Source organism: Cupressus sempervirens, chromosome 1 (genome assembly GCF_028749045.1).
Source record: "Cupressus sempervirens isolate cs-2001-9-10 chromosome 1, ASM2874904v1, whole genome shotgun sequence".
NCBI classification, from domain to species: domain Eukaryota; kingdom Viridiplantae; phylum Streptophyta; class Pinopsida; order Cupressales; family Cupressaceae; genus Cupressus; species Cupressus sempervirens.
In genome coordinates, this window is record NC_143118.1 from 796,158,468 (window position 1) to 796,288,108 (window position 129,641).

At 34.9% G+C, this 129,641-nt stretch overlaps 3 protein-coding genes across 3 annotated transcripts; 2 read left to right on the forward strand and 1 right to left on the reverse strand.

The window, feature by feature from the left end:
- The first annotated feature begins 39,007 nt into the window (after positions 1–39,007).
- On the forward strand, positions 39,008–39,986 carry LOC149580276 (uncharacterized). The gene is made up of 3 exons (XM_089803992.1): positions 39,008–39,150; positions 39,468–39,700; positions 39,844–39,986. Exons 1-3 carry the CDS (start codon positions 39,008–39,010, stop codon positions 39,984–39,986), a joined length of 519 nt encoding a protein of 172 aa, XP_089660118.1.
- An 822-nt stretch (positions 39,987–40,808) lies between these two features.
- On the forward strand, positions 40,809–42,311 carry LOC149580277 (uncharacterized). Its single transcript, XM_089804002.1, has 3 exons — positions 40,809–40,928; positions 41,283–41,466; positions 41,587–42,311. The coding sequence occupies exons 1-3, from the start codon at positions 40,809–40,811 to the stop codon at positions 42,105–42,107; spliced, it is 825 nt and encodes a 274-aa protein (XP_089660128.1). The 3' UTR covers positions 42,108–42,311.
- A 6,186-nt stretch (positions 42,312–48,497) lies between these two features.
- LOC149580278 (ABC transporter G family member 29-like) lies at positions 48,498–69,627 on the reverse strand. The gene is made up of 25 exons (XM_089804010.1): positions 69,569–69,627; positions 69,103–69,462; positions 68,286–68,406; positions 67,277–67,365; positions 67,100–67,184; positions 66,861–67,020; positions 66,694–66,770; positions 66,380–66,433; positions 64,603–64,693; positions 64,204–64,505; positions 62,032–62,313; positions 61,628–61,944; positions 61,190–61,350; positions 60,998–61,101; positions 60,662–60,815; positions 60,535–60,569; positions 60,051–60,194; positions 59,538–59,870; positions 59,140–59,430; positions 58,975–59,058; positions 50,015–50,148; positions 49,705–49,932; positions 49,415–49,586; positions 49,054–49,308; positions 48,498–48,770 (listed from the first exon to the last, which is right to left on the reverse strand). Exons 1-25 carry the CDS (start codon positions 69,625–69,627, stop codon positions 48,498–48,500), a joined length of 4,365 nt encoding a protein of 1,454 aa, XP_089660136.1.
- Positions 69,628–129,641: the final 60,014 nt, after the last annotated feature.

The following is a 129,641-nucleotide window of genomic DNA, read 5'->3' on the forward strand; positions in this document are numbered from 1 at the left end:
ATGGGGCTAGAATAAGACATTGGTGTTGGTTTTGATGAGTTGAAAGGTCATTTAAGTTTAGCAAATCACATTTTAAATCATAACGATCGGTTGTTCTTGTCAAGTAGTGGAAGATGGAGTTAAGGAAGTTGTACAGGCTTTCAAAGCATGTAGATAGCCTGAGACTGTTAAATATACACTATTTCTTGTAAGATTTCAATAAGATTTCAATAAAGAGGATCAAGATTTCTTGTCATTTTTAAGCTTTTAGATGCTCATAGTTCAAAGTTCAGTCTAGTTTGTATTGATTGTTGTTCTAAGTTAATTCCTATCAGTGTTTCATACATGCTTAAATCATTTTGAGGTTCTAATTTATTCATTCAAATCCATTTATACTTACTATACTGTGATAGGGTAGGAAAACCCTTGATTTTGAGAGTCTTAACGGATTTTTGATTCATTCCTCTTTTTGTTACTACTACTTCTTGAGGAGTGAATCACCTTTTGTATCAATAATACATTACTAATAACTCCTAATGTAGAAGTAAAAAACTGAAGGTGATCATCATGAGTTTTGCATTATGAAATGGTCTAATTTGATGCTACAGGTATAGCAATAGGATGAATCACTTGTATTTGATTTCGAAGATATGATAGATACCTTTCAAAAAGGATATCTAAAGGTCTAATTTGTTTGTCAAGTGTGCTGGTTTTCATGGATTGCTACAAGTGTAATAACATTGCCGTAATATTTGGTATGTGTTTTTCAATTGCAACCTCTCCTTATATTTATAAGAAAGTGGGAGAATAGACATGTAACTTAATGGGACATGTCTGTTCATTATCATAATTAAACTCTTATAATTATATGTAATGTCTCCTAATATAATTGTTGCTGGAGGTGTCTTACACAATTCTATAGGGAAAATGGTAATGGCTTATTCTGGAAATCGTGGAGGTGGCTCAAACAATGAAGCTAAAGCCTTGGCTCTTTTGTGGGGATTGAGACTCACGAGGACACGTGGAATTAACAGGTTGGTGGTTGAGGGGGATTCGATGTTAATTATTAAAGTCGTTAAAGGATATTGTTAGAGTAGTTGGGCAATCAAGGTGATGATTGAGGAAATTTATAAGTTGATGAAGGAATACCAGGAAATCCAGGTGGATCATATTTATCATGAAGGTAATGGCGTGGCAGATGAGTTGGCCAAATTCGGACACAGTGTCACGAGGCTAACTAAATGGGAGGAGATCGGCCTAATTCCATCATCAACTAAAGTGTTGATGGAATGCGAGTCTACTTCTAACATAGCCGTATGAATCATCACACCAAGTGACACGTCTTCAAGTTTTCGTGTGGGTGGGAAAGCAAATGGCCTCATAAAGTTTACATTTGGAAAGATTATGTGGATATGCTTTTATGATTTCCTTGCTGTAAATGTTAATTATTTCCTCAAAAAGACGAAGGTTATGGATATGCTTAGATTCAAAAAGACTGACTGAAAAAGATAATAATGACACCTCACTCATACCCCACTACAAATACAACTGGCGTAGGGTGATTATGGAAGGAAAGAGACAATTAACACGTGCCATGAAAAGATGTTTTTTGGGCTTTGGAAAACCTTGCAGCCTTATGATGGCTTTTTACTACCTCTACATTTTTATCTTGAGCGTATTTTATTTAACTTACGAAGACTACCTTACCTGCAACATGACAATGTCAAAAAATATAGAGGAGTTGGTGGAAAAATTTGAAGAGTTGGTGGTTGAGTTGGGTGGCGGTATGGGCACCAGTGATCGTATTGAACTTGTGGGAGAGCAGTACATTTGCAAGAGTGAAGTGGCAACTATTTATCTGCAGAAGGGTGACCTGTTACCCATTATGGACGGGGTGATAAAGCATGAGGAAAACATCACTATGCAATACTTCAACTCATGGAATGACAAAAGAGTGACTGTCAATTGGAAGAGTTTTGAAATCACTAAGGGTCTTATTGCTAGGGTTGGTGGGTTTCCCATTGGTGGCAAGAACTGGCTCAAATAAGCTCACGTGAACGATGAAACCAACTTGCAGAAAATTTTCAAGTTTATTGAGAAACCGGTTCGTATGCATGGTGGTCCAGGGAACACCTTACTAAGCCTTGGGACATCCTCTACTATGCTATTAGGAGATACATTACCCTTGAGGATCGATTTTAGGTACCTTATTTTTATCATTTCCCCATCCTCGACCATTTTAGAAATCTGGATCAAATTTCCTTTCCGTTCCTTTTGCTGAATTCTATGGAAGATAGTATTTTCAAGGTAAGGAGAAAGGAGGGAAAACCCTTTTACCTCATCCACTAGGGTTTCATGAATAAATTGTATACCCATCACCTTGCCCAAAACCCACTGCTCCTGGTTAACCCTCTGGCTACTGCTACCCCCCAAGTTTCTTTTGACCTTGGCCTTGGCCCTAGCCATAAAAAAATCAAGAAAACCCCCAATCCTAAGGTTAAAATTAGTCTCATTGACTCTGACGCAGACACTAGGAAGAGCAAGTAGAGTGCTTGAAGAACCAACAAATGCCTCCAATTGGAGAAGTTTAAATCCCCTCCCAAACAGGTTTTCAGTTTGGAGTCTATTAAAAGTGACATTAAACCCCCTAAGAAGAAGAAACCCCACTAGGACATTGGTAAGAAGTTTGGCTCCAATCTTCCCAGCCTCTCCCATATTCCTAAGACCCTTGAGGCTAACCCTTCCCCGGCTTGAAGTGGTGGTGAGGACATCACCTCCCCCGTGAAGGACACTCCTAAAGCGGGGGAAAAAAGAAAACCATGGCCATGACTAAAGTCATTACAAAGGTCGGCTTGACATGCTAGAACAGTCAATGAAGGATTTGACAGATAATCATACTGACATCTGCCAAAAATTTGAGACCTTGGTTGAGTTCTCCACTAAAGTGATGCATTCTACGGCTACCACCCTCTACTTTCTATAGGTGAACAAGGATGTGAAGGACTTGGGAAAGGAATGCGAGACTTCTCGCTTTATTTACGACTTCCTGGTGGAGGACTGGATGAAGACCATCAGGAGGGGGTGATTGTGGATAGGGATGGCCCTGAGGTGAAGGATGTTGAGGAACCGGATAAAAAGGAGGGCAGTTAGCCCTGTTGGCTTTTTTTCTTTTCCTATAATGATATTATTTAATCTGAACTTGATGCCCTACGGAGCTTTTTTTTATTTGTATAAGTTTAATTGTTGGACTATTAGTAGTAGTATGTTGTTTTATTGCTGGAATATTTTTCCTTTTTATCTGCTTGATTGTAGTAAGACTGATTTTGTTAATGCTGTTTTGGATCATGTTAGTTTTTTGAATTATAAAGCTGGTATTGGTTAGATGATAGAGAGGTAACCTCTGACTAATCTTTCAGCCTTTTTGTACTTCGGGGTTAGCCCCCTGTCTCTTTTGACTGCTATCTATATGCTTCAAAAACATATATATATATATATATATATATATATATATATATATATATATATATATATATATATATATATATATATATATATATATATATATATATATATATATATATATATATATATATATATATATATATATATATATATATATATATATATATATATATATATATATATATATATATATATATATATATAAAAGTAAAGCTAGGAAACATCAACACTCTAGGGAGGATAAACACATGATCGTATATTACCTCAATGTAATATAAGAATATCTTTGATTAGAAGATACTCAAAAATTTTTGATATCACATCTGATATCATGAGTATTAGTCTCCCAAAATATCAACATCCGATATTCACCAGTTACTCAAAAATGTTTGATATCTCATTTGATATCATGAGTATTAGCCTCCCAAAATATCAATGGCATTCACCAAATGCTCTTTTAGTAATGGCCTCCCAGAACGCTGAGATGCAAGATATTCACCAAAAACTGTGAGTAATGGCCTTCCAGAACATCAAATCGTGTGACATTCAGCAATTACTCTGTGAGTAATGGATTTCCAGAACATCAAGATGCGTGATATTCACCAAGTATTATGTGTAATGGCCTTCCAAAATATCAATATGCATAACATTCACCATGTACTCAAAAAATGTTTATAAGGTATGTGTAGGCGCATTCTCATAATACTTACCATATAAACATCCACCATGCAAAGTATAATCTATTATGATCTGGATAGACATCGTAAGATATCCATCATAATTTAGAAAATTAAGTTAGTATAAGATCATCATCTTTTAATAACTTCTGCCAATACATGTGACATCATTTGGAAGTCGTCACTTCCTCAGGATGTACACAGGGGAGTAGGCCCATTAAAATTGCATAGTCATGAGGTATATTTATGAATTGTAGTCCTCTTGACTGTTACAATTTATTCATCACTAGAGAATCCATCTCAACATGGTTTACTCCCTTTGAGTCAATATGACTGAGATTACCGAAGGTTGACTAAATCATATCCTCTATATGCTCCATCTCTTTCAAGTTTTCTTGAAATGTCAGCCTCCCTCTGAATCTCAATCTCCCTCTTTTTCTTGCAAGAACATTCTCGGAGGAAAAGATCAAGGCACATAGCTCGTATAGAAATAAGAAAGAGGCTACTATAATACCCAAAGATAATAATTCTCTATAATAAGATCATTCCAATAGATTGAACTTTATTGATAATATAAAAGTGTTTAGAATATTAGTAAATATTTCTTACTAAACATTTATATAAATATTATTATAACTCATATTATTATGAACTAATATATCTTCTATTTCGCTACATGGTAGTTATCTTTATTTCCATATTATTCACTTAGTATCTTTCTAGTGCAAGGATATTTATATAGGAAAATATAATAGTTACGAAGTATTGAATACGTACCTTGGTCACTTCAAGGTTACTTTGCATTGGAAGTCTAGCATGTAATGGAGTTGATCCATTTTTTTCCTTTATCACCTTTCCTAAGGAAATGTCATGACACATACTATTTCCACTACTTTGAAAGATACGTCTTTCATGTGCGAAATTCCTTTCTATATTCTATGTATCTTACTATATATAAATTCGGTTGGTTATATATATAGATATATCCAATGACATCCAAATCTGCATACTGTTCCATGTCCTCCTTTTCTATGTTATTTGATGTCTGCCATAGTTATCATGGCACTGTATAAACATATCATTCTCCCCTATTACACTCCATGTCATGCTAATGTGGATGTTGATAAGTCAATACCTTGGGTCAAATTGCTTTTACCCTAATTGGTCAATGGTGTTGGAATAAGTCACTAGTTTGTTGCACCAAATTTGCTATTCTGTTTAACAGTTGACTGCTGCTCCCTATTCTCTAGTCATCAATTTTGTAGGACTGTAGTTAACTCCACCACATGTATGCACAATTGAATTTGTCTCCAAACACATGGCAAGGTTGTTAAGTGAAGTGTTAGTGCTGTCACATTAGATGATCCACATGTAAGCTCTAAACAGCTGGAAGTCCTCTATTTATAGAGGTTATGTAATTGGTTGTTTGTGTGCAGTCAAACTCTTGTCATCAAACAGCTATAATAGAACATTCGATCTACTGCCAGTTGTCATCAATCAGTTACAAGTTACAACAGAACTCTCAGTCTCACACTAGCCTATAACATTTCCCTAGTCAACAAGTAAATAAACTATCAGTGCTGTAATGGTTATCTATTCACCGCTTGACTCTGCCGTATGAGATAACTCTAGAAACATCTATTTTGTAACTGACTGATGAATGTGCTCTATAAATAGAGACTTAACCATAATGAATGGTTTGTAAAAATTTATACAGATAAATAAAATACTGTTTCTCCATTTTCTGTAGCAGATGTATTATGGTCATGCATATTTAGAATGATTTCTCTAATCAGCTGTAAAGTATTTTTTTAGATTCTTTTCAATTTCTCAATATGGTATCAGAGCAAATGTGATTCTTGGGCAGTGCTAGCTTGTCTTTGTGCAGTCAATTCCAACAGCATAACAGCCCTGTAATCAAATATCACTCCAAAAAAAAATTAGCCCTACAAACAAACCATTTCCAGCAATATATTTTCCTTCAACAAAACCCTCTAGCAATATTTCTAGCTGAACTTCTAAATGAATCTCCAGCTGAACCTGGCTAAACTAGGCTTTGATACCATATTGAAAATTAAAACTATAAAAAAAAAACATGGTGACAGCAGATCACAGGAAAATATAACTTTCATTATTCATATTGATCTGGCTGCCACAAACAACCAATTACATAACCTCTATAAATAGAGGACTTCCAACTGTTTAGAGCTTACATGTGGATCATCTAATGTGACAGCACTAACACTTCACTTAACAACCTTGCCATGTGTTTGGAGACAAATTCAATTGTGCATACATGTGGTGGAGTTAACTACAGGCCTACAAAACTGATGGCTAAAGAATAGGGAGCAACAGTCAACTGTTAAACCAAATAGCAGATTTGGTGCAAAAAACTAGTGACTTATTCCAACATCCTCCTTTAATTTCTACCACTAAAGACTCTTTCAGTGGGAGAAATTACAATAAGAAATTTAAACATGATAGGTCCCGGCATTAAGCCTTTTGAGGTACCCATTTACAACATAGAAATTTTATTTTTCTTGTTAAGTGGTTTTAGCTTACCACAAACTCTTCGGAAAAAAATGCTTTAGGATCTTTCACCCAAACAAGTGGTTTTTTGTTTACCACAAACCCTTCAAGAATTTTAGTTTTTTTTTACCTAAATAAGTGGTTTTGGCTTACCACAAACCGTTCAATAGATTTACTTAAACAAGTGGTTTTGGATTACCACAAACCCTTCAAACTTCAAAAAACCATTGATCCAATGATAGGTAAACCAACTCTAAACTTTTCTCTAGCATACTAATATTGAGTCCATATGAAAAATAATTCATCTTCCGAGTCACATGGGTACCCAGCCGCTGTGCTCGCTAGTTCTCTAGAAATATTTTTCAGATACATGGTTCATCAATATAGTAAAAACTTTTGAGGTGTCAGGTACAACCGATAGTGCACCTCTTGCTACAACCATCACTATTTGATCTTCATATTGCAAACATTGACTTCAATGATCAGCCTTTCTTTTCATTTGACAACAACATATCTTCTCTAGCTTGCTCCAACTTGCATTTCCACAACTCCTTTTCTCTATCAGTTTGTTGAAGTTCCCCAATTTCTTTATTTACTAACCTCCATAAAGCCTTCTCTCTTAGAGAATTCTTGACTACAATCTTCCAATCTGCAAAACCACGTCCATCAAAGATAGGCAAAACTTCATTTGAAGAACCCATGTTAGCAAAAAAATTAGCCTTCAAACAAATCTAGCAATATTCCAGCAACATAACAGCCCTGCAACCAAATATCACTCCAAAAAAAAATCAGCCCTGCAAACAAACCATTTCCAGCAATATATTTTCCTTCAACAAAACCCTCTAGCAATATTTCTAGCTGAACTTCTAAATGAATCTCCAGCTGAACCTGGCTAAACTAGGCTCTGATACCATATTAAAAAATAGAAACTAAGAAAAAAAAACATGGTGCAGTCAGATTAATGAAATAATTTTGTTATCTATTGTCAAAAACCTATAAATAAAAAACATATCATGTTTAAATTTCTTATTGTAATTTCTCCCATTGAAAGAGTCTTTAGTGGTAGAAATTAAGGGAGGATGTTAGAAATAGTCAAAAACCCATGCCAATCAAATCCACATCAGCTTCTGTTATAATCACTACAGATTTTCTTGCTAAAAGGATATGGATGCTGTCCTCCAGAATAGGTCATACAACTCTATAAAATCCACATCTCCTTGTGGACTAAGTCTTACAGCTCATGCATCCATCCACTTGTCAAAAGCCTAGAATTTTCCTCTACTGGTTTTATAGCTGGAATCCTCTATTTATAGAGGTTATGTAATTGGTTGTTAGTGTGCAGCCAGATCAATATGAATAATTAAATGTTATAATACCTTGTGATCTGTTGTCACCATTTTTCTTTATAGTTTTAATTTTCAATATGGTATCAGAGCATTTAGATCTTTTTGGGCTGTGAACATTCTTTTCTATTTTTTAATAGGATTCACAAAGGGAAGTTGCTGTACTGCGTAAATATCTAATCAGTAGCAGCAATCTTGGCACTGAGGAAGAGGTTGCTATTATGCTCAATCATCTTGGAGATGGCCTCACGTTCAAAGGAGTTCCAGAAATTGACAAAGTAATGAAAGATTGCAGAACGCATTGTAAGAGTGTTTGGAAGTTATGACTGATTTAGTTAAGGGAAAACTACTGTTCAAAGCCTTGGATGATTATATCATTTGTGGTGAGTGCATCTGTTGTGGCTATGGGAGCTCAAGATTACAAAGAAAGAGGCATTGTTTGAAGTAATTATACTCTCTAGCTGAAGAAAGATCAGAAAAGTGCTGAAAATCATAGTAAGCAAAGATATCGATGTTTGTGTAATTCTTAAAAAAATTTGGATAGTTTGGGCTTTATGTTGGCTGTTCAATCTGTGTTCTTTTATTGAAGTTAAGTGTCTAGGTATAGAAATAGTTGTGAGATGGTATGTTAGAGTTTGTTTTTGCTATCACAATGAAGATGACAAGGGATGTAAGTGTATGGATTGGTAGTAAGCGTATGTGTCTATCTAAATGGGAAGACTATGTTGTCAAGTTTTGGTCATGTAATGGAAGATTGTTGAATCAAATATCCCTCAAGTGAGTATTGTACCTAATCCGTTGTAAGAGGTGCATTATTGGTTGTACCCGACACCTCAAAAGATTTTACTCTATTGATGAACCATGTATCTGAAAAATATTCCTAGAGAACTAGCGAGCACAGCGGCTGGATATCCATGTGACTCGGTAGATGGATTATTTTTCATATGGACTCAATATTAGTATGCTAGAGAAAAGTTTATAGTTAGTTTACCTATCATTGGATCAATGGTTTTGTGAAGTTTGAAGGGTTTGTGGTAATCCAAAACCACTTGTTTAAGTAAATCTATTGAATGGTTTGTGGTAAGCCAAAACCACTTATTTAGGTGAAAAACCTAAAAGTCTTGAAGGGTTTGTGGTAAACCAAAACCACTTGTTTGGGTGAAAGATCCTAAAGCATTTTTTTCCGAAGAGTTTGTGGTAAGCTAAAACCACTTAACAAGAAAAATGAATTTTTCATAGTGATTGTGATAGGGGAAACTAAAAATTTCTATGTTGTAAATGGGTACCTCAAAAGGCTTAATGTCAGGACCTATCATGTTGTAATTTCTCCCACTAAAAGAGTCTTTAGTGGTAGAAATTAAGGGAGGATGTTGGAATAAGTCACTAGTTTGTTGCACCAAATCTGCTATTCTGTTTAACAGTTGATTGCTGCTCCCTATTCTCTAGTCATCAATTTTGTAGGACTGTAGTTAACTCCACCACATGTATGCACAATTGAATTTGTCTCCAAACACATGGCAAGGTTGTTAAGTGAAGTGTTAGTGCTGTCACATTAGATGATCCACATGTAAGCTCTAAACAACTGGAAGTCCTCTATTTATAGAGGTTATGTAATTGGTTGTTAGTGTGCAGCCAGATCAATATGAATAATTAAATTTTATAATACCTTGTGATCTGTTGTCACCATTTTTCTTTATAGTTTTAATTTCCAATAAATGGTGACATGTGTTCTTTTAAAAAAACCCTTATTCAAATATGACTATTCCCATTTTTTTTGGTGCATGAAATCACTTTTTCCCTTGTCCACATTGGTGATGATTCAACACCTCAAACACACTTTTCAATTTATTAACTTCCCTTACAACCCTTCTATACTTTTCCTCCCACAATATTCCACATGGTTCCTCCTTTCTTATGTCTCCTGTTTCTTGTATCATTACACAGTTTCAGGTAAGAAATATGAGGAGCAATTTTCTTATTCTGCTTGTTCCAAGTATGCGGCGTCTGGCAAGGACTTATCCCTTTCTATATCTTCCTCTTTCCCTTGTGCAACCAACTTTATTCCATGTCATGTCTCATGGTTCAACCAAGGACTATTGACTTGGTTTATGTGATTTTGTAAGTAGCGTGGGTTTCACATTTACCATCTCTATCTGAAGAACTTTCTTTCTTTGATCTCTAAAACCTTTCATTTTGGTCATCTTTATTCCAAAAAATAATGTTCTTTATTCTCATGAAACATAGGGCATTCAGTTCGACATTTTTTTATTTTTATTTTTTAGTTGTATGACTCTTCGCTATCGACAATAAAATCAGATCGATTACATAGGAACTAGAGTTTGGTGGCAACTTGCTCCACTATTAACATGACCATTCAATGATTTAATTTTTAGCAATCTAAATATTCTTAACCTAGATCTTTGTCTACGATTTTCTTCTCCAAGTTAGCTTTACTATTACACCATCCATAGGCCACTATGACTGCAATTTGTTGCAGATTTTTTTACACATGCGAACAAGTTCAAAGTTCTTTTTTTTTTTCATCGGCAATCTTAATTGTGCTTTTGAGAGTTCTAATTATTTCTAGTGGATATAACTTGGCTCTAATACCATGTTGATTTTCATGGATCGCTGCAAGTGTAATAGCACTACCATAATATTTGGTATGTGCTTTCAAATTGTAGCCTCTCCTTAGATTTAGAAGAGAGTGGGAGAATAGACATGTCCCATGAAGGGACATGTCTGTTCATTATCATAATTAAAGTCTTATTGTTATATGTAATGTCTCCTAATATATATATATATATATATATATATATATATATATATATATATATATATATATTGACGTTATTTATCCAAGTAAAGCTACAAAACATCAACATGGTGTTTTGAAAGGTTTGATTGAAAAGTGGGAAAGATAGGCAATTCATAGTTTTACAATTCTCTGAATCTCAACAATGCAAAATAGCAAAATTTTGCAGTTTCATAACCATCCTAATTGTATATCTGCAAAATAGCAAAATTTTCCAGTTTGGCAATGATCTTAACTACATATGTGTGAAATAGCGAATTGAATCAAATTGTGGATGGTTGAGGGTGTTTGAGGCTTGTTGGTAAATAAATTTGTTAGTATCAAATTATCTTTGAACTTGACCTTGTTTACGTGATGAGAGGGGAAACTCTCTTGTCTGATGGTTGATCACTATCAACTTGAAATCTTCCTTGCGTTTCAGAGGGGCAACACCCTCGTTTGATGGTTGTACTTGAGTTTTTGTGTACTTTTCACTTGAAAGTGCAAAAGGATAGAAAATGAAACTCAAAGAAGGTATGAATATGAACCCAAATAATAGACATACGACTACCAACCGAGATTCACAAAAGATGACAATTTACAAAGGAGGTTTGAGAATACAAATATAATGATTGTACAATAAGTGTAATAGATTCCGACATACAAAGTGATAAGTTATATGAATACATCCAAATCAAGATACCATAAAATGAACATGTATCTTTACACCAAGCTAAATGATCCCAATAAATGCATAAAAGAATCACTAGTTTAACATATGATAAATTCGTGATCATAACTCAAAAAGACTTTTTAGATGTACGAACCAAAATGCATTCTTCATTATCTTTTTAAGAACCTACAAACTCAAAAATACCATAATATAAAACTATAACTTATTGAAAGTTCCTTCTAAAATTTCTCTAATTTTTTCCCCTTTTGACAAAAGTATCTCCCCCTGTAAGTACAAAGCCTTATATTTATAGACTCCTATTGTAACTAACCTTTCAGATTCCTAACTACCTAAAATGTTGAGTTTGGAAATTTAGGATGCATTCCATAACTAACTCTAACTTGTGCAAATTTTGACTTCTAAGAGCTAAGCTTAACCAAGGAAAAGTTAGAATCCTAACTTAATGAGTAACAATAAATGACATAAGTCACTTTTACAAAATAAGTAATAGGAAGCCTACACATTTACTTGAAACTATTTAAACATAATAGAGACTTTGAAAAGTTGAAAACTGTCATATCCTTTGCTTTGTGCATTTCCACATTTTTCTTGCATGCTGGCCAGAGCATTGACATCCACAATATATGACAAAAATTGTACACCAATTTCATCCCTTTTTTTATTTGAGTAATATAATTGTTGGTGTAAATACATATTTACTATTTACACTTAAGTTTACTTAGGTTAATGCTTTATTTTATTATTTATTTAGTGAGACACTTAGGAGTTTGCGCACTTTTATGAGTTGTCATGTTGACAACACAGAAGTAAACAACTCTAATTCAACACATGGTGTCTACAACACTGGAGTTTGCATCATTTACTAAGTTGTCATGTAGAAAACACAATTATTCGCACTCTTGATTTAGCACATGGTGTCTACAACGTAAATTTGCGTGCTACACCTTTGTAGGCTTATCCTCTCATAATCACACTTACTCCTATGCTTAATGGAGGATAACCCATATCTGGTGGACATGTGCTTGGTTGTATGACTTATCATGTTGCTAATTCTTATGCATTCTAGAAGCATTCCAAAGGCCTTTATATACAGACACTCCTAGTGTACTTTCACATTGAATCGAATATATATCGATATTCTGATCATACTCTTTCTAGTCTACTGTTGTGCTTGTGCTTGAGTTCTTTGATCCTGGGTGAATTTTGCCCTAAGGCAAATTCTTACATGGTATCAGAGCTTGGAGAATCTCTCTTCACATAGTTGTTCGAGACCATTGTTGCTTTAGCACCTTGACCCAGATCTAGAGTATTACTGTCATTGGGAGTGTCTAGAGCCAGAACGGACCTCGCCATTGCATCCAAAACATCGATTCGGTGAAAATCAGCTATAAATTCACCTACCGTAGGCCAAAGTCTATCGTGAGGCAATTTTTTTTTGCAAATTAGCACCCGAAGGCCCGATTTGTAAGTTTGGGTATGATCTATTAGATTTGCAATTTAATTTAATTTAGATCTGCATTTTAATTTTCTCTATATTTTTTTGTAATTTTTGCAATTTTCGGAAGCATTTTTCAAATTTTTTTTAGCCCAGTTGGGCGTGCAGAGAATTTTTTTTGCATAGGTACTGGGCAGTGACACCTTGGCCCTGCGCAAAATATTTTGAGAATATTCCTCTTTTTTGGGTGGACGCATAACATTATGAATTTCGGCTTCCATAATATTTCTTGGCAAACATTTTCGGCGCATAGGCTAACCACATTTTGGCCGGCACCTCCACATACCCAATGAGCATCATAATTCCACTGGCTTGCCTTTATTATTTTCAACTCTGTAGCTTTTGGCTCTTAAACCGTTGCGAAGCCTATCCCACCATCAATGTGGGATTATTTTCCCATTTCTTAGCGACATTGAAAGATTCTGGCATCAACTTTTGGATATTCTCCTGGCGTTCTGACAAGCAGCGGCAATTCTCTGACACAATCTGTCGACGCCTTTAAACGAAAAAACCCCTGCTACACTTTCAAATTTTGACACACGTGAATCAGAGTTCGACAGTGGCATAGATAGTCTGGCCTGTCTTTCAGCCACTGCCACAAACGGCACGTGGCTTACATAGACGCCGCCACACGACCCTGATAACATCTGTGTGCATAGTCAGCCCGCAGACCCTATGGACACGTGGAAAACTGCCACACAACCATCCGTACTCCTATGCAGACTACCACACAGGCCACGTGTCATTTGTCCATATGATGTGTCAACAGTATGGTCTAGTCAACGTGCCATGTCATCCAGGGTGGCCTTTTTTGTTGACGTCAGCCAGACACTGTGTTAAATTTGACAATCGTTTGACCGTCATTCCTAGGCATTTTATAATTGCTATGACAACCGTTTGATCGTCAAATTTGAACTCGCAGTTTTCTACCCAGACCTTTCTTCAAATTGCTTTTTGATTTGACAGCCTGACTTTGAGAGCCCATAACTCGGTCATCTGGACTCCAAATCAGGTGCGATTTTTTTAAGATTTTGGGTAGAATTTCCTAAACTTTTCACTGGTGGTGTTCTTTTTTGGTTTTGGTGCAAGGATTTGTCAGAAATTGCTTTTTTTGGCAACTGTACCTATTTAATCCTGCATTTTACAACTTCAAACGCTCCATATGGGCTCATCTGGTCACATTTTCAGGTTTTGTTTTTTTGAAAGTGCATTATTTTTCATCTACTTTCTAGATTTGCAATCAGATTATAGGGTTGTGTGGATAAAAATCTCACTTTCAAAATTAGGGCCTTTTCTGCATTGTAATGCTTTGATTACTTTTCAAAATTGTTGTACATCTGAGCTACAATGCTTAGTGATAGATTTAAGCCTCACAAGGCATTTGTATAGAACAAAATTAGAAGTCCACTTTGTACATTTTGACAAGTGGCCTATTGTACATGCACTACATATAAAGTGCCAAAAGCATTTTTTTTGGGGGATTCTTTTGATTGAGTGAAAAGGGGGGGTGTGTATTGTGTTCTTGTGTCTCTCTTTTTTGCTCTTTTTATTTTCTGCATCTTGGGTTCACTTAATTGTCCACTTCTAACTTCACATAATTATTCTACATGGAAAGATATTGCATGGAGTAGATTAATAGAAAAAGGTTTAAGTCTTTATGTTGATGGTTCAATTCCCAAACCCACTAATGCTACAACACTCATTGATTGGAAAAAACAAGACCAACATGCTTTAGGAATTATCAAGAATTGTGTAGATAGATATCTCTTCTTCCACATTTCTAGTTTCAAGGAATCCAAACCAGCATGGGACAAACTTGAAGCATTGTATGGTAAGGTGGATGAGGAAAAGGGTTTTTAGATTGAGGACAATCTACTTCTATTGGATCCAAAGAACTTGGACACAATTCAAGATTACATCAACAAAGCCAATGAGTTTAGGGCACTACTTAAAGATTGTGTAAATCCAATGAAGGATGAAAAGTTGATTCATCACATTCTGAAAAAGGCTACCTTCAAAGTATGCTTCCTTTGTTTCAAGTTATAATACGCACAGGTTAACCATGGAAAGTGCTTTCCAGAAGCCTACATTTGATGCTTTTGCAGAGATGTTGATTCTTGAACAATCTCACTTGATATATTTGGGACTTCTCACATCACCAAAGACCAAAGCATTGGTGGCTAGTGATGAGAACCAATCAAGTCAAGGAGGTAGAAGTTCCAACAAAAATTCAAAGTATGCTTCCTTTGTTTCGAGTTATAATACTCACAGGTTAACCATGGGAAGTGCTTTCCAGAAGCCTACATTTGATGCTTTTGCAGAGATGTTGATTCTTGAACAATCTCACTTGAAATATTTGAGACTTCTCACATCATCAAAGACCAAAGCATTGGTGGCTAGTGATGAGAACCAATCAAGTCAAGGAGGTAGAAGTTCCAACAACAACAAGAAAAAGTAGTGGAAGCAAAAATCACAATCTGAGACACAACAATCCTCCTCACAACAAGGTAGTTCTTCTTCCAACAAGAAGGGAAATAGTGAAAAGAAGGACAAAATTTTTTGTGCATATTGGAAGAAGCCGAATCATGATGAGCATGTAATGAACTTGAATTGGGGGTCCATCAATTATCTACGACTTTCCTTTTATATATAGTCTTTTGCCACATTTTTCTCTGGATGGTTTTGATAATTTCTATCTGCTGATCCTTTCTAGAGTTTATTCATTATATATATGTTTTTGTTGTAAGAGTCACGTCCCTTCATAATATATTATACTAATTTAATAGTTATATTATATAATTATATATATATTTCAAGCTTAGTTATAACAATTAATATAATATTAATAGTTACATTACAATTAATATATCAACTATATTTATATTATATTGTATTAATATAGTATTACCATATTAAAATATATCATAATGATAATATCATTATTCTTGTATTAGATTTGTATTTTCAGATTACCATTATAATACAATATAATATGATATTATTACATGATTATAATATAATATTATTTGTAAAATATTATTATTTTAATATTAATATTAATATATAATACTTATTAATTATTTAATCTATATGTTAAAGTGGGGACATTATAGTCCTCCCCTCTCGAATTTACTTGCCCTCAAGAAAAATCTTTTATACACAAGCTTTGCCATAGATACAAAACATATTTGCTTACGAAAGGCCTCGAAGGTTTATAACACACATCTTTAATGAATGAAAACACGAAGTAGACACGATGCAAACAGATGAAGACACGAAGCATACACGATGTAGACACATCATACATAACCTTAATTAGATCCTAAAATTAACAATGCACAATGACTTACTTCTTTATTAGGCTTATGAACCTTGCAACAACAAAATAAGCATCAGTACATGCATATAAATATATATAAACTTCAAAGAAATTTGAATAATAATTAGTTAATCCAAGCCAATTCCATACTAAACCCAAAAGTGGAACTTTGGCCCCCTTGGCCCCAGTGGCAGGTGTTAGGCATCCACACGAGGTGGTCTACTTAGTGGATTGCTTGTTTGACTAGAAAGATTCTTGTGAAAAGGAGCCATTACTATCTTTCCCTTAACTAGCACTAGAATAGGGTGTTCTCTCCTGATTTCAAACTCCATAGGAAAGTGGTAGGGTTCCCCTTTCTTATTTACATAATATTTTGGAAGGAATCTTTCTCTCTATCCTTATTATGATCATCATAAGATGGTAGATTTACGGTGCAGAGGGCGCGTGAAACAAGCTCCAAGCGTATTCGAAAAGTGCTCGAAATTACTCCGCCTCTCCCTCCACCAACTCCCTATCTTAAGATATCATAATGTGGATGAGAAGAGGAGTATTAAATTTAATTTACTTAGTTCATTTGAAAGATTTCTTCTTATAGTACACAAACAATTTTCTCTCTCCTTGTTACGATCATCTTGATGGTAGAATGATGGTGCAGAGGGAGTGTGAAACAAGCTCCAAGCGTATCCGACAAGTGCTCGAAATTACTCCACCTTTCCCCCCACCAACTCCCTAGCTAAGATTACGTAATTTAGATGCGAGATAGACTCTCTGGACTATAATTGAAATGTATTCTAATTACTATGTTTTCCTTAAATCAACATTTATTTATATTTCATTTTTTTCCTTTTTCATATATATATATTTTCCATTTATATTTCATTTTCATATATTCTTTTTATTTTGTAACTAGAATCATTGATAGATTATTCAATATTCTTCACAATAACAAATGTGTCAGTAATAAGAAAGACACTAACAATTATCTCTTAATAAAACATATGAAGAAGATATAAACTTACCTCATTACCATAACTTATTACCATTATGTGTTTGAAGTGGTGATTTGGTAGTATGACATAATCCTCATATCCACTTCCCACATTAAAGTCTCTTATCTAATGTTGATTAGTATGGGGCATAGACCAACTGAGTTGGGAGTGATGATGGTCTTTTAAAACTTCATTTCTTAGTTGATTTTTCCTCCCCTTTTGTATTCATTCTTGTTTCCATAATAATGTGATAACTTAATTGAAATATTAAAATATGTTTATTTCTTTACATAATTAAGTTATTTATTTATTTAATATTTATATTTAGATTGTTTATTCCAAATCAAACAAGTGATTATTTTGTTTATTTTATTCCGTATCTTGGATATATATACAAAAAATGTCATTGTCCAGTTAATATTTAACGTATATGCATATTGATTGGATTAGGGTTTTCCATAATTAATGGTTATGTAACATTATGTTGTCCCATTTAATACTATGTTGATAATGTGTTTTTAACCTTTAAAACAATAAAATTAACTATCCAATGGCATACCTTATAATGTTCTTTGTCACTTACTATTTAGGGTTGGTGTTAATCCTCCCCCTTCTTTCACTGCATGGGTACGGAGGGTGTGATTGACTATTCAAATGATAATTTGCTTAAGGTTGTGATGGTTGTACTTCCCTGGCTTCGCATATCATCACCTCTGATTTCCACTTTCGCTGCACTTGGTATTACCCTCTATTTCCAACCTTCATCCAATCATCTGCTGCTTGTATGTTGGCTTGTGCTTGCACCTAATGTCTTGCTAGAAACATGAAATCTTCTGCCATCAATTTGCAGACTTTGGCCTCCAAGATGGTCAGTTTATCATTTTAGGAGAGAATGCTATTCATTTTATATGGCTCATTTATTAATGTTGGTCCTTCCTTATAACTCTATCCACGCAGCCGTCTCCTCTCCCATACTATTGGCAACTTGTGCTGGAAGTTATGTCAATATACAAGGGATCAACTCGTATCCTATTGGCATATATTCACATTAGGTGAAACAATATAAAATATGATGATGCATTAGAATGAAGTTTTGGCGATGCTTCTTCCATTCTTTTCCATATCTTTTTTCCTTTTTCTCTACCATGTTTGCTACAATTTATAACACGTGACAATAATATGTTGCAATATCTATGACAGTAACAAACTTGTATCCTCCCAAGTTAGCTTTCTAGAAGGTTTGCACTTTCCGAATAAAATGTATGTCCTCTTATGGTGTTCTAATGCTTCAGTACACATTAGCATGGTGTGAGTTTTAACCATTATCAATATTGGAATCACTGTGGTAGCGTTGAGGCAGGTCATATGATGGCTTATATTTCTTGTCATTTCTTATTTTTCTTATTACTTATTGGCCTCACTATTAAGCAAGATCTTTGGCTTTTCTTAGAAGAGCCCATGTTTTCATCTTCTCTCTAATTCAATTCTTAGGTTACACACTAATTGTCAAGATTGTCTGAGTCTCTACAATGTCTTTTTGCACTAGACAACTGACCAATCTATTTATCATTATATGTGTAGTCTAGATAACTAGTACTCAAAGTAGATATCAAATTCATCAAATATTGTCAGGCTAGCCTCTAAATTATTTTTCGCTTTAGAAGTGAACCCTCTTGAGGTTTGTAAAGTGTAGGATTTATTAATAATTGTGTGGGTATAGTATAAGTTGATGGAAATATAGGCCTTTGTAGTGGATGCAACTTTAGAAGAGGAATCTCAAATGAGCTCAACAGTTTCAGTATCCATTAACAAACTGGGCTGTGTATGTGGGCTGACCAAACGAGGGGGTTTAGGACTTGATCCAAGTTTTGTTCTTGCTATGATATCTATGGCAAAACATGTTGGACATCGTTTGATTACATTAGTAGACTCGAAGATTGCTGCTGCCGAAGCTCGTATGGTTGATGATCAATTATCATTTTTAATATCCTGGTGATATGTGATAGTTTTGTTTTGTTATCATTAATATTTAAGAATCATGTGTCTCTTGGTGAGATCTGCAATAGCTAATTGTCCCATTGGAGGGCATACCATTCTTGTCACAGTTCTTGATTGAATCAAGTACGCAATTACCATTTCAATATTAGTTGGTTTGTGAAGTCCTTTCGTGATTTTTATCAGAAGTGTGATTGTCTCATTGAAGAAGATATAATCCATAGAGGTTATTTCTTCTATCCCAATCAATATACCCACAAGATGGCAGGATCATGCTCTGATACCATTTGTAATGAACCCAAATTGGGGGTCCATCAATTATCTATGACTTTCCTTTTATATATGTATTCTTTTGCCACATTTTTCTCTGGATGGTTTTGATAATTTCTATCTACTGATCCTTTTCTAGAGTTTATTCATTATATATATGTTTTCATTGTAAGAGTCACATCCCTTCATAATATATTATATTAATTTAATAGTTATATTATATAAAACTATATATTTTAAGCTTAGTTATACCAATTAATATAATATTAATAGTTACATTACAATTAATATATCAACTATATTTATATTATATTATATTAATATAGTATTACCATATTAAAATATATCATAATGATAATATCATTATTCTTGTATTAGATTTGTATTTTCAGATTATCATTATAATACAATATAATATGATATTATTACATGATTATAATATAATATTATTTGTAAAATATTATTATTTTAATATTAATATTAATATATAATACTTATTAATTATTTAATTTATATGTTAAAGTGGGGACATTACAGAGCTTTATTGCAAGACTAAGAGAATCGATGAGTTGGAAAACCTACTCAAGAAGAATAAAATTCAAGTGCTAAGTACTTCCAAGGATTCAACTCCAAACACTTCAAAGGGAAAAGGGCAAGCACTTATGACAAATACAAGTTCTTCATCGAAATGGATTATTGACTCAAGTGCCTCCTATCACATGGGTTCTTCAAAGGGAGACTTTTCTTCATTGAAACAGTCAAAGGTACCAACACATCCTTGTGGGAGATGATACAAAAATAGAAGTTGAAGGGAAAGGACATGTGGAGATGGAAAATGGGGAATTCAAAAACGTTCTCTATGTTCCAAAGCTTAGCTTGAATCTCCTCTCAATTTACCAAACCACTCACCTTGGTGATGGCAACAAAGTTGAGTTCCTTGCAGATTTAGTGATGGTGCACAGTCTCAAAGATGATTCATTGGTTGCAGTGGGAAAAGTCAATCATGACAAGAGGCTTTATTCCTTCTCCCACTTTGTGCCTAAGTCTCCTTCACATGCCTTGTTAACTCAATCTAATTCACAAATCAAATTATGGCATGAGCGATTTGGTCATCTTGCCCTCTGCTCTTTTCAACAACTTTGCTCAAAAAACATGGTCAAAGATCTACCTAACATCAACTTTTCTAAGGGTAAGTGTTCATCATGTTTAGTGGATATGCATCTGGAGGAGAAGTATGATAAAGGGAAGTCTTCTAGAGCACTAGTTGTTCTTCAGTTAGTTTACTTGGTACTAGCAGGACCTTTTCTAGTGACATCAGTCAGCTAAGGCCGCTAAATCCTCACTTTTGTTGATGAATTTTCACGCTTCACATGGGTCTACTTCCTTCACCACAAGAATGAAGTGGTTGATAAGCTTCAAGCCTTCAAGAGTCATGTTGAACAGAAATCAAGGAAAGCCATCAAGGTTCTTCCAATGGACAATGAAAGAAGATATGTAGACAGAAAACTAAAAGACTTTTGCAAACTTGAGGGAATTGATCTACAAAATCCACTAGCATTCAGTCCGCATAAGACAAATGTTGCAGCATTGAGGATTATAACTCTTAAGTCTATGGCAAGTTGCATGATACACACCAAGTCTCTTGATCCTACACTAGAAGTCGAAGCTATCAGGAGTGCCACTCTCATACTTAACAAGTCTCCTCATAATGCCTTAGATGGGAAGACTCCTTTTGAGGCATGGTGCGGCAGAAAACCAGTTGTGAGTCACTTTAGAGTCTTCGATTGTCCAGTATGGGCAAACATATCTTCCAGGGGATGCAAGGCACCACCACCTAGGCCTTGTACTTTCATCAGATATGAAGACGGTGCTAAGGCATATAGACTTATGGATCCTAAGACTCATGAGATTTTTGTGGAGAAGGATGTACACTTTGAGAAAAGTTCACCCAACTTATCCTCTAATCCTCTTTGCACTTCATATTTTGTGGAAACTGATAGTGACATTAGAAATAGTGCTTCAACAGATTCAGATATGTGGGGTTCTATTGACAATTGCAGTGAGAGGTCATGACATCAGAATAGTCCACATGCATACCTTGCCACAGTGATAGGTCCAACACAGTAGGGTACACCTTGTCTTTTAGCTTTAGCAATAGGGGATGACTACATGACAAACATTTTAGGTTTGTTCATGGAGTCACACATAGTAGACTTGGGAGACATCCTTGATGATTTACATCTTCTCTTTGATGAAGATGATCATTCTGCAGTTGTTGTGAGGGCTCACTCTGACCCTCATGTCCATTCTCTACATGATCAATCTTCACAGGTTGATGTGATTGTGGATCCTTATGAACAACAGTTGTCGGAGGCCTCTTTATTAGTTGAGAAGACAGATGGTTCATTGGAACATGTTCTACAGACATTCTTGCAAGATTTGCATTCGTTCTTTTCAGCATTGTTGGAAGGGGCGACCATCAACATCGATATAGGGACTCTTGAGCAGGTTTCAGGGCCACCATACATCTTCGGGATTGTACCTTTGTCATTGTTTCTTCCAAAGGGGAGGAACATCATTCAACACTCGTGGATCGGCTTCTTCCTTGGAGCAACTCACTGGTCGGCATTCTTCATTACAGGGGGGGGACTACCTTGTCTCTCTTCCTCTTCTTTCTTATGGGGGGGACTTTTTCCTCTTATGAGGTCTTGTTTTTCTTTCTTCACTATTGTATATACTTGATGTATGTCATAATGGGGGGGTCTTGATTACTCCATCCATCCATGCATCTTGTCTTTTCATCTCTTTTTTTGGGGGAGGGTTTTACCCATGAGGTTTTCCCTCTTTCTTTGCTTTATGAGAGATTTCATTTCATTATGTATATGGGTACCTAACATGGCCTAGTAGCCGGAACCCATCATCCATTTCATCCTAATTTTTGTAAGATTAAGGGCATTCCCCTAAGTTTCACTTAAGGGGGGTGTTGGTGTAAATACATATTTACTATTTACACTTACTTAAGTTTACTTAGGTTAATGCATTATTTTATTATTTATTTAGTGAGACACTTAGGAATTTGCGTACTTTTATGAGTTGTCATGTTGACAACATAGAAGTAAATAACTTTAATTCAGCACATGGTGTCTACAACACTAGAGTTTGCATCATCAATTGAGTTGTCATGTAGACAACATAGTTATTCACACTCCTAATTTAGCACATGGTGTCTACAACATAAATTTGTGTGCTACACCTTTGTAGGCTTATCCTCTCATCATCACACTTACTTCTGTGCGTAATGGAGGATAACCCATATCTGGTGGACATGTGCTTGGTTGTATGACTTATCATGTTGCTGATTCTTATGCATTCTAGAAGCATTCCAAAGGCCTTTATATATAGGCACTCCTAGTGTACTTTCACATTGAATTGAATACATATCAATATTCTGATCATACTCTTTTTGGTCTACTGTTGTGCTTGTGCTTGAGTTCTTTGATCTTGGGTGAATTTTTCCCTAAGGCAAATTCTTACATTAATAAATAATTCTAGGTGCGTGCCGAAGTAGACATTTCTTCTATGTTGAAGACATTGACTATGCACTTGTACCCAAAGTATCCAACAAAATTCTTCTCTTTTAACGCCAATGTCATTGTTGACAACCATTAAGAGGAAAATAAGAAAATTCTTCACTGTCAAACTCAACTGAATAACCAAACCTAACAAGTCATTTTCTTCATCTATCGAAGAGTACACATAACATTCCAAAGATAGCCACTGTGAACATGAACCAAATTTATCTGAGAGAGCTAGTTTAAATGCAACATGTCCTTGACCATCAACATAGATCAAACTACTGACTTGTAATTGATAATGATGAAAAGAAAGGTTATCCAAACACAAAGTGGTGCTAATGATGGTGGAATTATTAGTTGAAAATAGGTGGCATTAGCACATTTTATATACTAGGAAGGGTTTATGAGTTTGTATAAATAGAAGGTGATACAAGTGGAAAACTCGGAACCACAGTAGTAGGAGGATTAGGATAAGTGTAAGGAACACTATTGTATGAAGATTGCGAGGTAGGCAATAAAGTAGCTTAAACACTCATAGAAAGAGAATGAATAGGAAGACTCATACTAGTAGGATTTGATGGTTGAATAGATGTAGTCACAATAGGTGGAACATAATTAGGAATGCTAGATATAGGAGTGGAAATAGGCAAGGAAGGCTCAACACTAGTGATAGGTGGAGCCATACATGATTCAAATGCAACTTGATTAAAAGACTAAACATGTGAATGGACAAGGTGAATAAGAGCATGCAGAAGATTAACACCATTCTCATCATTATGGATTACTTTCTTAATAGCTTCAAGAGCGATAATAGTATCGATATTACGACTCTCTCGAATAAGCCAATTTTGCATCTTTTCAATCTCAATAGCAAGCTTATAGACTTGGGCAAGAGGAACTCGTAAAGCCTCTTCTTCATCATGAGATGAATGAGAAGAGTTATTCTATGTATAAGGATTAGGATCATGGGAAATCAGATTTTCATCAAGGTTTCTAAAGAGGGGCGAACGAAGATTCTAGAGCAAAGGAAGCCATGAGATTACAACTTTGCCTAACAAGAATGCTATAAGTAGGGCTTAAGGTGATAAATATCATACACAAAACAAGGCAAGAGGAAGATTACACAAAGGAAATCTAACCTTGAGGCATGAACTAGATCTAAAGAAGACAAAGTATACACAAAGCACAGAATGTAATCTAAATGAAAGTAAATACATACAACATGTAAAGAGAAATCATAAGAGATGTATATAACTAAATAATGCAAGATAAAAGAGATCATAAGAGAGAAAGATCTGACTCCGAGAGAAGGGGGGAAGATGTCGGGTTCACCATTTGAAATGTATAATGAAGGTGAACACACAATAGAATGAAAAGGGGAATCTAACACTACAAAATAAAGATTTATCGCAAGTGGGTCCACCAAAATGTATAAGGTGAATGTGAAGCAATTAGAAAAGGTCTCAATTACTCCATCTTTTGGTTAGGGGTGGAATGACCTTATACCTCAAAGGGAAGTTAAGGAGATTATTCCCTTCAATTTTAATTCTATGACTATTAGATATAACTGTTTTAATATAATCCAAATGATGAAGGAGCACTAATGCAAATAAATATCTAATGGTTATAGAATTAGAAAAAGAATACAAGATCCTTAAATCCCTAATGTAGCAAGAAGCTATGATGCACAATTAAAGACTATGGAAAGTAAATTTGATGAAAAGAATAAAACAAATAAATGATTAACCTTGAAAAGTGAGTGAAATATTGGATTTGAGTTTCTGCTCTATATACAACTCCAAACAATGAACATAACTAATTCAAGATTTAAAATTACGAGATCTACAAAACCTAGAAATTATTTGGCTCCATGATAGAGGCGATCTGTAGGTGCGGTGTCAATTTGTGAGGATAGGGATGTTGTCCACCCCTAACCTTCTATGTCTAATTGCAAAATTGATTTTGGATCTCTGAAGTTTTAAAAAAAGAGTATCCAAATGTAATGTCCCCACTATTAAGATTAGTATGGGACACATAATAACTATAAAAAATTGGTAAGTTCACATTAAATGTTACAATTAACATTCATAATGAATGTTCTTCACCAAGTTATACTTGGATCATTCTCCACCAAGTTATGCTTGGATCATTTATGACATTCATAATGAACGCCCTCCACCAAGTTATACTTGGATCATTCTCCACCAAGTTATGCCTGGATCATTTTATGACATTCATAATGAACATCCTCCACCAAGCTATGCTTGGATAATAATTGACATTCAAAATGAATGTCCTCCCCCAAGCTATGCTTGGATCATTCTTTCCCATAAGAGACTAAAATATTCATTATTATATTACAAATCAATTCATAATGTCATTTTCATTATATATATATATATATATATATATATATATATATATATATATATATATATATATATGTATATATATATATATATATGTATATATATATATATATATGTATATATATATATATATATATATATATGTATATGTATATATATGTATATATATATATGTATATATATGTATATATATATGTAAAATAACCACAATAATAATAATAACATCATTAATACTTATAAATGTACCTGTCCCATAATATCCATTTTCCTTATAGTGATTTGGTTTATACCTTGTGCACATTGGCGATTTTCTTACGTACTCCTTAGTCATGAGGGATCGGTTGCCCTCGTCCCTATCATGCCTTTGCCACGTGATTGCCACTTTGACCTCTATGGTGGATGCACACGGGTTCAAAAGGATCCTTTATGTTTCTCCTATGCACGTGACCTCAGGCACACTTCCCATTTGGCGATGCTTGTGTCATTTTCCCATACCAAATCTTGTTTGCCATGTTTATCCACGCAGATCTCCTTTTTGTACTCCCTCTGATACCTGTCCTTTTTCTTCCTTTTTTTATACCCTTATTGCATGGTTGGGGGTCATGTCCCTTTGACTCCCACTAATGCATCAACTATATAATAACCATGCTATAAGAATACTATTTATTGAATATTATTATATCATAACCATTTGTTATTATATAAGTATGATTATTATAATATATTAAATATAGTTGTTGTAGTCATTTATCAGTTATGATCATTTTTTTAATATAACAATTCAATATGATATCTTCTATTGTGTTAATGTAAATAATTGACATTATAATGATAAATGAGACACAATGATTTATTAAAAGTGAATTGAGTATATATTTTTAAAATAATGTTTAGTTTTACATACGTTATATCCCATTACAGGGCTATGATACCAAATCCGCACTATGTTCTACCTTCCAAGATGTGTAACCTGATAGAAAAATGGTTTTGTTTTGTTGATATGGGTTTGCTTGGTCAAATTCTAGGTAACAAATTAACCTTGAAATATAAACAATTGCAATGTTGGAAATGTAAAGTAAATGAACCAATTCACCTTACAAGAGTATGATTACTCAATGAGATGCAATAAGCTCACTTTACCAATTGATTAGGTCAAGAGGATGTGAATATAGAAGACAGATGAATGTTGGAACCCTTTCTTGATGACAAGCTCCACTATCACTAATGGAGGAAGCTAGATCTTGAAAGGTTGTGGCATGAGCATAGAAGATAATGATGAAGCCCCCAAATGGACCCCTTTGAAGCTCCTTGAAATCACCTTGAATGCAATGGGTCTCCTCTCCAATGGAGTTCAAAAGGATCTCCTTAAATGTATTTGAAAATGGCTTGAATTGTTGAATGCTATTAATCATGGATGAATAATCGCGTGCTTTATGTGGATGTATGGAGATGGAAAATGAGGGAATTGGATGTGCTTTTTAAGGATTTAGAATAAACTTTCTCCTGTTAGCTAATTGAGCAAAAAAATAATGCCTCAAATCAACCCTGACACAAGGGCCGAGAAGGGGACTCAAAATAGGTCACGGGGTGGGGATCCACTAAGTCCCTGACTTGGGGTAAGGAAAAACTACATCACTGACCATGGGTAGGGACATGATACGTCCCCATCCTAGGGCCCAGAAAGCTTTGGGATTCCCTCATGGTTCCTAAACAGGTGTTGATTTTGTGAGATTCCATGCAGATTTTGAGAAAAGCCCCAATTTGGTGTTGAAAAGGGATTTTGTGATTGAAAGATGGAAAATGAGGACACCAAAAGGATAGGTCCTATTTCGAGCTTTGCACCATAGAATAGGAATATTAAGGCAAATCCATTAGATCTTACCCCAATTCCATCTAGGAGGAATAAAAAGAGATAAGAAGAAATGGGAAAATGCAAATTTACGATGAAATCACATTAAATGGATGCTAACTTGTCATTAAATTGAAGTGTCTCCAATTTAAGGTGACATAAACCCCTACATTTGTCACAAAAAAGGTCAGTAGCCAATACCATAGTTTGCAAACTTGGACTTGAGAGTAGTCAACGACTCCAAAATTTTCAACTTAGAAAATACTCGGCAATCTAAAAAGTACTAAAAAATTTAAATCTTAAGAAACTTATTTCATTTTCTTAAAGTCAACTACATGTATTAAAGTATAAATTGACATCTTGAAAGAGAAAATACATGGTTTCATAGCAAAAACAATATGTTAAAAACACCTTTTAACCAATGTTTTACATGCATCTACGTTTTTACCCATGACTTTTTGTGTCAATAAAATTGTAAGACTTAAACTTGTGAATACTTGCATAGAGAGTGCTCAGAGAGTTTGCAAACTATGGCCAATATGACACAAGACCAATCACCTATTGGTAAATGATTTTAAAAAAAAAAATTCAATACATTCAAAGGTACCAATTAAAACTCACAATGATAGTCCTAGGACAAAAGTGTCAAACTTGTGCTATTGCACAACATTCACTAATCCTATGTAACCATCTCTCACACTTCAATTCACTTTTCAATGTTAGCACCATCCACCACCACCAAAGCATGATACACATTTGCCTCTTTTCATTGATTGAACTTCTTCAATCCATTCCACCCTATCAAAGCCTCATTCCTTCTCCTTGTTATGTTAAACCCAGTCGACCACCTCAAAGAAGGGATTAATTCCCACAACTCTTCCTGATAGGGATTCTCAATGTCTTCACACACATCAAACCCAACACCAAGGATTTCCCATTACTAAATAGAATCAAGTCCATACAGAGACTCCACATCTGCAAGGTTTGCATCACCCATCTAATGGTAGTTGCTTCCTCTGCCAATTCTAAACCCCAAACAAAAATCAGTAAAATAATATCCATATTAGTTCTATATTGATATTTTTCATTGATGAAGACATGCCTTATTAGACCTTGCAAATTCTACACACATTCCATGTCCTTGAAATTGAAAAGCTCCTTCAACCTATTCATGAAGACCAACCCAAAGAAGGTCGCTTGTTATTTTATTGACAACAGAGGAAGATTACCCTCCATTGTGACCTTTATGCCCCAAATCACCTAATTTTGGTACAAATTAAACCACTTCACTTTCTCTTTGCCCAATCAATAGTACAAAGTTACTCAAAAAAACCCACCTCATACTGCCTTTAAAAGGTTGCAACTAAAAAAATCTAGTCTCAATGCACAATTCTCTTGAAAAAACTATCAATGTAGACCATATGAAAGTACAAAAAACCATTGTTTAAACATCCTTGACATCATGAAATAATAATAAAGCCCATTTAGATAAAAAATTTGCTACCGTATTGCCCTCACATGGCTAGTTTGGAAATGTTCAAAGGTGTCCAATTCATTTTAATAGAAAAGATTAAGTTTTTGTAAATGTCATGCTTTTGCATACCCATTAACAATTGCTTGAATAATAATTAAAGAATCCCCCTCAAATTTAATTTTAGACACTCTCGATTGATTGCCAAATTTAACTGTCTAAAGTGCAACCTTTACCTCTTCCATATTGTTACTTCTTTCCACTAACTTTTTTGCTTCCATGGCAATGATGTTCCCCATCTAATCTCGGGGCACATAACCCATGCTAGAAAAGATAGTATTGACTTTAGATACACTCCATCAAAGTTAATCTTACACTATTCTTCCTCATTTTAGACCAACGTTAACATGTGATAAATGACTGGGTCGTTAATTAGATATGTGATGTATTGTAGAGGTAGACAATATATATGTGTGAACTCCTACGTACAGTGGGTTTGGTCATTGAGTGATGAGTGATTCAACCATATAGTGTAGATCTTATATAGTTGTTGTGCCTTCTATTTTTAGATGACAATTCCCTTGGTACGAACACAATATAATGTAGTCACAGAACAATTATTTGAAAGTCAAAAGATGCAAGATGAATTATATTAATAATGATATCACTTCATGTTACAATATTCTCAAACAAAGAGAGAGAAAGAAGAATAGGATGAGGAGTTATTCCCATCAAAGTTGCAGATGCTAAATAGGGAGGATCTTCCACCTCTGAAATGGTAGGCATTAGAACTCCAATTGAGATTTGGAGTATCAAATAAATATCTAAGTTTGCATACCTACAACTGCAACTATTTCAACCTTATATATGGCTTTGGATAACATCCCAAAGGATTACAAAAAGTGTCAACATGACCAATACACAACCAACAATAAAGAAAAAGGGCCCAAAGAAAAATAGATTTAACATCAGGTCCATCAAACTTAAAGTAGGAATTTACTTTATTTAATAATATTAAAGATATTATAGTATTGCTCACCTAAGGATTTTTTGCTTTCAAGAAATCATGAACTAGATTTTGGGAATCTAGCTAAGGGCAGGCCATGAATCTTGCCTGTGATCATCTTTAGTTTTGGGTCAGGTATGAAATATATTGTATCCTAGTAGTAAATGACATTATCAACCATCTTGTATTATTCATTTGGTATGTTACCATCCATTACATGACATGCAAAGGTATTTTTGGAATACTCAATCAATAAATGAGCCTTCTAATCATTCACAGTCTAAAATAATGCACCCAGGATAGGTATCTCTAACATAGTGCTGGCTGCCCTCTTCTTCACATCTTTAGTGTCAAAATTATATGCCTAAATCATATCTTGTCCAAAAATTGCCTCTATCTTCTTCACTAAATTAGCCCTAGTCCTGTATTTGACATCCTTGTTAGAACCACCTCCTTGCCCACCACCTCCTTGCCATCCACCTCAAATGAATTCTCCATCCTTTTGAAACTCTATGTATACTAGTCTAGGGCCTCCATGCATTAAATGTCAAGTATGACATCTATGTCATCCAAATCTAACAAAAAGAAATCATTTATCATTGTATAGTTCCCCATGGTAATATTCAATCAAGGAATCATGTGTAGGGTAGTAAAGTTCCACCACCTTGATCTCAAATCCCCTACACTCTACTGTGTGCAAATTTATTTCAGCGATATGTAATGAATTGATGAAATTGAGTTTGTCTCCACTATCAAGCATGACAATGACTCACTCCCTATGAAGTGTGTTACAAACCTAAAATATACTGCTTTTGGGAGTTACATAAATTGTAGCAATGGATCCTCCCTTTTGTGCAAGTGTGACATTCCTCTCTATATGATTATTTTATTCCTCTTGCATTTTGGGTATTTTACTTTCTTCCTCATCATCAAGTAACTCCTCAATATGGTGAATCTTTCCTTTGTCGAGATAATGGTGGCCCATTCCTCAAGGTTCCTTGCAAGTGCAACAAAGCATCCTTCTCCAAAGCTCCTAACAAGTGGCTTTATCTAGTGATGGCCTCTTCAGAGTTGTCTCCTTATCTTTGTCCTCTTGAGGGGTTGGTGGTGGGAAATGTGTGTAATTCTTGGAAGAAGATGTGACCATGTCATACACTTTCTTAACTGCTTCGATGAGGATGTTGAGGTTGAACACTTTCACCAAAAATTTTAGAGGTTTCTTTAACCTATCTATGAACAACATATTTCGACGCCTCTTCAAGATATCTGTCACCAACATAGAAAATCTTTAGAATTTCTTAATATAACTGTTGATTGATTTGGTTTTCTTCAGCTATGCCAACTCCTTAAAATTAATCTCTAGATCCTTTTCATCGAAGCATTCTGTAAACCTCTCTGAGAACTTGGTATACTTGATTGTGTTCTAGAGTGACCATTCCATTATGCCACCATTCATAACTGATTCCTTCTAAGTGAAGTTTGGCAAATTGATTGCATCATCCTCCAATGTTGGGTTAAGCTAGAAGAATATGTCTATCTTATGTACCAATGCCCATGCGGAGATCGATCCATATCCATCAAAGGATGACAACTTTACTTTATTTTTTTATTGGACACGTCTCTTAGAATATCTCATCTGCAAATCCACATAATCCTTGAAGGGTTATATTGCTCCAAACTCGACATCAAACCAATCTTACTTGAACTGATCTTGCATTTCTAAGAAAGTAAGTTCTTGTTCTCTACATCGTTCATATCTTTGAGGAAATATCAACATGTTTGGTCGTGGGTGGGAGCACTATGTGCGAGACCTCTCATTGACAAAATTATCACTGTGCCCATTATGTCTCTATTTGTCCTTCCTTTGACCAAAAGTTAAAGGGTTTCACCAATTTATTGTTGTCTCATTCCCAAGGTCTGACAAAGTTGTTGTCCTTTCATTGGAAAGTTTTGTTGAGTTGTTAGTGTCCTCTTATTAGCTCCTATAGAAATTTCATCATCTTGGTGCTTGATTTTCCCATCTTGTCTATTGACTGAGGTATTTTCTGCATCCAACATTACTCAACATACTAGCAAGATCACCAACTTTGATATTATTGTAAAATTTTGATGCCTTACACATCGTACGATAAATTGTGTATGCAAAAATGACTTTATAGAAATGTTGTGGCCGTATAGTGATACCAGTTCAAGCCATACAGTCAAACTTGTCAATCCTCGTGCATAGCAGGATAGTTTGGTGGGTGTATGCCACAAGAGGAAGGTAATTTGTATGGCAAGAAAATAGTCTATATGATGAGGGAAGCATACCATATTGTGAGTGTGAATTCCATACGGTGTTTAGGAAGTCTGTATGGTGGGAATGAGAGAGGTGCATACAGTGAGTGAATTTCTATGTACATTGGATCTAACTAACTACTGATGAGTGGTATCAGTCGTATGTTACAAAACTTGTATGGTCATTGTGCTAGTTCGAGATGATAATTACCTTGGTACGAACATTTAATATAAAGTAGTGACATAGAATAGTAATTCAGAAGTTGGAAGATGCAAGATGAAGTATATAATTTTTTTGTTTTGTGAGTAATAAGATATTTTATTAATAAACTTGCATAGTTACATAGATAGGCTAAAATTAAAAAGTAGCCTTCACACATAAAATCACCTTGTATTTTATTACACTTTGAGAAATTATTACTAAACAAGCATATTTCTTCGACTGCTTTCCTCCTTTTTGAGTTTTTCCATATCAAACTAAGATTTATATATCTTCTATTACATAATTGAAATCTAAGTAAAACCCTAGTTTCGACCTAAAAACAAAAAATTGCATTAGACCTACATTTTTTTTCTCGATCCTATTTCACCTTCATCGTACTCTTTCACCTCCTTCCTCGCTCTAGGTTTTCTTTGTGATCAATTCATTTCTTTAGCTCAAGCCCAAAATCCAAAATTTCCTCTCTTTCTGGAACCTCTTAGCGATTTGCCATGGCTATCAGCTTTGACATTTTAATTTTCTGTCGTTCCCTTCCATTTGCTGATAGCTTTATCCCATATTTTCTTTTATAGAAACTTTACCCATCAAAAATTCCTATTGTCCACCTCAAAAAAAATGCAAGACTATTTTCCTATAGGCAATAGTCAAAAAGCAAAATTTGATCATTTTTTGCACTTCCTCATACATCTTCACAGGAAAGAATACCCTCACCACCATTTACCTTTTGTGGCAATCTACAATGCAGGTGGAGAACATGAAAACCTTTAACCTTTCTTCTTGCCCTCTCCTAGAAAGAGCAAATCTCCTCCACTAGCTTAAGCCATTCTACTATGATTTTCCCTTTATAAGCCTCCTTATCCACACCACTTGGCCACCAAATAAAACCAAATTTCCCTTTGGCCTCCCCTTCTGCTTCATCCTCGAAACATTCACTGTAATTAAAGCCCTTCCTCGGCCATGCCCACTCTAACAGGGATTCCACCCCCACAATCAGGTCTTTTGGAGACAATGCTTTCATCACCCACTTGACCTCTACTTCCGAGAAGGCCAATTCTAGCCCCCATAGCATAATCATTTCAGCTATGTCCATTTTCCAATGAGCATCAAATTCTGAAAAAAATCTCCTACCATTCCTTTCACCACCTCCATCGCTCCATGTGTCATGCAGAGAAGTATCAAACGAAGTCTATGATTTTGGACAAGGCCATAAAGCACTTTCTGTTGTTTCTAAACTCTGTTGCTTACCTTGCCTAGTGCCATCCAAATAGTTCTGCACTTTTTATTCTTTTAAAAAGACCTTTTCAACTTCCATATTTTATAGCAACGTCACCTCCCATCTTGCTTAGATCGCACACTTTGATGTGACATTTCACCCAACACTCATCATCATTCTATCCTTTTTTTGTTAAAACATACCTTTTCATTATGTGAGCATTTATTTCCTATCGCCAAAATCTTTTCATCATTACATCAATTTGACCTTTCACCTCAGTCGACACCTTCCATTTGTTCATTTTTTAATGACTATGTTTTAAGAATTTAAAATTCAAAAAAGACACCTCATCCCAACAGCTACACCACTCAAAACACCCTTTTGCTACCTCTAAACAATTTGCTGCCCATTTTGATAACTGGTCAGCATCACCATTTGACTTTGTAAACATGACATATTATGAAATCTTCCAAAGATTCCAACTCATTATTTACAACTATTAAGAAATGTTCTAAGTGTCATGCTAAGGTTTGATTTCTTGTAATTTCCTCTACCACCACCATCGAGTCTCCTTCCATAATCACTTTGCCCCATCCACCATCTTTGCACATTGAATTGCCAATAATGCTGCTTGGAATTCGGCTTCAGTATTTGTGCCATCCATTAATCTATTTGCCCTATATGCCAGAGTTTCTCTATAATGATCCTGAGCTATAAAATCCGTCCTAGATTTACCAAGATTACCCCTCACAACCCCATCAAAATTTACCTTAATCCATCCTTCCTCCATAGCTTTCCACACTGACTGTTGTCTTTGTTCTTTCTTTAATTTATCCCTTCTTAAAGCACCAACTTGTCTAATTTTAATCCCTAGCCATTCTCTTTGAATAGCTCTTATCTTCTTTCGAAAACACACACTTCAGTTGATCTTTTCTAAACACAACAACATTGATTACTTCCGTGGAATGGTCAATCCTTCTAACGAGCTATCCCATAGGTTCATGCAACTCTTGAAAGACTCTCTTATTTCTTTCTTTCCACACCTTCCATATTACTATTGATGGGCTTACCCTTCATACACTTTCAAGCAAATTTCTTTTCGTCATCTGTGGCCATGATAAAAAGGACTCTTCTAGAGAAGATCTCCAAGGACCATGCCATCCCAACTTACTTTGCACATGTCTCCAACATTTCTCTGCCACTTTAAAATTTAACAGCAGGTGGTCCACTGATTATTCCTCCTTTCCACACATCATGCATTATGTTGGACTTTGAAACCCTAATCTCGTCCTTCTTTCCCCTATCAGAATTCGGCCTTGAACAACTAGCCCAAAAAAAGTCCCTGCTTTAGGAAGAATCTCTTTATGCCAACATAAATCTCCTGCTTCAAAGCTATCTTCCATTCCATGGGATAGTAATTCATAGCCTAACCTTATAGAATACTCACCCGAGGAAGAAGCCTGCCAACTAATCTTGTCATTTCTCTCTATTAAGCATACTTTTATTTTTCAAAAGACATTTTTCAGAGATTGTTGTTGTTGGAGGGAAAGACGCTCAAGCCTCCAATCCTTCCAAACCCAAGATTTACCAGATAGTCCATCAGACTCTATCAAGTAGTCTCTTACCTAATAGCCCCATAAGTCACACATTCTTTGTTTTAGGTCTCTATCATGACATTCCTCTTCAAGAACCTTATAACCATTCCAAGAGTCCTCCCAAAAATTTGCTTGACCCCCACCTCCGATTTTCCATGAAATATGATCAATGATAACATGTCAGCAAGAGATAATAAAGTTCCATATAGCCAATCCTCTTAAAGGATTTTGAACTATTAAGATCCTTGTTTCATTGTTAGAATCCAAATATTTAGCTTTAAAAATGTGTCCATAATTGCTTTGAATCCGAAACCATTTGCCACACCAACTTTGCACCCAAAGCCACATTCATTTGATTCCAGTCCCTTAGGCCAGCTCCACCATACTTTTTCGGCCTACAAGTCTTATCCCATCTTAATAGTGGGATTTTATCACTTTTCCTTGTTCCACTCCAAAAGAACCTTTGCATTTGTTTTTCCACACTACTTATTACCTTCTTAGGTATTTTTAGACACATCATCAAGAAAATTGGGACAATAGACACCACTGATTTTAACATCAAAATTCTTCCTGCCGAAGATAGCCACTTCCCCATCCATCCATCTTCTTGAAACACTTCTCTGCTAAACACTTCCACACTTCTCATTTGTTTCTTTCTTGAAACAACGAAATCCCTAGATATCTACTTGGGAGTAATCCTTATTTTATATTTAGAATTCTACTAATAGCTATTTTTTTTACTAACAGGGGTACTAAAGGAGAAAACCTTAGATTTAAGCCCATTTATCTTCTATCCTGAAAGTTTACCATAAAGCTCTAGCGTCCTCTTCATCAATGTGGCTTCTCTCTCTCAAACATCCCCAGCTAGGAAAGTATCATCTACAAACTAAAGGTGAGACACAACATCTACTCCATTAGCAACTTTTACTCCTTTTCATTGATCTTGATCTCTTTTACCCCTAATTAGCCTTTCCAAAACTTCAGCTAAAATGATAAATAGAAAGGCGTATAAGGGATCCCCTTGTTTAATGCCTTTTCTCCATTTCAAAAAAACATTGTGGACTTCCCTTAACAAGAACAAAGAACCTAGTAGAACTAATACAACCATCGACCCACCTTATCCAACTTGCTTTGAAGCCGAACTTTTTCAAAAAATTTAGCAAAAAATCCCTCTTAACTTCATCATAATCTCTCCTAATATCTAACTTTACCATCATTTTATGAAGTTTCTTTACTCTAATTGAGTGGATCATTTCTTGATCTATTATGACACCTTCAAATGTGGATCTTCCTGGAGCAAACCCACTTTGTTCCTTTCAAATCATAACATTTAACACCTTTAGTGTATTTGCTATTACCTTTGAAATAATTTTGTAAAGAGTATTACATAAAGAGATAGGCCGAAACTCCTCAAAGGTCCTACATGCATCCTTTTTTGGCACTAGTTCTATGAAGGTGTTGTTCAAGTCTTTCAAAACAAACCCCCCTTGTCTAGATTCCTCAACAACTTCCCAAACTTCATGCCCCAAACAATCCCAAAAAAATCTGAAAAACCTCCTTGTAAACCCATTAGGCCAGGCTTTCATCCTTTCCTAACCCCCATAGAGCACGCTTTACTTCTTCCTTTGTCATTATTGCAAACAACATCCTATTTTGTTCTTCTGAAACATAATTTAGAATACATTCCAAAATGTCATCCTCATCTTCCCTTCCTTCTTCATCTAGCCTCCCACTATTTTGGAAAAAGGAAACTACCTCTTGCTTTACCTCCGTTGGGTTGTTCACCACATGCCCTTCTAAATTTTCAATAGAGAAAATTCTATTATGCACTCTTCTGACTTTTACTGAATTACGGAAGAACTTGGTGTTTCTATCTCCTTCATTTGGCCATGTGTGTCTCAATTTCTGTCTCCAAAACAATTCCTCTCTAGAAAAAATCTCCTCGTATTCTTTTTTCAGCTTTTTCTCTTCTTGAAAGTCCTCATCCCCATACCCTACAGAATCACTCTATCATTTAATTCTTTTAAAGAAAGTTCTAGCTCAACTTTCTTCCTAAAAATGTTTTCGAAGGATTCCCTATTCCAAACCTTCAACTTCTCTTTTATGAGTTGTAATGTTTTAAAAACAATAAAGGCCTTATTTCCTAAAAAATTTAGGGCATTCCTCCACCATTGCTCAACCAAATCTTTAAAACCATCTGCCCTCAATGTTACATCCCAATTTTTGACCCAATTTAAAATATTCATATGGCCGTTGAGGTTCACATGAAGTTAGTTGATAGTTAAATTTGTTATGATCTTGCGAAATGGTAAGATGGTTAGTCGTTATAATTTCATATGAAGATAAAATGCTAGTTGATTATTTATCTTGAATTCATGGAATTGAAAAGGAAGTTAGCCGTTATGATTATTTATGATTAATAACTTGTTATGGTAATATGTTTTAACTGCGGAGAATTTTTTTGTAGGGAGCACATCAAAGGGGTGGAAGTATTGTCAGAAAAGAATTGGATATAGGAGCGTCACCATCACTAGGAAAATGTGTATGAATCGTGAATCACCATAGTTGAGGACCGAGTGATTACATAACAGGATACACACATTAGACATGCGCGAGTTATTAGATAAACATTAAAAAAATTAATGATCTTAACTTAATTAAAGTACATACCTTTATTGGATTATGGTTGACATTTTTATCACTTCATTATAATACATATTTATGTATGTGCACATAAATATAAAAATAAAGGTGATGCAATAGTATTATTTTTATACAAGATTTTATCTATGTAATACATACATTTAAATGTGTACAAGAAGATACAAATAATCTTCCAGATGAAACATGTATTTAGATCAGTGTAACGGGACTCGTCGAGTCAGCCTCGGACTCGGCGAGTCAGAGGCAGAGTCCACCTTTCCGAGGCAGACTGCTTCTTGACTCGGACTCTGCCGAGTCTTGTCCGAGTCCTGCCTGACTCGACGAGTCCATGGACTCGCCTGACTCGGCGAGTCCCGATGCCAAGACTCTTGCCGGCGGGTAACAAGTAAAAAGGCAAAAAAAACATAAAATGCTTTGTTTAATTGGATTTTTTTGGTTTGTATAACATGTTATTGACCTAAAAAAGTCATTCCACCATTTGCTTGTGCTCACAAGAGAGAGGAAAGAGTTAGAGAAGAACATTGGAGTTTTGAGAGAGAAATCAACAAACCGGTTTGGTCTCCCGTATTGATTGCTAATGGTTTGTGCATCTTTCTAGCTTGCATTAAAGCATTGAGAGGAGCTTGAGGGAGCATTTGGAGGAGGTTTCTACAAACTTGCATTTCCATTGTTTGTGCAAATTTCAAGAGGTAAGCTACAAGTTGTTGTTGCATTTCTTTGTGTTGTTTTATACTATGTTTTAAACTTTTACATTCATATTTTTAAAGTATTTTCACTTCTCATTTTGTTTAAATTTGTTTGGTCTCTACTCTCTACTACTAGTCTACTATTTTTTTACTTCTCATTTTGTTTACATTCATATTGCAGCAAGCTGACAGCGAACAGTAACTTATTGAAATATGATATAATGTCTCAACAACAAGGTGAGGGAAGTGGAAATAGGCCTCCATTTAACCCTAATGCAGACCCAAGTGCAATAGCAAGGGATAGGGCTTGGAAACATGCCATCCCGGGGCACAAAAAGGGAGTTGTTACATGTTGGCAGTGTGGTGTGGTATATAATGGGGGAAGAATAAATAGATTGAAGTATCACCTAGCACATATACCTAGACGTGATGCTAAAAAATGCAAAGATGTACCCCAAGATGTTATGTGAGACATCCAAACTCTTCTAGAGGAAAAAATGGAGCAAAAAGAATTGAAAAAGAAGCAACATGAAGAAATGGTACAACTAGCCGGAGCTCAACAAGGGTCTTCTAGTTTTCGCTCTCCATTATCCACTGCTCCACCTACAGATACCACTGCTTCTACGAGTGTGAGCATTGGGCCTCGCATTCGTAAGCAAAAATTGACACTTGATTCTATGTTTGCTCCACGCACGGCTCTAGGTTCACAGCCATTGCTTGAGGGCATGGGTTGGAACAAGGATAAACATGATTATGCAAAATTGGCACTTGGGGACTTCTTCATCTACAACAACATTTCATTCAATGCAGCAAGGTAATTATTTATGTAAATTTAAATTTAAGTCTTCTCTTGCTTTCAAAGTTACAAGTTTCAGCTTTCAACTTTCAGCTTTCAATAATATGTTTATTTTGTTTATTTTAATTTGTATTTTGTTTTCAAATTTATTTATAATATACTAATTTGTTTAACTTGAAATTTTATTCTATTTGTTTTAGGTCCCCTTATTGGCAAATTGGAATCGATGTTGTTGCTGTTTGTGGTCCGGGGTTCAAAGCCCCTAGTGCTGAAGAGCTAGGAGGCCCTATTTTGAACCAAAGGGTGGCTGATGTACAAGTTGAAATTACGGAGCAGCGTGAGGTGTGGAAGAAAAAAGGTTGCACCATCATGACTGATGGTTGGACTGATAGAAGGAGTAGAACACTCCTCAACTTTCTTGTTTCTTCATTAGGTAAACTGTAATTGTACTTAGAGTCTTAGACATTAAAAATTTAGAAGTAGAACTTGTACTTCAGTGATTAGGTTTATAAATTTTGAATTTATAAATTATGATTCATCATTAATCATTATACTAATTTGTTTCTTTTTCTTTAGGTGCCACGGTTTTTTTGAAATCCATTGATGCCTCGGGAAAAACAAAGAATGCTGAATATCTTTGTGGGATAATGGATGAAGTGATAAAGGATGTAGGTGAAGAGAATGTGGTGCAAATAGTTACTAATAATGCAGCAAATTAGGTTGCTGCAGGAAAGCTTCTTATGGAGAGACACCCTCACTTATTTTGGACCCCTTGTGCCGCTCATTGCATTGACCTCATGTTAGAGGATCTTGGTAAACTCCCTTGGATCAAAATAGTTATAGAGTGAGGAAGGAGTGTATGCAAATTCATATATAATCATACATGGGTCCTCAACCTCATGAGGAAACAGAATGAGCAAAGGGAGTTGTCTCGTCTAGGGGTCACTAGATTTGCAACCAACTTCCTCACATTGAAATCCTTGTTTGAGATGTATGTTTGTTAGTGAGGAGTGGCTTGCATCCTCATATGCAAAGACCACTGCAGGGATTGCTGCAGCTGATCATATTTTTGATGAGCCCTCTTTTTGTAAACTCCCTTGGATCAAAATAGTTATAGAGTGAGGAAGGAGTGTATGCAAATTCATATATAATCATACATGGGTCCTCAACCTCATGAGGAAACAGAATGAGAAAAGGGAGTTGTCTCGTCTAGGGGTCACTAGATTTGCAACCAACTTCCTCACATTGAAATCCTTGTTTGAGACGTATGTTTGTTAGTGAGGAGTGGCTTGCATCCTCATATGCAAAGACCACTGCAGGGATTGCTGCAGCTGATCATATTTTTGACGAGCCCTCTTTTTGTAAACTCCCTTGGATCAAAATAGTTATAGAGTGAGGAAGGAGTGTATGCAAATTCATATATAATCATACATGGGTCCTCAACCTCATGAGGAAACAGAATGAGCAAAGGGAGTTGTCTCGTCTAGGGGTCACTAGATTTGCAACCAACTTCCTCACATTGAAATCCTTGTTTGAGACGTATGTTTGTTAGTGAGGAGTGGCTTGCATCCTCATATGCAAAGACCACTGCAGGGATTGCTGCAGCTGATCATATTTTTGACGAGCCCTCTTTTTGGACACCTATTGCTGATATTGTGAAGGTAATTTTCCTTTTTGTCCTCATTTCAACTTTATTTTTTTTATGAAATTATGTTATAAATTATTGTTCATTTTTTAAAGAAAAAACTTAAAGCTGATTATTTCTTTTCCAACTTTCATAATCATTGCAGTTTGTAAAGCCACTTATTGTTCTCCTATGAACAGCTGATGGAGAGAAGCCCTCAATGGGCTACATTTATGAGGGCATGGATAGGGTGAAGGAGGCCATTCACACTTTTTTTGCAGAGAATTGAGATAGGTATGGGCCTATATGGGATGTCATTAATAGACGATGGTACAATCTACTTCACAGGCCTATACATGCAGCGGCCTACTTCCTTAATCCAACATACTAGTTCAGCCCACATTTCAAGGCTGATGATGAGGTGTGGAGCGGCCTCTACAATGTTATAGAGAGAATATCACCTAATTCAGCAGTTAGCACAGATATAGTCCGTGAGATTGAGCTATTTAAGAAAGCTCAAGGGGACTTATTTGCACGAGAGTTGTGCAAAAGAAATAGGACAGCATTGATGCCTGGTAAACACTAAAAATCTTTGATTCTAATTTCTACATCCTAATTTCTAATAGTAATTCTATTACCATCTTAATTTGATAAATTCAAAGTTATTGATATGATTCAAAAATTTCTTGTTTCAGATGCATGGTGGGAGATGTTTGGCACAAAGGTGCCAAATTTACAGAGGATTGCGATTCGCATCTTGAGCCAGCCATCTAGTGCATCAGGATGCGAACATAATTGGAGTCTTTTTGAGCACATACACTCAAAGAAGCACAATAGGTTGGCAGTGCAAAAATTAAATGATCTTGTCTTTGTTCACTACAACCTTCGCCTTCGCCATAGACAGATCCTTGGCACCGATACAACTCCGATTGTATTAGAGAATGTTGATCCTCATGCAGAGTGGAACATAGAGGTGGATGATCCTGTCTTCAGTGATGAATATGTGGAGTGGGTAGATCAGGTGGATCGAGAGGCTGAGGCAGTAGCGATGGCAGTTGAGGAGGCTAGAGCACGAGGAGACAGAGTGGACCCTGAGGCTAGGAGTGATGGATCCGAGGCTGATGATGAGGATTATGTGCGTGAGGAGGATGATGATGATGAGGATGAGAGGAGGTTCAGGGTCAGCCTCAGACACAGGCAGAGAGGATGGCTCTAGAGTCTTCCATGACTTATCTTAGGCGCACTCGTAGGAGGACATAGAGGATGGCTCTAGTTGTTATTTTGATATATGTTTTGAACCTTTGAATTTGATACCATGGATTTTGTAATCCATGAATGTTGTAGACATTTAAGTCTTTGATATTGGAGTGACACTATGTTTATTACTTTATAGTTTATAACTTTATATTGTGGTTATTCAGTTTTTTTCCTTCAAAAATTCGCTTTTATACTTATGTGATCTATGCAAAGTTGTGTATGTGTATTAAGTAGGTTCTATTTATATCAATTATTGTGTATTTGATGTTAATTTATTAAAAGATGCAAGAAACAATCTTAAAATCTTTAAAATTCTTTGGATTTCATGAGTTTTTCAATTTTTTGAGTCCTTGCCGAGTTCGATCGCCGAGTCCGAGTTCGAGTCAGATTTTGACCTTTCTGAGTCAGAGGCGAGTCCGAGTCCCATAACACTGATTTAGATATACATATATAAAAGGTATGCCCTTGGATAAAAATTTAATATGGTGCCATCTTGATAAAAAATATTTACGTGCAAGTAAATAAATATGCTTATAAATTATCCTTTTGATTTATAACCTTCAAGTTCTTTTCCATATATATTTATTTCCTCATAAGAGGTCAAAATGTACACTTGGCATACGATATCAGTAATTCAAGAAGACAAATCTTTTAACTACTCAAGAGTTACGGCTTCTTGGAAGCCTTTGGTATTTTTGAATGCCTTGTTTATGGAAGTTGGGTGAGGCCAAAGATATATTCTTTCCCACAATTTTACCTTTGCTCTTTTACGATTATTTCATGCTTTTACCCTTATGTTGCAAGTGATTTAGACCAATTGTAATCCATATCTACTCTGAGTTTTTCATTGGGATTGCTCACATTTGAGGAAGTGGTTGCTTAGAATTAAGCCAAGGCTCATGTCTTCTTTTATATACCAGTCGGAAGAGCAGAGAAAATGAGACTTCTGCATTGTTACTACCACTTTCCTCCTTTTATCTCATTATTCCTATTTGCTGCGTTTGGCTAGAGGATAAACCAAGTCACAATCATATCTGATATAAGCTTTGCGTTGGATACATAACTTAGAGGAGTCGATTGTACATAAATCAAATTGAACTCATACTTTTGTGATCGGGTTATGTGGTCTGTGTTTCCCTTTTGTATTGCTTTATTTATGCATTTGAAATTACAGATGTAGGAAATTAACCGATGTCTCACTATTGACTGTATATTGACTTGCATAGCTGATGAATCATGTTCTCCCTAAGTTAGGTCTGAGTTAAATGTAATGTTATGCCAAGATGTCTTTTGTTTCCAGTCAAATTCTATTATCAATCTATTGATTTTTAAATTCTCAAGACGAAGTTCTCATGTCATAGGAATTGTATTATGACAGTATGGAACCATATTATTCTTTCACCAGCTGATGCTCCATGAAGGAGTTAAATTTCTTTGAGATTTAACACCTAGGACTCACCTGACTGAATAGCCAAGAAAAAGGGTGAAGAGGTGAGTAAGAATCTACAAGAACATGAAATTTGAATCAAAAGTTAATCATAAATTTATTACACTTAAAAGACTGGAATGCTCAGTGGTTGATAGGGTGTTCCATGTCTATTTCGGGTAGGGAGGGCCTTTCTAGTTAGAGAAAGTGCGGTGATAAGCTTAGGGTCTGTGGTTGGGAGGTTAAGCCCTTAATAATGTTTTCCGTCTCCACAAGATGTTAGGACATGCATCATATAAGATAAGTTGAGCATTCAAACATTTATTAGTAACAAGTATTTTTACTTTTATGATATTTATACAAGTAGAAGATATGATGGATTAATTTATATCGTTGAATTTAGTTATTTCCTTTGATGAAAGAAACCTTTCTCATCAATATCGGTTAACCTTCCACCTGAATATGGAATACATATATAGGATTGTTATTTTAGTGTTTCATTTATAAGAATAATGATTATGAGCATATCTTCTAATCTTATGTTATTGCCATAGTTAGCAATAGGAAGAAAATGAATGAAATAGAGGTATTTGATGCCCCAAATGATACAATGGTATCTGATGCCCTAAATGATGCATCGGTATCTGATGCCCCAAATGATACAGAGTTATCTGATGCTCTAAATAATCCAATGGTAACTGATGCCCTAATTGATACAATGGTATTTGATGCCCTAAATGAAACATTGGTATTTGTCATTATGATAAAGTAGTATAGCTATTTGTTCCTTGAGAGGTATTTTATGAACTAATTTGAGTTTTGTAGAGGCATCCATAGATGGTTTTTCAGTTTTGAATTCTACAGTATATAGATTTTAAATTCCTTGGTAAATTCATTCACATTATTTTCAATTGTTAGTTATGAAATTTCCTTTTAACTGATTGTAAGCGTTAATCTCATTCACATGAACATAACTGATATAACTGTGTTCCTATGAAATTGAAGTAATAATTGTATTTATTTGATATGTTAGTTGTTAGTTAAGACCTAGAAAATGTGGATGTTACACTCAACCACATTGTTTCAAATTTGAAAGGGCACTGATCTGGTGAAGAATCTTTGTGAATTCTTAGTCAAATTGGAAAATGGTCCGAACCATGTATAGGCAAAATTGCAGCTTCAACCATCCAATCAACCTGAGTCCAGGTTCCCCCCATTAGAAATCTATCTAATTTTTCTGCAATGTTTACAAACCTAGGCCTTCTATTAGTCCATATAAACTCTCCTTTCTTAAAGGGGATATCCACTAGACCATTTTTTGTCACAAATGTAGAGAAATCTTCTGATTTACTATTCTCCACCCTCTTCCACCTTTTTTCCCCTGGGCTAGAGAATGGCATTGTAATCACCTCCTAACATTATAATCTCATCCTACAGAGCTTCTAATACATTTGTTAAAAATTTCCACAACTCTCTTTTGTCCCTACTCTGCATAGGACCATATACATTTATCACATTAAATTCCACTTCAACTTGTTTTGATCTTACCTTTAACCATTGCCAATTACTTTCTTGCTGCATCATCACAACATTGACTGAGTCCTCCTTCCATAACACAAAAGCACCCCCTGAAGCTCCTACAACAACAACCCATTCACTTCTCCATTTTCCAAATTTTCTTTTAATTCCTACAATATCTTCTCCCTTAATCTTTGTTTCTTGCATAAGGATCGCATCTGGTCTCGCTTGATCAAGGCCTCTCTTAATCAAACAAACTTTGTCAAGGGCATTGTAGCCCCTGACATTCCAGGAAAGAATCTTCATCCCTTTCGGGAGGGGGTCTTTCGCCTTCCCGCCTTCAGTTTACTTTGGCCCCTTGAACTTCCTACTATTTGGATTAAAGCATTTAGTGTCCTCCTTCCTCTCTTTTGACATTCCCCAACTTGAATTTTATGACTCTTTCATTCAATTTTTGCTAGGGTTCTCTTTTCTTTTAGAGCAATCACATGTCCCAAACCTAGGAATTCTTCACCCTGTAAATCCTCCTTTTCCATATCTCCTCTTCAAAACTCTCTTCCGAGCTAGAATCTTTAGAACCACCCTTCAGGTTTCTTATTGGGGAGATTTCTATATCTTTAAAGACTTCTTTCTCACGCCCTTCTCCTTCCTCTCCTAGGGAAACCCTATTGTCTTCTTCATCATAACATGATAGAAATCCATCTTCAATCCACCCCCCTTCACCTATACATTCCTCATTTGTTTGGCTTTGGAGTACCTCCCTTCTAATCACTTGTGGATTAAACCCACTCAACAAAGAGCTCTCTTCTTTAGCCCTTTTCCCATCTGTCCTTTGCCCATCCAATCCTATCTTGTCCCTTGCTTCTTCTGATATTTGAGCCCCTTTTTCAGCCTCCATAAAATCCTTTTGATACTCATTCTCCTAGAAATATTTCCTTCATCTTGACAATCCATCTGCTCAATCGTAACCTCTCTACCTTCCCTACACTCACTCTCTTGTAGATTATTAAATCTTTCTTTTAAGATTAGAACACTTTCCATCTTTGTTGCAGTGCCTCTAGAGTTTGTTTCCTTTTTCTTTTCCACCTCCTTCCATAATCCAGACATATTAATTGCCCCATTTAATAGACTTTACTCTTCCCTTCACTTTTGGCATCCCTCTTTCCCACATCTTTCTAAATCATGATCTTCACTCAAGTAGTGTTTACACACCATTAATCCTTCCTCTATTGACAAAGGTTGTCTCAAAACCCCCATATCTGAATATAGCTCTATCCTTTTTGGTAAAGGGTGAAAATCATTCCATATAATGCAGATCCTTGGAAACATTTGAAAGGTTTCCTTATCTACCATTTCCACAACTTTCACAAAAGCTGCCAAATTATTTCCTATCAATCGATAACAGTAATCATTCTAGTATTCTTGCGGGAGGTTTCACAACCCCACCCACAGAGGAAATGAATTTATGATTTCCTTTGTAGGGTCAAAGTTTCAAACCCATTCTTTCATATAAAAGCCAAAGTCTTCCATAAAATACAGTCCTCCATTCAAAATCCAATCCCTTGGGCAATGTCCACCATAACCATGCAAAACCCATTTTCCAACATTTTTGAAGTCTTTACCCCTTCCCCACTTTTATCACACCATTTTTTGGCTTTCCTATTGCAGGCCATGGCCCTAACTATTTTAGAAAGAAACAATTACTTTCTAAAAAGCTTACCTTCTCCTTCCATGTGCTTTGCTCTATTATAATCTTTTCTATTGTGCATCTCTCATACTACAGATCTTGAATCCTCTTTTTTTCTCGATTTTCCACTACTTGTGGTTTCCGCAATTGTTGAGCAATCTTCCCAGAATCCACGTTTCCCCCCAAGTTATAGTAGGTAAAATGTTGCACTGGATGGCTATTGTTACCAAAGTTTCTGATCCTCCCACTCCCATCTTGTCAACCACCTTCCCCAACATTCCCCACTTTTCTCCAATGAGTTTTTTGCTGACTTTGTCTTCCATCCTTTTTTTGTCTACCATTCTTGTGGCCCCATTAGGTTAGACCATCATGCCTCCAAAAGGGCTCAAATTTTCCTTTGTTGCATAATCTTTCTGCCATGAGTGTTGTAGCCTCCATCCTTCCAACCATTAAACTGTACACCCCACCATTCCTACTTCTTGCTCAACTTGAAACTGTGAATGGCTTACTATTGGTGATAATGAAAACTTACGTATTTGCAAGCCAGTATATTAATATTGATAGCACTTTAGATTACAATATCCTTGAAAAGGGAGAGAGAGAAAAACATAATAGGGTGAGGAGTTATTCCCATCGAAACTACATATGTCAAATAGGGAGGATCTTCCACCTTTGAAATGACAAACAACAAAACTCTATTTGAAATTCGCAATATCAAATAAATATCCAAGTTCACATACCTACAACTATCCCAACCTTATATATGACTTCGAGTTACGTACCAAAGGATTACAAAAAGTGCTGACACGACCAATACTCTACTAAAATAAAATAAAATAAAGGGCCCGAAAAAATAAAATTTCTAATATTGAGGCCATCAAATCTAAAGTATTAATTTAATTTATTAAATAATAGTAGGGACATTACAGTTTAAAGGAAGATCAAAGATCTTACACGAGGAGAAAATGAATTTCCTCTAATGGTAGTGGATGAACTATGAAGCTTCTAGTTTTTCAAAAGCGATACTAGGTAGGTCCTCATGGATAAACCCTTAAGGTTTAGGTCCAGGTTTAATGAGTTTACATCTTTCATGTATAAGCTTTGTGTCATGATGTGGTGTTGTCACCGTTACATGGTTGATTAGTTAAGAAATTTGAAAACTCCAATAATCTTCTAGATTAGGTCATCCCTTTACATAATGTACCACCTTCTATTAATATAATTATATCTGTGTTTATTCAAATGATAGTATTTTATCTGAATTTCCAATTTTTTAATAAAATGTATCCAAATTTAAATAAATCAAACATATAAAGAAATTATATATCACTATATTTATTATAATGTTTCCTATACACTATTGATATTTTCATGATTAATATATTAATAAAACTCTCCCTGTAAAATCTACTAGATATCCTCACGAATATAGTTAAACAAAATTTGAAAAATTACATGTTAAAGAAAAATAATAATAACTTTACAGCACACCAATGATACAGATTGCCAATGCAGATAAAAGGCATTACTAACTAAAAATTGATAAAAAGCTTGCCCATTACGTGATTCAAATTGTAAGTTCTCTGATATCCTCAATGTTGAAACGTGTTAATTAAAATATTCACAATTACAATGAAGCAATTTAAAAGCTCTTTGGAGCGGATTATTTGGTGGGGGAAGACCATACAAAAGATTCAAACATACGGACTTCGTTCTCCTTACCGATGCTGGAAATTCAAGACTTTCAAACTAAAAGCAAATGTAATTGCGAAGACAAATGTGAAGCCCACAAGTATTACTGCTACAGTACTCAGAAAATCATTATTGAATCCAAAATAATGTTCTATATACTCATTCAGCGGCACTCCTGGCTTCTTCCCATCTACCTCTATGAGGTCCGTGACGTCTCCGTACTGGGAAACAATGAGTCCATAAACCGTCCAAGCTAATGGGCAGATCCTATAATACCAAAGCCACCATATTGGCATTTTCTGCGTGAAATCAGATGAAAAAGTTGCCAATATGAATAGAAGCATGAAATAAACCTTCAGTTTTGAATTTATAGAAGTCGTCATATGTATTCTAAAACTAGTAGACATAATGAACATGGGATAGTATCCAAAGCTTTTGGATATTGCGAGTGATTAAAGTAAAAGACAATACTTAAGAAGAAGTCACATGTCAATAAGGATTAGTGCTTGTATTTTTTAACTTGTTATTTGAATATTTATAGGTAGAGGAGTTGATGGAAAGATGGAATAAATTATTGATTACCTTCATAGTAATGAAAAATCCTGAAAATAGACTAAATAGAGAAACACAAGATCCAGCCAAAGCTGCAGCCACTTGTAGGTTTGGCGTGACCGAGACTGTCATCATCCCATAATAGGTAAAATAGAGAAATGAAATGAAGTTGATGAAGAAAAACCACATGAACTCCTGAATTTTCCATTTGAAACCAATCATGCCATAGACTATGATGGTATAAATAATTGTTTGGAAAATGGTGTATGGAATTTCAATGGTCACCTGCGCTGACAAATCAAATAATGTTAGCGACATTGTGTGTAAAAAAGGTAGAATGTGGTGAAGGATTTCATATTAACATAAAGGAAACGTTTGAATATCTACATGCCTGCGCCAAAGCATACGGCATTGCAGAATACATTCCTGCAGCTCTTTCTCTGTAGTAAACTATTCTCTCGACTACAACCAAAGGTTGTACTGTTTGACAATTCATTACTCCTATGAACAACACTGCTGAATACATGCCTCCTATTATATTAAAGAGATTTATATTGTTATCCCTGTTGCAAACACATTTGTTTTGTTAGTGTATTTGGAATTCCCATACAAATGTATCTGTTGGTAGATTACCTTTACAAATATAATTGATTTTGATTTTTTGTACGATGGTGCACGTACCGTTTTCCTCCAATTTGCCAAAATATGGATCCAACTAATGCGCCGACCAAAACATTTATTAGAATTCTAACGCTATTGTAGTCTGGACTTCTCCAATATGACCAATTTTGCTTCCATAAACAAAATTTGAATTGTTCAAAGAAAGATTGTGAATATTGGGTTGGAAAATAAAGATCCTTTTCGCCAAAAGGTGGATTACACAGCTCTTTTGCTAATGATACATTCCTCCTGCATCATTAAGGCACGCATCATCGTTTGCAATTAAAAAGCCATATGTTAGATACAATTCCTGAGCTAAACATGTTCGTACTTATAGAGAGATGACTTCTTGTAGCGTTTTGCAAAGTCTATTCCATGAATATGTTCAGCAGTAGTAGAGGTCACTTCTAACATCCATGTAGCAGGATTTTGCTTAAACTTTATCTTTGGCACTCCAGGAAAAGCCTGTTACAAAGAAGCAGATGGGAAAAGTTAACATCTTGAAGTCATCTCAGATACATTTATGTTTGTAAATGCCTATAAGGTAACGTAAAATTCATTTCTAAACCCTTCTTCGCATTTCTTCGGACTCATTATAAGACCTCGGTACAATTTTTTTTCTTTTACTTTTATTTGCTAAAATTCCAAATTCATATAAATTTATATCATAACATTAATCTTATTAAAAAAATATTAAAATATTTCTTTAATTCTTTAATTTAAATTTTATTACTTCACCTTGTTTTTCTTTTTCGTATATATATATTTTTAACGACAATAATATAACATTTCACTTAAATATATATAAGATTTCAACAAATGGAGATAAGAGGTATGCCAAAAAGGAGCCATTGGAAGGGTTTTGTAGGGTGGGCAGATTGTCTGCCGACACGGGGAGATCGGGACATGCAACAATCCCAATCTTCTTACAATGTATCAACTTGGAAACCCCTTGGAAGAATCAGACTGAAAGAGTCTTTATATGGGTGGTGGCCTAGCGTCAAACCCAAAAGATGAACATGTTGGAATAAGTCACTAGTTTGTTGCACAAATCTGCTATTCTATTTAACAGTTGACTGCTGCTCCCTATTCTCTAGCCATCAGTTTTGTAAGACTGTAGTTAACTCCACCACATGTATGCACAATTGAATTTGTCTCCAAACACATGGCAAGGTTGTTAAGTGAAGTGTTAGTGCTGTCACATTAGATGATCCACATGTAAGCTCTAAAAAACTGGAAGTCCTCTATTTATAGAGGTTATGTAATTGGTTTTTGGTGCGCAGCCAAATAAAGGAAATAATTTTGTTATCTGCTATCACCATGTTTCTTTATAGTTTTAATTTTCAATTAATTTCTACCGCTAAAGACTCTTTCAGTGGGAGAAATTACAATAAGAAATTTAAACATGATAGGTCCCGGCATTAAGCCTTTTGAGGTACCCATTTACAACATAGAAATTTTTAGTTTCCCCTATCACTATCATTATGAAAAAATCATTTTTCTTGTTAAGTGGTTTTAGCTTACCACAAACTCTTCGGAAAAAAAATGCTTTAGGATCTTTCACCCAAACAAGTGGTTTTGGTTTACCACAAACCCTTCAAGACTTTTAGGTTTTTCACCTAAATAAGTGGTTTTGGATTACCACAAACCCTTCAAACTTCACAAAACCATTGATCCAATGATAGGTAAATCAACTCTAAACTTTTCTCTAGCATACTAATATTGAGTCCATATGAAAAATAATCCATCTACTGAGTCACATGGGTACCTAGCCGTTGTGCTCGCTAGTTCTCTAGGAATATTTTCCAGATACATGGTTCATCAATATAGTAAAAACTTTTGAGGTGTCGGGTACAACCGATAGTGCACCTCTTGCTACAACCATCACTATTTTGATCTTCATATTGCAAACATTGACTTCAATGATCAGCCTTTCTTTTCATTTGACAACAACATATCTTCTAAATCACATTTAAAACAACAGCTTCTTAAAAAATCACAGCCCAAAATTGCAAACACACCATTTCCAGCAATATATTTTCCTTCAACAAAACCCTCTAGCAATATTTTTCTAGCCGAACTTCTAAATGAATCTCCAGCTGAACCTGGCTAAGCTAGGCTCTGATACCATATTGAAAATTAAAACTATAAAGAAACATGGTGATAGCAGATAACAAACAAAGAAAATGGTGACAGCAGATAACAAAACTATTTTATTAATCTGGCTGCACCATTTTCTTTGTTTTCTATTTTTTAATAGAACAAAGGGTTTTCACAGGAGATATGGGAAGTTTCGGCCAAAATTGGGACATGGATATAGAATTTTTTTGGAGTGAGATGACTTTGCATGGAGCAAGATTGAGAAGAATGTATGGCACCCAAAAGGGGATGAAGATGGAGTCAAGATGACAAGAGACAAAACCAGAAACCTGATATCCAAGGTATATTTTTCATCTGGAAATGACTGCTCTATGTCGGTCAATGTTTACTGGAATGACTCTGTGAGGTGGCCAAGGAAAAGGTATTATTTTATGAAACGGGTAGGAGAATAGCCAACCATGTCAAAAATACCCAAATGATGAGATGAGATGTAGCCATTCAAAATAGAGATCAAAACCATTCTAAATGTCATTTTTTTATCATCTATGAAATAAGACAAGCAAAGCAATGAATTCTAAGTAATGTTCCCTATTGTTAGGATTATTTAGACATAAGATAACAGCTACATACAAATATAAGCAATGACACAAAGGAATAAAGCACACATAAATAGAACAAAAGAGACCAAGATTTAATGTGGTTCACCCAATCTTGGGTTACGTCAATCAAACAGAGAGTCTAATATTATTATCCAGTAACTTAAACCCATTACAATTTGTAATCTCCCTTAGAGGTCACTACTGATACAAGAAGCTATATATTTTGTTAAAAAAACCTTAACCCTAAGCCAATATTACAAGACTTATGTTGGCTTAACAAGTTAACCTTAAACATACTTGACGAGTCAATCTTGGGAAATAGTTGAGGAGTCAACTTGAAAATGCTTGACGAGTTAACGAAAAAATATTTTTGGGATGTTTTGAATCCCATGCCTTATGAAAGTGTACAACACTTGCATGATCAATCACCGTAGACCAACACCTATTTGATGGGAGAGCGTGGAATGCTCATGAGGGATTGGGAACCCAATTTAAACTCGTTGAAGACACAAGTTGATGATATTCTTGTATGGCTCTGACTGTACAACCCACCTTTTGAGTATTGGGATTTGGATACTATGAAAATGATAGGAAATAAGTTGGGTAGATTCATTAAGGTAGGGGAAGCCATTGAGTAGAAGGATTTTAGTATGCATACCAAGATTTAAATCAACATGAAACCTACCCAACCATTCCCCAAAATCATTGAGCTTGTAACAAATTCTAGAGTCTGGAAACAAAGTGTAGAAGCTGAAGATTTTGTGGAGAAGTGTAAGGCCAAGTGCTATGGTCACATTGATTAGTAATTTCTCCAAACTGGAAAAAGGGAAGTTGAGTGTGTATGAGGCTTTGGTCCAAAAAAATTATTTTAATGACTGACAAGGATACAATAGAAAAGTGAAAAATTGAACGATCTCTTCAAAGCCTTGAAAGAAGACCAAAAGTTGGAGAAGAGCACCCTAAGGAAAATATGCCACCTCAAGTCACAAGATTAGATAATACCTAACTAGTCCCTAGAATCCAAAATTATTACTTCTAGCATTGACCTAATGACTAATAAACAAAATTGTGAATACAAAGGGTATGGGCATTTTGTGAGGCAAGGTTGCAATGGGGAACAAACATCATAAGTCACATTGAAGAAGGATGTGGGAAATGTTGAAGATAATGATTGTTGGTTTGTACCAGTACAAAACAATGAAGACTTAGTTGATGGATATCCACATAGTCCAATCATGGAACGTAGTGCTACTCTGGCTATGATGATGGAGAATTTCCCATACCATCAACTTGAACACATGATAATAATGGATGTTCTTCATTCTTTGATAAAGTTCATTCCTCATACAAGCACATATAGAGAATTGATTGAGGATATTATACCCTTGACATATGAGGTGGAGGAATGGGGTAGGCCATCGAATGTCTTCGAAAGAATTTTTAACAAATTGTTCCTTTATAGGCCCTTAGAAACATATACCTCCTCACGGAGAACCAATTATATAGGAGTTATTGAACAAGCCAAATAATTGAGAGGGGGTTGAGTTCGTTATTTTGACACATTTATTACTACCTTTCAACTATCATTAAATACTTAACAACCTTTAACCAATACTTAATATATGTTCGTTAAAACACATTAAATAACTATAACAAAGATAAGAATGAAAATACAAAATTACCAATATAATCAACACCGGGATTTATGTAGAAAATCCAATTTGGAAAAAACCACAAAGAAGTTAATTCTCATGAAATGAAAATATATGTTAAGGTGACACTAGTTAAGGTGATTTTTACAATAAGGGCTGTCGGAAATGCTCACTACAACAAGGGGTACTATTGGTAGCCTTCACTACTAGAGTGGCTACTCCCCAGAAATACAATAAGGTTGACTGCAAATGGGCTTATAGCCAGCACAAGAAGGATTAAAGTAGAACCACCATAGTGCAGTTGTTGAACCATTGCAATACAGTTTGCTATTGTATGTGCCTCCTTGGATCAACTTTTCTAAGTAAGTTCACACATACATCACATTCACCATACACAATTCACTACACCTTGGATACAAAAGGTTTCTTATATATATATAAAACGTGTGATATCACCGATGGACTCGTTATGATATTATATTTGATTTCAAACATCTTAACTATATGTAGAATTACATAACCACCACACTACATTATTATCTATAGGTCATACATAAGATATTACATTTTTTTCACAATTGTCAACACCATAGGAATGCCATGACCAAGAGAAAAAGATATAAAACTAAGATGTTTGGTACGACCAATGAACCTAGGCACCACAACTTCTTGTAGCCAATGCACCAACCATATTTGATGATCTACATAATTTTGCAGATATCGAGGAGATTTGAATGGAGGCTTTAAAGCCGCAACAATCATGAGCAACCAATAAGCATCAACAGGTGTACTGCTAAATGAAAGATTAAATGGAACTAGGTGCAAAAATATTGGAAGTATGAAATATCTGCATTCTAAACCATTCTTGTACATCACCAAAACTTATGCCATATTGCCAACACCTACAATCCACATAATGCATCAAAACTCCAAAACCTATCAAAAACCAATCGATATTGCCAAAGTATTGGTATGGATATTTTGACATTAATGAAAATCAATATGGACAACAACATGCCAAGTCTAACATGAATGACTTGTTGTGAGGAAGAATCTATAGAAAATGTAACCAAACACAAGTTGGGTTTGAGGGTGATTTGAGCTTGGATTAAGAAGATTTCTTGGAAAAGAGATTTGTGAACCAAACACAGACTAAATTAAAAAAAGACAAGGTTGGAGAAAAGTGTAGACTTGGCCACAAGTCAAATAGACTCAAATTGGAATTAGCTGGTAGTAACAAAGCTCACATGAAGCTACGTTCTTGGAAATTTGTTACCCTTTCCAAGAAACCATGAAGGCCCTATCATGGAATGTTAGAGGTTGCAATGGCTTTGACAAGAGACACTTGATCAAAAGATGTTTTGGTCAAGAAAAACCAAATATTGTACTATTTTACGAAACAGAGATGGATAAAGTTGAGTTCTTGAGCTTTCTACGAGCTTGGGAAAGATGGGAAGGATTATGTATCAATATTGTGGGAACATCTAGGGGATTGGGCAATTCTTTGGAATCCTTGTAGACTCAGTGTCAGTGATATATCCAAAGTGATGTGCATTGGCAATTGGTGCAAGTTACCTCTTTAGACGAGAGGCAAAATTTCCTTTTATTGAACATATATGAGCTTACATAACATCAAAGGGAAATACAGAATCAAATTAGTTCACATCTCCAAACCTTGGAGCAACATTTCATTATTTTGGATGACGATTCAATGTCACAAGGTGATGCTTGTATAAAGGGGGTAAGATAACCACTTAGCGTTATGCAAATTGATTGTTAGAATTTTATTTTCAATAACCAGATGTAGGAAATCTCTCCTAAAGAAACAATTTCATTTGGACAAATAGGAGGAAAGGTTTTACAAATATTGCAGAGATATTGGACAAGTTCTTTGTTACAGGGTGGTGCGAGGGATGTGCTTGCACATTCAAATGTCTAATATTACCATTTTTAGGATCTGATCATTTCCCCATTGTTCTCTATTGTCTAGATGACTCTACCCCCATTTGGCCCCCTTTCAAATTTGAAATTATGTGGTTTAGGATCCTAATCTTCTTCCCTTAATAGAATCATGGTGGAAGGATGCTCCTTTTGCTTCTGGGTCGAAATCATTTTTATTTTTCAAGAGAATTTAGTTCACCAATGAAAGATTGAAAGAATGGAATAAGTCCCAGTTCAAAAATATTTTTGTAGAGAAAGATAGAATTGGGAAGGAATTGGAAGTCCTAAATTCCAAAGTTATTCAACATTGGATGACAAACTTTGACTTTCAAACAAACAAGGAATTGTCTAAGGTCCTTGCATGAGAAGAGCTTTTTTGGAGGCAAAAATCTAGGAAATGTTGGGTCTAGAAGGAAGACAAAATAATTTTTTTTTTTCTTTCCTTGGTAATGGCCAGACGCATTAGTGTAACAAAATCAATCAAATCAAAGACGAAAATGGGTAATCTTCTATGACAGGGAAGGGATAAATAAGGAAGTAGTGAGATACTTCTCACAACTTTTGAACAAAGACCAAGATTAGGGGGTGGATCTTGATGGAACTGAGAAAATCATTCCAGAAGTTGTTAGTAGTGAGAAAAATGAAGACTTATTGAAATAGGTGTTGACGGAGGAGGTGAAGTTAGCTTTGTTTTCCTCTAGGGGGATAACGTGCTAGGACCAAATGGGTTTCTAACAAGTTTTTTGCAGAAACATGGGAGATTATAAAATTTAATTATTAGTGATTGTGGAGGAATCCCCTACAAAATCTTATATTTTTAAGGACCTTGACAATACTTTTATTACTCTTGTTCCAAAGGAGTCTATTGGAACCTTTGATGTTTACAGACCATTTTCTTTATGCAATGTAGAGCATAAGATTATTACAAAGGTGATGATGAATAGACTCAAATCTACTTACTATTCATAATAGTTGACGAACAAAGTGGTTTCGTTCCATGGAGATTGATTGTTAAAGGCTTCATATTTGCTCATGAAGTAATTCATTCTATCCGAAAAGCTTAGACATAAATAGTTTTGGAAAAATTAGACATTAGGAAAGCATATGACCATTTAAATAGGACCTTCTTGTATCAAGTTATAAGATGTTTTCAATTTGCAGGTAGTGGGTTGTATGGATAAGAGGCTGCCTTGGCTTTCCAAGATTTTCTGTCATTATGAATAGAAGCCCATAAGGATTCTTTGAATCCAACCGAGATATCATGCAGAGTGATCTGATCTCCCCTGCCTTGTCTATCATTATGAATGGATGCCCACAACAAGTCTTTGAATCCAACCGAGATATCAAGCAGGGTGATTCGATCTCCCTTGCTTTGTTTATGATCATGAAAAAATTCCTAGGAAGATTATTTATTAAGCAAATGGAGGAAGGATAGTGGAAAAGGATTTGCATTACTCTAAGTATGAATCTTGGAAATATGGAGGCAAACATGCTGTCCAAACTAATTTCGAACTCCCAACTTAACAAGTAGGCAAATGATGAGGTGGACAACCAAATAAGGACTAGTGGGATGGTGACGTGACTTGGCTTGTAAGGGGTGATGTGTGACAATGACATCATTTGACTTTTGACTGGAGGCGAGGTATTGTTGATGTGATGCAAAATTAATACCAAGGAGGGTGACATGCATTTTGGGGTGGTTGAGAGGTATGTGAGTAAATTCTCACTCTGTTTGAGTACTTCACAATTACAAAAGGAATCTGATGCCATTTTATTCATAATGGAGACAATGGTGTAGCAGAGAGGGCTTGGCAAAGTGAATTTCGACCTAGATGCTTCGAAACAACAAATGGCCTTTTGGGGTTGAGTTATGAGGGTGAGATTGAAGAATGTGTTCACAACCAATGATTCATTCTTCCTAATAGTGTGTGGTGTGCGGATTATTGGGTATAGATTTAGATGCTTGCCAAATACAAATGGTGCATCAACACAAATATTTAATCTCTATTTTGCTCATGGAGATTGAAGTTCAGCAATGTGGACACTATTCACAAGGTTATGTTGTGGTGCATTCATGAGGAATCTTGAACTCTTCCTTCTAGTTGCAGAGCTCGGAATTGGATTCAGAATACAAAGAGGGATTTGGATACATGTCTCGGGATACCCTGTGCACTTCCACCCCTTTGTCCTCTACCATGTCATGGAAAATAGGGTAAAAAGGAAGACGAAGACCAAAAAAATATGGGAAATTATCTGTGAATAAACTCAAGATTGGGAGAAAGTGCTTACCTTTGGATGGAGCAAGGATGATTTTGACAAGTTAGTGTTTAAGCACCCGATTATCGATTATTGGAGAACTCTGAGGGTTGGTGATGAGGAGGAGCCACACGATGGATGGATTCGAAGAACTAGATTGAAGAATCACACAAGGGGAAGGCGAAGGAACATAGTGCAATCGATAGGTCGAGGCAGGGCTTCAAGCCAGTGGAGTTGGTGCAGAGGACAACTAACAATGTGTTGAGTGCGACCAAGGTTAGCAGTGCCAACATACCTAGGTCCTTCAAACCCGAGATAATGAAAGCACACATTTCTAAGTTGTTTGGTTTGAAATTTTGCTATGCCAAATGAATGAAAATCCAATTTTGTAATATTGAGAGCCGAGCCATGATATACATGTATTTGGATAGTTTTTGTATAGATATGGCTGTTGATGGCTGCGGATATGTAATGGGTGAATATTAGTGTGGAGAATGATATATTTTTGACATATGATAGCAATAGCTTGATTCGATACAAAATGAATTTTTGATACAATAGAATATGTGCATAAAAACTTTACTAATTATTAATAAAATAAACTATTCACAAATAAAATTAATGTAATATTTCATTTAAACCTTACCTTAAAAAACAGCTTTGTTGCAGACATATTTGTTGTATCTTTGAAATTCCCTAATAGTTAGATTAACTTTACAATTATACTTTCTAAATAAACTCACCTCAAAATACTCAATAACCTTTTCGGAGTTTCTACCCAAGGGTCCTGCATAGATGACTTGACCACCTGTTTTCATTAGGAGCAACTGCACCGAAAGGGAATTAATGTCTAAATCTATCGAAATACGTCAACATCGTCAAATGCGGCCATTTCAGATTTATTCTACCTCGTCGAAAGACTCAAAAATGTCAATGCTAGGCTGGTGAATGGTACAGACAACGGTCCTTCCTGTATCAACTGTATTTCGTATTGTTCTCATGACAATAGCTGCTGATCTCGCATCTAACCCTGAAGTTGGCTCATCCATGAAAATAATAGATGGATTCGCAACCAGCTCCACAGCAACTGTTAACCTTTTTCTTTGTTCTATTGACAAACCAGTTACACCAGGAAGTCCCACCAATGCATCCCTTAAAGCATCCAACTCTACCAGCTCCATAACCTCATCCACAAAGGCCTATGACAGTACAAAATGAGTTGATTCAGTCAGGGCTAAAGAGCCGAATCCCCACCAAATAATGGAAAGATCGAATATGTAATACAAAACTTGAGCTTGGGACTTACCATTTTTGTGGTGTTATCAACGTCCTTTTCGAGACGAAGAAAAGCAGAATATATTAAGGACTCTCTTACTGTTACTTGTGGAGAATGAATATCGGTCTGCTCACAATAACCAGAGATTCGAGCAAACGTTTCTTGCTTTTTGGGAAATCCAGAGATCCTAATATCTCCTTTAATATATCCACCTGTTTTCCTTCCAGCCAAAACATCCATCAGTGTCGTCTTTCCAGCCCCGCTGACCCCCATCAAAGCAGTGAGAACTCCTGGCCTAAATGCCCCCGTTACGTTACGAAGTAGTTGAAGTTTATCCTCTGTTTCTCCTTGTTCTTTCATTTCCTACGAAAGGTTCAATGCCAAAAGATACAAAATTACTCAAAAGTCCACTTTTGGTATGTTTATTAAATTTGAGCTATCCTATCAATCAATTTGGGGACTCATAAACACTAAATTTCATGGTTCGAATCAGCAAATGCTGGTCATTATTAACTTAACAGGTGGATTGAACATGTATTATACCCGAGGCATGTCAACGAAGTAATTCACTTTAATGAAAGACATTGCCAATGGTTTGAAAGGAAGAACCATTCCTCGCTTCATCACACCAGTTTCTACATCGAAATCTGTTGAAATGATTTCAGTTTTGATTGATCTCATGTCAACCTGATGCATCTGCTTTTCTTCTGCACAAGCAAACACTGTTGAGCAGACTGGGAGGGACTCGATTTTACTGTGGAAGATTAAATTACTATGTACCCTTTGAATTGGTTCGGTTGTTCGTAATCATTTATCTCTTACACTGATTTTTGTCCATTGCTAATCTTCTGATTGAAATTTATAATGCAAGAACATATTCTGAATAGAGGAGAAAACTATTCTTACTTGCGCCTTTTCTAATTTTGCTAGAAGATGCTTTAGACGGTGCCCTCTTGGATTTTGATGGAGCAAATTGGAGCTCTTGATCTTGTGCAACAGTTTCAGTCCCGGAGACTTGTGTAAGTACTTCTTTTGATATTATAGTCTGATGCTTGCCAGGAGCTTGTCAGCACAAAAAAAAAAGGTTCTCAGCATGCAGAAAGGCCCAAATTTGAATTGAATAAAGACGGTATAGAATGAATAAGTAAACTCACGTCTCAGATATGCGAGCGAGACTGTGAACAAAAAATTGAAGAGAATAGAAAACCCCAACAGAGCTGCAGCTCCTATCCAATACCAGTATGCGTTGGGGTTGATGTTACGCCTCTCAAGTAAACCAAGAGCCAAGTTTGTTGAAGAATTTGTACTCTGTAATTTTAAAAAGTAATTAAGTCGTTAATCTATATGCTCCTATATAATATGCAATCATGCTGTTCATATTTAGTGCCCCTGTTCGTTCACCTCTTGAGTTGTTAGTTTGTTGTTCTTACAGGTAAATTACTCTAGGATTTAATATGCAATTAGATTGGTTATTATCGACTGAAACTCACTTTATTCCATCTGGGATCGAGCATCTCATTTAAAACGAGGGAACTTTGTGCATATGCTAGCGGAGAGCACCAGTATCCCCATCTCAACCACTTGGGTATGCTATCTGTATAGTAAACGAAATGTTGAATAAACTAGGATCGAACCAATCTTTTCTTATTTGAGTATCCTGTAGCTTGAGAGGGATGACATACCTTTGGTAATGATGATTCCTCCAAACAAAGAAATTAGTAGCAAAGTGAGAGCTCCTCCAATATTGGATACTGTCGTCGTCCGACAAAGTCCTGCTAAAAATCTGAAAAGGGATGACGAGGTCTGATGTAGCAGAAATAGTATAAGAAAATGCTTGAAAAACCTGCATTGTCAGCGGTACTTTAGTGATAACAAGTTTTCACATTCCTAGCTCTCTCATTTCAATGATAGATAATTAAATATGATACGAAACCACAAATATAACTATAAATTTTGAAAAGACAAACATTTTAAAATTACTTTCAAAATTCCATGAACTATTCTCATGGAACGGTTACTTTTCATGCTAAACCAGATAATTCATGAAATTAGTGAAAGAGAAAATGGTTCAGGCTTGACGGTGCTTCATTTATCAATGTTAGTACAATCTTAAAGCTTACCTGACAGCTTCAGGGGCAAATCCTACTCCATAATAGGTCACGGCAATCCAAACACCTGATTCCAGAAATGAGATTGGAATACTCAGCAAAAAGGATGGAAGGGAGAAAGCCCATGCAGGATACAACAGGAGGTCTCGTTGTTTGTAAAATACGGGTAGTCTGGCAAGTGTCAATGGAAGCTCAGCCATGCCATTGAACATATTTGTCATTAGCGCAGTAAAGAGAGCCCCAAGATATAAATTTGCATCCTCCTCATCTCGTTGGTGCATCCGTGTTCTCCAGAACACTGTAGATGCTACAAATCCTACGAAAATAATCTGCATAATAAACAGTTCCATGAGGGCTACTTATATTGAGTGTGAATTATCATAGGGTAGAGCGTCTCATGGCACATTAAGGCTTACTTGTAGAGTCTTGAATATGTAAATGAAGGAATTGCGTTTGAGAAGAAGCCACTCTTTAGCAAAGCAGACCTTGAAGATCTCCAGTTTAGGAATTAGGTTTTTAGTCATTACGGGAGATCGTTTGCGGCTAGAAATCTTGTTGCTTGGTACATATAATTTTCTGGAGAGCTTTCTATTTGCATGAAACCTCTTGTGCATATCCGAAAATTCCTTCACAGAGATATAGCGATATGGTATTCTTCTATCAGCCCAATATTTCCCTTGGTCTTTCATTGAAGTCACCTACAAATCACAGCACAGATATCTTTGTTTTGGAAAAATGCAACGAAAGTAATGTTGTGACGAAAAGAGAGAGAGAAAAAGTAAAAGTAAAGTCTCGTGCATGGGACTTGAGCCTCTGGTTTTTGTAGGTGAGATCATCTGTCTGTGACTGGAATGGTCAGATCTTATTAATGTTTGAGTTTCTCGTGTATTGATTAGAAGTCTAGAATTTGAACTTAGGATCTTACATTTGTTGTTGGAGGAGTGTTCTATCACTGAGCTATTAACTCTTTGGGACCAGTTGATCTTTGATTCGGATTTGGCTTGTTTTAAACATTCTTTTAAACCATTCTATAGAATGCTTGAAATCTTAGCCTGGCAGGGACTTTGATATCGGGCTGATTTTTTCATGAATTACCTACAATTCGAGTCTAAGATCTTAGATTTTCTGTAGGAATATTTTACCCTTGAACTATTGACCTCTGTAGAATCAGCCCATTAAATGTTGTCTTATTTCCAAGAACTAACATACACATAACAGAAAAAAAGTTTTCATAATGAACTTTATAGGTTGTTTAAAAATATATATAATAGAAGAAGAGAAAAGAAATTGCAGGAGAGAAAGTTGTTCCGTAGATCGACAAACATCTAGTGCAGGTATTGTGAGTGATATGAACACTGCGATTCTCAATGTAGGATTAAAAATCTGTCAGAAATCATGCTCAAGAATCTTTGAAGATACAGTATACTAAGTATTCCACATTCTTTACATTGTAATTTAACTAAAGAATATTAAAGGGATGTGTGGTTCTTGCATATTGGCTGTACAAATCACGAGTGATAAATCTGATTTATTTTTATAAAATTATCAAATTAGAATTAAATGATTCCATCAGAATGCCACGTTAGTTAAATTTGGTGATGTAAGGAAATTGACGTAACACTGAGACTATAGGAGATAAAATAAACAGTTCATTTTTAACATATTTATTTTATTTTTGTTCTTATTATAATTTTAACATAATAGTAGTACTGAGATGGGTGACCTCTTGAGAAGGTGTTTCACTTATGTGAGCATCACCTAAATCTAATGAGTGCTAAGTGTTCTATTTATTCTCATGAAAGATGAATTTGTTTGAATCACTACTCATAAAACATGGGTCAATGAGTTTGACTCAAAATCTACACAGTTAAATCCTGATAGCAATATTACAATTAGACAAGCTGTGGAAAATATCTCCTACTTATCAATTGATAAGCTTAAGGGGTTTTCTAATGAATGTTTCATAAGGCACAACACTTGGTCAAGGTTTTGCAAATGGGGTTGCAAGAAGAGTGTATTTAACCATGGAGGAAACTCCTAGTTAAGCGTGCTCAAGCTGTAGTAGTACTGAAATTGGTGATCCCTCAGGAAGTTCTGGTGCTTCACCTCTGAGCATCACCTTATTCTTATGAGAAATGGATTTGTGTGAATCACTACTCCTGAAACATAGATCAATAAATTTGACTGAACAAACTACACTGTTAAATCCTGATAGCAATATTACAATTTGACTAACTGTAGAAAATATCTCCTACGTATCAATTTGCAACAGCACTAGAAAAATTTCACTTTTACACTTTTACAAGAAAACAATAAAACTTTCATGGATAAATTTCAGACAGATGTGAAATAATATTTTGAGATTTACAATTAATTGATGTTTACAATAAACTTTTCATTTTTTGAAATAGTATATACAGGTTCCTTTTCGAATCCGGTTAACGCACTTAAAACAGATATAATTAAATATTTTCTTGTAAATAATTCTCTTTCATAAATTCTTCAAAAAGATAATGAAAATTTATACCTTCAGATTTTTACTAATCATTTTGTAATTGATGATACAAAAATCCCACATTTATGTTTACCTCCTGCAAGAAATCTGCAGGCCCCTTTCTCTCGGGGCATCTGAATCCGCAGCTTTCAAAAAATTCAAGCACGTGTTTCCTCGCCCCATGATAGACAACTTGTCCTTCTGAAAGAAGTATTATGTCGTCAAATAGCTCGTATGTTTCTGGTGCAGGCTGAACCAAAGACATGACAATAGTTGCATTCATATGGGAACAAAATTGCTGCAAACATTTAACAATTTGATACGTTGTAGAACTGTCGAGGCCTGTGGAAATATCATCCATGAAAAGAGTCGTTTTTGGTCCAACAATTATCTCACCTGCAGCCAAATAAGAAAAATCATTTCCATTTTATACAGTCGACCCATAAAAACGTGGAAAACAATAATACTTGAGTTCAGTATATAATATCCATACCAGTTGTGAGACGTTTCTTCTGTCCACCTGAAATTCCTCTAAACATTTCATCCCCTGCTATTGTATCTGCACATATATCCAAGCCAAGAATCTGTTTCCAAACTGGAGTCAGTCAAGATGGTCTTCTTTATTTTTTTCCTCAGAAACTGATTATTTTGATACAGTAAAAAATTATAAGCTATTCTACTTTAAAAAGGGTAAAGGATGAACTTGAAAGATTTTTAGTTTGCATAAGTTTATAGAGAGATTATTGTTGGTTTATCATAAAACATTTATGGCCGCTCATAGCTTTTATTATGTTGAATACCAAATGAATAAGGAATTGAGTACTAATTTTCTTTATGATAATATTTATAGATTTATATAGCTTTTTGTAGTGCATAATAGAGAATAATACATTGTTTTATAATTATTTTAAATAGTTAAAATAATTGCTATTATAATTGTTAATATTATATTTTTTTATTGTTTTTTATTTTTATTTTTTAATAAATATTCTAAAGTCTAGTTTTTTAAATATTAGATTATTTTCTTTTTATTTTAAAAAAATTATGTATACTAGAGTTTACCTCTTTTCTTTTTAATATTAGACTACTGAATGTGATCTGAAATGTTCTAAAAGTCATACCCAACAAAACTGAAGACAATCTATATTGTTAAATAACTTCAACTTTAATTAAAAGTTAACTTTTTATTTAGACATCCAAAGCAAATATGACTTAATTGAACTTATTAATAATAATTTTATATACAAATTGTATATAAAGATTAAATCATGATATTATGGTTCTTGACACCAAAAATCTTACTAAAATGTTATTACCACACCGACGCGGGATGTGGCAGTGTGAGGGAATGTCGGGACATATATGACTTGAAATGCTAATTATAAAATGATACTTCAATATAACATACCAAATATAGTTCAACAATGAATATATAAAATTGAAATGTGATTCATAAATCATAAGTTCAAGCTTCAAATTTGAAACTTCATAACTAATGACTATTGAACTTAGTAACATACTCATAGTAAGTTGTAACATTAATAACATTAAAGTTCTAAACATAATCATAAATAAAAAATTATAAATCATACATAGTACCATGTAAGTCAACCATTGACTATCAAATGACAAAGATGAAAGATTCAAAATTCATTGTTCAAATTATAAATATGATATATCATAAAGATCAGATGCTCATGATTACAATAAGTAGAGTAGCATGAAACAATAAAATGAAATAATGTATCATGGTCATATCAAAGTGAGTACAATACTGCAACCTACAAAATGTCAATAATGAGAATGTAAGGGTTGGAGATCTCTAATCATCCCCTAAATTGAAGTCGTGGTCACTAGAACTACTAGACTCCTCATGGGTAAGATAATATAATTTTTTTAAAAAAAAATTGACTTTCAACTTGGGCATCAAATGCACACTGTGCATCGCACCTCCGCAGCTGAGACGCACCCACGCACCCACTAGGTGTGGCCATAGTGCGGTGTCGCTCCGGTGGCAGTGGTGGAATGTGGGTGCAAGACATACCCACACTCAAGACGTATGTGCACCCAGTGCGCTAGTTTTACCCCAAATGCACGCACCCGAATAACACTAATTATTACCAAATGTTCTTATTGAAAATAAAGTCTTTCAGATTTATATAGATACTATCAAACATTTACCCTTTCAAAAACATTCATATAAATAAATTACATTTTTACACTATTTTTTCTCTTCAGAGATGTACCATCATGATTAAAAGTTTACCCACCTTCAGAGTGTAATCTGTGTGGAGGCTACTCTGGACACCTTCTACAGATGTTGCCTGCAATCTCAACGTATGTAAGAGTATTATTAATATCAATTTTACATAGATGTCTTCATGTAATACTAACCTTTAAAATATGAAAAGTCTATGAACTTTAGTGAGCTCCTTTTTTTAATAAGACTACTATATATCTTACATGCACAGAGTCATCCTTGATATGGGCCACGTTGGTTAAGATGCTTTCTACAATTCAAATATTTGTCTTCATTGATAATATCCATAAGCAAGACTACCGAGAGAGAATAAGTAAAGCTCACCTTCATGAAAAGATCTACTTCAGCATCTGGCAAAATTCCAGCTTCTTTCTCCCTTCTATCGAGCTTGGAGATCATTTCTATTCACGTATTTAATACAACAAAAAGTGTCGGTTGGATTGGAACAAAATGCAGGGGATTCAGTATTGAAGAGATGCCTAGTTCCATACCATATTTACTACCGACACCCTGACACTTTGCAGAAAAATCCAGGGTCTCTCTAACAGTCATCACACCTACATGCAGATCATTTTGACCTACGTAGGCAGATGTCTTCTGAGGGACGAATTCCTCCAGCGAATGCCCATTGTAAGTTACGGAGCCTCTTACCTGTACTAATACAATTGTGTAAACATAGAAACCAAAATTTGTAATTGTGAAGGATGTGGGTGGCAGATAAAAAATTGACCTTTAGTTTCTTGTCCAATCTTCCGGCCAAGGCTAAAAGTAGAGTAGACTTTCCAGATCCAGGCTGGCCTAATAACAAGGTAATTCTGCAGCAGATTTCTCTAATCTAGTGACAATCTTCGAAATTTGTAAATCGTAAGTTATCTGTACTACATGCTATGAAACTTCTGAAATTTACCTGGACGGCTTTACAATCCCACTAACATCCTTAAGAATAGTTAATTTTGTCTTTTTAGTCCATGATAATCCAACAATGCCCAGAATCACCTGCAGTCCATTTATTTGTTACCCATCAAGCAAATCTTTTTGAGAACTAAATATCATTGAGATTCATAGCACTACATTTATACTGTAATAAAAACCTAAAGGCTTGAGGAAATTATATTGTAATAGAAGTGAGCTTTGTGATTTCTCTGAAAGCAACTAAAGTAAAAATCTTAGTTGTTGAATCATGAGACTTTTCTGGGTGAGATACAAAATGTATAGGAATCTGTTTTTAAAATGAATCTTTTGTGGGTATGCATTTGGAATTTGTGTTTTTAAATTTTGAAATGTTTAGTGTTTTAATTTGATCTTTTAGATATTTTTAAGACTTAAGAATTCTAGACTTATTTACCATGAAATTCTAGATTTATGTTCTTATACAGAAACCTGAATTAAAATTAGAATGATATGTTTAAAAATGTGAAATATGTAATGATTTGTTAAGTAAATATATAGATATATGACATTCTAAGCTTAGTTCTATTTTTGAACTGTATATATAGATATATCGTCGACCAAAATTTTATTTAAGTTTGAACGTTTTACATTTCAGTATATTTCCTACCTATCTAAACAGGATCTATTCTTTACCTATATATTTGACTTTTCATAACTTATCCAAGGCCTTTTGATTTGATGAATATGTGATTTATCATTTGGCTGAGAATAAATAAAACCGAGAAAACTTAGTGTTCACATATATTTTTGAATTCTTTATTTTTTAGAAAATATGAAGAAATGATAGAACGTATGTTCATCGGAATAATCACAAAATTGAAAATGGAGTACGGCACTTCAAGAATGAATTCTTCATTCCAAATGTAAAGCTCCAAAACTCTTCCAAAGAAAATTTGTTTTGCGTTTTATTCACTCTGATATTATAAACAATCTCTAGAAATTGGATTGACTACAATGTAGCTTACCTCGAAGAAGTTCTTGACGGAGTTCACAAGTGTGGGAAGTGCTCTCTCACCAACGAAGCACTCAGCATTTACTGTTAGATTTTCAAATCGAACTTTTACTGTTGGAGTCCTAATCCCTACTCTGCGTTGTTAGAAACATTTGCTAATCAGAAATACACAAGCGATCTAAAAAGGGGCGTTACATGATAAGTACAGATAACAAGACAAACAAAGTTAACCATAAAAACACTAATCTTTCAAATTTTTCATTTTTCTCAGGGGTGTTGGAAATAAGACACATCTAAATCAAAGATTTCAGACGGGCTGTTTTTTTTACAGGCCAATAATTCAGGGGTGGAACACTAGGAAAAAAATAAATGAAAGATCTTAGGTTTGAATCCTAATTAACTTATGGAAAAATCAACATGATGGTAGAACCACACTAGGACAAGCAAGGAGCATGAAGCATTCCTTGAGGCATAAGTGAGGGTGTTAAAAATAGTTCATACCAAAAGAAAGATAACCTAGTTTTATATAGGTAAGTAGTTCAATGGCAAAGCATTCTATCGTTAATTCGAGTACTAGCTGATTCATGGAAAATCAGTATAGGCAAGCTGTAGAGTGCTCCACATCTAATAAGAATTAAAAAGAAAAAAGAAAAAACCAAATCAGTGCATAATCAGTATGATGCATCATCTTGACATTATGAGATACACATATAACCTAACTGAAGAGTAACAGTGATAAAGTAAGTTACTTCTCTCTACTACTTGAAATTATTAAATTCCACTACGCAGTGGATATGTTGTTTTAAAGTCTACATATCTGAAATACCCACCTATCTATACGAGCTCTCAATTTGCTCAAGAACTGATCATTGTCTTCTTCAATCAATTTGAAAACTCTCTCAATGAACTTCTGTCTTTGGGTGATTCCCAAGTTCCGAACATCAACTTCCTTGAGAACTTTCTTATGATGTCCTTCACAATCCTCACTAACACTCTCAAACATGATACCAGTTCTCAAACGGTTGAATGTTGGCAACTTCTGAATAGCTGCCCATCTCAAGGCAGCTTCATCATCCTCCACATCTCTTTTCTCAAATGGACTTGATATGGTAGAAACACTTGCACTTACCATTGCCCACATTTTCTTTCTCGGGTTTTTCATCGCCCTTCTTTCTAAAGCTGCCATCTCTCTGAAATGAAACACAGTAATATAATCTAATCAATTATCTTCCCTATATGATTACTTTCCCTATTAAATCTCAATAACACTGGTCTTTTTCTCCAGTACATATTTACACAGCCTTTGATAAAAGGTCTCTTCCAGTTTTCTTCAATGTTAATACAGGTGAGTTCATAATCTTATTGCAGATTTTTGTGTTCTTTTACAGTTTTTGTTTTTTTTGGCATTTGAGGATCCGAAAAACAAGTTATCCTAGAATATCTTATATTTTTTTAACTTAAAACTTTCTATTTTTTCTCCGTCTTGTACATAAAAACAAATTCAACATAAGCCTGTATAGACTAGAAGTAAGTTGTTTATTCAATCAAACCTCTGAACGATCGATCAAGCTCGATGATAACAAATTAATTATGCTGCCGAACCTGAATAAAACAACGCCGATCCTCAATTTAATTTGTAACCAGCTGTTAACGTGTCTTATCATTTTAACCAGTTATGAAGACTTAAAATAATAACGTTACAAACTAACTAGTCTGCATTGTAACCAGTTGTTAACGTGTCATATCATTTTCATTCTCTAATTTTATCCCCGGTTTTAATAGTATTTTAGCTTTTTATTTAATTTTTGAAATTGATGTACGTTTATTACTAGATTTAGTTGTATTTTTTTAAGTTAGATAAAATATAGGGATTAAAAAATTGAGAAGTATAATGTGTAATTTTTAAAATTATTTATTATAGAGGCATTTTAGGAAGTCTTCAGTAAGGTGGAATCTTTTTTCTTTGGAGGGGATCAAGTTTCTATTTCCAAGGAAGAATGGTCCATGAAGAAGAAAACAAATTGACAAGATCTTTTGCAATCTTTTGGAAGACAATAGGAGCTCTTACAATATAGGGTTGCTTATTTGAGCAAAAAATAATGCTCAAAATAGAATTAGCTCCACCATCTTAGGACAATGCCTTCCTTGCTCAAATTTTTTTTTTAGAAGAAACATTTATAAGCCTCAAAATTCCTTCAGGTGCTTAAGTTTTTAAGCTTTAAAATATTCATTCAAAAATTTTGCACTATCCACTCAAAAACTTTAGGAAGCCCCCCCCCATGGGATCTCACCCATAGAACCTATGAGCTTAATAAATAACAATAATTAATCTTGACTTGATCTACCGTACATAGGAAAATAGAACTTTTAAGACTATATGAAGACTTAAATGATAATTAATATTTCTGAAAAAATAAATTATTTAATAAGGTGAAAGAGTTTGAAAGAGATGAAGTTAGAATTATAATAGGTGCAATGCACAAAATCTTATTATAAATGCTCAAAAACTTATATATGTATCCAAATGTCTTCTTCATATGTCTATCTAGTTGTTCTTTAATGTGCTAGAGAAGATGGCTTTTCCCCAATTGATTAAAAAAGTGTAGTTTAAATCACAAAAAATATTCTTAGTTGTATGTAGAAAAACAAAGTGGAAAACATGCGATACCCTTGCATTATGATTAATATTAAAGTCATGTGTGGTTTGCATGAACCATATTTATGTTGTAAAGGTTGAACCTTAATTCATAATGTTATCTTGAAATGAAAAACTAAAGATCAAACTTTAATCTATTCCAACACCATCTTTAAATAAAAATGAAAGGTTAATTAAAAACTCTAAATCCAACTACCAACGATCATTCTACATACATTACTCTAACAAACTTTGAATAAATAGATGAAATACTTTTGATGTTATAAAACAAGCTACAATAAAATTAAAACATTTTCAAAATTTTCCAATGTCTAACTCCTCTACTACAAATCTTGACATATAAACTACCCAACTCCTAAAACCTTACACTTACAACCTTCAAATTCCTCACTAACACTTTGATAAGGGTTTTTTTGGTTCGTGGAATTGTAGAAATCAAGACTTATACAGATATCAAATTAGCCAAATCAAGAATTTGCAAATCTTTAAAACCATTTTTGGGATTTTAATATAATCGTTTGATTCACTCGAAAGATTTGGAAGATATATTTTTATGCGTTTGGCTCCTCAAATCAGAATTGGCAGACAAGTCAACTTCTTGTAGGTTTTGAATGCTCAATAGACCAGAAGGGATGTAGCTATTCAACTTAGTATGGTTAAGCTTGAGATACTAGATTGGAAAGATTGTGTAAGGCAACATGTATGAGAAAGAAGAAGGAATTGCCAGCAATTTGGAGGTGGGTTAGACTAGTAAAGTTTCCAAGAAAAGGGGGAATTAGGGCAGAGAGCATACAATTGGGAGTTTGAAGATGCCTGAGAGAGTACACAGCGGAGATTGGCTTTGCCCCATTTATTGCTTGCCACTTGTGTCATATTCATGTTGTCTAGCAACAACTCCTCTAAATTCCTCAAGTTTCCTATCCACATCTTCATATGGTCTTGTGGAAATGAAAATGAAAGAATTTGTGGAAAGATTTGTCACTTTTTTTGGCAACGCTTTAATAACTCATCCTACTTGATGATATACTTCCATGTCTTGTATAGGACATATGCATAATGTCTTCAATATGCCTTAAAGAATGTCATTGTTACTTTTTACATGACTTTATTTTAGTGTTTGCAAGATGAGTATCAACAACCGTTGCAGTATCATCCTTGATCCCATCAAATGCATGTGATTTGAATATTTCTAAAACCCATTCAATATAGTCATCATCTCTAATGCTTGAAAAGAACGGAACAAACTATTCAATATACCCATTTAGCATAGGCAAATAAAGTACAAACCATTATGAAAATAAAAGCGGTATTTTTTTTTAGGTAAACAATGTTGTAATTGTAGGAGGACTTAAAAAAATTGTCCAATCTAATTTTTTTTACACTCATTAAAAAAGTGTAATCATGTTTTGATTTTCAATTCCAGGTAGCTAGTGGAAAGTCTGATAACCTGACTTTGAGGTAAAATTATACTTTTGCAATTCTAATTCCATTTAAAAATTTTGGATACAAACACAATTTTTTCTAAATCTTATTTTTACAAAAGCCAATTCCGATCTAATTCCACTAACCAAATGAACCCAAGTTCATTTGGTTGTAGGAATTCTTGAATGCGACATTCAGTAATGTTGGAATAAGCCCACTTCTAGAATTCACACATTCTTAAAATAATTTATAGAATATCATTTGGACATGTTTGGTTGAACTGGAAGAGGACTTGAAAGATGCATATTCTATGTTTGGTTGCAAGAATTGAAATTGGAATCAAAATACATTTTTTTTTTTTAATAGTCTGAGCATCAAATGACATTAACGAGTCTTTTTGGAGTTGGGCTTGCTCAATACATTTGAGAAAAATTTGTTCCAACTCCTCGACTATACCTCTATTGTTGCGTGTCTCACCACATTTCACCAAAAAATAACTTCCCTCCAATAATTTTGCTTATGCAACTAGGGTCGGACTTGACAAGATATAAAATTTGGTTTTAAAAAAATGGAATAGGAATAGGCTATTCCTATTCCACCTTTAATTTTAGTAGGAATTTTGCTATGTTCATTTTGGGCTAAAATTAGAATTAATAAATTCTAATTCTACTTTTCGTGTTTACAAGCAAACACTGAATTTCTGAATTCTAACAGTCAAATTTTTCTATTCCCATCAAATTCTGACTAGCAAACGGGCCCTGGGCCCATTTGGTTGCTAGAATAGGACTAGAAAATTAGGAATATGTTTTCTATTTTTTGTTTGGTGCACCAATTTGAATATGGAATATGAATAGATATTCCCATTTTGCCCCTAAAATGAGCTTATGTCCATACCAAAAAATAACTGTTATTGGAATAGCCATTTCTATTCTCAATTCCTATGCCTACAACCAAACATACCCTAGGTAAAAGAAAACAATTCTAATTATTAAAAATAAAAATAAAAATGAATCCTTCCAAATTCACACACATTATCAGTGAAAAGAAAACACAAAACTTCAAAATCATTGTGCTAGAGAAATTGAAATAATTTTTAAATAAAAACAAACTCACTCAAATTAAAAGCAAACCATGAATGCAAAGCCCAAAGCTCAAATGCAGTGGCATCCGAAAATGAGGTGAAGCAAAGCTGAAGCCAACATCATCAACCACATATAGAACTTGTAAGGAAGGATTGCTTACCTATACTTACTATAATTGCTTAAGTAGAGAATCAATTTCATATTATTTTTAGCTCCTATAAAAGAAAGAGATGGTAGAATTTGTTTTAATCTTCAGTTCTTTGTTCAATCTTCCTATCTAAACTAGAAGTAGTACAAATTATCGAGATCCAAACTGACCAATAACAAGGCAATTCTGCTACAAATCGCTAAATTTTTCATATAGTACTATCTATACTTTAGGTCAAAATGTCTAAAAAATTGAACCAAAAATTTCTCGTATGGATTTAGGGTCCTTGTAACATGCTTAAGAGTAGTTAATTTTTGATCTTTTAGTCGATGATATTTCAACCTTCCCCAACATTACCTACAATTCATTCTTTGGCCAATTGTAATTTGTTACTAATGAAGTAAATTCTTTCCAAGAACCAAATAAAATTAATAAAAATAGAAAGATGGAAAAAAACAATAATTGCGCTTAGGGCATTTACAACTCAATGAATATGTTTTATTTCTTCAAATTATGGCAAGCAATTTTGTGAGGCTTTAAAAGGTTTTGGATCTAAGGTTGTCATTTCTAAAAAGTCTTATGTCTATGTTGAGCTTGATTCTCCCTTTGACTTTGTTTTTGTACCCACTAAGGGTTTGCAACAAGGGTTTCTCCTTCTCCCCATTATAGTCACTGCCACTATAGGTATTACTTGTGTTGAATTCATTAGTTCTTATGGTGCCTTGTTAGATGGCATTTAATTTGGGATGGGGTGTCATGCCCTACCAAGGGAGCCAAAAGAATTAACCTAAAGTTTTACTAAGTTTACCAAACATTTTTTTTTAAAGAACAACATACACATCAAACATAAAGTAGCGGAAGCAATAACATACAATCATACATAAGAAAACATAACAGATTACATTCCTTAAGATCCCAAGACGTTGAGTCACATTTAAATTTAAATAATACTAAGTCTAATAAATACCACATCCACATGAAAGAATAATTACAAGTCCAAGTCCATTTAAATAATATACATTTGTTCCGAATGCCACTTGGCAACAAAATTTGGAATGCTCAATCATCCACTATACATGTCACAGGGTATGAAAGGTTGAAAGAATATATATTTAAAATAGGTTACATCATCCCTTTCAGATTCATCAAACAAAGTACAATACAAGTAAAAATTATCCACCATAAAGATATAATCATCCATCATAAAGATATAACCATCCATCATAATACACAAAGATAGAATGAAAGGAAAAGTAGACAAGAAACTCTAGCCACGACAACAATGGGCGGATCTCAATGGTAAGAGTAAAAAGCATTACCACCCAACCACGTGGTAACCCAAAAAGACCCACTACCACCACGTTGAGGAGATAGTCTCAAGTCCCAAACAGGATGTCAATCCCAAAAATTAAAAGTAATCTCTGAGTCAAGAAAACCCTAAAAGTAATCTAACTCAAAGTTTCCAAGATAAATTGACATCTAGACCCAAAGGAAAACACAGACATGTAGGAAATCTACTATGTAAGTGGACAAGTGTCATCGTACGAATTAATGCTAGAGTTACCCTGGTAGTCTAACTTGACCCAGGCCCCCTAGTGACTCTATGTGGCACTAGTATCTTTTCTTATTGATAAGGCATACTAACGATGCATGGTCATAGTCAAGCATTCTTACTACTCCCGTCCTAGTAGTTACTAGCACTTGAGGCATGGGCGAGAACATATAAAGACTCTTATTAGGTTCATTTTACTCTCATTTAGTGTAGTGTTTTCACTTATTAAACAACTTACAATGGGTTACTTTGGCAGCCACTGTGGGCCTCGACCTCTATTGCAAGCCACTTCCTGATATTACATATAGATAACCTACCCTGAGCTCATGAAATCACAAATCAAAGAATCATAGTATATCACCTCAGTCCTATACAAGTGACTAGAAAGCATTAAAAGATAATCACAATAACCCATCAATTTTTTACAAGCATCTAGAAAAAATCCCAAGAATACTGATCGAAGACTCAAAAAGGTTAAGTCAAATATGAGGGTAAGTGCACCAAGTTGTGGTGCCAAAAAGGTGATAGCCCCCCCTTTTTTTTCTCTAACTTTCAATAGTGCATATGCACTATAGCACACAAGCGCTATGGCTTGGGTATTCCGAGCCATAGTGCATACACGCTTTTAAAAAACCCAAATTATTATAAATGGGCTGCAAACCCGCAGCCCATTCATTTTTTCTCAATTTTCCAACATCCCCTTCTCACAGCGTGTACACAAATTGAGGAAATTGAAGGTTTTCACCACCTGCTTTTTTAATATGCCTCCTTGCCATGAAGATCACGAGCATGCCGTATGTTGTCTAACCTTCTTTTTGCATTATTTTATATGTTTTTTGTATTATTTTGTAGGTTTTTTTTCAATTTTTCTTTAAATTTATTTATTTATTTAGATTTCAATTGATTTCTTGTTAGGAAATGTGAATAATGAACCAGCAAATCCCCAAGAAGATCAAAACCAAAACCCTCAACAAGAGGAGAATCAAAACCCTCCACAACAAGAACAACAAGTTCTGCAACTTGCACCAATTGAAAAACCTCCTGGCACACAAGAAAACATAATAAATGAAATAGAAAGAGGCAGAAATGAATTAGAAGCACTCATTGGTAGGTTGAAAGCTTGTGGACAGACCAATCCAATGAGAGCTCAATTGGCATCCTCCCTCGAGTCCATTAAGACCCACATAGCTTATGTTAGTGGTTGGTAAGATATTTGGTAGGTTAAGAGCGATGAACAAAAAATATATTATGCAAATAAATGATCATATCAAGATGTTAAAAACAAAGATATACCAAAAGGGAGAATTTGTGCATTATTTAGAAAGCCTGGTGAACAAGTTACTGTTAGAGAGACAACTAAATGGTTCCCCATCCATTAGTGCATACATGATGGTATTAGAAATAATTTTTGGGATAGATGGTGGATGGTTTTTGATGCCTCACAATAATCACGAGGTCCCAATGTATTTCTTAAGGAAATTGTATTGTGATTTTGTCCTTATGGAGATCCCCAATTATTTTGATATATTAGAATCTCAGGGTAGAGGTGGGGGGTCATCATTTGAGAGGTCAGGGGCACATCGTGACTCTAATGTAGTTATAGCACTTGTGGTCAAGCCACAGGGTGAGCAAGTGACTATTCCTTCATTTGTGAAGGAACATGTACAGGCCAGCACTCTAGGGACTATTAATGTTTTAATGCAAACCCTCATTCATTGCACAAGTCTATTAGTTAAGGAGGAGCCTTCTGCATGTCGCGGTCACATGTGCACATCATGCAGATCCTTATGCACATTTGGCAGTCATGCTGGAGATGATGTAGAGGATGGGCTAGTCATTGATCAGTTCCTGAATAAGACGTTTGGCATTGACACACAGGTAAATTACAATTATAATAAACTAATTTGATCACATTTCATATGTATAATGAATGACTAATTAATTAGCATGTATTGACATTGTTCAAAATTCAGGGTCAGAGTGTTGGCGGCCCTAGTAGCGAACCCCTGGCCTCATTTTTCATCCCGTCAACGAGTCCAAAGGTATGTATCAATTTAATCATTTAAATGAATACATATATTTATTAAGTAATCATTTGAAGGATTGACAAAAAAATTTATACATGTGCATCAGTTTTCTACAGGACCATTGACATTCACTACAGACTTTGAGCCTAGACGTGATACAAGCTTCGTAGAGGTACATTTGTTTCATGTTAATTTAATTTATTTGATTATATTTGTTTCATGTTTCATGTTACGTGTAACGTGTATTGTATGACATGCAACTCTTGACATCTAAGACTCCTCATCTTCGGCAGTCCGTCAATTGTGGAGTGGCTGCAATTATGGCTAGTTCACAACCATTGACTAAGGTATGAAAGAATTTTATTGGTTTTAGTTGTTGTTTATAATAGTTAATATCGAAATTTCTAATGTTATTTATAAGTGATTATATTGATTGAATTGTTGTAGGGTCTTGTTACACCCAATTGTCCACAAGCCTTTGAGGTGGACTTGCAGAGTGACTATATGATGGCGGTAAGAAAATAATTAATTTTGTGTGTACATATATTTGATTTGAATGTATAATAATTATTGATTCATATCTACTTTGTTTTTATCAGCTCGAGTTAGAGAAGAGTCTCAATAAGAGGACGAGCTAGTGTGTGAGGAAGATCCCATCATCGCCATCATCTCCCTCCACATGAAGACCGAAGACCTCTAAAGATTTGTTTCCTTCTCCTCGTGGGGAAGGAGAAGATATAGTTGGTAGACATACATGTATAGGCATCAGCAGACATATATGTTGGATTTTATGTTAGTGGACATATTCAATATACATTTGATGTATATATGGCATTTTATACTTGATGCATGACATTATTAGACTTATGACATTATTGGTTATCATAATATATTATGTGTTTGTTAATGTATGAAATTATTGGTTATCATTTTATATTACATGTTTGTTCATGTATGACATTATTGGTTATCATAATATATTATATGTTCCTTCATGTATGACACCCCTGGTACTTGTACCCACGTACCTAAGTACTGGGTACAAGTATCCCAAGTACCGGGTACTCAGTGGAAAGCATCATAGCTAAGGACCTTGATTGAGATTTCAATTTTTTTTAAATTTTTATTTTTGGTTTGTGTATCAGCTCATTGTTTAACAAGCTTAATTCAATACCTAATCAATTTGAAACTTTGATAGAATATTGATTAATAATAAACTTTATCATTGTTTAAGCATAAGTTTATCATTTCCAATATGTCATCATCATATGATTTATGATCTTGTTCATGTTTAAAGTTTTCCTTCTTTGTTATTTATTTATCAAGCTTAATTCAATACCTAATCAGTTTAAAACTTTGATACAATATTGATTAATAATAAACTTTATTAGTGTTAAAGCTAGAAATTTATCATTTGCAATATGTCATTGTCATATGATTTATGATCTTCTTGTTCATGTTTAAACCAGTTTTCTATGTTATGCATCTAAACATTTATCATAAATTATTATCACAAACATGTAATAAATCTAAAACTGAAAACAATACATTATATTTGCAAACGTTGTCATTGCTCTTGATTTGAAAAATCATTGTAATGACTCATAAATTTAGGTTTTATATATAAATATAAAAGTATAATTAAAAATAAAGTTTGACATATCCAAGTACCTCCAACCCCCTATTATAGAAAATAGTTGTACCCATACCCGTACCTTAAGTACCCCAAGAACCTCCGTCCCTGTGCAACCTTGTATATTATATGTGGATCTTGGTGTTTTTTGTACACCTATGTGGTCTATAGGATCTCTTGCTACTTAGAACATCCCCTGACCTTGCCCAACCTCCTCACCAGGTTAACTGATCCAAACTTGTAGCATCACTCCCTTACTCTTCTAAGAACAATATCCCTCCAAAGATTTTATAGGTCTACTAGGGTACCATAGCACTCCTCAGTCCAACCAAGGTTTCAACAATGTCCTAAGGTGTTATTGGAACACTTGTACTATGCTTGAATGGATAACAATAATGGGTTTGTACTTGATTTCAAGATTTCTTCACAAAAGGGCTACAAGGAGAGCCCCTAATTAGACCTCCACCCATATTTCTAGGGCCAATAGCTCCTTTTTCTTACAGTTTCAAAACCTATGGACTTAAGAAAAATTGATACATAGGACCCATGCTCAAGGATTTTTAGGGTCTCAGGGTGCGTACAAGCCGTACAAAAAAAAAAAGCAAAATTGAGAGTTTGGTAGAGTTTTCTTGGCTGCCTAATATCCCCACTTTTAAGACACCTTCCACACTTCATCAAGACTCCTCCTCCACAAGTTAGAACCTCCTCATACCCCTCTTCGATCCCTCATAAGGAAAAATCTTCATTCTTCAAGCTTTTCTCTCAAGAGCTCTTTCTTTGTTGACAATCCCTAGCCAAGCATTGCCTAGCTCACCTAGGGCTTAGTCAAAGAATTCTTTGCACTCACTTTCAGGGCACTTGCTAGCATAATATAATATGTTAGGGTTTGTAGCCTTGAAATCTAGAAGACCATGGAATTTCCACAGTGGAGACAAGACTTACAACCCTTTCATGATAAACAACTCCAAAACTGGCAGCAGACAAGTATCTTTGAAGAAATTTACAAAACCTTTCAAAACTTGGTCATGAACTATAACTAATGCATGGTGAATATAGAGGCTGCAAGTATCTAATGTTTTTTAGCTATTACAGAGAGCTTTCATATATCTATTGCTTGACATCATTCAATCCATGTCTCCTGGCTTAAGGCTCTACTTTCATGGCATTAATATCCTTAAAAGTTTATTATGCTAGTGCTTTAAGATAATGGGATGCATGTCCCATGTTCATCTGTGAAAAACTACTTTCCTAAACCTTTTTGTTCTTTAACTTCTTGAATTTGATGCTTTGTCTACTATACAAATCATTTTTCACATCATCAACAAGACAACCATGAACTTCATTGTTTTGACATCTTTTGGAATCCCTTTGCTCATTTAGGCCATGAATTTTGGAGTGCCTATTGTCATCTTCTTTAACAATGCTATTTCCATAATGCTATAACTGTCACATTCTCCAAAGGGAAAACCTTGCTATTTCAATGTCTTATCCTTAATGCTATAACAATTGCACAACTTTGGACCTCTAGAGTCGTTAGGTTCTTATTCATTAGATCACCATTTGTCATAACAATAAAATAATATATTGATATAGTGTAGCCTCAAAATCACCATATATCACTAATGCACTAACATGTATGCAAAAATATTTGAAAGCCTTTGTTGAATTCTCAATTCATGCTAGGTGAAACTTGTAAATTTATTCTAATAAAGTTCAACATTGAAAAAATAGGAGTAGATAATAAGTTTCCTCAAACTACCAACCTACCACCAACTAAATGGCATTTGGAGCTCCTCTTCATAGCTTTAGAACTGTGATTGTTCCTTCATGGTTATCCCTTTATGAACTAACTCGCAACTTTACAACTCATTGTAGTATTTGATTGTGAGTCATCTTGCATGTATACAACTAGGTGTTTTGTTAAAAGATCCTTGAAATATTTTAATTTATTACTCCTACTATAAATAGTACTAAATGTCTTCTATTCTATTACACATGATTACTAGATTTATTAAGATTGTTGTCGCACTATGTCTTATTATTTTTTAAATTCACTATCATATGATCCATTAAATTAGTTCTTATATACCTCTACCATAAAGGTTTGTTGGTATAAATAAGTATTTACTTATTAAACTTAAGTTTACTTAGGTTAATGCATTATTTTATTATATTACATTATTTTGTTATTTATTTAGGTGAGACACTTAGCAGTTTGTGTACTCTCATGAGTTATGCAAGTCTAATTATGCACATGGTGTCTACCATACATAGAAAAATAGAACTTTTAAGACAATATGAAGACTTAAATGATAATTAATATTTCTAAAAAATTAAATTATTTAATAAGGTGAAAGAGTTTGAAAGAAATGAAGTTAGAATTATAATAGGTGCAGTGCACAAAATCTTATTATAAATGCTCAAAAACTTATATATGTATCCAAATGTCTTCTTCATATGTCTATCTAGTTGTTCTTTAATGTGCTAGAGAAGGTGGCTTTTCCCCAATTGATTAAAAAAGTCAAGTTTAAATCATAAAAAATATTCTTAGTCGTATGTAGAAAAACAAAGTGGAAAACATGTGATACCCTTGCATCATGATTAATATTAAAGTCATGTGTTGTTTGCATGAACCACATTAACGTTGTAAAGGTTGAACCTTAATTCATAATGTTATCATGAAATGAAAAAAATAAAGATCAAACTTTAATCTATTCCAACACCATCTTTAAATAAAAATGAAAGGTTACTTAAAAACTCTAAATCCAACTATCAATGATCATTCTACATACATTACTCTAACAAACTTTGAATAAATAGATGAAATAATTTTGATGTTGTAAAACAAGCTACAATAAAATTAAAACATTTTCAAAATTTTCCCATGTCTAACTCCTCTACTACAAATCTTGACATATAAACTACCCACCTCCTAAAACCTTACACTTTCCACCTTCAGATTCCGCAATAACACTTTGATAATGGTCTATTTGGTTCGTGGAATTGTAGAAATCAAGCCTTCTAAAAATCTTGAATTAGCCAAATCAAGAATTTGCAAATCTTTAAAACCATTTTTGGGATTTTAATATAACTGTTTGATTCACTTGGAAGATTTGGAAGATATGTTTTTATGTGTTTGGCTCCTCAAATTAGAATTGGCAGACAAGTCAACTTCTTGCAAGTTTTGAATGCTCAACTGACCAAAAGGGATGGAGCTATTTAGCTCACTATTGTTAAGCTTGAGATACTAGGTTGGAAAGATTGTGTAAGACAACATGTATAAGAAAGAAGGAGGAATTGCTAGCAATTTGGAGGTGGGTTAGACTGGTAAGGTTTCCAAGAAAAGGGGGAATTGGTACAGAGAGCATACAATTGGGCATTTGAAGATACCTAAGAGAGTACATAGTGGAGATGGCTTTGCCCCATTTATTGCTTGCCACTTGTGTCATTTTCACGTTTACTAGCAGTAGCTCCTCTAAATTCCTCAAGTTTCCTATCCATATTTTCATGTGGTCTTGTCGAAATGGAAATGAATTTTTTTTTGGAAAGATCTATCACGTTTTTTTTGCAAAGCTCTAATAACTCATCCTACTTGATGATATCTTTGGGATATTCTATGAAAAATAAATGGAAAGCATCCTATGTTTATACTTCCATGTCTTTGTATAGGACATATACATAATGTCTTCAATAAGCCTTAAAGAATGTCATTGTTACTTTTTACATGACTTTTATTTTAGTGTCTGTAAGATGAGTATCAACAACTGTTGCAAGATCATCCTTGATCCCATCAAATGCATGTGATTTGAATATTTCTAAAACCCATTCAATATAGTCATCCTCTCTAATGCCTCAAAAGAATGGAACAAACTATTCAATATACCCATTTAGCATAAGCAAGTAAAGTTCGAACCATTATGAAAACAAAAGCAGTATTTTTTTTTTAGGTAAACAATGTTGTAGTTGCGAGAGGACTTCAAAAAATTGTCCACTCTAATTTTTTTACACTCATTAAAAAAGTGTAACCACATTTTGATTTTCAATTCTGATAACCTGACTTTGAGATAAAATTAGATTTATGCAATTCTAATTCCATTTTGAAATTTTGGACACAAGCACAAATTTTTCCAAATCTTATTTTTACAAAAGCCAATTCCAATCTAATTACACAAACCAAACAAACTCGGGTCCATTTGGTTGCAGGAATTGCTGAATGTGACATTCAGTAATGTTGGAGTAAGCCCACTTCTAGAATTTAGGCATTCTTAAAATAAATTTTGGAATATCATTTGTCCCTATTTGGTTGAACTGGAAGAGGACTCAAAAGATGCATATTCTATGTTTGGTTGCAAGAATTGAAATTGGAATCGAAATGCATTTTTTTAATAGTTTGAGCATCAAATGACATTAACGAGTCTTTTTGGAGTTGGGCTTACTCAATACATTTGAGAAAAATCTGTTCCAACTCGTCGACTATGCCTCTATCATTGCGTGTCTCACCACATTTCACCAAAAAATAACTTCCCTCCAATAATTTCTCTTATGCAACTAGGGTTGGACCTAACAAGATATAAAATTTGGTTTTAAAAAAATGGAATAGGAATAGGCTATTCCTATTCCAACCTTTGAGTAGGTCTAAAATTAGAATTAATAAATTCTAATTCTACTTTTCGTGTTTACAACCAAATGCTGAATTTCTGAATTCTAGCGGCCGAATTTTCCTATTCCCATCAAATTTCGACTAGTAAATGCGCCTTGGGCCCATTTGGTTGCTGGAATAGGACTAGAAAATTAAGAATATATTTTCTATTTTTTGTTCGGTGCACCAATTTGAATAGGGAATTGGAATATATATTTCCATTTTGCCTCTAAAATGAGCTTATGTCCATTCCAAAAAATAATTATTATTGGAATAGCCATTTCTATTCTCAATTCCTATGCCTACAACCAAACATACCCTAGGTAAAAATAAACAATTCTAATTATTAAAACGAAAAAACCAAAAATGAATCCTTCCAAATTCACACACATTATCAATGAAAAGAAAACACAAAACTTCAAAATCATTGTGCTAGAGAAATTGAAATAATTTTTAAATAAAAACAAACTTGCTCAAATTAAAAGCAAACCATGAATACAAAGCCCAGAGCTCAAATGCAACGGCATCCAAAAATGAGGCAAAGCAAAGCTGAAGCCAACATCATCAACCACATATAGAACTTGTAAGGAAGGATCGCTTACTTGTACTTACTATAATTGCTTAAGTAGAGAATCAATTTTATATTATTTTTAGCTCCTATAAATGATAGAGATGGTAGAATTTATTTTAATCTTCAGTTCTTTGTTCAATCTTCCTGTCTAAACTAGAAGTTGTACAGATTATCTAGATCCAAACTCACCAATAACAAGGTAATTCTACTACAGATCGATAAAATTTTCATATAGTACTATTTGTACTTTAGGTCAAAATGTCTAAAAAAAATTAAACCAAAATTTTCTTGTATGGATTTAGGGTCCTTGTAACATGTTTAAGAGTAGTTAATTTTTGATCTTTTAGTCGATGATATTTCAACCTTCCTCAACATTACCTACAATTCATTCTTTGGCCAATTGTAATTTGTTACTAACGAAGTAAATTCTTTCCAAGAACCAAATAAAACTGATAAAAATAGAAAGATTGAAAAGAACAATAATTGTGTTTAGGCCATTAAGAACTGAACGAATATGTTTTATTTCTTCAAATTATGGAAAACAATTCTGTGAGGCTCTAAAAGGTTTTGGATCTAAGGCTATTGCTCCTGAAAAGTCTTATGTCTATGTTGAACTTGTTTCTCTCTTTGACTTTGTTTTTGTATCCACTAAGGGTTTGCAACAAGGATTTCTCCTTCTCCCCATTATAGTCGCCACCACTGTAGGTATTGCTTGTGTTGAATTCGTTAGTTCTTATGGTGCCTTGTTGGGTGGCATTTAACCTGGGATGGGGTGTAACACCTTGCCAAGGGATCCAAAAGAATTAACCTAAAGTTTTACTAAGTTTGCCAAACATTTTTTGTAAAAAAAAAGAACAACATACACATCAAACATAAAGTAGTGGAAGCAATAACATACAATCATACATAAGCAAACATAACAAATTACATTCCTTAAGGATCCCAAGACGTTGAGTCACATGTAAATTTAAATAATACTAAGTTTAATAAAGACCACATCCACATGAAAGAATAATTACAAGTCCAAGTCCATTTAAATAATATATATTTGTTTTGAACGCCATTTGGCAATAAAATTCAGAATGCTCAATCATCCACTGTGCATGTCACAGGGTATGAAAGGTTGAAAGAATATACATTTAAAATAGGTTACATCATCCCTTTTGGATCCATGAAACAAAGTACAATACAACAAGTAAAAATCATCCACCATAAAGATATAATCATCCATCATAATACACAAAGATAGAATGAAAGGAAAAACAGACAAGAAACTCCAGCCACGACAACAATGGATGGATCTCAATGGTAAGAGTAAAAAGCACTACCACCCAATCACGTGGTAACCCAAAAAGGCCCACTCCCACCGCGCTGAGGAGATAGCTTCAAGTCCCAAATAGGATATCAATCCCAAAAATCAAAAGTAATATCTAAGTCAAGGAAACCCTAAAAGTAATCTAACTCAAAGGTTCCAAGATAAATCAACATGTAGACCCAAAGGCAAACACAGACATGTAGGAAATCTACTATGTAAGTGGGCAAGTGTCATTGCATGAATCAACATTAGAGTTACCTTGGCAGTATAACTTGACCTCGACCCCCTAGTGACTCTATGCAGCACTAGTATCTTTTCGTACTGACAAGGCATACTAACGATGGATGGTCGCAACCAAACATTCTCTCTACTCCCATCCTAGTTTGTAATAGCACTCGAGGCATGGACAAGAACATAAAAAGACTCTTATTAGGTTCATTTTACTCTCATTTATTGTAGTGTTTTCACTTATTAAACAACTTACAATGGGTTACCCTGGTAGCCACTTTGGGCCTTGACCTCCATTGCAAGCCACTTCCTGACATTACGTATAGATAACCTACCCTAAGCTCATGAAATCACAAATCAATGAATCATATTATATCACCTTAGTCTTATACAAATGACTGGAAAGCATCAAAAGATAATCCACAATAACCCATCAATTCTTTACAAGCAACTAGAGAACATCCCAAGAATATTGATCAAAGACTCAAAAAGGTTAAGTCAAATATTGTATAACATTCATCTTGTTATCCCACAAGGACACTGAAAGCAATAACCAACAATATAATCAAATTCATCATAGAGCATACCAACATATTACCATGGTTGAGTTTAAAAGATCAAGATCAATTTAGCATAATACCACAATCACAGAACTCCCAGGCCTCTGGTAGACATCCTAAAATTGGTCAACACTCTAGTCAACCCAAACCCAAAACATAGACAACATAAAGACAACATAGCAGTTTCATAGTTTGGTTTGATTTTTAAAGCACATGGTTGATTCAACAGTAAGGTTTAAATATTTGTTTCAATGTAAGTTTGCGAGTACCTACAATTTACAATTTAACCCTTACTATTTACCCCATTCTTATATTTGAATAAAATGCACAATTACCCTAATTTGATTTTAAGTCCATTATTCCAAATAACTTAAGGGTAATTATTTATTTAAATTATTAAAATAATACTTATTGATTTTCAAATAAAATAATTACAATTTAATTAAAACTAATATCATTAATTAATAATAAAATAAATCTACAACTTCATTAAATAACTTTCATTATTAATTAAACTTAACTAAATTAGATTTAATCAAATCAATTAATAATTTAAAAAAAATCAACTATATTAGTATTCATTATTAACTATAATTGAATATGGTAAAAAAATTCATTAATATTTAAATTAATAATTAACAAAAATTATTAATTAATAATAAAAAAAAAAATTTTTTTAAAATAAAATAAAACTTAAAAAAATAATTCTTTGCGCACTATTTAAAAGCTCGCTGGCTTTCAAGCGTCATGCGGCTGCTGCAAGGGCATGTTGTCGTTGTAGTACAAATTACTGCTACTGTCGCAGTACCCTACGATCAGTGGCAGTAAGCCACCGGAAAGGTGAGTGGGGGAGGTGGGGTAAAACCCCCTCCCCTTTTGTTAAATTAATTTTTTATTTATAATAATTTATTAATAAATTTAAAACAAAGAAAAACCCTCCCACCTTTATTATTATATAATATTTTTTTATAACAATTCTAACAATTCACTGATAGGGAAAATATGGCCAATTAGTCGAATTTTCAATTTTCAATTTCCTTTTCAATTCAAAACCCTTCCTAGTTTAAATTCCAATTTTTAAATCTATTGAATGAAGGTTCTATGATATTTTAATCTTCACGTATATAGAAGAATCCCACATGCATACTAGTAATTCCAAAATATAAAAATTAAAAATTTGCCACAATGAATCTCAGGTAAACAATTCACAGTCATGAAGAAGACATAAACATTTAAATAATGCAATTAATTGGGTGAATCAAAACACACTAATCTACTTGGTTCTGATGCTAAAATCACAAAGACCCAAAAGATTGTGAAAGAAATTTCTTCTCTCATAACCTTCTCTCTGAAAATTCCTTTTCCAAAATTCCCAGTCCCTCGAAATGAACCCTCAATTGCTGATAAGGAGTTCTCTCCTAAATTCGGGACACTATTTGTGTGATCACCCGAGAGGATTCCTTGCTCACAATTTTTTAACTCTCTATTATCTTTTTCGAAACTTCATGCACACTTTATGCAATTTTAAATATCTTTATTTAAATTTACTTGCCTTCTCTATTTAATTAATTTATTATATTTTAATCTCGTGCATAGTTTATGCAATTTTAAAACTCTTTAATAATTTAATATCTTTTCCATTCTTTAATTTATTTTCGAAGCGTTAATTGATAAAATATTTATTAAGTAATAGTAATATTTAGCATTTATTAAAAAATGATCTCCTAAATTTATTATTAATTTTATTAAATAAATATTATCACGCTCTAAAATTAAACTTATAATTTTATCTTTAAATTTAATTATTTTTTATTTAATTAATTTTCCAATTAATTAGATATAATTAAATATTGAAAATATCATAATAATTTCCATTAAATTAAATCATTAATTTAATATTTTAATTTGACTTAATTAATAGAAAAATCACGAAAGACATATAGGATGAAATATGGAAACCTGTCATAAAATATCACATACAAGATCAAACTAAAGGGTTATAATCACATTTAGAAGGTAATCATCTTAGATACTTGTCCTATTTTTCTAGGACAAATGGGTATAAAGGTTAGGATTTGGACTCAAGAATTTATCTCCCCTCTCTTACCATTGAGATAATGCGATAGGGTACGCTCATCCTGGCAATTCAGGGAAGTTGATACCCGATACTTGCAATCTGCATAAAATCCACGCATGTACAAACACATATATACTAAGCTAAATAGGCCATGACAGGAAGTGGTGCATTGTGTAGATCCCTACTAGTAGGTGACTACGACTCCCTTCCTTAACCACATCAGAAATCTCATACATAAAGAAAATATACACGCACACCATAAACATGCAACATGGGGAAGTATCCATAAGAAAAAATATATGATAATCCATCTAACTAATCATCATCAATAAGTAAAATCATTGTAATAATCATCATCATGCATACATGAAGTAAATAGTACCAAGTAGTCTCATAATAAAATCAACTAAATATGAAACAATATCTGATAATCTGAAAGATAATGCTACTAATCATCAAGCATAAAATTGGCCTAAAAGAGTTTAGCAATAATAACAAAATGTAAACTAGGGGCAGGTGCAACATGGGGGTTATTAAAAGTAGTGAATCCCCTTTGCCCCTTGTCCAGACTAGTCAGGGTATTTAAAAGGGGTTTTCTCCACCCCTAGGAGTGCTGAGGGGAATGTCTGTGTGCAACCATCGTGCCATATGGACTACCTGAATTTCTTGAAGGGAAATTCCAATTCAAATTTTAATTCTATTTTTTCTTCCTCTTTGGAACTAGTTGTAGTGCCTGAGGTTGGTGTCTTTGATGGTTCTTCACTTCTTTATCAATATATCATTCATTAGGGTCCTTCACTTCTTATCATAACATCATTCTTTAGGACAGGCCTTCACATAACTATTGAGCTTATCTTGGGTTTACAATCATTGTTTAATTTTTTAAGGAGTAATTTGAGGAGGTAAAATATTTATTTTTAATTTTTTTTTTAAATATTCAATTGTAGTTTGAAATAAAATTAGTAATTTTTTTTGCAAATAAAATATAAGGGAAAAAGGTTGAAAAAAGAGGAAGGAAAGAAGTAAATGGAGCCATGGAACATTTTTCAATGAATAGCTACTACTTGTTTCCAGTCTGCCTTTTCTTTCCAAAACTTAAATTCAATTCTTAAATATTAGTTTCTCCACTATAAGAGGGGAAGATTTAGATTTATCCTTTTTCCTAATTGAAATTGTGTACATGAATACTCCATTTGCTTAAATTTAAGCAAAAAATGCACTTAAGTTTACATGGGGACATGGGGTTAGACCTGACAAGTCTATTGTTGGGAAGTTATAGGTCTTTGATTTAAACACTAACCTGGATAAGAGAACTTGTAGCTATGTAGTCAACTAAATCTTAAAAGAGGAGTTTTGAGAAGAATTAAGTTTTCTCGATATGATTTGGAAATTCTAATTTAAAAATATGTGCTAAAAAGTAGAGTTTGATGAGCTACGTGATATCGGCTTTGACAAATTTGAGGGGCCATGTGATAGCAGTTATGACAAATGGTTTCTTCTAAAAATTTCTATTTGTTCCAAGAGGATTGCATTTGGACCTTTGTGGTGGTATTTGGTTCCTAGGAATAATGAGGACATTTTTTAATGAAAGTCAAGTTTTACTTAGAAGTGAAATCTAATTTTAAGCCCTTAATTTGGGTCAAGTTGTTGGGTTTACCTTTAGAATATTGGGAGTTTGAGATTTTAGATGGTATTTTTAGATATTTTTAGTTTGATTCATAGTTATTGATGAGGTTATCAAGTTGAGATCCCAACTATTATATGCTATTTTCTACATGGATATTAAGATGGAGAAAACTTTTTTGATTTTGGTTGTTTCATGTCCAAATTTCAAGTTTTTGAGAGAACATATTATGTTTGAGGACTCATTTGCAATTTGTTAATTGTGTCATAACACAACCATTATTTAGCTACATAGAAGTGCAAAATGGGGATGCAAGAGATTGTGATAAGGAGGACTATAGTCCACCTTAATCATTAGGTAGACATCGTGGAAGGAGGCTTGTTAAAACATTAGGAAATAAAAATACGGTGGATTGTATTGTAAAGGTTAGGGATGGCTCTAGTGTTGCAAAGAAACCTAATACCACCATTCAAAAGTCCTATGGTAGGGTTATCTCTACTTCTATTTGATTTAGTTCTTAAAAAAATAGAAAAGATAATTGGAGATAAGCATTGTGCCTAGAAGTTGGTAAGCTTGAAAAGAAATCGCATGTATTCAAAAATTTTCTTCACTTGGTTGCTAGTTAGTTGTCCTCTCTCACTCCTTGTAAAAAAAATTAGACATTTTGTTAGTACCCCAAAAAGAAGCAAGAGTTCTAGATTGTTCTAGGAAAAGTTGAACCATAAGCAATTTTAGCATGAAATAATGTCATGTCCCCTCTTTTGCTTTGTCTAGCAGTGACATGAGAGTTAGTCTATTATGGAGTCTCGTAGGCTGGCAATGGTGATTAGGGACTCAATTAGGGTTTTTAGTGTCCAAATTTGGTATTTCAAGTAGTAATAGATCAATTGAGCGCGGTTCCTTGATTTTAGGAGGAGATTCCTACCTTTTAGGAAGTTGTGATATTTCCCAGAGTTGAGGTTCTATGAGATCACTCCTAGTCTCAATTTCAAGAGATTTGGGTGTGTTCCCTATTTTTTAGGAGTATCACTAGATTTGAGGGTGAGACTATCAGTTGGCCCAAGTTGTTTGACATCAGTGACAAACTCAGTTTCATGTTTTGGAGGTGTTTGGGTTGTTCCTTGGCTACTTGGGAAATATTTTAATATATTTAAATATTCTCCTAAGTTAGCATTTTAATAACTTAAATAAGGCTAAGTGTTTAGCCATTTTGGAGTAACAAGGAGTTTTTTGGTTCCATTTGGATTGATTTGCCTATGTGTGATAGCTTGTTGGAAAGAGCTTAGTCTCCACTATTTGATTATCACTTATCAAGACTAGTTTGATGCTTGGAGCTATTTTTCATTAATAAAGTAATGATTTCTCTCTATTTGGATGCCTTTATTGGAGAAATAATGTTATATTATAAACTTAAAATGAAATCCACTATATGGTTCTTTTAGGGTTCAATTTGCCTTGGAGAGGGGATATAAGGAGATGGTAACCTAAAAGTGAGTATCTTTTATCATTTTGTTAACCTATTTTGGATGCCATTTCTCTAGAAGAGCATTCCTCACCGAGGACACAAACCCTAGTGCTGAGAGCAAATTTGTTGGGATGTAGCCCTCAACAAGATCAAATTCAAAGGTTCTTATGCATACAATTTGATCAAGGCAGGGGATCAATTTCTAGTATTGCAATCACACTTTGCAAGCAGTGGATTTTTAGGGAAGGTGGCCACTTTGGTTTAGCTTGTAGTTTCTTTATAGTAGCTCACATGGATCCCCTTTTCAACTAGTGTCAACCTTGTTTGAAGCACATCTATATTGGTACTATTCTAAAATAAATCAAACTCTGTTGATATGGTTTTAGAATCATTTCCAGATTAATATGTATTGCTACATATGATTTCTATCACTTCTATTTTATCAGTTACTATTATTTATTCATTGTAATACTTATATTCTAAAAAATACAAAAAGAAACATTCTTCTACAACTTTTATCTAGCTCTATAAGATCAAAGAAAAATCTACAAGAAAATATAATTCATATAATTAAACATCATAGCAGTAGTAGAGCAAATGTCCATTTGGGATAATTCAAATAATATAGAAAAGCTATGGGTAGTCTTTAGATCTTGTTGAAGTTCGTTAGTTTCAAGCCACTTTAATTGGCTCAACAATGTGTGTGTCAAGTCTTAGCTACCTGCTTTTTGCAAAGTCTTAAGATTGCTTCTTTGTTTTTGTAAAAACTTATAAACAAATTAGAAACCTTTAGAAAAGTATAAAACCCTAGCTTAAATAAACTCTAGCTCAATTTATGATTTACTAGGAACCTATTAAGGACTAGTAACATAACACATAAAACATCTAAAGTTGTGACTTTCAAGCACCATAGTACACATGCACACATAAAATGTAGGCATGTGTGATTTATTTTTTCAAGTTTTGTCATTGTGTAAACAACTAATCTTTTTTATAAATAGATATTTCTAACCTAGATGACAAAGACAATGAATTTACCATATTCTTCTATATGAATAATATTGCACATTTCAAGTAAGAGTTGGTCACATACCAATCATTCGTATGCAAATAGACACGAAATCACATAGAGGTTATTCTCATTCCAAAATTAGAAGTTAACATATTGATTAGCTTAACCATACATCAATTATACACAAGGAATAATTCATACACATAGTAAAAGTACCATAGTGAAAACTCATATTCATTTTACAAGTAATAAAAATGTAAATGCTACTAATATGTTGCAATTTGTCTTTTTTTTTTTAATGTTTTACTAATATTCCAAAGTTTACATATGTTATTTGAGATTCAATTTTTGCAATAATTTTAGTATACATTCACTTAGTCAAGCTTAATAATCATTTTCAAAACCCATGTATTGTGTCCTTTCTTCCAATCATAAGCATAACAAAACTAGAATATTTTTCAAGAACTCATCCCCAACATATCCCTAAAACTTGAGCACAAGTAACTCAGTTTATGTAGCAATGCCCAATACATCATGTCTAAACAAGTTAGTACTAAGTTCATTATATGTACCTAGTAACATATTGATGATGTACATATAGTAATCTTGATGTAATAACATGAATTGGTCAATTTACAATCTAATTTTGGTGATGAATTAAATTATACTTGTAGGTTTGTATGCATGTGTGTAGATGTTTTTGCTAGCTAATTACATTATCAAGAAATTTTAGTCTTCAATAAATTATTTCTAGTAAATTGCATTCTTTTATTTATCACATTTGTTTGCACATAATAAATGTACACTAACATGATTTGTAACTTATTTAATAATAAATTTTGGTCAACAATAGGTTCTAGTGAATGTTGATAGTTAATATAAGTCACATTCTATTGAATGTGGTCATTACATCAATATTTGTGCAACATGGGTTCAATCAAACCCCTTTTGTTTGGACCTATGTTGTTGCGAACCTGCTTTCTATGGATCTCTCCCCCAAACTATTCTGATTTCTCTAGATTTTTGGCCTTCAAATCTCCATTCATAAGTGAAAATATAACAATCTTGATAAATTTAGATTTAGGATAGGACTACTTGAAGAGAGCTTTCCAACGATAATGGCTTTAATATATAATGAATTTATTACTAATTTGTCTTTTAGTATAATAAAACCTAGGATTTTCACCATATATCAACATTTTTATTGAACCCTTATAGAAAAGTATCAAGCTAACTAAAAACAATTATGAAAATCTCCACACATTAGGTATTGATGTTCTCTTTCAAAAATAAAATAAAAATCAATACACAAAGTACATGTTGTGTAAAGGAACTTATGTCTAAATTACAATTTAATCAACTTCAAAACTTAATAGAATAAAAAATATTCAACATATTTAATGAAACTAGTTGCAATCACTAGATACCAGAGTTAAAAACCTATATTCAACAGAGTTACAAACCTATATTCAAAAGAATTACATTTTGTTCCCTTTTAGAAATAAAATTATGTGATATAAATTGAATGCCACTCTTCAAAAATGATGTTGTTTTATTAAAGACTAGTTTTCAAATGCGATGGAAAAATATATCCAAATCAATTTTGGAAAAACACGTTTAGAATCTATACACAAAATGTCACAAATCAGTAGTTTACATCATCTTGAAATTCCTTACGCTTTAGTGGCAAGAGGTGTACAAATGTAATTTTTCTTTTCTTTTTCAAAATGATCATTTCAGCTTTGAAGTTGGTTAAAAGTGTAACCCAATACTATGAAATCTCTTGGTCAAATTTTATCTTGTGGGGAAAAATCATAAGGCAAATGAAGAGTAGAAATCCACCACGAATGTTAATTCCTTGTCGTTAATGTTTGGTAGCTTCAGTTGGATAAAATTTGAGATTAAAACTCAAGTTATGTGTGTGTGTGTGTGTGTGTGTGTGTGTGTGTGTGTGTGTGTGTGTGTGTGTGTGTGTGTGTGTGTGTGTGTGTGTGTGTGTGTGTGTGTGTGTGTGTGTGTATAGTTTAATTAATTATGTTGTTACCATTTTAATGAATAGACATGTCCCATGAAGGGACATGTCTCCTCTTGATTTATTATCAATATAAATAAGAGATTGTTGCAAAGTGGAAAACACATACGAAGAAAAATGGCAGTGTTGATAAATTTGTAGCAGATCCTCTATAAAAAAACTAACATGGTATCAGAGCCACACTACAAATGTAGAAAAGGAAGCCTGTACTTGATAATGGGAAAATTTTACGTCAAGACAATGAATGCAAGTAATAATCAAAGGAGCCCACTGTATTAGTGCTTTGGTCAATTCAACAGTATCAAGAGTTCAATGGCTTAGCAATAGAATATCCATTTTTGAAAAAATAAAAATTGAACACCATGAATCTATGATGACATATATTGCCCAGCCTCTTTTAGTAGCAACATATATGAACAGTGATAGAAGAAGAATTGTAAAGATGAGAATTCAGAATACAGTCTTGGATATTAAGGAAGGATATCATACAGATGGGAATACAACAATAGTGAAGAAAACAATGATATCAATGACCAACAGTGTGAAAAAAAAACTATTAGTTGCAGTGATTCATTGAAGACATGACTGATAGTTGAATTATTGGCTTCATCCAAAAATGAAGTATATGTAAATGATATAAAGTTTAAATTTATGGCTGCGACTTCAAATCAAAAGTGATGACTCTAAATCAGAGTTTTAAAAGTCAAGTTTAATAAGAAAACAAATATTCATAATACCTCAAAACAAAACAAAATTGCGATTAATATTTGAGGGTGATACATCAAGACAACAATATGTAATAATATTGTGTGCTTGCTGAATGAAACAGATCAATTATACATCAATCTATCAAATAAGAATGCATGACTTCACAACAGATACTACATACATATGAATGTTATCAGATAGGCCATTGAATGTTACAGGAAGTGCTCAACCTAAAATGTGTATATGATACATTAAAAACAATGATTAGTGGAAGTAATGACTATTATCATAAGTAAAACAAAATGGAGTGACTTATTCAAAATGGCAAAAGGCTTAAAGTGACATCTGCAATCATTACTTAAAGCAACAAGGATGCCAATTTATGATTCAAGATATAGACTCCATGCCATTTCTTGAAAAGTTCGGTTTGCCTTATTCAATGATAAAATACAAGGAATAAATACTTTTATTCAATACACAATAAATTGATTACAGATGAAGTGATGAAATTAATAAGCCAAAGTATGTGTAATCCAATTGCCTTGTGAAGAGGAGCCATTTCTAGAGATACTATCTATAAAGAATATTAAGTGGAATTCAAGATAAGGAGAGAGATAAGTATTTTCTGATTATTGTATCTTGAAAACTACCTTTACTAATTTTTATAGTTAATCTCTTATTTGTATTTCTATGCGTACTACAAGAATTATTTGTCTTGATTCTTTTCCTCTAAGAATGTTACTGTAGGAAGAGGGAGATTGAGATTTAGAGGGAGCCTGCCATGTTAATAGAGGCAACCTTGAAAGAGAGAGAGAGAAGACTGGGGATGTTGTTCAGTGAACTTGGTCGTATTGATTAAGAGGGAGTAAACCATGTTGAGGTGGATTCTCTAGAGGACAATGATTCATGAATATTTCTCATGACTATGTGATTTTAATGGGCCTACCCTTGTATACATCATGAGGAAGTGACAATTTCCAAATGATTATCACTTGTATTTGGAGAAGTCATTGTAAGGTGACGATCTTATAGTAACTTGTATTATGAGATCTAATAGATTAAGTAAATGGTGAATGTCTTGCATCTCAACATTTTGGGAGACCATTACTCTAAGTATTTGGTGAATATCATTGATATTCTGGGAGGCCAATACTCATGATATCATATGTGATATCAAACCTTATTTTGAGTAATTGGTGAATATCGTATGATATTTTGGAAGAACAATACTCGTGATGTCAAATATGATATCACACCTTATTTGAGTACTTGGTGAATATCAGATATCAATATTCTGGGAGGCCAGTACTCTTGATATCAAATGTGATATCAAAACCTTATTTGAGTACTTGGTGAATATCAAATGTCGATATTCTGGGAGGCTAATACTCTTGATACTAGATGTGATATCAAAACCTTTTGAGTACTTGGTGAATATCGTTGATATTTTAGGAGGCCAATAATTGTGATATCTAAACGTTGGATATCTTCTGATCAAAGATATTCTTAATATATGTCTTAATTTTATCCTCCCTAGCTAAGAGGGAGTGTTAATGTTTGGTAGCTTCAGTTGGATAAACTTTGAGATTAAAACTCAAGTTACGTGTGTGTGTGTGTGTGTGTGTGTGTGTGTGTGTGTGTGTGTGTGTGTGTGTGTGTGTGTTTGTAGTTTCATTAATTATGTTGTTACCATTTTAATGAATGGACATGTCCCATAAAGGCACATGTCTCCTCTTGATTTATTATCAATATAAATAAGAGATTGTTGCAAAGTGGAAAATACATACCAAGAAAAATGGCAGTGTTAATACATTTGCAGCAGATCCTCTATAAAAAAAACTAACACTCGCAAGATCAAGACTTCATGGTGAGGGTTGATTTTCCAACTTTGGATGTTAAATTAAGCCTCTGTGGTATTTTCTCACAAGATCAAGACTTCATGGTGAGGGTTCATTTTCCAACTTTGAATGTTAAATTAAGCCTCCATGGTAGGGGTTGATTTCCCACTTTTGGAAGAAATCTATAATGAAAAATGAGAGAAGAGTGGAAATGCATGGTCAATCATGAATTTCAGCCCTTGATGTAATCAAACCTTCATGATAGGGGCCAATTTTCCTCTCTTAAGGCAAAACTTATAAGGAAAAATGAAAGTAAGGATTGGAAAAAACATGAAAATGATGCAAGGGAAAATTATGGAATCAATCCAATTAAGGTGGCAATCTTAACTGAATGGTAGGTCAGTTAGCTTGAAGACTGAAATTGTCAAATATACAAAAAAATATTGAATGAAACCTTTTAAATACAATTCAAAATGTTGATCCATCAGGACTAGAGTAGAGCTAGTACATGTGAATTTGATTTACTGGGAAGCAATTTTGGAAGACAAGATACAATGTTTACTCCTAGATTTGACAAAGTCAGAAGTAATACCCCAAAATATAATCTTTTGAAGGTGCAATATTAGATTAAGATGGTGCAAATTTTAGCAAAACTTACTCAAATTTAGGGAAGAACTCATAAAATCTTACTACCCACAACAAGAGGGGATGTTACATGCACAATGATGGGGTGTTGATCAAATTAGTTTAAATTCAATGAAAAAACATTTGTTTTCTAAAAGTATCAAGTCAATATCAAACCAAATCGAAACTTGCTTTCATGAAATGCACAAGTTGGGATTAGGATGTTAAGATTGTAAGGTGTATGTTTGAAAATCATTTATAATAATCTGAAATAACATCACATGTTGATTCCTTTTAAGCTCTTGGTGAAGATTTGTAACAATCATTGTCTTATAGAATAATTTATTTCTATTATGAATGTTCTCTCCAATATATGAAGATGATCATTGGAGATGATGTTCAAGAGAGAACATCAAGATGAGAAGGCTAGCTCAAGGATAAGTTCAAGGGAAGGATTCAAAGTCAGGGAGGAAGGAGAGTTCGAAGATCAAGCTTGAAGGGATGAATTATTTCAAAATCAAGTTGTCATGAAGGAGGACATAAGAACAAGTTTAAACTCAAGGACAAGAAGAAATTTGAGTACAAGATTCAAATCAAGACAAATTTAAAGAGAAAATAAAGTGGGCAAGTTTTATAAATTTAAAAGATTATTCTTCTTGTTGTAGTTCAATATTTACTAATTACACTTTACTTAATCTTACTTAGGATAATGCATTGCATAGTAGTTTGCATATTAGACACCTAAGAGTTTACACCTATATTAGCACATGGTGTAGGAGAAATTCCACTTTAGGTGGTGATAGTTATTAACACATTCCACTTTATGTGTGAGATCCACCTTTAGTTCGCATATCACATTACCATCCTATACATGTTGCACATACATCAGTCCATAATAGAGGATGATCCACCTTCGATGACTCCACCTTGCATAGGTGATAAATTATCCACTCCTTATCATAGTCTCTTATTGCCTTTCCTATAAGAATGACTATTATTTACATTTTGATTATGTTCATTATCAATAATATCATTCTTGCATTTTAATATAATTATCTTGTCATTCACTTCTAGATGTTATCTTGGTCTTTCATTTGATCATGACGGTGTTTTAGAGTCACTTAAAACTCTAACATGTTGGTATAACTAAATAATCACTAATTACACTTTACGTAGTTTGAATATGAGAAGCCTAGGAGTTTGCACCTATAATAGCACATGGTGTACGATAAATTCCACTTTGGATCGCGATAGTTGTTAGTACATTCCACTTTATGTGTGAGATATACCTTTGGTGCACATATCACATTATCAGCTTCTACATGTTGCACATATGGCATTCCATACTAGAGAATGATCTAACTTTGGCTAAGATATGATTACACCTTGTATAGGTGATAACTCACCAATCCTTATCGTAGCATCTTATTGCCTTGTCTATATTACTAGGCCTATTATTTACATTTTGACCATGCTCGTAATTAATAATATCATTCTTGCATCTTAATGCAGTTATCTTGTCATTCCCTTGTAGAAGTTATCTTACTCTTTCATTTCATCTAGGGGATATAGAATCACATAAAACTCTAGCATGGTATCATAGCTCTTAAGGTGTGAAGACACTTTCTCAAGAATACTAATTTTGGATCAATTCATTAATGGGTGAAAAATAAGGCTATTTGAATATTATCATTATTCAGTGTATTTGGAGAAAATTTGGGGTTTTGTGTTTTGTATTTTGTGACTTTCTATTGCAAGTCAAAACTGGAACTTGTTGGTGCAAATCAAAGGTGGGTATCATATTTAGAAGGTCCAAAAACCCTTAAATCAACTTTTATTTCATCCAAATCAGACATTAGAGGCTAAATTAGAGCCATTTAAATTTTGGATGTGTGGTGATGGTGATTCAAAATAATAAATTACGGAGACAATTTTTAAATAGTGATATCTCTTCTTTTTGAGCAATTTTTTTTGGTTTTGGGGTGTAATCAATTTTTGATCTGAACTTGTAATGTGAGAAGTATATCATTAATGAAAATATAGGGTTTTTAATTAGGGTATGTGCAGGATCATGGTGTGCCAAAAAGTGGCGATGTGAAAAAAATAGAGTTTGAACATGTCTAAAAGCGCTTCAAAATTCGCTCTGACTTTTTTTCACTTATCCAGGTACCAAGCCTGGAAGGAAAGGCCAAGCCATATCGAATATCCGATCTAATATCAGATATCTGATTTAATAGTGGATATCCGATTTAATATCGGATATATGATTATATATCGAATATCCGATAATTATATTACATTATTATTATAATATTATAATAATATAAAAACATTATATTATAACAGTATAATACATTATAATATAATATTATAATAATAATAATTATTATACTATAATATAATAATATCATTATTATTATATTATAATCATATAATATTATACTATAATAATATTATTATATTATGATAATAGTATATTATAATGCATTATATTATAATAATATAATATAATATTTAATATTATAATATAATATAATAATAATAAAGTATAATATATTATAAACTATAATAATATAATATAATATAACACATTATAATAATATAATATAATAATAATATTATATTATAATAATATAATAATATAATATAATATTTTATATTATAATATATATAAAATATAAAATATGTTATATATGTTATATATAAAATATAAGATATGGGCGCGATCGGATATCAGATACCTATAGCATACATTAAAAAAAAGAACAGACTCGCGGGCCCTTATTTCTCACTTTTCGAGGGCCAATATTACCACGCGATCGGATATCAGATACAAAATTGGATATCGGATATTGAGGTAACTTTTTTTTGTTTCTTAAACTAATTTTTAATCTAAATTCGATAGATTTTAGCATGATTTTGTTTGTTTTAGTTGAATCTAGGGTTTTTTTGAAAAAAAAAAAGGTTAAAATTAAGGTTTTTTAAAAATATGTATTACGTTTTGCAATTCAATAGGAATGGCTGATCAAAATGATGACACTGAGGTAGGGAATAATATTCCTCTTAACCCCCCACCAAACGATCCAGTAACCCCACAAAAGCGTCCACCAAACGATCCTCTACCCCCTCAAAACCATCCTCGAATCGAGGATTTGATAAATGAAACTATCACCGAGTGGAGAGGTTTGCATAGAACATATAATAATGTACCCGCATTGGCTCCTATGTTATCCACGTTAAACACTATAGTGGATAACATTGAAACCCTTACAAACCAACAAAATGCCGCTCTTCGTTGGCGTGATCAAATGCACGATTTGTTTGATGATGGTTTGGATTATGATGAGGTTGTAGCCCTCAAAATAAGCAAAGACAATTTGGCTAGCCTTTTTGCGAATCCAAAAATGGGTTTACCAGTTGATCCAAAAAAATCCAAACTATTGATTAAATGGTGCACAAATAACGCCATACATGCAAACTTTTGGGATCGTTGGTGGATGGTCTTTGATATCCCTCCACATGGCAATTTAGACATACCATTTTATTTCCTTAGAAAATTATATGCTAAATTTGTGTTGAAACTTAAAGTGAACTATTGGAGCATGAAGCCCAACATGGGCTTAGGACTAGGAGCTCCTCAGGATAGACCCTCTTCCCAATGGAAGAAAGCTGGTACTTTTGTCCCCCCACCTAATATCTCCCCTCCTCCTCGAGTGCAGCATCCAGATATTATGATAGAGGCTAGCTCTCAGACTATCAGAGCCATTCATAGGCTAAGTAGCCTAATGATATCTCAAGCTAGGTCAATCCTGCCTCCTCGTGTTGATGATGCTGGTGCGAGTTCATCATCGGCTAGCTCATCACATGTTTGTGTGTCTCACACGTGCATTACGTGCAAGAATATTTTCCTGGGTCCCATAGGTGATCTTCTTGAGTATCATTGTGTATTAGATGAGGATACACCAGAGACACACGCAGAGGCTACAAACCCTGATGCGAGAGAGGAGGGGAATGCAGAGGCATGGACTCCTTCGGTGTCAGTACGTTTATATATTTTTTTTTAATGAAATATGTGATTTAAAGTTAATTTTTATAATAGAGTAATTTTAATTTTTAAGCCATATTGACTTTTATATGTATATGGTCTTTATTCATGTTTAGTTGATGACCGAGGAGGAGCTCAGACAGATTGATGATGCCACACTCTCGGCCATTTCATTTGGCCTTGAGACATCTACGGTACATTATGTTGTGTTTGAATTTTTTTTTCTATTTGATATTGTAGCATATATGGTTGTTAATCTTTCTTTTATCTTGGAGGTAGCACCTGTCCCGAAGGGACAAAGTGCGGAGGGTGAGCCAGCACGCACTGACAAAGGAAAGGTGATTAGGCACTTTCTATTTGATTAAATATCAATGCATTCTTGTAAAATTTTTGTGGTAATACCATTTAATTACATTCTTTATTGTATATAGGGCATCGCTACTGGTGATGAGCCTGTACAGATTTTGCGTCATAGACCATCAGGGATTTCCATTCGCACTGAGAGCCCCATTGTATGTATAAGTATCATTTATTTTTTATTATCCTTATCTTCATAAATAAATTCAAAACTAATTTCTGTGATATTAACAACTACTATTTTGTATCTCATAGGAAACTCCTAGTGCACATGAGGTCCGACGGGACAGTTATGTAGGTTTGATGATGCGGCCACTCACTCCCAAGGAGGAGCCTACAATAGTAAGTTGTAGTTTGAATTCATGATTAAATATGTTATAAATTTAGCATGCTATGAATTATAATGTTATAGTTTAAATTGTAGATTCATCTGACAAAGGTATTTGAACATATACAAACCACAATCAAAGAGGTACCAACATTGCTGAGGGCATACGAGAGGACTCCTGACCGGTGCAGGAGGTCGATGAGAGAGGTATTTATTATGAAATTTTGATAGTATTAATCTCCATTACAAAAAAGATCATTATGCATTTGAGTAATTCAATGTTAGATATGTAGAATCATATAAATTTAGTAGTGTAACTTTGGGTTTTCCTTTTTTGTTTATGTAGGAGGCATTTGATCCACCTAGTGCAGTGAAGAGGCTGCATTTTGATCATCCACCAGCACCCTAGGATAGTATAGTTTTTGTAGGATGCATCATGAGACATTTTGAGATGGCATATGCCACATTGTATATAGAAACATTGATATTATACACATTTTGATGGCATGATCAGCCACATTTTGTATATGGATCTATGTATTTTGATATATATTTGAGTACTTTGTCTATGGATACATGATCTTTGATATATATTTGTGTAAAATTTTGTCTATGGATACATGTATTTTGATATATATTTTTGTCATTTATGTGCACAATGATATACATATTAATTTAGTATCTAGTATTGTTCAATTTATCGTGGATCATGTGTCATGCCCTAAATTTTACTAGTAAAAACACAACAAATTTTTTTTATTTTTAAATTTTTTTTTTTTGTAGCTTATGAAGTCGCATAAGAAATTACATATTATAAAACAAGGTTATCATTGAATAGGAGTTCAAGACTCATGTGGATAATGTCATCCAGTTGTAACATTTTAGTCATAGGTGGTTTTCAAATAGATTGGATGATAGTCTAGTTCAAGTTAGCGTCACGAGTCAAAAGAGCAAGTTCAAGATACAACACTCATAAATTAGTGAGGTAATTCATATCCTAACAAGCCTCTGATACTAATATTCTATTAGGGTCTGTCGGTTGTATCATATGGACTAGGTCGTGATTCTAGCATGTAAGGGAAGGGGATCAAAATTACTTATTATCCTCATTCCCAATGTACACACATTCATTAATCATTACAATATATATTAATGTGACAATTACTATATGGTGTGGAAGTGTAGTATATCTTAATCGATTAAACACACGTATCTAGAGAATTTAGATTTAGTACTCATCACATGAGCACCCTTAGTCAAATAAGAAAATGTGCACTTATCTACCACACTATATCGGATCTAGCCATTGGAAATTAGAAAAGATATGCCCCAAAGGTAGCTTCGAAATCTACATGATGGAGAAGGGGCCACTTGTATTGATAGTATTCATCATTCAACACATACTATACACAACTTATGGAATAAACAATTTGTTTTATGTGCCAAACATGTATCATGTGCTTGCATCCATATCTTACTGGTTACAGGTCCTCTCGAAGATTGGACCAATACTGAGTAATTTTCTCCCTCTTTACTCTATTTAGTCATCCTTATGCATTCTATCAACATTGCTTCCTCACCAAACTAGCACTCACTATAGTTTCCTAAACACAAAAATTACTATTTCAATACATAAATTAAACTCACTCTAACAAAAGACAATTACTAACTATCTAGCTCATCAACTACTAACTAATCTAGCTACATTGCCATGCTTTTACATTTACTATTTTAATTACTATAATTACTATACTATTACATTTACTTTTTACATTATTACATCTAATTATTCACCATAAGCTCACTTTCTCACTATCAATATTATTATTATCAAAGCATGTTAAGATTCAAAGTAGTTTCATAGTACGAATTAGTAAGCACATAAAATGAGGAACTCTTAGTAAGTCTAAGGGCCAATTCAAAGTACTTAACTCAATAATAATTCATGATCAGTATTTAAACACATCCTACTACACCATTGTATTGAGTGTGTCAATTTAAATTTGTTAGATGAATTGTTTATGTAATGATTAGGGGCAAGCGTATAAATAAGGTTTGTATATAACATACCTTGTTGTTCTGACATATATGCATTCATCATTTCATGCAACTAACATAGTAAAATGTGGTGTACATGAATCATATTATCATTAATTATACATAGGGTACATGAGCTAACGAGCTACCTCTAATGACATGCCTATTGACCCTTATTATATACTAGCTAACTAATGCTTTATTCCTACACTACATTTTCAAATTGGTATATATATTCTATCGACTTTGATATTCTACTAATATCTTCAATCGAATCCACAACATTCATTATCTAACTAACATTCCCTCAAGCCAAATATAAAATTCACTTGACATTAAATCCAACATCTACACAGGTTTGTCATGCATTCAATTCTATCTAGTAACTCTTATCTATCAATGTGCTTTATTGACTAGATAAAACTAGATTTGAGTTATTATTTTAATCCACCATCCATCCTTATCCTTGATTCTCCAATCCCATCATCCTGACAACTTACTTCATATTAACCCTATTATATCTACATCCAACTATCCTAATTTATAGTCTTAACACTAATTTAATTAAACCCTCCGTACTTAACATCATGTTCAATTATATATGCATTCTCGTAAACTTATTTATTTCATTTAATTTATTTTCCTATATTGAGATTTTCCATTACCATATGGTTTAATTGTTACATGTTTCTAAATGAGCCCCTTGATATAAACATTACCCTTAAACTAAGCTCAAATACACTAAGTGTCATTATCCTCTATTCAAGACTTGAAATGATTAAATAATTATCTGATAAAAAAAAAAAAAAATCTAAAGGGTGAATCTCCTATCTATCTTAAATCCTCATCATTTCCTAACTCTTACCAAGGCCACATTTCTTCCTACATGTGGTCCCCACAAGGTCCCACATGGGTCATGTGCAGAATTTTGACTAATCCAAGCCTCGGGACATCTTTTTCTCATCCCTCCAATAAACAATCCTAATGTGAACAAGTCATATTAAATGTCAACTTGACATTCTCCTAAGTACAAATCCCTTGGGATTGCTATCCCACTCCCCCTTAATTTCAAGTCGACTACCTATGCTTGGGAACACGTGACCACTGCTGCAAGAAATTTCAAGTCAACTACCTATGCTTGGGAACACGTGACCACTGCTGCAAGGAGGGGACAACTAGTGCAGAAGACAAGGATGTGACATAAACCCTTTCTCCTGTGCACCCAAGTATATTAATGGGGATGAAACCCCTTTTCAAGGAGGCAAGCTCAAGGATAAAAGTTTTGACATGACATGTTAGAATGAATGTCAGATTTAACAATACGCCTTGGGGAGTGGAGAAAATTTTTTGCATTATGATGGCTTAGGAAATGTTAGGGGCTACTCTAGAAGGGCGGTCAAGATCAATCTTGGCTTTTATTTTATTTTTGAGTTAAATATTTAAATTTTTCATATTCTCTAACATGCACACTAATATGCCTTTATTTATTTAATTACTAATTTATTATTTGAGTGTTGGATGTGACTTAGAGGTCACAAGATTGTAATGTGTACCATTCTGTCACTTAGGAAATATATTAGTCTAGGACACTCATTAGTCTCTATATGCTATTATTATTTTTATTTTTATTGGATAGCAGTCTAGAATCTGGGAATATTCTTTAATATTTTATTGCTCTGTATTAAGGAAGGGATTTATTTGCCTTTACCATACATTTTCTAGAGAGGAAAATGCATGCCTACAACAATGTATCTCAGATTTTATTATGTCTTCTCTTACAACAAACTTCATTTTGTTATATCATGAAATTAATTTGATGATTTCCTTGCTTAGAATTGCATTAAGCTTGGTAATTAAAATCAATGTTATCCATGCAGGTGATATGAACATAAAATTTTCCTTCCAAATTATTGAGTGCACAACAAGATTGTAAGCAATCTACTAAGTTTTAAATTTATACAATCAATGGTATCACATAACATCTATGGATTGTTATTATCAACTAGTCATTTACAATACCACAAGGAGAAAACTTTCTTTTGCATTTTCAAATGATAACAATGATGTCAAAGCAAATCCGTGACTCATACCAATGCTTTCATAACAATATAAACTCCAAATGAAACATGCATATACAACCTTATCAATTATTTCCTGTACATGTACATTAGGTAACAATGATACAATCTCCTTCCATCACAATGGGGCAACATAAGGGACTTTTCAAAATCATAAGGAACATGAACATTGAAAGATATGGACAATGAGTAGCATGAACATTGTCCAACATGATCGTTGAGAACATGAACAAGCTGGTGAATCCTCCTTCAAAAATGAGGGCACAATGTCAAGTTTTCTCATCCAACATCAATCTGCAAGATGATCATTCCAAGCCATTTCCATTGCTCCCTTGGACACAAATCTGCATATGCAACACAAAAAAATAACAAGGACCATGGGTGCTTTCCACCCAACCATAGGCCTCAAAGAGACCACCCCCACGCTAGGGAACAAGGCTCAAACTGGGATACTCATACTATCTTTCAATGCATAAACATTACATTTCAAACTTGAACAATTCCCCCCCAAGGCTATTTCACAATGGCTTCATAGATGGAACCATAAACATAGGGTGAAGGTGTGTTCTAAAATGGAGACTTTCCATACCAAACCATATCTGCAATAAACAATTTGCATGCCCTCTCGGGGCTATCATAATTCAGAAAATTTCATGCCCTCTCGGGGCTATCATAAATCAACAAGTTAATGCCCTCTCGGGGCCTCAACATTTCCTCCTCCAAACCCACTACCATCAGCTGTAACTCCTCAAACTTCCTTTCTACACCATACTTTCCTTATCACCCCCAGCAAGATATATATGGCATACAATGGAGCACATACTCCAAGGTTCTCAATACATTTTTTGAACCCAACTTAAGCCCTTCACCTTAGACTTCTCTTCCCTTCCCACAAGGGTGAGTGTAAGTCCCACGCCCATAACAACACTTAAGCACAAAACAAGAAAACAAAACCAAGTAGAAATAAAACAAGAAATTTTCAAGAGCACATCACACAATATCAACACCCATAATACAACAAGGAAATAGAGGAAATTCAAACCTCATACTCACAATACTCCACACAATACAACAAGATGCACAATGGTGTCACACTAATCTACATGGAATGAACACCATTCAAGAACTCACATGAATGCTACTCCACACAATACAACAAGATGCACAATGGTGTCACACTAATCTACATGGAATGAACACCATTCAAGCACTCACATGAATGCTACTCCACAATGCAATGCAATGCATACTCCATTGATAAACTCCACACTTGCATATTTTCTTAACCATGCTAAAAGAAATAAATGGAAAAGAAGTAAGTTTGAGATACCAACCTTGGTGCAAGCTAGGGTAAGGATAGTTGTAGTAGAGCTCCCCTAATCTCCCTCCAAAACCTAACTGTCTCTAAAATTAGAGAGTGGGAAGACACCCCACTAGTTTGGCCAAGACCCTCTCATAAAGCCTTCCCACTAACTTATTTTAGCAAAAACACTAAGCCACTACTTCTTAGAAACTTGTCTCCTCTAACGGTTCATTGATAGCCCTCACGAGCTCTGAGTTATGACCCTTGAAAGATCGACCTCAAAATGCACTTAGAGCACCTTGGAGACTCCTCGGTACGGGGTGGCCGCAAATGATGGATGGTCTCCATGGCCAGAACAAGGGTGTGACTAGGGCTCACCTACCCATATGGAGCTAATGGCACTGACGATTCGATGCCAAGATCAATGGTTTCAAAGTTACGTTGTGGTGCACCTATGAATTGAGGCACACTGCGAGTTTTGGCATCGAGCAAGATCGTTGTGCCAAATCCAAATGGAATGTGATCTCTCAAAAATGAGATAGGTTATTTTAGGCCTCAGTATCATCGTCCTGTAGCATTTGACAGTTCATCGATAGCCCTTACAAGCTTTGAGTTATGACCCTTGAAAGATCAACCTCAAAATGTACTTAGAGCACCTTGGAGACTCCTTGGTATGGGGTGGCTGCAAATGATGGATGGTTTTTGTGACTAGAACAAGGGTGTGACTAGAGTTCACCCGCCCATCCAGAGCTAATGGCACTGACGATTCGATGCCAAGATCAGCAGTTTCAAAGTTACGCTGTGGTGCACCTATGAACTGAGGCACACTGCGAGTTTTGGCATCGAGCGAGATCGCTGTGTCGAATCCAAATGAAATGTGATCTCTTGAAAATGAGATAGGTTATTTTAGGCCTCAGTATCACCGTCCTGTAGCATTTCATAGTTCATCAATATCCCTGACGAGCTCTGAGTTATGACCCTCGAAAGATCGACCTCAAAATGCACTTAGAGCACCTTGGAGACTCCTCGGTACGGGGTGGCTGCAAATGATGGATGGTCTCCGTGGCCAAAACAAGGGTGTAACTAGGGTTCACCCGCACATCCAGAGCTAATGGCACTGACAATTCGATGCAAAGATCAGCGGTTTCAAAGTTACGCTGTGGTGCACCTATGAACTAAGGCACACTGCGAGTTTTGGCATCGAGCGAGATCGCTATGTTGAATCCAAACAAAATGTGATCTCTCAAAAATGAGATAGGTTATTTTAGGCCTCAGTATCACCGTCCTATAGCATTTGACAGTTCATCGATAGCCCTCACGAGCTCTGAGTTATGACCCTCGAAAGATTGACCTCAAAATACACTTAGAGCACCTTAGAGACTCCTCAACGGGGTGGCCGCAAATGATGGATGGTCTCCGTGGCTAGAACAAGGGTGTGACTAGGGTTCACTCGCTCATCCGGAGCTAATGGCACTGACGATTTGATGCCAAGATCAACGATTTCAAAGTTATCATGTGGTACACCTATGAACTAAGGCACACTGTGAGTTTTGGCATCAAATGAGATCACTGTGCCAAATCCAAACAAAATGTGATCTCTCAAAAATGAGATAGGTTATTTTAGGCCTCAACATCAGCATCCTGTAGCATTTGATAGTTTATTGACAGCCCTCATGAGCTCCGAGTTATGACCCTCAGAAGGTCGACCTCAAAACACACTTAGAGAACCTTGGGGACTCCTCGGTACGGAGTGGCCACGGACAATAGAGGGTCTCCATGGTTGGAACAAGGGTGTCACTAGGGTTCACCCACCCACTTGGAGCTAATGGAATTGACTTGTAGCCGTTAGGAGTTAGATTTTGAAAAGTTGTCAAGAAAGGTTGACCCCTTTAACTTGTATCATGAAAGGTTGCTTTGTGCCTTGCTTGATTGTTTGAAGACTACTCCATGTGTCACTATCTTTCTTGGAAAAAAAAATTCTTTTGAACATCAAGCTTGCAATATTATCAATTATTGTCAAACTTTTTCAACCAAGTCAAAACATCAAGTGCAAATATTTGTTTGCATTTTTTGCTAAGGGGAGTTTCATAAATTGAGTTTGATTTTCTATGTCTCTAGTGCTTGAACATGCTTAAAATGGCTCTTTGGTCTTAGAGCTATTGGTATTTTCTAACTTCATGGTCTATGATATGCATACTAAGAATTTCTTTCACTAAATGGTTTCCTTGATCTATTGACTACACTTAAATTTGTTCACTTGTCATCTCTCTTTCTTTATCTACATTGCTATTTGGGATTTTTTCGTAGCTCTTGACTTGAGTCACTAGTGTTGTAACCTGCTTGGACAATTTGTTTGACAAGTCACTCATTCATTTCTACCTCTTTTTGACATGTGAACACTCTACCTCTCTAGTTTGGACATCAAGTTATCTTGTGTCACCTTATTAGCTTCCTCTAGTCTCCTTCATGCTTTATTATCTATCTACCACTATGGTATTCAAACCTTGTGCTACCAAACCTCAACCAAATCTAGATGATCATGATATCCTCCATGCCACTAAAGAGTTTCAAGATCTATATGTTCAATACAAAGAGCTAGAAGAGACAAATAATCTTTCTTACCTTCATCTCTCTAAGCACATGATAGAAATCAATTCTAAACTTGATAAAAGGTTAGAGGAGAATATTGCATTCTTAAATTAATCTCCCTTAAGACCTTTACATACACATGGGTCATCTTCTTCAAGGTCTACATATTCTACGCCAAGACATCAAATATCTTCATCTTCTAGATCTAAAGACCTCTTTAGAGAACAAGCAAGTGATACCTCCTTTGAGCCTATGCAAAACTTTCATTATGGACCTATCTTTGACCAAGCTAGTGATGAAGACATGGATGCATTCTATTCACTTAAGAAACAACAAAATTATCATGGAGAAATTTTTGAGAGAGCTTTTACTCCATTGGAAGATTCTCATGATAACATCTTGCAAACACTTCTTGATAATGAATCCATCACATTACTAGAGAACTCTAGACCTTATGGACCCAAAATCAAACCTCCATGGTGGAGAAATTATCACTATTGCCACTTCCATGGAAGAAAATTTCATAAAACTAAAGATTCCATAGTGTTGAAATATAAAATCCAAGATCTCATTTATGATGGGATTGTTGATACCTCTAATGACTCATGCGTCACAAGATCATGCTGATGAACCTATGTCAAGTGATGATTTCCTTGACACCTTCACTTCTTATAACACTAATGAACCTCTGAAAGTGTCAAAGCTTTCCAAAATGCCTCCACCAAACAAAGAACCTAATTCTTTCCATATAGACCATGCGTACCCTCAAAGGCTACAACTAAAAGAAAATCAAGCTAACCTTCACTTGTTTGCAAACCTTTTCCATGCTACTAAGACTAAAGATCCTCAACATTCATGCAATACTATGATTACTATGCCCACTTTAGCTAATCCTACATTATTTCTTTAAGATTCTTTCATGCACACCTCACATTTTCCCTTGTCCTTAGAAGGTACTCCATATCAAGATGACTCTCAAAAAGAAAAATATATAAATAAAGATCAAGATCAAACACCTTTTCATCTCATCCAAAATTTCACCTTTCTATATCATGTGTGTTACCCACCTTCTACATATGATGAGGATACCATTTCCACTACCTCCATTGAGCTTACTGAAACTTATGGGAAAAGTGATCTTTCTATGCTATATAAAGAAACATGTCAAGATCAAAGTTTCCCCTCATGTTCTACTTCTCCATATCCACTTCAAAACTATGCTCAAGATTCAAATAGTCCTATCAAAGGTCTTTCTCCTATAAAAGGTACTCATGAGTCTATTGATGACTTTGGTCATGCTACTCACTCTAAAGATGTTGAAATCCCTAGTCACTATCCCTTTGCATTTCCTAATTCTATCCTTGGTCCTTATCCATATAATCTAAAGTCTTCAAACCTTCTCCTACACTTTGTACTTCTAGCTCTCCTAATGTACCTCAAGATCAAGAAGACATTCATCCTAGAAAATAACCATCCACTCAACCATCTAAACCAGTCATATCAACCTTATTCATCCATAAGTCCCAAATCTTTTGGAAGCAATTTGGATGTTCAACACAATAAATACAATAATACATTAAAAAATATAGATCATTATGTCTCATCTAATCAACATGTGAATGGACATAATGAAAATATATTGAAGATACCACAAAGGTTCACTATTCAAAAAGTGAAATCAAAGAAATAATGGGTTCCTGAACCCATTATTGAAGAAATGTGTTATAAAGTTTCCAAAGGAAAATCTAAAGCTATATGGATTCCAAAGTCTCTCTTGAAAGACTTTAATATTGAACATAAATCTAAGTTGAAATTCAATATTCCAAAGGCTTCCACTCCATTTTCTTCTAAACATCTTTCTCAAAAGCTTACAAATATTCCACTCAATCTTCTTCTAACATTGTCCTACCAGATCATACATCTAAATCTTGATCTATTTCCTCCATGATTCCTCCATCATTCGAAAACCCTCCAAGGTGTGTGTCAATGTTGATCTTCCCCACTTTGTTACCTACCCTTATGCAATATTTTCAAAGCTACACTTACCTACTATCCATACTCATACAATCTTATCCATGAGATTCCCTATTTTACTTTCTCATTCACTCATAACCTTCATATCCAACTTCATATCATGTCATTATGCATATGCTATCTTGCTTATTGGTTTTAATTGCTTATCCTACATGCTATCTTCTTTCATGGATTTCATGGCTTCTACCAAATGTGCTTCATACAACTTTTCAATATGAAAGTCTTTCAAAATATTATACAATATTATGACTCTTTATGCTTTCAAATGCCATGATTGGTTGCAAAATGGAAGAAATCAAGTATTCTAATTATTCATCCGTACTTTCTAGATTTTTCTTATTTGATTAGTTTGATAAAAATAGCTTCAATAATCATAATGTCAGCTTTATGTCAAATAAGGAAAAAACCAAATTTGTAATAAGATATCCGCAATCAATTATCTTTCATATAGTTATAAATGCTCTTAAAATTGTCCTTATAGCCTTGTATCACATGCAAATATGATTTGCAAGAACTTATTCAATATATTCCTCTTATAATTCCTTACAAAGAACCTACCAAAATACAAAAACCATATACAAAAAAATACACATTTTACATCATAATACATCATAAATTTTAGAAATTCTCCCCAATACCACCCCCTTCCAACTCTTCATGATGTACCTACATTCTAATATCATAAAAAAATTAGTAACTTATTGTATTAAAAAAGATAATCATCAATTCATTAAATCATTATGAAGAAAATAACATAAGAAGTATATATACCTAGTCGAGTATTCCAATAGGGTCCTCTCTTTATTTTAGGGTCCCCAACAAGGCTTCATGATCAACATTAGCAATAGTAAAAATTTCTTTTACTTTTGGTCTTCCTTGATGCTTCAATAACTTTACATTTGTTGCTATAATAAGATGCAAATATATGAGAATTACTTTGTGCTTCTGATAGTCTTTGGATGCAGGAATTCTGTTCCTTCTAAGCATGTATGTCTGCAGCCATGTTCCAACAACAACCACTGAACTAGTAGGATATGTGAATCCATCATCATCTGTGATCGGTTGTGCAAGTTTTTTTTTACCTCTTACACAATGTGCTAACCAATAATCGGATTTCTTATCATTCCCTTGTGGTGCAACCAATGCAAAGACATGTCCTGGCTGAAGTAGATCTAATAGATGGTTATGCTCAAGTGAACTTTTCATGTCATCATTTTTGATAGAGGGTATGATAGACAATGGAGTAAGATAATGTGGAGCCCATGTGTCCACCCACTCACTTGACTCACAGTGATCCCAATCACACTTAAAACAAATACGACAAAAACAAGCTAGTTGTCATGTCCAAGTGGTCCATGTACTAGAATCAGAGCTCCAAAATGAATGCATTTTTTATGAGTCTCTCACTATAGAACGATCTGATGTATCACCTATGGACCTTTCCTCAACCAACCAAAAGAACCTGTGTAACACTGAATCAAGAGTCCCCCCTTGTGATAATGCTAAACTACACCAATCAACAATACTACGAGCATCAAGAAGCTCTGTTGTTGAAATATTCAGTTGCTCCTTAACTAGAGCTCTCTTCACACATGCCCCTGCTCCATCATGTTCCCCTTTTCCATGGACGGACTCAAAAAAACTCCAAATATGAGGCACCCCTCTCTCTACGTGCATCCTACACAACTAATAAAACATGCGAGCATTCTTGAATTGACTTGTACAGTTATCTGACCAAATGATATGTCTATCCATAGCAATTGCATGCTCATGTAAGAAATCAAAAAAATTCTCAAAAAAATGTTACACAAACTCGTGAGAGTGAGATCTATCATCACTCATAAAAAAATGATACTCTCTAATAATCTTTCGATTATCTTTCGCACTATCAAGGGCATGTCTATATGTTATGTGAACAAAAATTGCAATCTGAATGGAGTTGTAATACTGAGATTGTGTCTCATTTTGAGGTTGCAATGTGTAGCTCTCAGAAAAATCAACAACTAATATAATAGTGCCAATGGGAAAAGTCTCCTTACACATTCTAAATTGTTGATCCAACCACTGAGACTTGTGACTATGTCTTGCATACTTGTAAAAAAGATTTGCCTTGAAATCTAAAATAAAATTAGCCACACTGATATCTTTTCCAACCAATTCACATCTAGAGCTCTCACTCCCACTCTTCAATGTGTATTTCACCATTTCATATACCCTTTTCTTCAGTATTGTCTTTCCAAGATCTTGTTCGCACCCCTCATGGAAACATGTGTCAAACTTGGATAAGCCACCACATTCTGAACACTTCTCATTTAAGAAAGCATTTCTATAAAAGGAACAACCATCAACTCTATGACATAAGAGTTGATCTAGAAAGTGTCTTGATGATTTTGGAAGCCCACTAGCCCAACAATCCTCCAACATTTCTTTACTATGCAAAGTAGAATTGATGGAGCGTAATAGTTCATGGTGCATAGAAAACTCAACATAATATTTGCAACAACATGTATTTCAAATTTTGAGTGGCACACAATAAAATGGCTTCAAAGATTCAAAAGCCCTTTGTGATATATGAATACTTGGATGACTCTCTCTAAATTGTTTGAACAACATAGTTTGACTTACCTCCAAATGGTGTTTAGGATGTGGCGTGTGGTCTTTGATGCCAATTCTCAACTTTAAGACGTTTTTAGCATTGGGTGATACTCGTGAGTTAGAGTTCCAAAATTGTGTAATTTCTTCTTTCACATCGTCAGATACCTTCTTATCAAAATGTGGAAGTCTCCCATCAAATGCCCATGTTTCATTTTGAAGAGGATCATCAATTTTCTCTCGTCGACTAAGTGCTCTTCTCAAAGTAGTATGATTTAGATTCAAATCAATACAAGTTTGTCTCATATATCTACCTTTTCTCAAATGATGACTTACCAAAGAGGTTGTAATAACCCTTCGAGTAGCTCTATTATCCTTCTCTTTGCTATTTTTTCCAATGCTATTGAGAGCACTGAAAAGATTCTTCACAATAATGGCATTTCTTTTCAACTTTTTATTGACACGAATCTTCAATTTGGAAAGCATAGCTCTCATCTTTTGCATCTTTAATAAGTGCATGAAAAGTTGACATTGCTCTACCACTGTCTTGTTGCCAAAAAACATCTGATATAGTCTTGATGCCCATAACCGAATGGTTCTTTCTAATTTTTTTCCATCCAAACTAGTAATAATCGTTTCATCAATTTCAATTATCCATTTTGGTGTTTTAGAACCTTCATGTTGATTATAATTAGGAGATATGTAAGGTTCTTGTGCATTGTCATCTTCGACATGGTCAATTATGCAATTTGGATTATGACTTGGTGGCATTTCTTCTTAAAAAAATTCATTCTCCAAATTTTCAATTTCGGCATTATCATTTTCAATAGGTACATTTGCATTCCCCAACTGTACATATTCATTATCTGACTCTATGATTTCACCTTCGATTAATTCATCGTCAACTTGACTGATATTTAGCATACCTTGTATTTTTCTTCGGTGTTCCATTTTGTCCCTTTCCCTATATGTTGCAATGTCTTCATTGGATATCTTTCTTTTGCATTTATCCTTTCGACGACTACTACTCCCCATTTAGATGACAAATTCGAACACCTAAGGTTATATTTTTGAAATTTTTTCGATTGGTTGGGCCCCAAAACGTGACTTTTTGCAAAACTCGTGAAAAAGTGATGTTGTCGGGTCTGTAGGGACATGGAAATATTGGGAATTGGTGCCAGTAAAATCAGATATCCGATTTTGTAGAGTGAATTTTTGGGGGGAAAACTTGCTATGATTTCTCTCCTTTGCCATAATTATATTAATATTATGAAAATCATTGGAGGGAAACCGACTTTGGTTTATTACTAAGCTAATAGTATAATAGTATTAATATATAATAGTATTAATAGTATTAATATAAAGTATCAATAGTATTAATATATAGTAGTATTAATATTATTACTATAGATATACTAGTGTAAATATTTAGTGTTTATTTATATTATTATTATTATGCTACATTATAGTATTAATATATATATTATTATTATAGCTATAATAGTATTATTATTATTACTATAGATATAATAATATTAATATTTAGTGTTTATTTATATTATTATTATTATTACCATAAAATAGTATATATATATATATATATATATCCTTTCATTTGTTAACCCATATACATATGAACGATTCGAATACGTCCCTAGGGGTCTTAGGACCCCTAGCGACATATGTCGTTGTTTAATGGGTCAAAGGGGGTCATAGATCACCCTATGACCCCCTTTGACTCATATGAATGATTCGAATATGTCACTAGGGGTCCTAGGACCCCTAGGGACATATGTCGTCATTTAATGGGTCAAAGGGGGTCATAGGTCACCCTATGACCCCCTTTGACCCATATGAACGATTCGAATATGTCCATTGGGATCCTAGAACGCTTAGAGACATATGTCGTCATTTAATGGGTCAAAGGGTGTCATAGGTCACCCTATGACCCCCTTTGGGACCCCTAGGAACATATTCAAATTGTTTAATGGGTCAAAGGGGGTCATAGGTCACCCTATGACCCCCTTTGACCCATATGAATGATTCGAATATGTACCTAGGGGTCCTAGGACCCCTAGGGAAATATGTCATCATTTAATGGGTCAAAGAGGGTCATAAGTCACCCTATGACCCCCTTTGACCCATATGAACGATTCAAATATGTCCCAAGGGGTCCTAGGACCCCTAGGGACTTATGTCATCATTTAATAGGTAAAAGGGTGTCATAGGTCACCCTATGACACCCTTTGACCCATATGGCCCATTCAAATATGTCCTTAGGACATATGTTTTCATTTAATGGGTCAAAGGGGGTCATAGAGTGAGGACCCCTAAGGACATATGTCATTGTTTAATGGGTCAAAGGGGGATATGAATGATTTGAATATGTCTCTATGGGTCCTAAGATCCCTAGGGAGATATGTTGTCATTTAATGGGTCAAAGGGGGTCATAGGTCACCATATGACCCCCTTTGACCCATATGAACGATTTGAATATAAGGACATATGTCGTCATTTAATGGCTCAAAGGGGGTCATAGGTCACCTTATGACCCCCTTTGATCCATATGAACGATTCGAATATGTCCCTATGGGTCCTAAGACCCCTACGCACATATGTCATAGTTTAATGGGTAAAAGGGGATCATAGGTCACCCTATGACCCCCTTTGACCCATATGAATGATTCAAATATGTCCCTAGGGGTCCTAGGACCCTTAGGGAAATATGTCATCGTTTAATGGGTCAAAGGGGGTCATAGGTCATAAATGACCCCTTTTAACCCATATGAACGATTCAAATATGTTCTTAGGGGTCATAGGACCCCTAGGGACATATGTCATCGTTTAATGGGTCAAAGGGGGTCATAGGTCACCCTATGACCTCCTTTGACCCATATGAATGATTCGAATATGTCCCTAGGGGTCCTAGGACCCCTATGGACATATGCCATCGTTTAATGGGTCAAAGGGAGTCATAAGTCACCCTATGAACCCCTTTGACCCATATGAACGATTCGAATATGTCCCTAAGGGTCCTAGGACCCCTAGAGACATATGTCATCGTTTAATGGGTCAAAGGGTGTCATAGGTCACCCTATGACCCCCTTTGACCCATATGGCCCATTCGAATATGACCCTAGGGGTCCTAGGACCCCTAGGGACATATGTCATTGTTTAATAGGCCAAAGGGGGTCATAGGGACCCATATGAATGATTTGAATATGTTCGTAGGGGTCCTAGGACCCCTAGGGACATATGTTGTCATTTAATGGGTCAAAGGGGGTCATAGGTGAAACATATGAACAATTCGAATATGTCCCTATGGGTCCTAGAACCCCTAGGAACATATGTTGTCGTTTAATGGGTCAAAGGGGGTCATAAGTCACCCTATGACCTTCTTTGACTCATATGAACGATTCAAATATGTCCCTAGGGGTCCTAGAACCCCTAGGGACATATGTCATCGTTTAATGGGTCAAAGAGGGTCATAGGTCACCTTATGACCCCCTTTGACCCATATGGCCCATTCGAATATGTCCCTAGGGGTCCTAGGACCCCTAGGGATATATGTCATCATTTAATGGGTCAAAGGGGGTCATAGGGTGACCTATGACCTTTTTTGACCCATATGAACGATTCGAATATGCCCTTAAGGGTCATAGAACCCCTAGGGACATATGTCATCGTTTAATGGGTCAAAGGGGGTCATAGGTCACCTTATGACACTCTTTGACTCATACGAACGATTTGAATATGTCCTTAGGGGTCCTAGGACCCCTAGGAGCATATGTCGTCATTTAATGGGTCAAAGGGGGTCATAGGTCACCCTATGACACCCTTTGAGCCATATTACCCATTCAAATATGTCGCTAGGGGTACCCCTAGAGACATATTTCATCATTTAATGGGTCAAAGAGGGTCATAGGTTACCCTATGACCCCCTTTGACCCATATGAATGATTCAAATGTCCCTAGGGGTCCTAGGACCCTTAGGGATATATGTTGTTGTTTAATGGGTCAAAGAGGGTCATAAGGCCCTTTGACCCATATTACCCATTCGAATATGTCCCTAGGGGTCCTAGGACCCCTAGGGACATATGTCATCGTTTAATGGGTCAAAGGGGGTCATAGGTCACCCTATGATCCCCTTTGACTCATATGAATGATTTGAATATGTCCCTAGGGGTCCTAGGACCCCTAGGGACATATGTCATCATTTAATGGGTCAAAAGGGGTAGTACGTCACCCTATGACCCCTTTTGACCCATATGAACAATTTGAATATGTCCCTAAGGGTCTTAGGACCCCTAGAGACATATGTCATCGTTTAATGGGTCAAAGGGGGTCATAGGTCACCCTATGACCCCCTTTGACCCATATGAATGATTTGAATATGTCCGTAGGGGTCCTAGGACCCTTATGGACATATGTCATCGTTTAATGGGTCACCTATGACCCCCTTTGACCCATATTAATGATTCGAATATGTCCTTAGGGGTCCTAGGACCCCTAGGGACATATGTCGTCATTTAGTAGGTCAAAGGGGGTCATAGGTCACCCTATGACCCCCTTTGAGCCATATGAACGATTCAAATATGTCCCTATGGGTCCTAGGACCCCTAGGGACATATGTCATCGTTTAATGGGTCAAAGCCTATGACCCCCTTTGACCCATATAAACGATTCGAATATGTCCCTAGGGGTCCTAGGATCCCTAGGGACATATGTCATCATTTAATGGGTCAAAGGGGGTCATAGGTCACCCTATGACCCCCTTTGACCCATATGGCCCATTCGAATTTGTCCCTAGGGGTCCTAGGACCCCTAGGGACATATGTCGTCGTTTAAAGGGTCAAAGGGGGTCATAGGTCACCCTATGACCCCCTTTGACCCATATGAACGATTCGAATACGTCCTTAGGGGTCCTAGGACCCCTAGGGACATATGTCGTTGTTTAATGGGTCAAAAGGGGTCATAGGTCACTCTATGACCCCCTTTGACCCATATTACCCATTCAAATATGTCCCTAGGGACCCGTAGAGACATATGTCATCATTTAATGGGTCAAAGAGGGTCATAGGTCACCCTATAACCCCCTTTGACCCATATGAACGATTTGAATATGTCCCTAGAGGTCCTAGGACCCCTACGGAAATATGCAATTGTTTTATGGGTCAAAGAGGGTCCCTTCAAATATGTCCCATTCAAATATGTCCCTAGGTGTCCTAGGACCCCTAGAGACATATGTCGTTGTTTAATGTGTCAAAAGGGGTCATAGGTCACCCTATGACCCCCTTTGACCCATATGAACGATTCGAATATGTCCCTAGGGGTCCCAGGACCCCTAGGGACATATGTTGTCATTTAATGGGTCAAAGGGGGTCATAAGTCACCCTATGACCCCTTTTGACCCATATGAACGATTCGAATATGTCCCTAGGGGTCCTAGTACCCCTAGGGACATATGTCATCGTTTGATGGGCCAAAAGGGGTCATCGGGTGACCTATGGCCCCCTTTGACCCATATTACCCATTCAAATATGTCCCTAGGGGCCCTAGGACCCTTAAAGACGTATGTCGTCATTTAAAATGTCAAAGGGTGTCATAGGTCACCCTATGAGCCCCTTTGACTCATATGTCATTTAATTGGTCAAAGGGTGTCATAGGTTACCCTATGACCCCCTTTGACCCATATGAACGATTCGAATATGTCCTTAGGGGTCTTAGGACCCCTAAGGACATATGTCATCATTTAATGGGTCAAAGGGGGTGATAGGGTGACCTATGACCGCCTTTGACCCATATTACCCATTCAAATATCTCCCTAGGCATCCTAGGACCCCTAGAGACATATGTCGTCATATAATGTGGCAAAAGGGGTCATAGGTCACCCTATGACCCCCTTTGACCCATATGAATGATTTGAATATGTCCTTAGGGGTCTTAGGACCCCTAGGGACATATGTCATCGTTTAATGGGTCAAAGAGGATCATAGGGCCCTTTGACCCATATTACCCATTCGAATATGTCTCTAGGGGTCCTAAGACCCCTAAGGACATATGTCATCGTTTAATGTGTCAAAGGGGGTCATAGGTCACCCTATGACCCCTTTTGACCCATATGAACGATTCGAATATGTCCCTAGGGTTCCTAGGACCCCTAGGGACATATGTCATCGTTTAATGGGTCAAAGGGGGTCATAAGTCACCCTATGACCCCCTTTAACCCATATGAATGATTCGAATATGTCCCTAGGCGTCTTATGAACCCTAGGGACATATTTGAATCGTTCATATGGGTGAAAGGGAGTCATAAGTCACCTTATGACCCCCTTTGACTCATATGAACGATTCAAATATGTCCCTAAGCATCCTATGACCCCTAGGGACATATGTCATTGTTTAATGGGTCAAACGGTGTCATAGGTCACCCTATGACCCCTTTTGACTGATATGGCCCATTCGAATATGTCCCTAAGGGTCCTAGGACCCCTCGGGACTTATGTCGTCGTTTAATTGGTCAAAGGGTGTCATAGGACACCCTATGACTCCCTTTGACCCATATGAACAATTTGAATATGTCCTTAGGGGTCCTAGGATCCCTAAGGACATATGTCGTCATTTAATGGGTTAAAGGGGGTCATAGGTGAAACATATGAATGATTCGAATATGTCCCTATGGGTCCTAGGACCCCTGGGAACATATGTCATCGTTTAATCGATCGAAGGGGGTCATAAGTCACCCTATGACCCCCTTTGACCCATATGAATGATTTGAATATGTCCCTAGGGGTCCTAGGACCTATAGGGACATATGTCTTCATTTAACGGGTCAAAGGGGATCATAGGTCACCCTATGACCCCCTTTGACCCATATCACACATTCAAATATGTCCCGAGGGGTCCTAAGACCCTTAGGGACATATGTCATCATTTAATGGGTCAAAAGGGGTCATAGGTTACCCTATGACCCCCTTTGACCCATATGAACGATTCGAATATGTCCTTATGGGTTATAGGACCCCTAGGGACATATGTCATCTTTTAATGGGTCAAAAGGGGTCATAGGTCACCCTATGATCCCCTTTGACCCATATGAACGATTTGAATATGTCCTTAGGGGTAGACCCCTAAGGAGATATGTTGTCATTTAATGAGTCAAATGGGGTCATAGGTCACCCTATTACCCCCTTTGATGCATATTACCCATTCAAATATGTCCCTAGGGGTCCTAGGACCACTAGAGACATATGTCGTCATTTAATGGGTCAAAGAGGGTCATGGGTCATCCTATGACCCCCTTTGACCCATATGAACGATTCGAATGTCCCTAGGGACATATGTCATCGTTTAATGGGTCAAAGAGGGTCATAGGGCCCTTTGACCCATATTACCCATTCGAATATGTCCCTAGGGACATATGATGTCATCATTTAATGGGTCAAAGGGGGTCATAGGTCACCCTATGAACCCCTTTGACCCATATGAGTGATTCAAATATGTTCATAGGGGACCTAGGACCCTTAGGGACATATGTCGTCGTTTAATGGGTCAAAGTGGGTCATAGGTCACCCTATGACCCCCTTTGACCCATATGAACGATTCAAATATGTCCTTAGGGGTCCTAGGATCCATAGGGATATATGTCATTGTTTAATTGGTCAAAGAGGATCATAGGTCACCCTATGACCCCCTTTGACCCATATGAACGATTCGAATATGTCTTTATGGGTCCTAGGACCCCTAAGGACATATGTCATCGTTTAATGGGTCAAAGGAGGTCATAAATCATCGTATGACCCCCTTTGACCCATATGAACGATTCGAATATGTCCCTAGGGTTCCTAGGACTCCTAAGGACATATGTCATCGTTTAATGGGTCACCTATGACCCCCTTTGACCCATATGAACGATTCGAATATGTCCGTGGGGGTCCTAAGACCCCTAGGGACATATGTCGTCGTTTAATGGGTCAAAGGGGGTCATAGGTCACCCTATGACCCCCTTTGACCCATATTACCCATTCAAATATGTCCCTAGGGGTCCTAGGACTTCTAGCAACATATGTCATTGTTTAATGGGTCAAAGAGGGTCATAGGTCACCCTATGACCCCCTTTGACCCATATGAACAATTCAAATATGTTCCTAGGGGTCCTAAGACCCCTAGGGACATATGTTGTCGTTTAATTGGTGAAAGGGGGTCATAGGGCCCTTTGACCCATTTTACCCATTCAAATATGTCCCTAGGTGTCCTAGGACCCCTAGGGACATATGTCATCGTTTAATGGGTCGAAGGGGGTCATAGGTCACCCTATAACCCCCTTCGACCCATATGAATGATTCAAATATGTCCCTAGGGGCCCTAGGACCCTTAGGGATATATGTCATCGTTTAATGGTTCAAAGGTGGTCATAAGTCACCTTATGACCACTTTTAACCCATATGAATTATTCAAATATGTTTCTAGGGGTCCTAAGACCCTTATGGACATATGTCATCATTTAATGAGTCAAAGGGGGTCATAGGGTGACCTATTACCCCCCTTTGACCCATATTTCCCATTCAAATATGTCCTAGGGGTCCTAGGACCCTTAGAGACATATGTCATCATTTAATGGGTCAAAGGGTTTCATAGGTCACCCTATGACCCCCTTTGACCCATATGAATGATTCGAATATGTCCCTAGGGGGCCTAGGACCCCTAGGGACATATGTGATCGTTTAATGGGTCGAAGGGGGTGATAGGGTGAACTATGACCGCCTTTGACCCATATTACCCATTCAAATATGTCCCTAGGGATCCTAGTACCCTTAGAGACATGTTGTCAATTAATGGGTCAAAGGGGGTCATAAGTCACCCTATTACCCTCTTTGACCATATGAACGGTTAAAATATGTCCCTAGGGGTCCTAGGACTCCTAGGGACATATGTCATCATTTAATGGATCAAAGAGGATCATAAGTCACCCTATGACCCCCTTTGACCGATATGAACGATTCGAATATGTCCCTAGGGGTCCTAGGACTCCAAGGGACATATGTCATTGTTTTATGGGTCAAAGGGGGTCATACATTGACCTATGACCGCCTTTGACCCATATGAACGATTTGAATATGTCCCTAGGGGTCCTAGGACCCATAGGGACATATGTCGTCCTTTAATGGGTCAAAGGGGGTCATAGGGTGACCTATGACCCCTTTTGACCCATAGGAATGATTTGAATATGTCTCGGACATATGTTGTTGTTTAATGGGTCAAAGGGGGTCATAGGTCACCCTACAACCCCCTTTGACCCATATTACCCATTCGAATATGTCCCTAGGGGTCTTAGGACCCCTAGGGACATATGTCATCGTTTAATGGGTCAAAGGGGGTCATAGGTCACCCTATGACCCTCTTTGACCCATATGAACTATTCGAATATGTCCCTAGGGGTCCTAGGACCCCTAGGGACATATGTCATCGTTAAAGGGTCAAAGGGGGTCATAGGTCACCTTATGACCCCCTTTGATCCATATTACCCATTCGAATATGTCCCTAGGGGTCCGAGGACCCCTAGAGACAGATGTCGTCATTTAATGGGTCAAATAGGGTCATAGGTCACCCTATGAGCCCCTTTGACCCATATGAATGATTTGAATATGTCTCTAGGTTTAATGGGTCAAAGGGGGTCATAGGTCACGCTATGACCTCCTCTGACCCATATGAACGATTCAAATATGTCCCTAGGGATTCTAGAACTCTTAGAGACATATGTCATCGTTTAATTGGTCAAAGGGAGTCATAGGTCACCCTATGACCTCCTTTGACCCATATGAACGATTTGAATATGTCCCTAGGGGTCCTAGGACCCCCAGAGACATATGTCGTCATTTAATGTGTCAAAGGGTGTCATAGGTCAACCTATGACCCCCTTTGACTCATATGACCCATTTGAGTACGTCCCTAGGGGTCCTAGGACCCCTAGGAACATATTTCGTCATTTAATTGGTCAAAGAGGGTGATAGGTCACCTTATGACCCCTTTTGACCCATATTACCCTTTCGAATATGTCCCTAGGGGTGCTAGGACCCCTAGAGACATATGTCATCGTTTAATGGGTCAAAGAGAGTCATAGGTCACCCTATGACCCCCTTTGACCCATATTACCCATTCGAATATGTCCCTAGGTGTCGTAGGACACCTAGGGACATATGTTGTCATTTAATGGGTCAAAGGGACCTATGACCCCCTTTGACCCATATTACCCATTTGAATATGTTCACCCCTAGAGACATATGTCGTCGTTTAATCGGTCAAAGGGGGTTATAGGTCACCCTATGACCCCCTTTGACCCATATTAACGATTCAAATATGTCCCTTCGGGTCCTAGGACTCGTAGAGACATATGTCATCATTTAATGGTTCAAAAGAGGTCATAGGTCACCATATGACCCCCTTTGACCCATATTAACCATTGTAATATGTCCCTAGGGTTCCTAGGACCCCTAAGGACATATGTCATCGTTTAATGCGTCAAAAGGGGGTCAATGGTTGACCTATGACCCCCTTTGACTCATATATATTAATAATATACATATATATATTAATAACATATATATATATATATATATATTATGTTATTATATTTAATGAAAATATTACTTTATTATATATATTAATAACATACATATTAATATAATAATATATAATACGTATTTTATATATATAAAGTTACATTATTATATTTAGTAAAAATAATAATAATATAAATTATATTTATAGATTGTAATAAGATTAACATAATATATTATTATATATTACTAGATTATATCTTATATCTTTACATTACATATATATATATATATATATATATATATATATATATATATAAAAATACGTCTTTACATAGTAATATAAGTGAAATAATTTATAAATCATAAGCTATAACGTTTAAACCCAATTTTCCCTTCAAAATGGGTTGGGATTTGAAATTTCCCAATTGAAGCATATCGGATATCCGATTAGGCTTGGTATTTACCAAGCCTACCCAGTCAACCCAAAAGACGTGTTTGAAGAGGGTTTTAGTGATACTCAGACTTCGGGTAGCCATCTGACAATGTTATTTTGATCAAAATTGAATAAAACGAAAAGTGTTTTTTAATATCGCTCTCTAAATTCCATCAATATAATTTCTGTCAAATTCTAAGTTCAATAAGTATTTATTAGTTAATTATCAATGAAGATTATTGTAAAGTGTTGATTGACATACTGATTGAAACATAGCTATAACTTTCAAATGGTATAACATTTTTTAAATCTAAAAGTTGCGTCACATTCTATACTTCGCCTAGTATAAGAAAAAAAAAAAAAATTTAAATTTGGTAAAATTTTCTATTAGTTAGGGTGGTTAGACACGGGACTTTTTTTTTTTTGAAAAAGTTTTGGTAAAAAATTCATATTTAATTATTTATTTGGAATAAAAATACTGAAAAATATGCGTCACATCTGGGCATGAGTCTACTTTTCATATCTATAATTATATTAAAAAAATATTATGATTTAATTTTGATTAAGGTGGTCATACATACACCTACTTTTTATTTTCGCCTTGAAATTTTCTTAGTACTGCATTAAAATTCAAACTTTTGACCAATTAATTATTTTTTTCTCTTGATAAGGCCTAGTAGTTTAGAAACTAAATTCAATTTCCTACATATTATTTTTTTACAACTTTTTGATATAAAGTCCATAACCACTTCAAAATTATGTGTCAAGTTGACATAAACCTGATTTGCTAATTTTTCACTGCCACTTAAGGCCATAGTTTGGTACACCATGATCCTGCACATACCCATTACTTTAGAGAAAGGGAACTATAAGCAATGGAGTGAACTTATTCTCACAAGTATCTTAGTGAGTAATATCTATTGGGGAATTCTCATAATCTTTTGCGCTATTTATGTAATGAAGTTACTTGTGATATAAATTATGTTATTTAGAGAATGTTTCAAGCTAAAAATTTTAATACCATATCTAAGCATGTTGATGATGTCTTTATGGAGTCACTTGTTGATGTTTGGGATCCTCATGTTCTTTGGGAGGTATATGAAGATAATGATTCTTTGCCATCTCTTGATGCTCCTCTTTTCAACTCCAATGCGCCTTTTCATTCTTTAGATTAGAAAACCCATGGTCATAATCCTTTGGAGGAGATTTTAGATGTTTCAAAGGTTCATGATTCTAGTGGGTCACTATAAGAGATATTTATTTCAAGATCACACTTTTATCTCTTATTGGCAATTCTAGTGAGCCATTGCAAGAGATATTAATTTTTCATCTTGATTGGGATTCCTATTTGCTAGATATCAGTGCATTATTTGTGGAGTCTCACATTTCAAATTTGGGAGGTTTTCTCACTTTCTCTACTTTGTGAGAGATTTATTACATTTCATGCATTACATTTGCACATTGTACATGGGTACCTAACTTGGGCTTGTAATGAGGACCCATTTTGCATTGTGAGTTTAAGTGCATTCTCCTAAGTTTCACTTTTAGGCGGGTGTTGGTGTAATTAAATAATTTCACTAATTACACTTTATTGAAGCTTTATTGCATATATCACAATGCACATATTATATTATCATCCTCTAAATGTTGCACATATTTTTTTCCATTATAGAGGATTTTTCACCTTTGGTCAACATGTGATTATATCTTGTGTAGGTGATAAGTCGTCCACATTCTCTTATTGTCTTGCCTATATAAGCAAGCCTATTAGGTACATTTTTATTATGTCCATTATCAATAATATCATTCTTTCATTTCTAATGTATTTGTCTTACTATTATCTTTTGGAAGTTATCTTGGTCTTTCACTATATCATGTCTCTTTATTTCTCTCCTTTGAGAGGATGCTTGATTATAGATGACGTATCTAGTCCTTGGGCGTATTGAGTCCTCTATTCATTCATCTTGTGTATTTTCATCTCTATTTTTAGAGGGGATTTTTGTACCATGAGGTTTTGTCCCTTTTCCTACGTTGTGAAAGACATATTGTATTTCTTGCATTGCATTTGCATATTGTACATGGGTGCCTAACTTGACCAAGTAGTCGAGCCCCATATTGCATTGTGAGTTTAAGTGAATTCCCCTAAGTTGCACTTAAGGGGTGTGTGTTGGTGTTATTTAAATATTCACTAATTACACTTTACTAAAGTTTTAGTGCACATACCATAATGCATATATCACATTATCCTCTACATATTGTATGTGCTTTATTTCATAATAGAATATGATCCACCTTTGGTGGACATGTGATTACATCTTGTGTAGGTGATAACTTATCCACTCCTTATCATAGAATCTTAATGCCTTTCCTATATAAGGGACCCATTATTACATTTTGATTGTCCATTATCAATAATATCATTCTTAGATCTTAATGCAATTGTCTAGCCATTCTCTTGTAGAATTTATCTTGGTCTTTCATTTGATCATTTGATCTTGGAGGTGTTGTAGAGTCACTTAAAGCTTTAACAATCTTAATCATGATTTTCCTTTAGAAATATAAGATCAATATGAAGGAACCAACATCATGAGGTCCAACTAGGTCAATAGGATTAAGACGATATATTTCAACAATAATTTAAGGAAAAGATCTCCACAAAATTGAAGGATGCAAGGAAGAAGAAAATTCATGAAATGAAGCAATTTGGGAATTTAAACCATCCCAATAAATAATAGGATTCAAATATTGTTTCAAGAAATAGATTTTGATTGTGATGAAATAATGAAATTTACAAGATAAACATGTTGTATAAATAATTTTGGAATTGATTGTGTACTAGTGTCTTTCATCAACCTTTTGTGATCCATTATTAGGATGCAAAGGTGCGATCTGAGATGTTGATGAAAAAATTGGCAAACAATCAATTCCAAGCATTTATACTACATGGATGGATTGTGGAAATTTGATAGATCTCAAACATATTAAGATGACACCCTTTCATCTTCAACCAATTGAAGGTTTCCAAGTTGACATATCAAGTTCATCCAACCAAATTCATCCACCAATATACATGTGGAAGGCATTTAATGTATTAGTACAATGAATTTTCTCATTGGTTCATCCTTGAAAGGATATTTATTTCAAAGAAATAAACTTCCTATTGACCAACATTTAATATTTTTATGTGTTAGTAATAAAAAATCCCAATTACAATTGCTTTGAATTATCTATCCTATTGATCTTGAAAAGAACTAGGTTGTTGGTTCTAACTAAGAGCCCTATACAAGGCTTAGTCAATTCATTTACAATAGAGACTTTTGTGAATTTGTTGCTGAAATATTGCCAAAGTGAATGCAAATTAATTGAAGTTGGGTTAAGATGTGTTATTTTGGAGTGTTGCATGGTTTCCTATTCCTCACTTACTTAGACTTTGTTTGTGTTGAGTAGTAGAATGTTTTTTTCTTTTCTTTGTTGATTACCTTTTGTTACCTGTTGATTACAAGTCACCATGTAAAGTTATGTTGAACTAATAGCAAGGCATAGCTTCGATTGCTTCATGCTCATTAGCTCATGTCTTATTGTTTTGACATGCGTGGAAGTGATTTGAAAATGATTAGAGTGTTGAAGAAGATTTTCATCGACTTTGCATGGTTGTTCTACTTGGCAAAGTAAAGTTTGGTTTGATTTCACTGCATCAGCAATAGTTTCTTGCATTTCTAGAAATAGATGAGATTTCTAAACCCAATCTCTTTTGCTTTTTATTTCAAAACCATTATAAGGATTAGTTGAGATAAACTCACA

Coding starts and splice junctions, on each gene's coding strand:
- LOC149580278 (XM_089804010.1), bottom strand. CDS start 69,627: ATGAACTCACCTGTATTAACATTGAAGAAAACTGGAAGAGACCTTTTA. Junction 60,816..60,997: donor TCGATCCCAGATGGAATAAA/GTGAGTTTCAGT, acceptor TTAAAATTACAG/AGTACAAATTCTTCAACAAA. Junction 49,933..50,014: donor AAGAAGTCATCTCTCTATAA/GTACGAACATGT, acceptor TTAATGATGCAG/GAGGAATGTATCATTAGCAA.
- LOC149580276 (XM_089803992.1), top strand. CDS start 39,008: ATGGTACAACTAGCCGGAGCTCAACAAGGGTCTTCTAGTTTTCGCTCT. Junction 39,151..39,467: donor AAATTGACACTTGATTCTAT/GTTTGCTCCACG, acceptor TATTTGTTTTAG/GTCCCCTTATTGGCAAATTG. Junction 39,701..39,843: donor CTTTCTTGTTTCTTCATTAG/GTAAACTGTAAT, acceptor CTTTTTCTTTAG/GTGCCACGGTTTTTTTGAAA.
- LOC149580277 (XM_089804002.1), top strand. CDS start 40,809: ATGTTTGTTAGTGAGGAGTGGCTTGCATCCTCATATGCAAAGACCACT. Junction 40,929..41,282: donor CTATTGCTGATATTGTGAAG/GTAATTTTCCTT, acceptor CCAACATACTAG/TTCAGCCCACATTTCAAGGC. Junction 41,467..41,586: donor TAGGACAGCATTGATGCCTG/GTAAACACTAAA, acceptor TTCTTGTTTCAG/ATGCATGGTGGGAGATGTTT.